The sequence below is a fragment of the Mercurialis annua genome, linkage group LG5, assembly GCF_937616625.2.
Source record: "Mercurialis annua linkage group LG5, ddMerAnnu1.2, whole genome shotgun sequence".
Classification (NCBI taxonomy): Eukaryota; Viridiplantae; Streptophyta; class Magnoliopsida; order Malpighiales; family Euphorbiaceae; genus Mercurialis; species Mercurialis annua.
Window position 1 is genome coordinate 55,894,204 of NC_065574.1, and position 144,179 is coordinate 56,038,382.

The following is a 144,179-nucleotide window of genomic DNA, read 5'->3' on the forward strand; positions in this document are numbered from 1 at the left end:
GTCACGACCCATTTTCATGAATCGCGACCGGCGCTAGGGTATGGGTAATGTAGTACCGAAACCCGTAGCTAGCCTTTCATTTAATTCATAAATACATAAACCTGCAGAAAACCAATGCTCGGGGGCAACCGAGACTTCAGCCTAAACTAGCAGTTATGATAATCAACAGTTAATATAACATACTTATTCAATTCCGGGTCTAAAATAGGCATAACATAAATAATCCGAAATAAATACATAACATGCCAGAGCAATATAACCAGTCAGACCAATCCGACATACAACTGTAACAATAATAAAGACGTCTAGTCAACTACTGCGGTCTAAGAATAAAATAGTTTGACAGTTTATAAAAATAAATGGAACCTCCGAGGAAAAGTAAATGCGGAGATCACCAGACTCTCTCAGATCATAACCCTGGGAAAAATTGGGAAAACAACGGGGTCAGATATACTGAGATGAGTTCATACCACTATTTACATTTATTAAGTGGAAAACCTTTAAAACGTTTAAAACATTTAATAACGATATTACAGATAATAGTTGGAACCCTAATCCACAATTCTACATAAATAACATAATCCAATAGGTCTGGTCCCGAGAGCTGAGCTACACCGAGTTACCACTGACCACACTTATACCAGAGTCCCGAGAGCCGAGCTACACCGAGTTACTCTACTTGGTCCCGAGAGCTATGCTCATACCGAGTTACCACATTACCATAATTACCTTTTCCAGATCTTTACCGGTGCGCACGCAGTCCTAATGATGCCCATTAGGTAGCACGTTCCAACTAAGAGCCATAATATAAAAACAGTTCGAAATATACGTACAGTATATATATTTAATATTAAAATAACAATTTACTTAATAAAGCGGTAAATAGTAAATATAAACTCACAGCTTGCTTATCCACGTGATCTTGGCAAACAGCTAACCCTGTTTCGACTCCGGAGCGCGAGTAGTCGAAGAGTCTAAAAATAAATCATACGTTAAAATCGCTCCAACCCCTAACTCTAAGAATACTAGACACCACGTAGGACTAGCACAATTAATCAGACAATTAAATAACACACAGAGAAACACAATTCTCAACTAAATTATAATGCCGTAATTAATTCAAGACTATTGAGTTCGCCTTAAGTCCAATCCGAAAATATTATTAAAATAATATTTAATTGATAAATAAAATCAATTACTCAAATAGTGGGTTAGCCGAGTTTTTCAAAACTACCAAGCTAAATCCACATGTCGGTGACCCAAGTCCAAACCGATCCAACTAATATTCCAGAGTTTATAAACCACAATTTATAATTAATATTAAATAAAATATTAATTAATATCAAAATAGAACTCAATAGCTTGAAACTCAAGTAATTAAATATTACCGGCAATTATCTCAATTAATTAAATAACAAACAAAGCTAAAATATAAATTTAATTCCAAGGCATTCTAAGCCAAAATATCAATATAACAATTAAATAATAATTATTAATAATTATTAATTTAATTTTTAAACATTCAAATATTATTTTTAGGTTTTAATAATAATATTACTAATTTGAAAATCTTTCAAATTAAAATAAAATCTCCAATTAGAAATCAAAGTCAATAATTTAATTAAATCTAAAAATCATTTAAATTATAAAAAGATTAATATTAAATCTAAATTTAAAATATTAATGCCCAAAGTAATTTTAATTTATAAATAATAATATTACTCAAGTTGCTAATTAATAAATCGAAATCAATTTCGTAGATTAAAATAAAAATGAAAATGAAATAGTTAATAACAAAGTTAAAGCATCATTAGAATTAAGTCAAAATAATTTAGTGGCTAAAATAGCCAATAAACCAAGAGAACACTCAATAAGCCAATCATTAATTGACACCTCATCACCATCAACCTTTCATACAAACCCAAACAATTGAATAAGCCACTGACGCCAAATTATTAAACAAAAGAATAAAACATAGCCAAGAACACAATTCATGGCCAATAATAATTTCAATAATCAAACATCCAAGCCACATGCCAATTTTAAATACAAATTAAATCTGCCAACATAAAACATAACCAAGATATCAATTCATTAATTAAACTCCAAAACAACGACAAACAAAACCCAGACAATATCTCAAGCTAGCTAACAGTGACAATCTATCATCCTCTAATCAATAATTAACAACACAGGAAAAACTCAACAAATCTTAACCCATCTTAAATATAGCTTACTGAAATCATCACCTAATCAAACCAAGAATGAAAATTACTACCATCAAGAACAAAACAATATGCAGAGACAACCATATGAAAATAGAACCAAACATATTCAAAAAGCGATGAAACGGCGGCGTCTATAGCGGAATGATTTACGTACCGAATGAGAAAACGAAGTTGAGAATCGTAGAGGCGTGAGTCTAGTATCACAGGGACAAGACGGATCCAAATATAACGCTATAACGAGAGAGTACGATTAAGAATACGCAAGTATCAATTTTAGTCAAAAACTGAAATATGAACAATGATTCTTACCTAATTTCACGAGCATAAAGAGGATGATTTGAACAGCGATGTTTTAGAGGTTTTGAGATAAAATTGACGGCTAGGGTTAGGTTTAAGTGATGAATAAATTAGGTTAAGAAAACGTGATATAAATGGAAGGAATATAAAAGCAACGGGCAAGATAATAACAATAGACTTAACAAAATTAAACAGGCCATACCTGTACATAAGTGAAACAATGATCATGGGCAATTTGCATGGGCTTAATATTATAGGTTAATATTATGCATAGGCTTTGCATAATTCATGGGCTTGCATGGGTTTAAATAATAATACAAATCAAATACGAATCGAACTATGGCCGTAACAACGAACGACTAAAATATATATATATATATATATAATAAATTACCTAAACTTGACGGAATGTAAAAATTTAAAATTTAAATCTGAAATAATTTAATAGTAATGAAAAAAAAATACGGGGTATTACAGCTACCAACATTATCATCATCATGAGCATCATCATCAACAATATCATCAACAATACCATTTTTCACATTTAACCATTTATCATGTGATTCAACACCAATACCATCCCAAGATATAAAAGATTGGGGATTTATCTCTAGTGTTGGTTCCTCCTCAAAAGACATGAGGCATAAGTTGGCATCATGGTGGCTATCACAATCGGATTGAGAATCACCATCCCAAAAAGTCTTGGACCCCCCTTTTGAACTCTTCCTTGAAGAGGAGGATCTCCCATGCTTGTCATTTCCCTTCATCTTGAGCTCCTTCACTCTCTTTGTGAGCCTCAAGAGTTCTTCCTCATTGCTTTCCTTCTTGTTCTCTTCTTGAAGAGCACTTATTGAAGCTTTGAAAGAAATATTCTTCTTCTTTGCCATTTCCATTTGAATGCTCTTGATGTAAGAAATTTCATGGAGAAGAAGCTTCCCAATCAACTCATCCGTCCTCAAGGTGGACAAATCATGAGTTTCAATGATGGCGGTGGTCGTAGGTTGCCATAGAAGAATAGGAAGGGATCTTAGGATTTTACCATTGATTTCATTGAGGTTGAAGGATTTCCCAAGTTGCTCAAGACTATGAACAATCCTAAGAAGCCTTGAGGTCATAGAAGAAACATCTTCATTAGGCAAGCCTTTGAAGCCTTCATACTCTCCAAGAAGCAACTCAAGCTTCTTACCCTTCACTTGATGTGTACCTTCATAGTAGCTCTCTAGAGTCTCTCACATTTGCTTGGCACAATTAGAGTGTTGAATTCTACCTTGTTCTTCTCTAGAAATTGAGGTGAGGAGAGTAGTGATGGCTTTTCTATTCATGCCATTTTCCTTCTCTTGCTCTTTAGACCACTCTACTCTCTTCAAAAGGACTCCATCCTTGTCACATGGAGGTGTCCATCCCCTTAGGAATACACTCCATGGATCAACCCCTTGCATATCAAGATAATTTTCCATCATATATTTCCAAATTTTGTAATTTGAACCATCAAGAAAAGGTTTGAGAGTGATGAAAAAAATTTCGGTTGCCATTTTTGATCGAAAACTCTAGCAATTAAGCCAAAAACAAGAGCACCTCGCTCTAATACGAAAGACCCTATGGGGTAAGACAAACCGGATTTTGAGTTGTGAATCGGAAGATTAAAATTCTTTAAAGCGGAAATAAGAATTTAAAAAAGGTTAAGAGTTTAGAGGATTTGACATAAGAGATTTAGAGTGGTTCGGATCACAAATCGATCCTACTCCACTACTCAAACAAAGTTTGAGATTTAGAATCCACTAAATAAGATTCAAAAAGATTTTTCTAAGCTAACTCCAAACTTAGTGCTTTATAGCTAAACACCAACTATGAGATTTTCCAAAGCTAATCTCTAACTTACAAAGGTTGAGTTTTCTCAAAGTTATACTCTAACTTACACTTGATTTTCTAAGGCTAATCAAGAAACTGCAGTGATTAGGAGTTTACAAGCTTATTCCAAAACTACAACAAAACAAATGTAATTTACGTTGAGTGTTTGTTGTTTCAAGGTGTGGAAATCATTAACCTTGAAACATTTTAAATGGGTTTATATATATAGCCAAAGCAATCCCCAAACAAAGCACTAACAAACAAAACAAAAATTTCTCTCAGAACACATATCGCCCCCGAGATGGATGTATCACGGGCGAATATTTGAATACGTCAAAAACCTTCAACGGCCAGTGCGACGTGTTAATGCTTTATTGGGTCTTCAAAAATATATCTGTTGGATCTTCACGGTCTGATTTATCGCGCCCGAGATGCATTTGTCGCGCCCGTGATTCGTTCCAACGGTCGACTAGGGTTTTATCAGCTCGAATATCGCCCCTGTGATATTTTGTGTCACCCCCGTGATATATATCGCCCCCGAGATGAAAAGTCCATCACGGGTGAGATATGCTACTGGACAACTTTCAACTCAAAAATGCGATATTTGCTAGAGAGCTCCGAATTGACTTCGATTGTTCCTATGAGTTCCTATACACTAATAAACAAGATTAGATCACTCTTAGTTGATTGTCAAAGTCAAAATAAAGGAGTTGTAAAAGATAAGGGTCCAACAGAAGTTTTAAACGGTGTTGCACACAATAAGAATGTGCAATTAGTTTGGTAATCAGACTTTGTTAAGTAAGCGTTTTGATAGCCCGAAGTTGGATAGAAAAGGGACTTTTTGTCACGACCCAATTTTATGGATCGCGACCGGCGCTAGGGTATGGGTATGGTCGTACCAAAACCCGTAGCAAGTCTCATGGAAAACCTTATATTCAATATAAACCTGCAAGAAAACCAATGCTCGGAGGCAACCGAGACTTCAGCCTAAGTCTAACAACTTATATAGCAGTTCTAATATAATTACTTAATAGCAATTCGTAACTATGAAACATGCCTCATTTATAAATAATCCAGTGTAACATACCAAAGTATAATAATATAAAAGTCGTACCACTACGACAAACCAAAGTACAATAATAGAGACAACTAGTTCTACTGCGGTCTAAGAGGTAAAACAGCTGACTAGTCTAATAACATAAAAAGACCTCCGAGGAATCAAAAGATCAGAGATGACCAACGCTTTCAAAATCGTATGCCTTGAAAATTTTGAAAACAACGGGGTCAGATATACTGAGATGAGTTCATAGTGCTATTTACATTTATTAAGTTTAAAACCCTTAAAACAAATCCTTTTATAATAATATATATACTTGATCATGGAAACAGTATTGAAATGAAATCCCAAAGTATTTAATCCAAAGAAGATGGGAACATATCCTCATCGATTCCCAAAGTAGGCCAGACATTAGTCAGCCAATCCCGAAGTACTTACCGGTGCACACAATCTCGATACAAGCCTATCGAGTAGCTCGTTTCAATCCAGATCCATAATCCTTAAAACAGTTCACAAACATTTGATATACTAAAATAATGTGCGGTACTTAATAAAGCAGTATATAACACTACAAACTCACTGCTTGCTTATCCACGTGAATCTTTGCAAACAGCTAACCCTGCGTAGACTCCGAAGCACGAGCAGTCGACGGGTCTAAAACATTATACAAGTTGAAATCCGAACAACCCCTAACTCTAAGAATACTAGACTCCACATAGGACTAGCATTTCATAACGCAACCAAAGAATCAAACAAGGTAACCCAAATACAACCAAGTATCCATACAACCAAATAACAAATAAGGCAAGTTAAGCTAGGTGAGTTTTTATCTTTTAAAACGAAACCAAAGTACTTAAATACATATATAGTCTTTTTAAAACAATTACAGTTCCCAAAGTAGTGTGTCAGCCTTACTGCAGTATATAGCTCAACACAACATGTCGGGAGACCACGTCTAACCCGACCCAACCATAAACCAAGTTTAAAAACCAAAGTCTTAAATCAAACCTCAATTGCACCAAAGTTATTTTAAATAAGAACTCATACCCTAACTTAATAATGCAACGATACAATTTAGAAAACAACAAATCCAAATAAGCTTGCCAACACTTGGCAAGTAACACCAGGGTACACTTGAATATATTAAATGGAATCAACAAGATATCTTTCAAGTAACAACTTGAAACTAAATAATTTAATCAACTCATAACAAACCATATAAACCTTACATGTCTTATATCTCATTTAACCAATGTTAACCACAACCTAAAATAAGACTAACATCCTTTAAATATGTTTGAACCATTTTATAAACAAAGTTTCCAGCCATTAACAATTTGATCAAAACCAAAATTAGGCCAAATCACTCAAATAATCAAATATGGCAATTTTGCCGAAAATTGCCTAAACTAGCCAAACGACTCAAAACCAACAATCGATGAACCAAAGTATGTTACTACTGATTTAAAACCTTTAAAACATCACTTAGAATATATTTGTCACGACCCAAATTATTGAGCCGGGACCGGCGCTAGGGAATGGGAGTGGTAGCTCCGAAACCCGTAGCAAGCCTAAAACCACTCTAACTTTTTCGCGGAAACGCAAACACAACTATCCTATAAACATGTAATAAGAAAGACATGTTTACAATCACAACGTACATCATATATAAACACATCATCGATACAATCATAGTGGGCATTTTACTTTCGTAACTGGTACGTACTAGCCCATCCATCGATCAATACAAAAATTGACAACTAAAAGACGTCACATCAAACAAACATTAAACACGTACACAACCTATAAGACCTAACTATACTAGGCTAAGACTCGTCACACGTATACTACTGCAGCACCAAGGGAACTTGTACCCAGCACACCAAAAATGGTCTGTCTGATCCGACTCTATAAACCTGAAAAACATCAATGTGAGGGGTCAGTATTTGGGGAAATACTGAGTGAGATAACACATTACTAAGGTATTATAGAAAATAACATCCCATTTAAAACAAAACACATATATACAAACATATTATACTTCAAGCATTTGATCCGATCGAAACCCTAATCTCTTAGCATGCATACTGAACACCATCACAACATTTAACGATCGATCGATATGAGTCCGGGATAATTCAACCAGTCAACTCGCATATACAAGCCCCGGGATAGTTCAACCAAGTAGGCCTTGTATCGCATGCACAAACAAGTATGATAAACAATCAATGCAATCTCTATCTATGACTTACCCGGACGCTGGTGATCACACAGCCTATTGACACCCAATAGGTAGCTTGTTTCCCCCGGATCATATACTAGTTTTCACAATCTATATATATTCGATAATACGATGCACAAATTCATTTCTATCGATAAAATACTATAGCATGCGATGTAGTTTAATATTATATTTATAATATAAAAACTATCTATTGCGTAATAATACTCAAAGTAAAGTTTAACTCACAACGATCGCTATTCCTTATATCCACACGTAAGCTCCACACGTCTTTCACTCTTTTAACTATTCCAGCTCGTCGATCTCGTACCTCGTCGATGTATCCACTTCCTATTCAAATCATACGTACGTTTAATTCATAAACGTAAACTTAATACTAAAACTCTAAGTTATAAACTTAGGTTAAAACGATCGTATTCCCAATACGACTCTTAATATTTACTTAACATACTTACTCCAAAAATCTAACTTTAATCATCACGTTCTAAATCCATGTTTCTCGTTTTCTGGGTCCGTATTCCCTTTTAATATCTGACGTACTTAAGGTCGGAAATCTAAGTCAAAACGGGTCGAAATATTCAAACAGGTGCGATAGCCGGCTGTGCGAGCGCACAAAAGGGTCTCGTGCGTTCGCACGGTCTGGTGTGCGTCCGCACACCAGCAGGTGTGCGTTCGCACACTGGTGTGCGTCCGCACACCATGTGTGCGTCCGCACACTACGGTGTGCGTTCGCACACCCGCGGCAGCTCCCGGAAAATCCATTTTCCGGGAGCTTCGCCGCTCGCCGGCACTCCCGACATGCTCCCACTTCATTATAACACATATTCCAATCCAATTCATATCAAAAACGACTATAGAAACGCGATTACGATTCGTTTAATTCGTTAAAACGAAATAACCCTAAATTACCAATTCTCACAATAAAAACGTCAAGCTTACCTCGATTTGAAGCTTAATGATGATAGTGAATATAATTCTTAATCCAACGGCGCGAGAATCACTCGATTCGGACGAGAAACGGCGAAACGGCGACGAATCGAATCGATCGCCATTTCCTTTCTCTTTTCTTCTGTAAGTTTCATGAATCATCTGATTCATTCGTTCTCTATATATATAGGTTGGCTAATTGTCCATTTTGATCCTTCAATTCTTTAACTTAAACCATTTCTCTATTAAACTTTCTAATTTAACCAAACGGTTAAATTATCCTTTTAACTCGATTATCTACGTATTATTTATATCCCAATAAATAATACTACTCCAAAAGTAATTATTTCCGTCGATAATCTTCCAATTTCTATTCTCGAGGCTAAATTGGCTAATTTGCACTTTGGTCCTTGAACTCTTAAAAATTGACAATTTAGCCCAAAATGAATCCGCGTCCAAATTTTAAAAGGTCTCCGATTGACCTGAAACTTTTACCACCAATACTATAAAACATTTCGCGGACCTTGGCGAAATAATTCCATTTTCGGACTTAACTGGTTAAATTACCACTTCAGTCCCTGAACTCTAGTTTGTGACTTTTCTTGATATTTTTCCTTATTTTCTTATTCCAATCCATAAACAATTACGTCCTACTCCATATTATCCTTTTTTTTTAATATCCAATATCTTTATTTCTGTAACTCCGGTCCTTCTCTACCGGACACGTTGCACTAAACGGCACCTGAACTTACGGGGTATTACAATATTATATCAGTAGGTTTATCATTTGAAAACCATTTTGCAATCATAGCGTTTAACTTTCATAAAATTGACAATTTCGCAAATCGTATAGATTTTACATAACAACTTAATTTCAAATCTCAAATTCAAATACCAACTATGTATATATAGGTGAGAAACATAAAAATATCATGCCAAATCATATTTAACATAATATACAAATCGCTAAACGAATCCATAACGCAAAAAGCTTGAAAACGCATAATCATCGCTTAAACCATGCCAAACCAATTCCAATCATTACACATCAGAAAATAATCATACTAAACTCCAATCTAAACACATATATCAGATCACAAAACTCAGACCATCAAAACATAAGGTTTCAATCCTCAAAACACCATAATATGCAATTCTACGCATAACACATCAACAACAATAACCCAATACAAAAGAGATGAAGACAATACCTTAGAGTGATGAGAATATGATAATAAAGATAATAAACCCTAGGTTAAGGGTCTGGACCGAAATAATGAAGCCACAATTCACACCAACGAATTATACTAAGAAGGAATTGCGTAGATTCCGCGAAACGGATAATCAATCACCAAATAATTGTTAAAAAAACACCATGAATCATAAAGGAATGATAGAAATTGAGCTTATTTGAGTAAAGGGTCGTTCTAGGTCTGATAGGGTGAAAAGGGGTTGAAGAAATCGAGATAAAAGCCTATTTATACAAAAACAGCGAACCCTACAGTGTCGCGTCGCGCCCAAGATACGGACACGTCGCGCCCGCGACAGAAAGAAAAAGATCCGAACCGACCAGTTTTTAGCAAATTCTCTCAGGAACGACATATCCAAAATGGAGCCCGATCCAACGGTGCATTAGGGAGATATGGACATTTTACTAAAGCATGTCACATCTAAAAAACACATAAGCACTCATTCGATAAAGCTCAAAACATAATCAAAACAACACACCAAAGGTTATGCAAACCAAACCATGTTTTCAAGGAACCAAACCACCAAAGACCAAACCAGAACACATCGAAAAATCATCGGAACAAGCCGAAAATATACGGGATATTACACTTTTGAAAAGTTGAGTTTCACTAGGAATTTTGTTAGCTTGATGATTTATCGGTTATTCAGACAACTTTTTGGAGTTGAGATTTATAATAATCATAGGAAAAGTGATTTAATAAATTAATTATTGTTTTATCACGATAATTAATTTATATTAGCTAATGAAATAGCATTTGGAAAATGTTATTTAACGTACGAAAAATGTTATCATATTCTTCATTTCATTTGAAGAGTGGAAATTAAAACCCTTCTCGCTTGGCCGTTTCAAGGGCTGTTATGCAGTCCCCAAAACATCATAGAGGGGGGGGGGGGGGGGGTCTTTGGGTGCGTTTTTTAAATCCCTACGCGTTTTGGATGAAGCTCGAACCTCAACGGAAGTTTTAGACGGGGTTGCAGACAATAAGAGTGTGCAATTAGTTTTGTAATCTAACATTTTTAAGTAAGCGTTTTGATAGCGCGAAGTTGGCTAGAAAATGGACTTTTGAAAAGTTGAGTTTCACTATGAATTTTGTTAGCTCGATACTATATTGGTTATTTGGACAAAGTTTTGAGTATAGATTTATAATAATCATAGGAAAAATGATTTAGTAATTAATTATCGTTTTATCCATAATTTATTAATTTTAGCTAATTTATATAGCTAATTAAATAACATTTGAAAAATGTTATTTAACGTACGGAAAATGTTATCATATTCTTCATTTCATTTGAAGAGAGAAAATTATAACCCTGCTCGCTTGGCCATTTCAGGGGCTGTTCTGCTATCCCAAAAATAGCTCAGAGAAGGGTGTTTGAGTGCGTTTTTTGACCCCCTACGCATTCCAGATGAAGTTCGAATCAGAATGGAAGTTTTAGACGGTGTTACAGACAATAAACATGTTCAATTAGTTTTGTAATCAAACTTTATTAAGTATGCGTTTTGATAGCCCGGAATTGGCTAGAAAAATGACTTTTGAAAAGTTGAGTTTCATTAGAAATTTTATTTGCTCGATAATTTATCGGTTATTCGGACAACGTTTTGATATATATGCTTCCTTTCACAGGACCGTTGGCATAAAGCCCCATCTCCTATATATTATTTCATTTCTTTTGTATTGTTAATTCATGCTTTATTTTGTTATGGTGCTCTTCATCTTCACGTCAACATAAACTAGAAGTTGATTGTCATTTAATTTCTTGAGACAGTTAAGCCTAGAAGATTTAGTGCCACAATTAGGAAACTAAAGACGACTTTTCAAAATCCTATTAAAAGTAACCACTAAGATGCCAAGCTATGAAAGCAATCAGCAAGAAACCGAGAGCAGTCAGCAAAAAGCTGTTAATATGCATTTTGCCAATAAGAATTGGAACATCAACTTTGTTCTTTCTCAATAAGTTTCATTCCCTTCTCATATTTAAATCCATCAAATAGGATTTCTTATTTATGTAGTATAATTCTTTTTAATTTGATTTCTTATTTTGTTAATTAAATATTTTTATTCTGCTATTTAACATTTAAATTTTATAACATTTTAACAATGATATGAAATTTGAAATGTTTACTACTTTATCAATCTTTATAAGTTATGAAATATACAAATATTCAATTTTTTTAATGAGTACAAATATTCAAAATTTATTCATTCAATTTACATTTTTTTATGGTCTTCAAACTTGAAGAGTTTTTATTGGTGTTTTTAAGTTAGAGAACTTGAATATTTTTTCTGTATTTAATATTTATAAATTATTCATTAAAATTAAAATTTATATAGTTTCTTCTGTTTTGTTATTATAAAAATTGAAGAGTGTTAGTAAGATATGAAATATGAAGTGTTTTATATTATTACTTCGATATATGACAATTAATATATATAAGGGCATAGCGCAAGATTATTTAAAAATTGAAGAGTTTTGGTTCTTAAACTTTATGAAGGTACGTCCACTTATAAATACTAGTTTCGCATTACGTGTTATGCACGTGGCTCGTAATGTAACTCGTCAATGAACATATTAGTAAATTTATTATAACTAGTGTTGCTTTACGTGTTTCACACGTGGCTCGTAGTGTAACTCGTTAAATAATGATAATTATATTTATTAAATTAGGATAATCATATTTATGTTTAATTATAAATTGTATTTAAGTAAAAAAAATTAAATAAATTTAAAATGATTAAAACATTATTATTGCTAATATGAAATAATTATATATTTGAAGTAGTTTATTTTACTCATATTCTAACTCTAGTAACTATTTTGATAATTTTTTAATATTTTATAAAGTATAAATTTTGAATTGATTTAATTTAATATCGATATCAAATCCTATTGCAATTACCTAATCTAATCCTATTGCAACGGAGTTTAATTTGCTTCATTCCTTCTTTCCATTTACCTAATCCTATAAGTTTAGAAACTTAGTAAATTGTATTGTATTTGTTGTACGAAGGATTGATATTTACTTGTTTAAATTAAACTCTAATTATATTATATATGTAATTAGACAATTATCATAATTTTTTTAATTAACTAATCAATTAATAAAGTAGTATATTTTAATTAGTATTCTAGATAATTATCTCAATATAGTAGTTTATTTTAGTTAGTACTCTAATTTCTCCTAACCTAGTACTTTATTTTAGTTAGTACTCTAATTTCAATGATTATTTTAATAGTTTTTAATTACTAATTAAATTTTATAAGTGAAAAGGATATTAACGTAAATGTGCCTGTCCCCCCCCCCCCCCATCCGTGCTTTTATATATAGTATAGATTATATCAATTTTTTATTTATAATTAATATTAAATTAGTTAAGTTTTTTTGTAAAAGTAAATATAATATATTTGGTTATTAAATTTTTTTCCATACTGAATTTATTCTTCTTTTGATTTTATAACAACCACAATTAAATAATTAACTTAATTTTATTAATAATTTTTTTAAAAATAATAAAATAGAAACTTAAATAATATTATATTGACCAAATGCAGAATTTTAATTTATAGTTCAATCAAACTAAAAGATAGATATTTCTACTAATTTGTAGACTATTTAGTTATTTTTTACATACTAAAAACTAAATGGGAGATAATGTAGCTACCTATTTTAATTAGAACTTTAATTACAATAGTGATTAATTAAATAACTAATTAGTTAATGACTATAAATTTTTTATTGAGTAGTAAACTGAAAAGGATTATTCTGTAAATTTGCCTGTCCCTCCTCCCATCTGTGTTTTTATATATAGTATAGATATGAACATATATTGATCTTGAATGACTTTTTAATTTGTGTTCCGTATTTACAAAAGGCATCAGAAGAACTGAATTGTGTCCATTTATCATCTATTATAAAGCTGAATTTATATTATTTGATTCTATGTTATTAGCATTATGGTAAATATTTATCTTATATATACATAATTTATACATAAAGATAATTATTTTACTTGCATTAAAATGGTGAATTACAATTTCTAAGCCAAATTGCATTTCGTTATGTTTTAGCATATAAATACATAAAAAAAATTGTTATTTTAAAAAGAAATATTATATAATTATAATTAAGACTAAATTATACTCTAGGCAAAGTTTCAGTAATAAATGGAAGCGAAATCACATCCTCAGTTATTTTTTTTATAAAGAATTAAACTTATAAAAAAATGAATACTTTCTAAAGATTAATTCAATTTAAACATTTAATTTCAACCGCGCAAGGCACGGCATCGACCTAGTTTTTTTATAGGAGAGAAGAATATAATGACCTAGAATTTTAAGGTCTTACGTATAGTGCCATGGGGATATATCATAAAGATTAAGGTCAAATATTTCAGATTAGGATTGGATAATAATGAATCAGACCAAAGAGGTGTATTGAAATTATCATAAAATAATAATTTAAGTGAGAAATTATTATACGATAAATTAGATTTGAGCAGAATTAGAAAGAAAGGGAATAAAGTGAAATAAATAAATTGGATAGCCGAGTTAATAATTTTCACGCCAAGGTCCGTGAAATATTATTAATAAAGGATCGTCAAAGTTTCGCAAGTATACGAAATCGTTTTGAAAGTAAGTTTGACGATTAAGTAAGAATAATGGTTAAAGTGCAATTTAGCCATTTGACTAAAGTGGAATTTTAGCCAATAAAAATCCGAAGAAAAGATTATTATAATTTAAGATGATTAAGAATTAATCTGAAAAGGAGTTCCGATATCATTTGAAAAGTTAGCACGACGGAAAATGGAAAATTTGAGTTTAAATGCAACTTAACCTTTTTGAGCTAATGTGATCTTTTAGCCGTTTTGAGCCAAAATGGCCTTTTAGCCAAAACTTCCATTATTAAGGAATGACTCATTATTCCCCTTATCATGAGCCAAAAGACTCACCTTCTTCACTTTGGAGAGAAAATGGCCGAACTATACCCCTAAAAAACCAACTTCACATTTCTTTACGAAACTCCAAAATCATGGAAGCAAATCAACCTTAGGGTAAAGGTAATCAAGGTAAGGCACTTTTGGGGCTATAATGCAATCCTCAAAACAGCTCAGGGAGGGGAGTTTGGGTACGTTTTTTGATCCCCTACGCATACCGTATTGTAATAACCCGTAAAAGTTTTAAATTTAATATGCGACTTTCGGAAATATTTTGAGTCGTTACGTTTCGGAAATATTTTGAATCATTTACGTATTTTAAATTCGTTGTTTGAGTTGGGTTAAGGATATTTTTTTTTGGGGTTTGGGTTTGGCCAAAGGTTTCTTTTTCTTTCGGTTGGGCCTTTGGTTGGCCCAACCGAAATAATTCTTTCTCAGCTCCTACGTGCAGAGGCACGTTTCCCTCCCTCCCCTAACCAACTTCTACTCCGGATTTCTCGAGATTCACTCATTATTTTTAAACGTTTTGAAAACCGAAAATCTTCACCACACTACATACTACCCTAGCCGCCATCCTTTCACCAAAATCTCTGAGATTAGACAGTGAGAATCATCCCTAAACTCTTGCTGCCATCGGTAAACTTTTGGTTTCAAAATTTCAGTTTTTTGTTCAAATACGGCATCTCCGTTCATAGTTGATATTTCCTTCGTTACAGAACTAACCATCTACAAGTCCGAGCTTAGTTTTCACACAACGGTACGTTATCCTTCTCGTAATTGCTGTAACCGTTGCCGCGTTTACGTAAATTCTGTTTGAGTTTTAAATCGATCTCTTGGGATTTCAATTCGTTTGGCAGCCGTTTGGAGGTCGAAATCAATTCCGTTTGTTTCTCGTGAAAATAGACTCACGCATCTACGTTTCTACACCTTTCGTCCGTCAAACGGTACGTAAACGAACCCGTAGTAATCGCCGCGTCTCACCGTATTTATTTGTTCAATTATGAGTTTGTTGATTTATGGTTACTGCCGAAAGATTTTCTTTTGTATTGTTGTTTTGATTATATCATATACGGATTGTAGACTTTTGTGTTTGAGTGTTTGAATCATTGGACTCTTAACTGTAGTTCATTACTCGATTTTGTGATTCTTTAGTTTTGCTTTCTCGGTTTTAAATTTTGAAAATGGCTTCGTGAATTCGGTTTCTCTTGTGTTGGCTTGATTCTTTTAGCTTGCTTAAGGTTTGTTCTAGTTAAGTTTTTTTTAATGATTCAATGTGGAATAGTAGTTAAAAATGGATGAATTTGTTAAACTTTGAATTCATAAAAATGGAGATGTGGGTTTCTGTTGTAGTTGGCGGGTGAGTTCATGCATAAGGGTAGGAGACGATGAGGTGTCAATATATGTGTGGCTCATCTTAAGTTATTTTGGCTAAAAGGATCATTTGGCTATTGAATTTTCATGAGTAAATTGAATAAGTTACTTAGGTTAATTATTAACTAGTTATACTTGATTTTGTTAATTATATTTTTATTTTAATTTACAAAATTGATTTCGACTTATTAATTAGCGTTTTAAATAATAATATTATTTATAATTTGAAATTTCTCTGGGCATTAATATTTTAAGTTTAAATTAGATATTAATTTTATTATGGTTATAAGTAAAATTTTATATTGACTATATTAAATAAGTATTGGGGATTTTATTTTATTTAAAAGTTTGTCAAATTAATTATATTATTTTTAAGGCCTAAAAATAATATTTGAATATTTAAAAATTAAATTAATAATTATTATTAATTATTATTTAATTGTTAAATTGATATTTATGGCTTAGAATGCCATTGGAATAAAATTTATATTTTTGCTTTGTTTGTTATTTAATTAATTGAGATAATTGCCGGTAATATTTAATTACTCGAGTTTCAAGCTATTGAGTTCTATTTTGATATTAATTAATATTTTATTTAATATTAATTATAAACTGTGGTTTATAAACTCTGGCATATTAGTTGGGTCGGTCTGGACTTGGGTCACCGACATGTGGGTTTAGCTTGGTAGTTTTTGAAAAACTCGGCCAACCCACTATTTGAGGAATTGATTTTATTTATCAATTAAATATTATTTTAATAATATTTTCGGATTGGATTTAAGTGAGAACTCAATAGTCTTGAATTAATTACGGCATTACAATTTATTGAGAATTGTGTTTCTCTGTGATTTATCTGGTTATTTAATTGTGCTAGTCCTACGTGGTGTCTAGTGATCTTAGAGTTAGGGGTCGTACGGATTTTAACCTATTTATTAATTTAGACCCGTCGACTGCTCGTGCTTCGGAGTCTACGCAGGGTTAGCTGTTTGCCAAGATCACGAGGATAAGCAAGCTGTGAGTTTGTAGTGCTATTTACCGCTTTATTAAGTACCGCATCGTATTTTAATATTATAAATGTTTGTGAACTGTTTTTACGGATTATGGATCTGGATTGAAACGAGCTACTCGATAGGCTTGTATCGAGACTGTGTGCACCGGTAAGTACTCTGGGAAACGGCAGACTAAAGTCTTGCTTACACTGGTATATTTATATGACGAGGATTTATTCCCGTCCACTCTGGGTTTATCAGTATGCTATGTCATACTTACGCTGGGATCATTTCAATACTGTTTTCCATAATCATATTATATTAGTATAAAAATGTTTTTATTTAAGGGTTTTAAACTTAATAAATGTAAATAGTATTGCGAACTCATCTCAGTATATCTGACCCCGTTGTTTTCCCAAATTTTCCAGGTTTATGATTTGAAAGCTGGTCCACTCCGATTCTTTTGATTCCTCGGAGGTTTTTATGTTATTTAAACTAGTTATTGTTCTTGAACTCTTAGACCGCAGTAGAACTAGTTTATATATTACATTCAATATTACACTTTGGGATTGTCGAATTTGATCGACTATTTATCATTGGCATGTTTACTCTGAAATACCTTATTATTATATTTAAAGCATACTGTGGAATATTTCAGATATTTAAGTTATTTATATCAGAACTGTATTATAAATTGCTAGACTTAGGTTGGAGTCTCGGTTGCCCCCGAGCAGTTTTCTGCAGGTTTAAATGTGTTTTTGATTTCCGCGAGGCTTGCTACGGGTTTTGGTACAACCATACCCATACCCTAGCGCCAGTCACGATTCCTGAAATTGGATCGTGACAAAGTTTGTATCAGAGCTTTAGTTTCGAACTAAGGCCAACTTTTGCATGTTACGTGTTTATCGCTTTAAGGCATGTTAAGTGTTACTGTTGTGTCATAGGATCTACTGCGGAATTAGGATTCAAGTTTTGTCTTTTGAAACGTCATCTTTTGTTTTCAAAACTTTCTACCTTCACCTTTAGGGATGTTTGAGTCGGTCTTATGTGTTACTAATGTTTTATTTGCGAAATTTTTTCTTTACTCTGGAATGTTAGTGTTATTACTCTGGATAAATTGTTGATTTTTGAGCTATTTAAATTTACTCTGGGTGTTGCCATGTGGGCATTGTTTGAGATTTGTTGTTTCATTCTTAGGAATGAACACTCGTGGGCGTTCTGCAGCTCAGGCTGAGGCTGAAGCGGATGACGCTATGTCGATTGAGGTTAACCAGCATGAACCAGAGGTTCAAGTTGGCAGGGGACGTGCAGGTGGAGTTCCGGCTGGTAGAGGCCGAGCTGGCAGAGGTCGGGGTGGTAGAGGTCAGGCTGCTGGAGGCAGAGGTAGGGGACGTGGTGGTGTAGGCTTTCAGGCACCAGGCGTACCACAAGCTCCTATCGATCCATTTGACTTCACGACATTTCTGGCTGGGATCATTGCACTCTAGAATAATCAAGTGCAACTGCAGGCGGGACAGATCGCCATGCAGAACCAGTATGCTATGCTGGGACAGATTGTGCAGCAACAGGTACCACATGCTGGTGGTGTGGCGGTTGGTGGTGTTGGAATCGCTGACAGAGACTTGGTGTTGGCTTATTTGAGGCTGAAGCCGACTGAGTTTGCGGGCGACGGCGACGCCCTAGATTTTTTAGAGGAGGTTGAGCGGAATGCTCAGAGACTGCAGGCTTCTGAGAGACAGACTGTTATGTTAGTGGAGATGTCCTTGAAGGGTGATGCAAATGACTGGTTTCGCAGGGAGATTCGTGCAGTCATGGCTACTATTACATGGGCGGACTTTGTGAAAGAATTCAAGGAATTTTATCTACCTTTCTCAGTGACAGAAGGTTTCAGAGACAGACTGCTGGTTATGAGGAGAGGAGACAGATCAGTACATGAGTATACTACTGAGTTTGTGAGACTGAGTCGCTTTGCCCCAGATCTGCAGACTGAACAGCAGAGGGTGAACGACAGGTACGTGAAGGGTCTGGGTGCTGACTTTATTAGCCTTCTGACTGAGACGACCAAGGAATTTTCTGCTGTAGTGGACAGTGCCCGTCGGATGGAGGCAAATTTACTGCACTTTGGGAAAATGACTGAGACAAAGAAGGCGAACGGTATTGTTCAGAGTAGTGGGCAGCAGAGTGGTAGCAGCAGCTATTAGCACAAGCCTTCCCAGTACAAGAGTCAGAAAGGGGGTGTTCGAAAAGGGTATCAGCCGTATTCTCACAGTTCTGGTTACAGTGGGAGTAGCCGTGGATCTGGTCGCGGATACAGTGGTACTTCTAGCGTCCCGTTTTGTCAGAACTGTAGGCGCAGAAATTCGGGACAGTGCACAGTGGCACCAGGTAGTTGCTATGCTTGTGGCCAGCAAGGTCACTTTGCTAGGGAGTGTCCGTCATCTGGACAACATATGCCATCGGCTAGTGTTGCTCAGCCGTTCTTTCAGCAGTATAGGCCCGTTTTCACTCCTTCAGCAGGGTATTCTCAACCTGCCGCTTTGTTTGGTGGCCAGCGGGGCCGTGGTTCAGGAGGGCGAGGTTTTGGTGGCCGTGGGAATGGTGGTAGAGGCTCCAGTAGTTACAGTTCTGCTCAGGCACCGTAGCAGGGACAGGGTCAGGCTAGAGTGTTTGCTTTGACTCCTCAGGATGCTCGTGCATCAAACGCCGTGGTGCAAGGTACTATTCCCATTTCATTTGTAGATGCCTTGGTTTTATTTGATGCGGGTGCAACACACTCTTTTGTTTCATCGAGTTTTGCTGCTAAGTTGGGTGTGACACCATCTAGGTTGTTAGAGCCTTTATCTGTATCTACGCCTTTGTCTGACTGTGTTATGGTGGATATGGTTTATCCTTCTTGTTCTGTGGTTATACATGGTAGGGATCTTAGTGCTGATTTGATTATGCTTGACGTATTATCTTTTGATGTCATCTTGGGGATGGATTGGCTTTCACGCCATTATGCTTCTATCGACTGTCGAGGGAAGTCGGTATTGTTTGGGATTCCTGGTGATATGACTTTTTCCTTCCAAGGAGAAAAGACAGAAGCACCTAAGAATCTAATTTCGGCGATCAAGGCCAAGCGTATGATGGGCAAGGGTTGCCAGGCTTTCTTAGCAGTGGTTTGTGATTTAGAGGGCGACAGTGGTGACGTGCATAGTGTTCCGATAGTGAATGAGTTCACTGATGTGTTTCCAGAGGAGTTGCCTGGATTACCACCTGATCGTGACATCGAGTTCTGTATTGATGTTGCTCCGGGAATAGCTCCTATTTCGATACCTCCGTATCGGATGGCTCATGCAGAGCTGAAAGAGCTGAAGGAACAGTTACAAGAATTTCTTGATAGTGGTTTTATCAGACCGAGTACTTCTCCGTGGGGTGCTCCTGTGTTGTTTATCAAGAAGAAGGATGGGTCATTTTGGGCTGTGTATTGACTACAGACAGCTGAATAAGGTTACTATCAAGAACCGGTATCCTCTTCCTCGTATTGATGATTTGTTCGACCAGTTGGAGGGTGCTAAGTGCTTTTCGAAGATTGATTTGAGATCCGGGTATCATCAACTTCGGATTCGAGACGTCGATGTGCCTAAGACTGCTTTCAGAACGCGGTATGGGCATTTCGAGTTTCTGGTCATGTCTTTCGGGTTAACTAACGCACCAGCAGCGTTTATGGATATGATGAACCGGGTATTCAAGCCGTTTCTGGATCAGTTCGTTATTGTGTTTATTGATGACATACTGATTTATTCTCGGAGTGAGGAGGAGCATGCTTTCCACTTGAGAATGATACTGCAGACTTTGCGTGAACATCAGTTGTATGCTAAGTTCTCGAAATGCGAATTCTGGCTGGATCAAGTTACCTTCTTGGGACATGTGGTGTGAAAGGATGGGATCAAGGTTGATCCAACGAAGATTGAGGCGGCTATGGATTGGCAGAGGCCGAGGTCAGTTACCGAGATCAGAAGTTTTCTGGGGTTAGCTGGCTACTACCGTCGGTTCGTTCAGGATTTCTCCAGAATATCTGCACCGATGACTAAACTGACACAGAAGGGTGTTAAGTTTGAGTGGACTGACAAGTGCGAGGCGAGCTTTGAGAAGCTCAAAGAGATTCTGACTACAGCTCCTGTGTTAGCTTTGCCATCTGGCATTGAGGGGTTCACTGTGTATTGTGATGCTTCTCGTATCGGTTTGGGGTGCGTTCTGATGCAACATGGTAAGGTGATTGCCTATGCTTCTCGCCAGCTGAAGAAGCATGAGGTGAATTATCCTACTCATGATCTGGAGTTAGCAGCTGTAGTTTTTGCTCTCAAGATTTGGAGGCACTATTTGTACGGTGCGACTTGCGAGATCTTCACTGATCATAAGAGTCTGAAGTACATTTTTGATCAGCGTGAGCTGAATCTGAAGCAGCGGAGATGGTTGGAGTTACTAAAAGACTATGATTGTACTATTCAGTACCATCCGGGTAAGGCTAATATGGTAGCCGATGCGTTGAGTCGCAAGTCTTCGGGCAGTTTGGCCCATATTTCTGAGGTTGGGCGGAGACCCATGGTTCGTGAGTGGCATAGTCTGTTAGCTTCGGGATACGGATTTCAGGTTTCGCATAGAGGTTGTTTGTTGGCACAGTTGCAGGTGCAACCGGTTTTGATTGATAGGATCAAAGCTTCACAAGCTGAAGATCCACAATTGAAACGAATTATGGACGAGATCCATCTAGATGGAAATTCTGAGTTTGTTCTGGCGGATGGAGTTCTCAGGTACGGTTCTCGGCTGTGTGTTCCGGATTCAGATGGTTTGAGAGACCAGATTCTGGAGGAAGCGCACAAGTCAGCTTACAGTGTTCATCCGGGTTCTACCAAGATGTACCATGATCTCAAGGGTACGTACTGGTGGAGCGGAATGAAAAAGGATGTTGCAGAGTTTGTGTCTAAGTGTTTGACTTGCCAGCAGGTAAAGTTAGAGCATTAGAGACCGTTTGGATATCTGCAACCGCTACCTATTCTAGAGTGGAAATGGGAGCGAATCGCTATGGACTTTGTGGTTGGTTCGCCACGTACCCGACAGGGGTATGATTCGATTTGGGTGATAGTTGACCGTTTGACCAAGTCAGCTCACTTCTTACCGATCAAGGTTACTTATCAAGCTTCGAAATTGGCACAGTTGTACATCGATCGGATTGTGAGTCTCCATAATGTACCAGTGTCGATAGTTTCAGACAGAGGTTCAGTTTTCACCTCTCGGTTTTGGAAGGCAATGAAGGAATCTTTGGGTACGAGATTGGATTTCAGTACTGCTTTTCATCCTCAGACTGACGGTCAGTCTGAGAGGACTATTCAGACTTTGGAGGACATGCTCAGGATGTGTGTTCTGGATTTTCAGGGTAGCTGGGATACTCATTTGCCTTTGATTGAGTTTTCCTACAACAACAGTTACCACGCTAGTATCGAGATGGCACCTTATGAGGCTTTGTACGGGCGCAAGTGTCGATCTCCTATCTGCTGGGAGGAGGTTGGCGAGCGCAAGCTCTCGAGAGCAGAGATTATTCAGATTACCTCAGAAAAGGTACCATTAATCAAGTGGAGATTGGAGACAGCTTTTAGTCGGCATAAGAGTTATGCTGATCCGAAGAGAAAAGACATGGAGTTTCGGGTTGGAGATGTCGTGTTTCTTCGGGTTTCGCCTATGAAGGGCGTTGTGCGTTTCGGTGTTAAGGGGAAGTTAGCACCGAGGTATGTTGGTCCTTATGAGATCATTTAGCGTATTGGAGCAGTGGCATACAAGTTAGCGTTGCCACCAGATATGTCGTTGGTCCACCCAGTGTTTCATATTTCCATGTTGAGGAAGTATATTTCTGATCCTTCTCACGTGATAGTACCGCAGAGTGTTGAGATTGACCATGAGTTATCTTACGAAGAGCAGCCTGTTGAGATTATTGATACGCAGGTTCGTAAGTTACGGAGCAAGGAGATTCCAATGGTCAAGGTTCTTTGGCGGAACCACTCTATTGAGGAGTGCACTTGGGAGACAGAGTTGGATATGCGGAGTCGCTATCCTTTTCTTTTTCCTTGAGGTACGACAATTCATTTACTATGTGATTTTAAGAGTCTTTCTTTTGTGTTTTGTGAATTTTTTTTTGGTACTTGTGTTTATTGTGTTGAATTCGAGGACGAATTTTTAATAAGTTTGGGAGAATGTAATAACCCGTAAATTTTTTAAATTTAATTTGCGACTTTCGGAAATATTTTGAGTCGTTACGTTTCAGAAATATTTTGAATCGTTTACGTATTTTAAATTCGTTGTTTGAGTTGGGTTAGGGATATTTTTTTTTGGGGTTTGGGTTTGGCCAAAGGTTTCTTTTTCTTTCGGTTGGGCCGTTGGTTGGCCCAACCGAAATAATTCTTTCTCAGCTCCTACGTGCAGAGGCACGTTTCCCTCCCTCCCCTAACCAACTTCTACTCCGGATTTCTCGAGATTCACTCATTATTTTTAAACGTTTTGAAAACCGAAAATCTTCACCACACTACATACTACCCTAGCCGCCATCCTTTCACCAAAATCTCTGAGATTAGACAGTGAGAATCATCCCCAAACTCTTGCTGCCATCGGTAAACTTTTGGTATCAAAATTTCAGTTTTTTGTTCAAATACGGCATCTCCGTTCATAGTTGATATTTCCTTCGTTACAGAACTAATTGAATTCCGTTTGATTCCTGAGATTGTAGACTCAACCATCTACAAGTCCGAGCTTAGTTTTCACACAACGGTACGTTATCCTTCTCGTAATTGCTGTAACCGTTGCCGCGTTTACGTAAATTCTGTTTTTGAGTTTTAAATCGATCTCTTGGGATTTCAATTCGTTTGGCAGCCGTTTGGAGGTTGAAATCAATTCCGTTTGTTTCTCGTGAAAGTAGACTCATGCATCTACGTTTCTACACCTTTCGTTCGTCAAACGGTACGTAAACGAACCCGTAGTAATCGCCTCCGTCTCACCGTATTTATTTGTTCAATTCTGAGTTTGTTGATTTATGGTTACTGCCGAAAGATTTTCTTTTGTATTGTTGTTTTGATTATATCATATACGGATTGTAGACTTTTGTGTTTGAGTGTTTGAATCATTGGACTCTTAACTGTAGTTCATTACTCGATTTTGTGATTCTTTAGTTTTGCTTTCTCGGTTTCAAATTTTAAAAATGGCTTCGTGAATTCGGTTTCTCTTGTGTTGGCTTGATTCTTTTAGCTTGCTTAAGGTTTGTTCTAGTTAAGTTTTTTTTAATGATTCAATGTGGAAGTAGTTAAAAATGGATGAATTTGTTAAACTTTGAATTCATAAAAATGGAGATGTGGGTTTCTGTTGTAGTTGGCGGGTGAGTTCATGCATAAGGGTAGGAGACGATGAGGTGTCAATATATGTGTGGCTCATCTTAAGTTATTTTGGCTAAAAGGATCATTTGGCTATTGAATTTTCATGAGTAAATTGAATAAGTTACTTAGGTTAATTGTTAACTAGTTATACTTGATTTTGTTAATTATATTTTTATTTTAATTTACAAAATTGATTTCGACTTATTAATTGGCGTTTTAAATAATAATATTATTTATAATTTGAAATTTCTCTGGGCATTAATATTTTAAGTTTAAATTAGATATTAATTTTATTATGGTTATAAGTAAAATTTTATATTGACTATATTAAATAAGTATTGGGGATTTTATTTTATTTAAAAGTTTGTCAAATTAATTATATTATTTTTAAGGCCTAAAAATAATATTTGAATATTTAAAAATTAAATTAGTAATTATTATTAATTATTATTTAATTGTTAAATTGATATTTATGGCTTAGAATGCCTTTGGAATTAAATTTATATTTTTGCTTTGTTTGTTATTTAATTAATTGAGATAATTGCCGGTAATATTTAATTACTTGAGTTTCAAGCTATTGAGTTCTATTTTGATATTAATTAATATTTTATTTAATATTAATTATAAACTGTGGTTTATAAACTCTGGCATATTAGTTGGGTCGGTCTGGACTTGGGTCACCGACATGTGGGTTTAGCTTGGTAGTTTTTGAAAAACTCGGCCAACCCACTATTTGAGGAATTGATTTTATTTATCAATTAAATATTATTTTAATAATATTTTCGGATTGGATTTAAGTGAGAACTCAATAGTCTTGAATTAATTACGGCATTACAATTTATTGAGAATTGTGTTTCTCTGTGATTTATCTGGTTATTTAATTGTGCTAGTCCTACGTGGTGTCTAGTGATCTTAGAGTTAGGGGTCGTACGGATTTTAACCTATTTATTAATTTAGACCCGTCGACTGCTCGTGCTTCGGAGTCTACGCAGGGTTAGCTGTTTGCCAAGATCACGAGGATAAGCAAGCTGTGAGTTTGTAGTGCTATTTACCGCTTTATTAAGTACCGCATCGTATTTTAATATTATAAATGTTTGTGAACTGTTTTTACGGATTATGGATCTGGATTGAAACGAGCTACTCGATAGGCTTGTATCGAGACTGTGTGCACCGGTAAGTACTCTGGGAAACGGCAGACTAAAGTCTTGCTTACGCTGGTATATTTATATGACGAGGATTTGTTCCCGTCCACTCTGGGTTTATCGGTATGCTATGTCATACTTACGCTGGGATCATTTCAATACTGTTTTCCATAATCATATTATATTAGTATAAAAATGTTTTGATTTAAGGGTTTTAAACTTAATAAATGTAAATAGTATTGCGAACTAATCTCAGTATATCTGACCCCGTTGTTTTCCCAAATTTTCCAGGTTAATGATTTGAAAGCTGGTCCACTCCGATTCTTTTGATCCCTCGGAGGTTTTTATGTTATTTGAACTAGTTATTGTTCTTGAACTCTTAGACCGCAGTAGAACTAGTTTATATATTACATTCAATATTACACTTTGGGATTGTCGAATTTGATCGACTATTTATCATTGGCATGTTTACTCTGAAATACCTTATTATTATATTTAAAGCATGCTGTGGAATATTTCAGATATTTAAGTTATTTATATCAGAACTTTATTATAAATTGCTAGACTTAGGTTGGAGTCTCGGTAGCCCCCGAGCAGTTTTCTGCAGGTTTAAATGTGTTTTTGATTTCCGCGAGGCTTGCTATGGGTTTTGGTACAACCATACCCATACCCTAGCGCCAGTCACGATTCCTGAAATTGGGTCGTGACACATATGAAGTTTGAACCTAAACAAAAGTTTTAGACGGTGTTGCAGACAATATGAATGTTCAACTAGTGTGAGTAAGCGTTTTGATAGCCCGAAGTTGGCTACAAAAGGGATTTTTGAAAAGTTGCGTTTAACTAGGAATTTTGTTACGTCGATAATTTATCGGTTATTCGGACAACTTTTTGAGTTGAAATTAATTATATTCTGTCACGACCCAAATTATTTGAGCCGAGACCGGCGCTAGGGAATGGGAGTGGTAGCTCCGAAACCCGTAGCAAGCCTACACCAACTATAAATTTTTCGTAAATAAATTATATTATTATACATAAAACATTTTCAGAGAACTTCTTAGATAATACAACATATTAGTCAATACATGTGAAGAAATCACGATGCTTCCCCTACAAAAACCCTAACCCAAACCCTAGCCAAAATCCTTCTTCATCTCTTCCAAACCATGCTAGCAAGATACCTGTCACTAGGGGTGAGCATCGGTCGGTTCGGTTCGGTTCGGTGGGAAAATTTTCGGTTTTTTCGGTTTTCGGTTTGGAAATTTCCCAAACCGAACCGAACCGAACTTTTAGTTTGGAAGTAAAAAAACCGAACCGAATTAAACCGAAATATTTCGGTTCGGTTCGGTTCGGTTCGGTTAAAACCGAATTTAATTATTTTTTTAATTTTTTTATTAAAATTTATTCAAATATTAAATAATTAGAGTCTAATATACTTTCATATATGTTTAAATAACAATTATTAATTCATATATCAACAATAATAAAGATATAAATACAAAAAACATATGAATATAAGTATATATGTATATTATTTTTAAAAAAGTTATATATTTTATATTAAACTTCGGTTCATTCGGTTTTTTCGGTTTTTCGGTTTTCAAAACACCCAAACCGAACCGAACACCGAACTCCGAACTTTACCTAAAGTAGGAACCGAACCAAACCGTTTTCACCGAAAAACCGAACCAAACAACAAAGTTCGGTTCGGTTCGGTTCGGTTTTTCGGTCTGGTTCGGTTCTTGCTCAGCCCTACCTGTCACGACCCAATTTCATGAATCGTGACCGGTGCTAGGGTATGGGTATGGTTGTACCAAAACCCGTAGCAAGCCTCGCGGAAATCAAATAAACATTTAAACCTGCAGAAAACTGCTCGGGGGCAACCGAGACTCCAACCTAAATCTAGCAATTTATAATACAGTTCTAATATAAATAACTTAAGTATCTGAAATATTCCACAGCATGCCTTAAATATAATAATAAATTATTCCAGTGTAAACATGCTAATAATAAATAATCGGTCTATCGCCAATCTCAATGCAATAACAAATGTAATATATAAACTAGTTCTGCTGCGGTCTAAGAGTTTGAAAACAGAAACTAGTTTAATAACATAAAGACCTCTGAGGAATCAAAAGAATCGGAGTGGACCAGCTTTCAAATCATAAACCCGGAAAATTGGGGAAAACAACGGGGTCATATGTACTGAGATGAGTTCGCAATACTATTTACATTTATTAAGTTTAAAACCCTTAAATCAAAATATTTTTATACTAATATAATATGATTATGGAAAACAGTATTGAAATGATCCCAGCATAAGTATGACATAGCATACCGATAAACCCAGAGTGGATAGGAACAAATCCTCGTCATATATTTATACCAGCGTAAGCAAGACTTTAGTCTGCCGTTTCCCAGAGTACTTACCGGTGCACACAGTCTCGATACAAGCCTATCGAGTAGCTCGTTTCAATCCAGATCCATAATCCGTAAAAACAGTTCACAAACATTGATAATATTAAAATACGATGCGGTACTTAATAAAGCGGTAAATAGCATTACAAACTCACTGCTTGCTTATCCACGTGAAACTTCGACAAACAGCTAACCCTGGTTCGACTCCGGAGCGCGAGTAGTCGAAGAGTCTAAAAATAAATCATACGTTAAAATCGCACCAACCCCTAACTCTAAGAATACTAGACACCACGTAGGACTAGCACAAATAATAATCCATATAGAATCACAGAGAAACACAATCTCACTTAAATTATAATGCCGTAAATAAATCAAGCCTGTTGAGTTCATATTTAAAAATCATCTGAAATTATTAATTAAATTATATTTAATTAATAAATAAAATCCTTTCCTCAAATAGTGGGTAGCCGAGTTTCTTAAAACTACCAAGCTAATCCCACATGTCGGGCACCCAAGTCTAACTCGACCCAACCATAAAACCAGAGTTATAAACCACAGTTTATAATTCTATAATAGTACTTTTAATAAAATAATAGTTAAATATTAAAACGGAACTCAATATCTTAAAACACAAGTAACCAATAGTTACTGACATTTACTGAACTAAAATAAGTTAAGAAAATAATTTTAAAGCTAAATTGTAATTTAGCTAGTTTGGCAAGCTAAGCCAAAAATTCTAAAAGGATGGTAATTACCCAAGTAATTATCCCATTAAAAGATTATAATAAATATCATTTCCAAAATATATAATTGAAAAATCACTTTAATTGTAATCAGAACGAACAATATTTTAATTTTAAATAATAATAATTTAGAAATCGGAACGATAATCGAAAGTCCGATTTTAAAATTGGTAATATAAAAATCAATGCCCTTTAAATAATAAAAATCAACTAATAGGAAATAAAGAATTAAGTATGGCTCAATCAAATTGAATTAGCCACTGCCGCCATATCACAAAGCCATAAACCATCTTCATTAAACAAAAATCAATAACATTACACATAAACAATTATGAAAAGTAAAGTTACAGAATCCAAACAATTTAAGGAAACTTAAAACTCATACTGAACATGAAACTGCCGCCATATAAATCAATCCAAGGTCAACAGAACTCAGCAAATCTTTTGATCTTTAAACAGCAAATTAAACTCATAATAACATTTCTTAAACAAGCAAACAATCAATTTAAAATTATGTAAATAATCAATAAGAACTACGGCATGAGCAGCCGTAATTCTCATTGAAACCACGAAGCAAAACTGAGTGGAACTAAGAACGAACAAAAGGAATTAACCAACAAAAATTTCAGTTTATGAATTAATAGCACAACCTAATACATCGATCTAATATCTCAGAAATATTCAAGAACACATCGGAAACAAAATTAGAAAAACGGCAGCAACAATAACGAAAGGAACGACAGCAAATATATTCAAAAACGGTGAAACGACGGCGCGTATAATGGGGGAATAACGTACCGAAATACGATCTCCAAGATTGGGATTGTAGAGGGCTGAGCTAACTACGGCGGAGAACGAACGAATCTCGATTTGGTGCGATTACAAGTCAAGAATGGATTTGGCGTAAAAAAAAATTTAATGAATATGATATGACGGCTAGGGTTTATTGTAGACGAAGGAAAAGAATTAAGGTTTTACACGCAACCTAATATAAAGGGAGCAAAAGAAGGAAAACGCAGCATAACTGCTGTTTGCTCAAAATTATGGCCAAGAATTTGAATGTATGCGTGGGCCAAAAGTTTGAATGTATCATGGGCCTAGAAAACCAAAGAGGAATTTGCACAAAACACTCCTTTTTTTAAGAGAGATTTATGGATTTACCTAAAAAAAGAAAATAATTTGAATTTCTACCTCAACACGGAAAAGTCAATAAAAATACTCCATGATTTGGCCACTTTGATATTTTTACTCTCCATGTCTAACTTATTAGAATTTTACTCTGCCTTTATTATAGGCTTCTCTGACACACTCTCTCTCTTTTTCTCTCTTTTTTCTTTCTCTTTCTTTCTCTCTCTCTTTTCATACCTGACGTCTCTTTCTTTTTTTTTTTTCAAACTTTTATTTTGTTTACTTGTTTCAAACTTTTTTCAAACTTTTTTAAATTAGATATTTTTTATTTATTTATACTTTAAATTAACAAATTTGCTATTATAAATTACCAATAAATAAAACATTTTCTTTTCATTTATTTCAGTACTATCAAATATTTTATAATTTATAAATATATACTACTATTTAAATATTTTATTATATTAATAGCATATTCAAAAATTATTTGAATTAAATAAAAAATCACAGTATCACATTATCATATGATTATCACTGTATCACTTTATCATATGATTATCACAGTTTCATCTTAGCATGTAATTATCAGTGTATCCTATCGTATTGTCATCTTATTATCATATTATTATCAGTATCGTATGTAACAGATTATTATATGATAATGTGATGATACTGCTGGATAATATTAGACAAAATCATATTATCATGTGATTATCACAATATTATATTATCATATGATTATCACAGTTTCACCTTATCATATAATTATCAATATATCATATTGCATTGTCATTTTATTATCATGTCATTATTAGTATCGTATGTAGCAGATTATTATCATCTCGTTATCATAATTTTTCTGTAATTTGTTTTTATATAGGTATCATATTATCATACCATTATCATTTTATTATCAATAAGAACCTTATCATACTACTCTATCTTCACATTATCATCTCGTTATCATATTTTTTATGCATTGTTTTCCATATAAGTATCATATTATCATACTATTATCATAACTTTATTATTTAATTATCATCTGGTTATCACTGGTATCATGAATCTTTTAGTAATTATATTTTCACGTACATTATCATCCAATTATCGTATTTCATTATAATCTAGTTATCATACTGCAGTGTTATATGATAATATTATGATAATAACATGATAATCAGATGTTGTTTTTTTCATGCAGTGTTATGATAACAAAATGATAATATAGTGATAATAACATGATAATCATGTTATTATCACTATATTATCATATTATCATACTATTATCACAACTTTATTATTTAATTATCATCTGGTTATCACTGGTATCATGAATCTTTTTGTAATTATATTTTCACGTACATTATCATCCAATTATCATACTACTCTATCTTCACATTATCATCTCGTTATCATAATTTTTATGCATTTTTTTCTATATAGGTATCATATTATCATACTATTACCATTACTTTATTATTTAATTATCATCTGGCTATCACTGGTATCATGAATCTTTTTATAATTATATTTTCACGTCCATTATCATCCAATTATCATAATCTTATCATATTTCATTATCATCTATTTATCATACTGCAGTGTTATTTGATAATAAAATGATAACCAGAGGGTTTTTTTCCTGCAGTGTTATGATAACGAAATGATAATATATTGATAATAACATGATAATCAGAGGTTGTTTTTAATAAAAAAAATCAATTTTTTCTGCAATGTTATGATACTTACATGATAATGCAGTGATGATACTCATATGATAATCAGAATCTGTTTTTTTTTTGCAGAAAATCATTTTTTGTGTATAAAATTGTTTTTAATGCAAATGTTTAGATCTAAAAATGAGAAAATTTAAGAGTAATTCTTTTAGATCTGAAAATTAAAATAAATCGTATTAATCACCACGAGTTGAGAAAAAATTTCCAAAATTAAATATAAAAAACGGCGGAGCAATGAAAGAACGGCGGCGGAGCAATGAAAGAACGGCGGCGGAGCGACGAAGGAACAGCGGCGGAGCGATGAAGGACGGCGGTAGAGTAAAGAAAAAAATAAAGAAAGAAAGAAGAAGTAAAAAAGAAGAAAAAAGAACCAGAGAATAAGAAGAAGAAGAAGAAGAAGAAGAAGAAGAAGAAGAAGAAGATGATGAGAGAGGAGAGAGAAAAATAAAAAAAAGCCAACTGTAACATGATAGGAGTAGGAAAAATATACTTGGAGTAAAAAAATAATAAATAGTAGGTATAATTATAATATAAATATGTTTTAGAGTAAAAAAATAAAAACATTAAAATTGTGAGGTATTTTTTATATCTTTTCCTTGTTGAGGTAGAAAATCAAATTATTTTTAAAAATAGAGTATTTATCCTAATTTTCTCTTTTTTTAACTTATTTGTTCTAAATATCTCAATTTCAAAAATTTACTTTTTTACTCTATTTTTCTATTGTTTTTAGTTGTACCTCAATTAGCAAAATAACTTATTTGTATTTTTACTCTCCTTTTAAACACATGCATATCTCATTTTTCTTTTTTGTCTCTCTCCTTTTTCTCTTTCCTCTTTCTCTTTTCTTTTTTTTTTTTCGTTTTTTTCTTTTCTCTCTCCTTGTCTCTCTCATTTTACTGCTCCTCTGATTCCTATTGCTAGGGTCTCTAAAGTTGCACCCGCAAACAAGTCAGCCCCAAGACAGATTACGAATCATTCTCGCAGAGACTCTCGTTCATATGTCGACTTGGTTTCAGATCAAAATCCGATTGTTATTTCCAGCTCGGATCAGACAAAATCATTCAGATTATCAGTAATAGCTGCTGTTCGTAATTTTCCTTCTCTTCTTCATGCATGCAGGTTTGTCAATCAACGTGGTTTCAATTTTACTTCCTCTTCATTCCTAGGAGATTGGGCAACTTCATCACGGTTCATCCGTCAGTAAATTCAATGGATAGAATGGATGCGGGATTCTCCAGTTTTGATGGATGATTACCAGGATGATTCTTCTTCTACTGAATCCTATGACAACAAGGAACAATCTTCTACACCTGCTGCTACTGATTTATCAGTTCTAATAATTCAAGTTTCACCTGATCATGATTCAGTTCCTCATGTAGTTCATGCTTCGCCTGACCTTGAATCAAAAAAGCCTACAGAAACGGATGCCAGCACAAGCAATTGCTTTCCTACTCCAAACATGATGAATATTACTCAACGCAGAAAATTCAAAGCAGTTTCTCCCCTCGGTTTAATGAGTACCAACAGCGCTAATGGAGATGACATTAGCCAATTATCAGATGACAGAATTCGGAACAGAAACAAAGTTATTATGGCAGAAGACTTGCAGAACCAATCAGAGAAAGGCTCAGAGGCCAAAAAAATATGGAATGTGGGAGTACAATTGGGTTTATTCTCGAAGGATAATGAACATGAGATTATGGAGTTGTTAACACAAGGATTGAACAAGAGACAGGATAATCACTTGTGAAGTGATCTTTCTTTCTAGGCAATTATAATTTTTATGTCGTACACTTTTAACTTTGTTTCTTGGAATTGTCGCGGCGGTGTTACTCAGTTTAGAAAGCAACGTTCAATACGATCCTTTGTTTCAACTCTAAACCTTTCTGTTATTGGTTTAATTGAGACAAAAAGGGGATCTTTTGATGATTTTTTAATTCAAAAATTGTGGCCAAACTTGGATTTTGATTATTGTTTTTCTAGCTCCTCGGGAGCTTCAGGCGGTTTATTATGTATTTGGAATTCTAGTTTAATCACTCCAACTAGAATTATCAAATCGGAGAGATGGATTAGTGCTGATTTCATGTGGTTCACTACTCCTATTCGGTTCATACTCGTTTATGCAAACAACTGTCATATTGCTAGAGGCAATCATTGGAATGCCCTTCTTCCAGAGATAAGTTGTGATTCTATTTGCATTCTTTCTGGAGACTTTAATGAAGTCCTAGAACCATCAGAGAGAGTTGGATGTTCATCATTCTCGCAATCAATGATTGCTTTTTCAGATTTCATAAATTCAAGTGGTCTTTTGGAAATTCCATTGCAAGGTCGTTTCTTCACTTCGCAAAACAGTTTTCCAAAGTCAACACTTGATAGATGCTTTGTTTCTAATTCGGCTTTCTTAACATGGCCTCATATTCATTTAAAGGCTTTAGCAAGATCGTTTTCTGACCACGTTCCGATTGCTTTTTCATCTTCAAGTACTATCGATTGGGGTCCTCGTCCGTTTAGATCTATTAATGCATGGTGGAAGTGTAATACCCCAAAATATTAAATTATCTAATTGGACCACGTGTCCAGTCTGGATTTGCCAGAGTGGCAAAATCGGAGAGTTTTTCGATAAATAAGTTTTAGTAGGTCGGTTTTGGAAAGGATTATATGCGCGGGATTTAATATCATAAGTCAAGTCTAAAGTTAGAATTGGAATTAAAAGGAAAAATGTCAAGAAAAGTCCAAAATATAGTACAGGGACCAAAGTGGTAATTTAGCCACTTTGTGTCGGAAAATAGAAATATTGGATTTTGACGGGAAAGTGTTAATATTGAGCTTTGTATTATTTATCAGGGATAAATAATACATATAAGTTGTAATAGAAGAGTTTATTGATTTAGTTATGGACTAAATCGTAGGAAAGAAAAGTTTAAAGGATATATGATAAGAAACAAAAGGAACAAGGATTAAAGTAGCATTTTGACCAAAATATATATGATTCTTCATTTGAATGAAGAAGGATCGAGAGAAAGAAAGAAGGATACAGAAACCTATCGCCGATTGATCGTTTCGCCGTCGTTTCGCCGTTCGACTTCCGATTCAAGCGATTTTCGCGGCAATTTCTTCAGAATCGAATTCTCTATCGATCCTAAGTTTCGTTTCAAGGTAAATATCTTGATATTTTGGTGGTTTTGGTTTAAATTAGGAATTTAATGATTTTGGATCGTTTTTAACGTTTTTGGAAAAACAAACTTACGGGTTTTGAAGGAAATGAGTATTATACGCGTATGGCGAGTGATAGCACGACGGGAAGCCCGAAAACGACGTTTCCGGGGCCTGCGTGCGGATCGCACGTGTTGTGCGATCGCACACCCGTGGTGTGCGAACGCACACCTGTGATGGTGTGTGGACGCACACCAGCGGGGTGCGGACGCACACCAGTTATGGTGTGTGGACGCACACCAGCGGTGTGCGGACGCACACCAGTGATGGTGTGCAGACGCACACCGGTGTGCAGACGCACACCGGTGTGCAGACGCACACCGGTGTGCAGACGCACACCCAAGGTGTGCGGACGCAGACCACCCTGTGCGGGCGTGCAGCGGGTCCACGAGGGACTAAAATGGACTTTTTGCCCGAGGGGCTAAAATGGACTTTTAGCCATAAAGAAATGGGATTTTGATATTTTTAATATTAAATCGTAAAAACGATTAAGGACCCCGATTAATTAAAAAAGAGATATAACAAATATCTCGACTAAGTGTCAGAACACGATCAAAGCTAAGAATCCTAAACGTTTTTTTTAAAACTTATTTTAGTAAGTTTTTGATTATTAACTTTATATTTTGTTTTAATTATAAACAACATTAATTAATTGGACTTCGAATATCAAATTGGCTAAAGTGCAGTTTAGTCCCTAAGTGGCTAATGTGCAGTTTAGTCCCTAAGTGGCTAAAGTACAGTTTAGTCCCTAATTAGCTAAAGTACAGTTTAGTCCCTAAAGTTTTATACACTTAAAATGATTAAGTTTTTTATTGTAACTCGGGTTACTTGAAGTTAAAGATATTGGGTTCCGTTTTAAAAATTAATTTATTATTTTATCAAAATTGATTTTATAATTATAAACTATGGTTTATAATTGGGTATGATTATGCTTATTTTATCAAAGTATTTTTGAGAATTATAAACTCTGGCTTATATTTTGATAAAATATTTTGGGTCGGGTTAGACTTGGGTCACCCGACATGTGAGGTAGCTTGGTAGTTATTGGTAACTCGGCTAACTGAATATTTGAGGAAATTGATTTAAGTTATTATTTATTTATTATTTAAGTAATACTTTTCGGAACGGATTTTAAAGCGGAAACCCAATAGACTTGGCTTACTTAATCATTTGAGTATTGTGTTACTCGATGTGATTCAGTTTGACTCGGGTCATTACATGATTAATTGTTCATTCTATTCTTGCTACGTTTATGCTTGACTCGGTATTGTGCTAGTCCTATGTGGTGTCTAGTATTCTTAGAGTTAGGGGTTGGATGGATTTTAACTTATATATTGTTTTAGACCCGTCGACTACTCGTGCTTCGGAGTCTACGCAGGGTTAGCTGTTTGCCAAGATTCACGTGGATAAGCAAAGTGAGTTTGTAGTGCTATTTACCGCTTTATTAAGTACCGCATTATATTTTAGTATTATAAATGTTTTAAAATTGTTTTAAGCGATTATGGATCTGGATTGAAACGAGCTACTCGATTAATTATAATCATAGGAAAAGTCATTTAATAAATTAATTATCGTTTTATCACATAATTAATTTATTTTAGCCAATTTGGGTGCGTTTTTTGACCCCCTACGCGTACCGGATGAAGTTCGAACCTAAACGGGAGTTTTAGACGGTGTTGCAAACAATACGAATGTTCAATTAGTTTTGTAATCAGACTGTTTTAAGTAAGCATTTTAATGGGGAGCTCGACAGATTCAGATATTGCTGCAAAACTAACCGCAACTCAGAAGACTCTTATTGAATGGGGAGGTAACAGGGGCCCGAATTATAAGAAGAGAGCAGCTGGGCTTCGGAATCGTATGGGACGCCTGAATGTTAACAGTGATGATAGGCGGAGAGCGGAATACAGCAGGTTAGCCATGGAGTATCACGCGTTGCTTGGGGAAGAAGAAGTTTACTGGAAACAGCGAGCTAAGAGCTTCTGGCTAGCACATGGAGATGCCAATACACGGTATTTCCACAATTTTGCAACTGCTAGGAAGAAAGGAAATCAAGTGAATAAGCTTAGAGACGAATGTGGGATTTGGAGAACTTCTAAAGAGGAGGTTGCAGGCATAAAGCAGAGGTATTTTAGTTCTCTTTTTACTGAAAATCAATTTGGCCCTATTGAGTTTGTGGAGATTGCTTCTCGTGTATCTGAAGATGAAAATGGTTGTTTAATGAGCCCTGTCTCTGATTGGGAAGTAAAGAATGCGGTGTTTAGCATGCATAATGATAAGTCTCCGGGTCCAGACGGCTTTAATCCGGCGTTTTTTAAAAATTATTGGGGTGTGGTGGGGAAGGATGTGATTAAGCTTTGTAGAGACTTTTTTGCTACAGGTTGTTTTAAAAGTGGCTTGAATGATACTGCTTTAGTTTTGATTCCTAAAGTTAGTAATCCGGAGTATATGACTGAACTTCGGCCTATTTCTTTGTGCAATGTGTCCTATAAAATCATTTCAAAAGTGTTAGCCAATCGAATGAAGAAATTAATGCCTAATATTATCTCAGAGAACCAAAGCGCTTTTGTTGAAAACAGGCTTATTACTGATAATTTTTTAATTGCGTATGAGATTGGCCATTATTTGAGACGGAAAAGAAGAGGGAAGTTGGGTATGGCGGCGCTTAAAATTGACATGAGTAAAGCTTATGATAGAGTTCGTTGGGATTTTGTCGAGTTTATGCTTAAGAAGTTGGGGTTTTGCGACGCTTGGGTAAAATTGGTGATGTATTGTATCTCTTCGGTCACTTATTCCAGTATTGGTGACTGTGAGCTGCTCGACCCTATTATTCCTAGCAGAGGCTTGAGACAAGGCGATCCCCTCTCGCCGTATCTGTTTATTATTTGCGCGGAAGGCCTTAGCTTACTTCTTAAAAATGAAGAGAATGGAGGTAAATTGCACGGGGTAGAAGTTTGTAGGGGAGCTCCTACGATTAGCCATCTTTTCTTTGCGGATGATTGTTTTCTCTTTTTCCGAGCTTCGAAAGAGGAAATGACTACCGTAAAAGGGGTGCTTGATAATTATGAGAGTCTCTCGGGCCAAAAGGTAAATCTCCAAAAATCCAATATTATCTTTAGCACAAATGTTTTGTTGGCAGATAGAGTGGGTATTCGGTCGGTGTTGAATGTGGATGAGGCGAGTGATAGTGGGAAATATTTAGGCCTCCCATCTTTGGTTGGTAAAAATAAGACCGCTATTTTTGATTTTGTTCGGGAAAGAGTTTGGAGTAAGGTGAAAGGGTGGAATTCAAAGTTTTTATCTAGAGGGGGAAAGGAGATTCTTATTAAAACGGTTGCACAATCTATGCCAAATTATGTGATGAATGTGTTTTTAATCCCTCGCCGTCTTTGTGAGGAGCTTGAAAGGATGCTTAATTCGTTTTGGTGGGGTAGAGATAGAGAGAAGAGGAAGGGCATTAATTGGGCAAGTTGGGATAGACTTTGTATCCCGAAAAAATTTGGCGGTATGGGGTTTAAAAAGATTCGAGAGTTTAATCTAGCTATGTTGGCTCGCCAAGCTTGGCGGTTTATCACCGAGGAGAATAATTTGATGGTGAAAGTCTTCAAAGCTAGATATTTTCCGAATTCTACATTCTTAGAGGCCAAGTTAGGTGCGAATCCGAGTTACGTGTGGAGAAGTATTTTTGAGACGCAAGCAGTGATGATTATGGGTACTAGAGTGAGGCTGGGTAATGGAAGGAGAACCAAAATTTGGGGTAGTCCTTGGGTGTTGGGCGAAGGCAGTGGGGTGTTATCTACTCCTATGCCGGATAACCTAGTTGATGCAAAGGTTTGCGATTTGTTTGAGGTTGGCGGCAATAGATGGGATGTAGGTCTTGTGAGGGATATTTTTAACAATGGTGATGCGGATAGAATTCTAAATATTCCTACGAGTACTCGTGATGTTAACGATGGTTGGTTTTGGCACTTGGACTCAAAAGGTAAATTTTCTGTCCGGAGTTGTTATCGAGCAGTGTTTGGGCATGTTATGGAGAATCCGAGTGGCCTTTGGAATCTGATTTGGCACTTATCTATTCCTCTTCACATCCGAAATTTTCTTTGGAGGGTGTGTAAGGATTTTTTGCCGACCTCGGAAGCGCTAGAAAGAAGAAAAGTCTTCGTTTTCAATCAATGTGCTGTGTGTTCAGCGGGGCTTGACAATGCTGCTCACATTTTGTATTTCTGTCCAGTTGCTCGTAGTGTTTGGCAGGTTATCAAGGTGCCTTTGTTTGTGGAGGATAGGTCGGTTGCTGATTGGTGTTTGAGGTGGTTAACTGAACTTAAGATGGAAGACAAGGCTTTGGTCGCTGTTGCTTGTTGGAATCTCTGGCTGAACAGGAATAATTCGGTCTGGAATAGTAACTCTGGCACGGCAGAGTCTATCTTGGCAGCAGTGAGTTCTCAGTCCTCTTCTTGGAGTATGGCTCATGGAGCGGCGGTTCAGCATAGAACAGCAGCTCTTCGGCCGGAAGATGGGAAGATCAGATGGAGTCCTCCGCCTCAAGGTTTCCTTAAAGCAAACGTGGATGCTGCAGTGTTCTCCGGGAATGATGGTATAGGTATTGGCATTGTTGTGAGGGACTGGCGCGGTTGTGTTGTTCGTGCTAGACAAGTTCATTTGAGGGAAAACAATGGCCCAAGATCAGCAGAAACTATTGGCATTAGAGAGGCATTAAGTTGGTTAAAAGAGTATCCAAACTTAATGATAGAGTCTGATGCGATGGATGTCGTGTTAGAGCTGAGGAACCCGAGTGCAGTGGAAGCAGACTTCTTAATTGGCGATTGTTTAGATTTAACAAAGCAGTTCAATAACGTTATTTTTGTTTTCGTGAGGCGATCTGCGAATCAGGCAGCGCACGTGTTAGCGCAATATGCCCGTTCCATTTCAGGTCATCAGGAGTGGTTGTGTCACTTCCCTGATTTTCTCACAAATGTAATTGCTTTGGATTTTTAATGAAGTCTAAGTTGATTCTCAAAAAAAAAAAAAGTAAGCATTTTAATAGTCCGAATTAGGCTAGAAAAGGGATTTTTGAAAAGTTAAGTTTAACTAGAAATTTGTTAGCTCGATAAATTATCGGTTATTCGGACAACATTTATAGTTGCGATTAATTATAATCATAGGAAAAGTCATTTAATAAATTAATTATCGTATTATCACATAATTAATTTATTTTAGCCAATTTGGATAGGTAATTAAATAAAATTCAGAAAATGTTATATGACGTACGAAAAATGTTATCATATCTTCATTTCATTTGAAGAGAGAATTAAAAGCCTACTCGATTGGCCCTTTTTGTGGCTGTTTTGCAGTCCCTAAAACAGTTCATATAGGGAATTTTGGGTGCGTTTTTTGACCCCCTAATCGTACCGGATGAAGTTCGAACCTAAACGGAAGTTTTAGACGGTGTTGCAAACAATACAAATGTTCAATTAGTTTTGTAATCAGACTGTTTTAAGTAAGCATTTTAATAGTCCGAATTAGGCTAGAAAATGGATTTTTGAAAAGTTGAGTTTAACTTGAAATTTGTTAGCTCAAATAAATTATCGATTATTCGGACAACGCTTATTGTTGAGATTAATTATAATCATAGGAAAAGTGATTTAATAACTTAATTATCATTTTATCCCGATAATTAATTTATTTTAGCCAATTTAGATAGGTTATTAAATAACATACGAAAATTGTTATTTGACGTACGAAAAATGTTATCATATCTTCATTTTATTTGAAGAGGGAATTTAAACCCTGCTCGATTAGCCCTTTTTAGGGCTGCTCTGCAGTCCCCAAAACAGTTCAAATAGGGGATTTTGGGTGCGTTTTTGACCCCCTACGCGTAACGGATGAAGTTCGAACCTTAATGGAAATTTTAGACGGTGTTGCAGACAATATGAATGTTCAATTAGTTTGGTAATTAGACTGTTTTATGTAAGCGTTTTGATAGCCTGAAGTTGTCTAGAAAAGGAATTTTTGAAAAGTTGAGTTTAACTAGGAATTCGTTAGCTTGATAAATTATCGGTTATTCAAACCAATTTTCTAGTTGAGATTAATTATAATGATAGGAAAAGTTATTTAATAAAGAAATAATCGTTTTATCCTGATAATTAATTTATTTTAGCCAGTTTGGGTAGCTAATTAAATAACATACGGAAAATGTAATTTAACCTACGAAAAATGTTATCATATCTTCATTTCATTTGAAGAGAAAAAATTAAAACCCTGTTCGCTTGGCTATTTTTGGAGCGTTCTGCAGTCCCCAGGACAGCTCAGGGAGGGTATTTTGGGTGCGTGTTTTGACCCCTACGCGTCCCAGATGAAGTTCGAACCTGAACGAAAATTTTAGACGATATTGCACACAATACGAATGTTCAATTAGTTTGATAATCAGACTGATTTATGTAAGCGTTTTGATAGCCCGAAGTTGGCTACAAAAGAGATTTTTGAAAAGTTGAGTTTAATTAGGAATTTGTTAGTTCGATAAATTATCGGTTATTCGGACAACGTTTCTAGTTGAGATTAATTATAAAGATAGGAAAAGTGATTTAATAAATTAATTATCGTTTTATCCCGATAATTAATTTATTTTAGCCAATTTGGATAGCTAATTAAATAACATACGGAAAATGTAATTTAACCTACGAAAAATGTTACCATATCTTCATTTCATTTGAAGAGAGAAAATTAAAACCCTGTTCGCTTGGCCATTTTTGGGTCGTTCAGCAGTCCCCAAAACAGCTTAGGGTGGGGATTTTGGGTGCCTTTTTTGACCCCCTACGCGTACCTGATGAAGTTAGAACCTCGACGAAAATTTTAGACGGTGTTGTAGACAATACGAATGTTCAATTAGTTTGATAATCGGACTGTGTTAAGTAAGCATTTTGATAGCCCGAAGTTGGCTAGAAAAGGGATTTTTGAAAAGTTGAGTTTAACTAGGAATTCGTTAGCTCGATAAATTATCAGTTATTCAGACAAAGTTTCTAGTTGAGATTAATTATAATGATAGGAAAAGTGATTTAATAAATTAATTATCGTTTTATCTCGATAATTAATTTATTTTAGCTAATTTGAATAGCTAATTAAATAACATACGAAAAATGTAATTTAACCTACGAAAAATGTTATCATATCTTCATTTCATTTGAAGAGAGAAAATTAAAACCTTGTTCGCTTGGCTATTTTTGGGTCGTTCTGCAGTCCCCAAAACAGCTCACGGAGGGGATTTTAAGTGCGTTTTTTGACCTCTTACGAGAACCGGATGAAGTTCGAACCAAGACACAAATTTTAGACGGTGTTGCATAAATACGAATGTTCTATTAGTTTGATAATCAGACTGTTTAAGTAAGCGTTTTGATAGCCCGAAGTTGGCTAGAAAAGGAATTTTTGAAAAGTTAAGTTTAACTAGGAATTTGTTAGCTCGATAAATTATTGGTTATTCGGACAACGTTTCTAGTTGAGATTAATTATAATAATAGGAAAAATGATTTAATAAATTAACTATCGTTTTATACCGAAAATTAATTAATTTTAGCCAATTTGGATAGCTAATTAAATAACATACGGAAAATGTAATTTAACCTACGTAAAATGTTATCATATCTTCATTTCATTTGAAGAGAGAAAATTAAAACCGCGTTCGCTTGGCCATTTTTGGGTCGTTCAGCAGTCCTCAAAACAGCTCAGGGAGGGGATTTTGGGTGCGTTTTTGACCCCCTACGGGTACCAGATGAAGTTCGAATCTGAAAAAAAAATTTAGACGGTAATGCAGACAATACGAATGTTCAATTAGTTTGGTAATCAGGCTGTTTTAACTAAGCGTTTTGATAGCCCGAAGTTGGCTAGAAAAGGGATTTTTGAAAAGTTGAGTTTAACTAATAATTCGTTAGCTCGATAAATTATCGGTTATTCCGACAAAGTTTCTAGTTGAGATTAATAATAATGATAGGAAAAGTGATTTAATAAATTAATTATCGTTTTATCCCGATAATTAATTTATTTTAGTCAATTTGAATAGCTAATTAAATAACATACGGAAAATGTAATTTAACCTACACAAATGTTATCATATCTTCATTTCATTTGAAGAGAGAAAATTAAAACCTTGTTCGCTTGGCCATTTTTGGAGCGTTGTGCAGTCCCCAACACAACTCAGTGAGGGGATTTCAGGTGCGTTTTTTGACCCCATACGCGTACCGGATAGAGTTCGAACCTGAACGGAAATATTTGACGATATTGCAGACAATACGAATGTTCAATTAGTTTGGTAATCAGACTGTTTTATGTAAGCGTTTTGATAGCCCGAAGTTGGTTAGAAAATGGATTTTTGAAAAGTTGAGTTTAACTAGGAATTAGTTAGCTCGATAAATTATCGGTTATTCCGACAAAGTTTCTAGTTGAGATTAATTGTAATGATAGAAAAAGTGATTTAATAAATTAATTATCGTTTTATCCCGATAATTAATTTATTTTAGCCAATTTGAATAGCTAATTAAATAACATACAGAAAATGTAATTTAACCTACGAAAAATGTTATCAGATTTTCATTTCATTTGAAGAGAGAAAACTAAAACCCTGTTCGCTTGGCCATTTTTGGAGCATTCTGCAGTCCCCAACACAACTCAGGGAGGAGATTTTGGGTGCGTTTTTTGACCCCCTACGCGTACCGGATGATGTTCGAACCTGAACGTAAATTTTTGACGGTATTATAGACAATACGAATGTTCAATTAGTTTAGTAATCGGACTGTTTTATGTAAGCGCTTTGATAGCCCGAAGTTGGATAGAAAAGAGATTTTTGAAAAGTTGAGTTTAACTAGGAATTTGTTAGCTCGATAAATTATCGGTTATTCGGACAACGTTTCTAGTTGAGATTAACTATAAAGATAGGAAAAATGATTTAATAAATTAATTAACGTTTTCTCCCGATAAATAATTTATTTTAGCAAATTTGGAAAGCTAATTAAATAACATACGGAAAATGTAATTTAACCTACGAAAAAAGTTATCATATATTCATTTCATTTGAAGCGAGAAAATTAAAACCCTATTCGCTTGGCCATTTTTGGGGCGTTCTGCAGTCCCTAAAACAACATAGGGAGGGGATTTTGGGTGCGTTTTTTTACCCCCTACGCGTACCGGACGAAGTTCGAACCTAAACGAAGTTTTAGACGGTGTTGCAGAGAATACGAATGTTCAATTAGTTTTGTAATCAGACTGTATTAAATAAACATTTTAATAGTCCGAATTAGGCTAGAAAAGGTATTTTTGAAAAGTTGAGTTTAACTAGAAATTTGTTAGCTCGATAAATTATCGGTTATTCGGACAAGGTTTATAGTTGAGATTAATTATAGTCATAGGAACAGTTATTCAATAAATTAATTATTGTTTTATCACGATAATTAATTTATTTTAGCCAATTTGGATAGATAATTAAATAACATTCAGAAAATGTTATATGACGTACCGAAAATGTTATCATATCTTCATTTCATTTGAAGAGATAATTAAAACCCTGCTCGATTGGCCCTTTTTGTGGCTGTTTTGCAGTCCCCAAAACAGTTTATATAGGGGATTTTGGGTGCGTTTTTTGACACCCTAAGCGTACCAGATGAAGTTTGAATCTAAACGGAAGTTTTAGACGGTGTTGGAGACAAGAGGATTGTTAAATTAGTTTTGTAATCAGAATTTTTTATGTAAGTATTTTAATAGTCCGAATTAGGCTAGAAAAGGGAGTTTTGAAAAGTTGAGATTAACTAGAAATTTGTTAGCTCGATAAATTATCGGTTATTCGGACAACGTTTATAGTTGAGATTAATTATAATCATAGGAAAAGTGACTTAATAACTTAATTATCGTTTTATCCCGATAATTAATTTATTTTAGCCAATTTGGATAGCTAATTAAATAACATACGGAAAATGTAATTTAACCTATACAAAAAATGTTATAATATCTTCATTTCATTTGAAGCGAGAAAATTAAAACCCTGTTCGCTTGGCCATTTTTGGGGCGTTCTGCAGTCCCAAAACAGTCCAGGGAGAGGATTTTGGGTGCATTGTTTGACCCCCTACGCGTACCGGATGATGTTCGAACATAGACAGGAATTATAGACGGGTGTTGCAGACAATACGAATGTTCAATTAGTTTGGTAATCAGACTGTTTTATTGAAGCGTTTTGATAGCCCGAAGTTGGCAAGAAAAGGGATTTTTGAAAAGTTAAGTTTAACTAGGAATTTGTTAGCTCGATAAATTATCGGTTATTCGGACAAAGTTTCTAGTTGAGATTAATTATAATCATAGGAAAAGTGTTTTAATAAATTAATTATCGTTTTATCCTGATAATTAATTTATTTTAGCCAATTTGGATAGCATATTAAATAACATACGAAAAATGTAATTTAACCTACGAAAAATATTATCATATCTTCATTTCATTTGAAGAGAGAAAATTAAAACCTTGTTCTCTTGGCCATTTATAGGGCTGCTCTGCAGTCCCCAAAACAGTTCATATAAGAGATTTTGGGTGCGTTTTTGATCCCCTACACGTACCGGATGAAGTTCGAACCTAAATGGAAATTGTAGACGATGTTGCAGACAATATGAATGTTATATTAGTTTGGTAATCAGACTGTTTTATGTAAGCATTTTGATAGCCCGAAGTTGGCTAGAACAAGGGATTTTTGAAAAGTTGAGTTTAACTAGGAATTTGTTAGCTAGATGAATTATCGGTTATTCATACAACGTTTATAGTTGAGATTAATTATAATCATAGGAAAGTTATTTAATAAATTAATTAGAGTTTCATCCTGATAATTAATATATTTTAGCCAATTTGGATAGCTAAGTAAATAACATACAAAAAATGTAATTAACCTACGAATAATGTTATCATATCTTCATTTTATTTGCAGAGAGAAAATTAAAACCCTGTTCGCTTGGCCATTTTTGGGGCGTTTCGCAGTCCCCAAAATAGCTCAGGGAGGGGATTTTGGGTGCATTTTTGACCCCTTACGTGTACCGGATGAAGTTCGAACCTAAACGGAAATTTTAGACGGTGTTGCAGAAAATACAAATGTGCAATTAGTTTGGTAATCAGACTGTTTTATGTAAATATTTTGATAGCCTTAAGTTGGCTAGAAAAGGGAATTTTGAAAAGTTGAGTTTAACTAGGAATTTGTTAGCTCGATAAATTATCGGTTATTCGGACAACGTTTTTAGTTGAAATTAAAATCATATGAAAAGTGGTTTAATAAATTAATTAACCTTTTATACCGATAATAATTTATTTTAGCCAATTTGAAAAGGTAATTAAATAACTTACGGAAAATGTAATTTAACCTACACAAATGTTATCATATCTTCATTTCATTTGAAGAGAGAAAATTAAAACCCTGTTCGCTTGGCCCTTTTTGGGGCATTCTGCAGTCCCCAAAACAACTGAGGGAGGGGATTTTTTGTGCTTTTTTTTACCCCATACGCGTACCAGATGAAGTTCGAACCTGAACGGAAATTTTAGACGGTGTTGCAGACAATACAAATGTTCAATTAGTCTGGTAATCAGACTGTTTTATGTAAATGTTTTGATAGCTTGAAGTTTGCTAGAAAAGGGAATTTTGAAAAGTTGAGATTAGCTAGGAATTTGTTAGCTCGATAAATTTTCGGTTATTCGGACAATGTTTTTAGTTGAGATTATAATCATAGGAAAAGTGGTTTAATAAATTAATTAACCTTTTATCCTGATAATTAATTTATTTTAGCCAATTTGAAAAGGTAATTAAATAACTTACGGAAAATGTAATTTAACCTACACAAATGTTATCATATCTTCATTTCATTTGAAGAGAGAAAATTAAAACCCTGTTCGCTTGGCCCTTTTTGGGGCATTCTGCAGTCCCCAAAACAGCTGAGGGAGGGGATTTTGGCTGTGTTTTTTTACCCCATACGCGTACCAGATGAAGTTCGAACCTGAACAGAAATTTTAGACGATGTTGCAGACAATACAAATGTTCAATTAGTTTGGTAATCGGACTGTTTTATGTAAGCGTTTTGATAGCCCGAAGTTGGCTAGAAAAGGGATTTTTGAAAAGTTGAGTTTAACTAGAAATTTGTTAGCTCGATAAATTATCGGTTATTCGGACAACGTTTCTAGTTGAGATTAATTATAATGATAGGAAAAGTGATTTAATATATTAATTATCGTTTTATCCCAATAGTTAATTTATTTTAGCCAATTTGGATAGCTAATTAAATAACATACGGAAAATGTAATTTAACCTACGAAAAATGTTATCATATCTTCATTTCATTTGAAGAGAGAAAATTAAAACCCTGTTCGCTTAACTATTTTTGGGTCGTTCAGTAGTCCCCAAAACAGCCCAGGGAGGGGATTTTGGGTGCGTTTTATGACCCTATAAGCGTACCAGATGAAGTTGGAACCTGAAAAAAGATTTAGACAGTGTTACAGATAATATGAATATTCAATTAGTTTGTTAATCAGACCGTTTTATGTAAGCATTTTGATAGCCCGAAGTAGGCTAGAAAAGGGATTTTTGAAAAGTTCAGTTTGACTAGGAATTTTGTAAGCTCGATAAATTATCAGTTATTCGGACAAAGTTTCTAGTTGGGATTATTGAAAATCATATAAAAGTTATTTGATACATTAATTATCGTTTTATCCTGTTTTTGGGGCTTTTCTGCATTCCAGAAAACAGCTAAGGAAGGGGAGTTTAGGTATGTTTTTTGACCCCCAACGCGTACCGGATGACGTTGGAACCTCAACGGAAGTTTTAGAGGGTGTTGAAGACAATAAGAATGTTCATTTAGTTTGGTAATCAGACTTTTTTTAGTAAGCGTTTTGATAGCCCGAAGTAGGCTAGAAAAGGAATTTTTAAAAGTTTGAGTTTAACTAGGAATTCTGTTAGCTCGATAAGTTATCGGTTATTCAGACAACGTTTCTAGTTGGGCTTAATTAAAATAATATAAGAGTTGTTTAATAAATGAATTATCGTTTTATCCCATTTTTGCGGCTTTTCTGCATTCCCGAAAACAGCTCAAGGAGGGGAGTTTGGGTGCGTTTTTTGACCCTATAATCGTACCAGATGAAGTTGGAACCTGAATATAAGATTTAGACAGTGTTACAGACAATATGAATATTCAATTAGTTTGTTAATCATACCGTTTTATGTAAGCATTTTGATAGCCCGAAGTGGGCTAGAACAGGAATTTTTGAAAAGTCGAGTTTAACTAGGAATTTTGTTAGCTCGATAAGTTATCTGTTATTGGAACAACATTTCTAGTTGGGATTATTTAAGATCATAGAAAAGGTATTTGATAAATTAATTATCCTTTTATCCCCTTTTTGGGGTTTTTGTGCATTCCCCAAAACAGCTTAGGGAGGGGAGTTTGGGTGCGTTTTTTGACCCTATAAGCGTACCATATGAAGTTGGAACATAAACAAAAGATTTAGACAGTGTTACAGAAATATATGTATATTCAATTAGTTTGTTAATCAGACCGTTGTATGTAAGCATTTTGATAGCCCGAAGTAGGCTAGAAAAGAGATTTTTGAAAAGTTGAGTTTGACTAGGAATTTTGTTAGTTCGATAAATTATCGGTTATTCGGACAAAGTTTCTAGTTGGGATTATTGAAAATCATATAAAAGTTATTTGATAAATTAATTATCGTTTTATCCTGTTTTTGGGGCTTTTCTGCATTCCCTAAAACAGCTCAGGGAGGGGAGTTTGGGTATGTTTTTTACCCCCTACGCGTACCGGATGAAGTTGGAACCGAAACAGAAGTTTTAGAGGATGTTGAAGACAATAAGAATGTTCAATTAGTTTGGTAATCAGACTGTTTTATGTAAGCGTTTTGATAGCCCGAATTAGGCTAGAAAAGGAATTTTTAAAAAGTTAAGTTTAACTAGGAATTCTGTTAGCTCGATAAGTTATCGGTGATTCAGACAACATTTCTAGTTGGGATTAATTATAATAATATAAGAGTGATTTAATAAATGAATTATCATTTTATCCCATTTTTGGGGCTTGCATTCCCCAAAACACCTCAGGGAGGGGAGTTTGGGTGCGTTTTTTGACCCTATAAGCGTAACGGATGCAGTTGGAACCTGAACAAAAGATTTAGACAGTGTTACGGACAATATGAATATTCAATTAGTTTGTTAATCAGACCGTTTTATGTAAGTATTTTGATAGCCCGAAGTAGGCTAGAAAAAGGAATTTTTGAAAGGTTGAGTATAACTAGAAATTTTGTTAGCTCGATAAGTTATCTGTTATTGGAACAACATTTCTAGTTGTGATTATTTAAAATCATAGAAAAGTTATTTCATAAATAAATTATCGTTTTAGGGGTTTTTGTGCATTCCCCAAAACAGCTCAGGGAAGGGAGTTTGGGTGCGTTTTTTTTACCCTATAAGCGTACCAGATGAAGTTGGAACCTGAACAAAAGATTTAGACAGTGTTACAGACAATATGAATATTCAATTAGTTTGTTAATTAGACCGTTTTATGTAAGCATTTTGATAGCACGAAGTAGGCTAGAAAAAGGATTTTTGAAAAGTTGAGTTTGATTAGGAATTTTGTAAGTTCGATAAATTATCAGTTATTCGGACAAAGTTTCTAGTTGGGATTATTGAATATCATATAAAAGTTATTTGATAAATTGATTATTGTTTTATCCTGTTTTTGGGGCTTTTCTGCATTCCCGAAAACAACTCAGGGAGGGGAGTTTGGGTATGTTTTTTGACCCCCAACGCGTACCGGATAACGTTGGAACCTCAACGGAAGTTTTAGAGGGTGTTGAAGACAATAAGAATGTTCATTTAGTTTGGTAATCAGACTGTTTTTAGTAAGCGTTTTGATAGCCAGAAGTAGGCTAGAAAATGAATTTTTAAAAAGTTGAGTTTAACTAGGAATTCTGTTAGCTCGATAAGTTATCGGTTATTCAGACAACGTTTCTAGTTGGGCTTAATTAAAATAATAGAAGAGTTATTTGATAAATGAATTATCGTTTTATCCCATTTTACGGCTTTTCTGCATTCCCCAAAACAGCTCAGGGAGGGGAGTTTGGGTGCGTTTTTTGACCCTATAAGCGTAATGGATGAAGTTGGAACCTGAACAAAAGATTTAGACAGTGTTACAGACAATATGAATATTCAATTAGTTTGTTAATCAGACCGTTTTATGTAAGCATTTTGATAGCCCGAAGTAGGCTAAAAAAGGGATTTTTGAAAAGTTGAGTTTAACTAGGAATTTCGTTAGCTCGATAAGTTATATGTTATTGGGACAACATTTCTAGTTGGGATTATTTAAAATCATAGAAAAGTTATTTGATAAATAAATTATCGTTTTATCCCGTTTTTGGGGTTTTTGTGCATTCCCCAAAACAACTTAGGGATGGAAGTTTGGGTGCGTTTTTTGACCCTATAAGCGTACCGGATGAAGTTGGAACCTGAACAAAAGATTTAGACAGTGTTACAGAAAATATAAATATTCAATTAGTTTGTTAATCAGACTGTTTTATGTAAGCATTTTGATAGCACGAAGTAGGCTAGAAAAGGGATTTTTGAAAAGTTGAGTTTGACTAGGAATTTTGTAAGCTCGATAAATTATCAGTTATTCGGAAAAACTTTCTAGTTGGGATTATTGAAAATCATATAAAAGTTATTTGATAAATTAATTATTTTTTTATCCCGTTTTAGGGGTTTTTGTGCATTCCCCAAAACAACTCAGGGAGGGGATTTTGGGCGCGTTTTTTGACCCTATAAGTGTACCAGATGAAGTTGGAACCTGAAAAAAAGATGTAGACAGTGTTACAGACAATATGAATATTCAATTAGTTTTTTAATCAGACCGTTTTATGTAAGCATTTTGATAGCCCGAAGTAGGCTAGAAAAGGGATTTTTAAAAAGTTGAGTTTGACTAGGAATTTTGTTAGCTCGATAAATTATCAGTTATTCGGAAAACGTTTCTAGTTGGGATTATTGAAAATTATATAAAAGTTATTTGATAAATTAATTATCGTTTTATCCTGTTTTTGGGGCTTTTCTGCATTCCCGAAAACAACTCAGGGATGGGAGTTTGGGTATGTTTTTTGACCCCCAACACGTACCAGATGACGTTGGAACCTGAACGGAAGTTTTAGCGGGTGTTGAAGACAATAAGAATGTTCAATTAGTTTGGTAATCAGACTGTTTTAAGTAAACGTTTTGATAGCCCGAAGTAGGCTAGAAAAGGAATTTTAAAAAAGTTAAGTTTAACTAGGAATTTTCTTAGCTCGATAAGTTATCGCATATTCAGACAACGTTTCTAGCTGGGATTAATTAAAAATATAGAAGAGTCATTTGACAAATGAATTATCGTTTTGTCCCATTTTTGGGGCTTTTCTGCATTCCCCAAAACAGCTCAGGGAGGGGAGTTTGGGTGCGTTTTTTGACCCTATAAGCGTAATGGATGAAGTTGGAACCTGAACAAAAGATTTAGACAGTGTTACAGACAATATAAATATTCAATTAGTTTGTTAATCAGACCGTTTTATGTAAGCATTTTGATAGCCCGAAGTAGGCTAAAAAAGGGATTTTTGAAAAGTTGAGTTTAACTAGGAATTTCGTTAGCTCGATAAGTTATCTGTTATTGGGACAACATTTCTAGTTGGAATTATTTAAAATCATAGAAAAGTTATTTGATAAATAAATTATCGTTTTATCCCGTTTTTGGGGTTTTTGTGCATTCCCCAAAACAACTTAGGGATGGAAATTTGGGTGCGTTTTTTGACCCTATAAGCGTACCGGATGAAGTTGGAACCTGAACAAAAGATTTAGACAGTGTTACAGAAAATATAAATATTCAATTAGTTTGTTAATCAGACTGTTTTATGTAAGCATTTTGATAGCACGAAGTAGGCTAGAAAAGGGATTTTTGAAAAGTTGAGTTTGACTAGGAATTTTGTAAGCTCGATAAATTATCAGTTATTCGGAAAAAGTTTCTAGTTGGGATTATTGAAAATCATATAAAAGTTATTTGATAAATTAATTATCTTTTTATTCCGTTTTAGGGGTTTTTGTGCATTCCCCAAAACAACTCAGGGAGGGGATTTTGGGCGCGTTTTTTGACCCTATAAGTGTACCAGATGAAGTTGGAACCTGAATAAAAGATGTAGACAGTGTTACAGAAAATATGAATATTCAATTAGTTTTTTAATCAGACCGTTTTATGTAAGCATTTTGATAGCCCGAAGTAGGCTAGAAAAGGGATTTTTTAAAAGTTGAGTTTGACTAGGAATTTTGTAAGCTCGATAAATTATCAGTTATTCGGAAAAAGTTTCTAGTTGGGATTATTGAAAATCATATAAAAGTTATTTGATAAATTAATTATCGTTTTATCCTGTTTTTGGGGCTTTTCTGCATTCCCGAAAACAGCTAAGGGAGGGGAGTTTAGGTATGTTTTTTGACCCCCAACGCGTACCAGATGACGTTGGAACCTGAACGGAAGTTTTAGAGGGTGTCGAAGACAATAAGAATGTTCATTTAGTTTTTTAATCAGACCGTTTTATGTAAGCATTTTGATAGCCCGAAGTAGGCTAGAAAAGGGAATTTTGAAAAGTTGAGTTTAACTAGGAATTTCGTTAGCTCGATAAGTTATCGGTTATTCAGACAACGTTTCTAGTTGGGATTATTTAAAATTATAGAAAAGTCATTTGATAAATAAATTATCGTTTTATCCTATTTTTGGGGCTTTTCTGCATTCCCCAAAACAGCTCAGGGAGGGGAGTTTGGGTGCGTTTTTTGACCCTATAAGCGTAACTGATGAAGTTGGAACATGAACAAAAGATTTAGACAGTGTTACAGACAATATGAATATACAATTAGTTTGTTAATCAGACCGTTTTATGTAAGCATTTTAATAGCCCGAATTAGGCTAGAAAAGGGATTTTTGAAAAGTTGAGTTTAACTAGGAATTTTGTTAGCTCGATAAGTTATCTGTTATTGAGACAACATTTCTAGTTGGGATTATTTAAAATCATAGAAAAGTTATTTGATAAATAAATTATCGTTTTATCCCGTTTTAGGGGTTTTTCTGCATTCCCCAAAACAGCTCAGGGAGGGGAGTTTGGGTGCGTTTTTTGACCCTATAAGCGTACCAGATGAAGTTGGAACCTGAACAAAAGATTTAGACACTGTTACAGACAATATGTATATTCAATTAGTTTGTTAATCAGACCGTTGTATGTAAGCATTTTGATAGCCCAAAGTAGGCTAGAAAAGGGATTTTTGAAAAGTTGAGCTTGACTAGGAATTTTGTAAGCTCGATAAATTATCAGTTATTCGGACAAAGTTTCTAGTTGGGATTATTGAAAGTCATATAAAAGTTATTTGATAAATTAATTATCGTTTTATCCTGTTTTTGGGGCTTTTCTGCATTCCCAAAAACAGCTAAGGGAGGGGAGTTTGGGTATGTTTTTTGACCCCCTACGCGTTCCAGATGACGTTGGAACCTGAACGGAAGTTTTAAAGGGTGTTGAAGACAATAAGAATGTTCAATTAGTTTGGTAATCAGACTGTTTTAAGTAAATGTTTTGATAGCCCGAAGTAGGCTAGAAAAGGAATTTTTAAAAAGTTGAGTTTAGGATATTAAACTCCCTAGGTCACTAGGGTTACCCCAAATTACAAAATGATCACTAAACTTCATTTTGTTACAAAATGGTCACTAAACTATACCTTTTGTTACAAAGGGGTGTCACTCATATAAAACGCACCGTTTTCAAGCTAATATTGTTACAAAAAGAACACTAAACTTTTCATGAATTACAAAAAAGTCATTGAATTATACTTTTTATTACAAAAAGGTCAGTGAACTATGTCCCTTTTTGTAATTTTTGGCTTGCCACGTAACAAAAAATATTGCGTTTTATATGAGTGACACCCCTTTGTAACAAAAGGTATAGTTCAGTGACTGTTTTGTAACAAAATGAAGTTTAGTGATTATTTTGTAATTCAAGGTAACCTTAGTGACCCAGAGAGTTTATTATCCGTTGAGTTTAACTAGGAATTTTCTTAGCTCGATAAGTTATCGGTTATTCAGACAACGTTTCTAGTTGGGATTAATTAAAATAATAGAAGAGTTATTTGATAAATGAATTATCGTTTTATCCCATTTTTGGGGCTTTTCTGCATTCCCCAAAACAGCTCAGGGAGGGGGAGTTTGGGTGCGTTTTTTGACCCTATAAGCGTAATGGATGAAGTTGGAACCTGAACAAAAGATTTAGACAGTGTTACAGACAATATGAATATACAATTAGTTTGTTAATCAGACCGTTTTATGTAAGCATTTTAATAGCCCGAAGTAGGCAAGAAAAGGGGTTTTTGAAAAGTTGAGTTTAACTAGGGATTTTGTTAGCTCGATAAGTTATCTGTTATTGAGACAACATTTCCAGTTGGGATTATTTAAAATCATAGAAAAGTTATTTGATAAATAAATTATCGTTTTATCCAGTTTTTGGGGTTTTTGTGCATTCCCCAAAACAGCTCATGGAGGGGAGTTTGGGTGCGTTTTTTGACCCTATAAGCGTACCAGATGAAGTTGGAACCTGAACAAAAGATTTAGACACTGTTACAGACAATATGTATATTCAATTAGTTTGTTAATCAGACCGTTTTATGTAAGCATTTTGATAGCCCGAAGTAGGCTAGAAAAGGGATTTTTGAAAAGTTGAGCTTGACTAGAAATTGTGTAAGTTCGATAAATTATCGGTTATTCGGACAAAGTTTCTAGTTGGGATTATTGAAAATCATATAAAAGTTATTTGATAAATTAATTATCGTTTTATCCTGTTTTTGGGGCTTTTCTGCATTCCCGAAAACAGCTAAGGGAGGGGAGTTTAGGTATGTTTTTTGACCCCCAACGCGTACCGGATGACGTTGGAACCTGAACGGAGGTTTTAGAGGGTGTTGAAAACAATAAGAATGTTCATTTAGTTTGGTAATCAGACTGTTTTAAGTAAGCGTTTTGATAGCCCGAAGTAGGTTAGAAAAGGGATTTTTGAAAAGTTGAGTTTGACTTGGAATTTTGTAAGCTCGATAAATTATCAGTTATTCGGACAAAGTTTCTAGTTGGGATTATTGAAAATCATATAAAAGTTATTTGATTAATTAATTATCGTTTTATCCTGTTTTTTGGGCTTTTCTGCATTCCCGAAAACAGCTAAGGGAGGGGAGTTTAAGTATGTTTTTTGACCCCCAACGCGTACCGGATGACGTTGGAACCTCAACGGAAGTTTTAGAGGGTGTTGAAGACAATAAGAATGTTCATTTAGTTTGGTAATCAGACTTTTTTTAGTAAGCGTTTTGATAGCCCGAAGTAGGCTAGAAAAGGAATTTTTAAAAAGTAGAGTTTGACTAGGAATTTTGTAAGCTCGATAAATTATAAGTTATTGGGACAACATTTCTAGTTGGGATTATTTTAAATCATATAAAAGTTATTTGATAAATTAATTATCTTTTTATCCCGTTTTAGGGGTTTTTGTGCATTCCCCAAAACAGCTCAGGGAGGGGATTTTGGGCGCGTTTTTTGACCCTATAAGCATACCAGATGAAGTTGGAACCTGAACAAAAGATTTAGACAGTGTTACAGAAAATAAGAATATTCAATTAGTTTGTCAATCAGACCGTTTTATGTAAGCATTTTGATAGCCCGAAGTAGGCTAGAAAAGGGATTTTTGAAAAGTTGAGTTTGACTAGGAATTTTGTAAGCTCGATAAATTATCAGTTATTCGGAAAAAATTTATAGTTGGGATTATTGAAAATCATATAAAAGCTATCTATTAAATTAATTATTGTTTTATCCTGTTTTTGGGGCTTTTCTGCATTCCCGAAAACAGCTAAGGGAGGGGAGTTTAGGTATGTTTTTTGACCCCCAACGCGTACCGGATGACGTTGGAACCTGAACGGAAGTTTTAGAGGGTGTTGAAGACAATAAGATTGTTCAATTAGTTTGGTAATCAGACTGTTTTAAGTAAACGTTTTGATAGCCCGAAGTAGGCTAGAAAAGGAATTTTAAAAAAGTTGAGTTTAACTAGGAATTTTCTTAGCTCGATAAGTTATCAGATATTCAGACAACATTTCTAGCTGGGATTAATTAAAATAATAGAAGAGTCATTTGATAAATGAATTATCGTTTTATCCCATTTTTGGGGCTTTTCTGCATTCCCCAAAACAGCTCAGGGAGGGGAGTTTGGGTGCGTTTTTTGACCCTATAAGCGTAACGGATGAAGTTGGAACCTGAACAAAAGATTTAGACAGTGTTACAGACAATATGAATATTCAATTAGTTTGTTAATCAGACCGTTTTATGTAAGCATTTTGATAGCCCGAAATAGGCTAGAAAAGGGATTTTTGAAAAGTTGAGTTTAACTTGTAATTTCGTTAGCTGGATAAGTTATGTGTTATTGGGACAACATTTCTAGTTGGGATTATTTAAAATCATAGAAAAGTTATTTGATAAATAAATTATCGTTTTATCCCGTTTTAGGGGTTTTTCTGCATTCCCCAAAACAGCTCAGGGAGGGGAGTTTGGGTGCGTTTTTTGACCCTATAAGCGTACCAGATAAAGTTGGAACCTAAACAAAAGATTTAGACAGTGTTACAGAAAATATGAATATTCTATTAGTTTGTTGATCAGACCGTTTTATGTAAGCATTTTGATAGCCCGAAGTAGGCTAGAAAAGAGATTTTTGAAAAGTTGAGCTTGACTAGGAATTTTGTAAGCTCGATAAATTATCAGTTATTCGGACAAAGTTTCTAGTTGGAATTATTGAAAATCATGTAAAAGCTATCTAATAAATTAATTATTGTTTTATCCTGTTTTTGGGGCTTTTCTGCATTCCCGAAAACAGCTAAGGGAGGGGAGTTTAGGTATGTTTTTTGACCCCCAACGCGTACCAGATGACGTTGGAACCTGAACGGAAGTTTTAGAGGGTGTCGAAGAGAATAAGAATGTTCATTTAGTTTGTTAATCAGACCGTTTTATGTAAGCATTTTGATAGCCCGAAGTAGGCTAGAAAAGGGATTTTTGAAAAGTTGAGTTTAACTAGGAATTTCGTTAGCTCGATAAGTTATCGGTTATTCAGACAACGTTTCTAGTTGGGATTATTTAAAATCATAGAAAAGTCATTTGATAAATAAATTATCGTTTTATCCCATTTTTGGTGCTTTTCTGCATTCCCCAAAATAGCTCAGGGAGGGGAGTTTGGGTGCGTTTTTTGACCCTATAAGCGTAACTGATGAAGTTGGAACCTGAACAAAAGATTTAGACAGTGTTACAGACAATATGAATATACAATTAGTTTGTTAATCAGACCGTTTTATGTAAGCATTTTAATAGCCCGAAGTAGGCTAGAAAAGGGATTTTTGAAAAGTTGAGTTTAACTAGGAATTTTGTTAGGTCGATAAGCTATCTGTTATTGAGACAACATTTCTGGTTGGGATTATTTAAAATCATAGAAAAGTTATTTGATAAATAAATTATCGTTTTATCCCGTTTTAGGGGTTTTTCTGCATTCCCCAAAACAGCTTTGGGAGGGGAGTTTGGGTGCGTTTTTTGACCCTATAAGCGTACCAGATGAAGTTGGAACCTGAACAAAAGATTTAGACACTGTTACAAACAATATGTATATTAAATTAGTTTGTTAATCAGACCGTTGTATGTAAGCATTTTGATAGCCCGAAGTAGGCCAGAAAAGGGATTTTTGAAAAGTTGAGCTTGACTAGGAATTTTGTAAGTTCGATAAATTATCAGTTATTCGGACTAAGTTTCTAGTTGGGATTATTCAAAATCATTTAAAAGTTATTTGATAAATTAATTATCGTTTTATCCTGTTTTTGGGGCTTTTCTGCATTCCCGAAAACAGCTAAGGGAGGGGAGTTTGGGTATGTTTTTTGACCCCCTACGCGTACCAGATGACGTTGGAACCTGAACGGAAGTTTTAAAGGGTGTTGAAGAAAATAAGAATGTTCAATTAGTTTGGTAATCAGACTGTTTTAAGTAAACGTTTTGATAGCCCGAAGTAGGCTAGAAAAGGAATTTTTAAAAAGTTGAGTTTAACTAGGAATTTCGTTAGCTCGATAAGTTATCGGTTATTCAGACAACGTTTCTAGTTGGGATTAATTAAAATAATAGAAGAGTTATTTGATAAATAAATTATCGTTTTATCCCATTTTTGGGGCTTTTCTGCATTCCCCAAAACAGCTCAGGGAGGGGGAGTTTGGGTGCGTTTTTTGACCCTATAAGAGTAACGGATGAAGTTGGAACCTGAACAAAAGATTTAGACAGTGTTATAGACAATATGAATATACAATTAGTTTGTTAATCAGACCGTTTTATGTAAGCATTTTAATAGCCCGAAGTAGGCTAGAAAAGGGATTTTTGAAAAGTTGAGCTTGACTAGGAATTGTGTAAGTTCGATAAATTATCGGTTATTCGGACAAAGTTTCTAGTTGGGATTATTGAAAATCATATAAAAGTTATTTGATAAATTAATTATCGTTTTATCCTGTTTTTGGGGCTTTTCTGCATTCCCGAAAACAGCTAAGGGAGGGGAGTTTAGGTATGTTTTTTGACCCCCAACGCGTACCAGATGACGTTGGAACCTGAACGGAAGTTTTAGATGGTGTTGAAAACAATAAGAATGTTCATTTAGTTTGGTAATCAGACTGTTTTAAGTAAGCGTTTTGATAGCCCGAAGTAGGCTAGAAAAGGAATTTTTAAAAAGTTCAGTTTAACTAGGAATTCTGTTAGCTCGATAAGTTATCGGTTATTCAGACAACGTTTGTAGTTGGGATTAATTAAAATAATAGAAGAGTCATTTGATAAATGAATTATCGTTTTATCCCATTTTTGGGGCTTTTCTGCATTCCCCAAAACAGCTCAGGGAGGGGGAGTTTGGGTGCGTTTTTTGACCCAATAAGCGTAACGGATGAAGTTGGAACCTCAACAAAAGATTTAGACAGTGTTACAGACAATATGAATATTCAATTAGTTTGTTAATCAAACCGTTTTATGTAAGCATTTTGATAGCCCGAAGTAGGCTAGAAAAGGGATTTTTGAAAAGTTGAGTTTAACTTGGAATTTTGTTAGCTTGATAAGTTATCTGTCATTGGGACAACATTTCTAGTTGGGATTATTTAAAATCATAGAAAAGTTATTTGATAAATAAATTATTGTTTTATCCCGTTTTTGGGGTTTTTGTGCATTCCCCAAAAGAGCTCAGGGAGGGGAGTTTGGGTGCGTTTTTTGACCCTATAAGCGTACCAGATGAAGTTGGAACCTGAACAAAAGATTTAGACGGTGTTACGGACAATATGAATATTCTATTAGTTTGTTAATCACACCGTTTTATGTAAGCATTTTGATAGCCCGAAGTAGGCTAGAAAAGGGATTTTTGAAAAGTTGAGCTTGACTAGGAATTTTTTAAGCTCGATAAATTATCAGTTATTCGGACAAAGTTTCTAGTTGGGATTATTGAAAATCATATAAAAGTTATTTGATAAATTAATTATCGTTTTATCCTGTTTTTGGGGCTTTTCTGCATTCCCGAAAACAACTATGGGAGGGGAGTATATGTATGTTTTTTGACCCCCAACGCGTACCGGATGACGTTGGAACCTGAACGGAAGTTTTAGAGGGTGTTGAAGACAATAAGAATGTTCAATTAGTTTGGTAATCAGACTGTTTTAAGTAAACGTTTCGATAGCCCGAAGTAGGCTAGAAAAGGAATTTTTAAAAAGTTGAGTTTAACTAGAAATTTTCTTAGCTCGATAAGTTATCGGTTATTCAGACAAAGTTTCTAGTTGGGATTAATTAAAATAATAGAAGAGTCATTTGATAAATGAATTATCGTTTTATCGCATTTTTGGGGCTTTTCTGCATTCCCCAAAACAGCTCAGGGAGGGTAGTTTGGGTGCGTTTTTTGACCCTATAAACGTAACGGATGAAGTTGGAACCTGAACAAAAGATCTAGACAGTGTTACAGAGAATATAAATATTCAATTAGTTTGTTAATCAGACCGTTTTATGTAAGCATTTTGATAGCCCGAAGTAGGCTAGAAAAGGGATTTTTGAAAAGTTCAGTTTGACTAGGAATTTTGTCAGCTCGATAAATTATCGGTTATTCGGACAATGTTCTAGTTGGGATTATTGAAAATCATATAAAAGTTATTTGATAAATTAATTATGGTTTTATCCTGTTATTGGGGCTTTTCTGCATTCCCCAAAACAGCTCAGGGAGGGGAGTTTGGGTGCGTTTTTTGACTCTATAAGCGTACCAGATGAAGTTGGAACCTGAACAAAAGATTTAAACAGTGTTACAGAAAATATGAATATTCTATTAGTTTGTTAATCAGACCGTTTTATGTAAGCATTTTGATAGCCCGAAGTAGGCTAGAAAAGAGATTTTTAAAAAGTTGAGCTTGACTAGGAATTTTGTAAGCTCGATAAATTATCAGTTATTCTGACAAAGTTTCTAGTTGGGATTATTGAAAATCATGTAAAAGTTATTTGATAAATTAATTATCGTTTTATCCTGTTTTTGGGGCTTTTCTGCATTCCCGAAAACAGCTAAGGGAGGGGAGTTTAGGTATGTTTTTTGACCCCCAACGCGTACCGGATGACGTTGGAGACAATAAGAATGTTCATTTAGTTTGTTAATCAAACCGTTTTATGTAAGCATTTTGATAGCCCGATGTAGGCTAGAAAAGAGATTTTTGAAAAGTTGAGTTTAGCTAGAAATTTCGTTAGCTCGATAAGTTATCGGTTATTCAGACAAAGTTTCTAGTTGGGATTATTTAAAATCATAGAAAAGTTATTTGATAAATAAATTATCGTTTTATCCCGTATTAGGGGTTTTTGTGCATTCCCCAAAACAGCTCAGGGAGGGGAGTTTGGGTGCGTTCTTTGACCCTATATCCGTAACGGATGAAGTTGGAACCTGAACAAAAGATTTAGACAGTGTTACAGAAAATATGAATATACAATTAGTTTGTTAATCAGGCCGTTTTATGTAATCATTTTGATAGCCCGAAGTAGGCTAGAAAAGAGATTTTTGAAAAGTTGAGTTTAACTAGGAATTTCGCTAGCTCGATATGTTATATGTTGGATATTAAACTCCGTAGATCATTATATTTTACTCAAATTACAGAAAGATCACTAAAAAAACTTTTGTTACAAAATTGTCATTGAACTATACCTTTTATTACAAAAATGTTTATGTTGTTACAAAAACAACACTAAACTTTTCGTGAATTACAAAAATATCACTAGATAATACCTCTTATTACAAAAAGGTCACTCAACTATGTTCCTTTTTGAAATTTTGGCATGCCACGTCAGCAAAAATGTTGCGTTTTTGCTTAAAACGCAACGTTTTAGATGGCTGAACCCCTTTGTAATAAAAGGTATAGTTTAATGACCATTTTGTAACAAAAGTTTTTTTAGTGACCATTCTGTAATTTGAGGAAAGCTTAGTGATCTATAGAGTTTAATATCCGTTATATGTTATTGGGACAAAATTTCTAGTTGGGATTATTTAAAATCATAGAAAAGTTATTTGATAAATAAATTATCGTTTTATCCCGTTTTTGGGGTTTTTGTGCATTCCCCAAAACAACTTAGGGATGGAAGTTTGGGTGCGTTTTTTGAACCTATAAGCGTACCAGATGAAGTTGGAACTTGAACAAAAGATTTAGACAGTGTTACAGACAATATGAATATTCAATTAGTTTGTTAATCAGACCGTTTTATGTAAGCATTTTGATAGCCCGAAGTAGGCTAGAAAAGAGATTTTTAAAAAGTTGAGCTTGACTAGGAATTTTGTAAGCTCGATAAATTATTAGTTATTCTGACAAAGGTTCTAGTTGGGATTATTGAAAATCATGTAAAAGTTATTTGATAAATTAATTATCGTTTTATCCTGTTTTTGGGGCTTTTCTGCATTCCCGAAAACAGCTAAGGGAGGGGAGTTTAGGTATGTTTTTTGACCCCCAACGCGTACCAGATGACGTTGGAGACAATAAGAATGTTCATTTAGTTTGTTAATCAAACCGTTTTGTGTAAGCATTTTGATAGCCCGATGTAGGCTAGAAAAGGGATTTTTGAAAAGTTGAGTTTAGCTAGAAATTTCGTTAGCTCGATAAGTTATCGGTTATTCAGACAAAGTTTCTAGTTGGGATTATTTAAAATCATAGAAAAGTTATTTGATAAATAAATTATCGTTTTATCCCGTATTAGGGGTTTTTGTGCATTCCCCAAAACAGCTCAGGGAGGGGAGTTTGGGTGCGTTCTTTGACCCTATATCCGTAACGGATGAAGTTGGAACCTGAACAAAAGATTTAGACAGTGTTACAGAAAATATGAATATACAATTAGTTTGTTAATCAGGCCGTTTTATGTAATCATTTTGATAGCCCGAAGTAGGCTAGAAAAGAGATTTTTGAAAAGTTGAGTTTAACTAGGAATTTCGCTAGCTCGATATGTTATATGTTATTGGGACAAAATTTCTAGTTGGGATTATTTAAAATCATAGAAAAGTTATTTGATAAATAAATTATCGTTTTATCCCGTTTTTGGGGTTTTTGTGCATTCCCCAAAACAACTTAGGGATGGAAGTTTGGGTGCGTTTTTTGAACCTATAAACGTACCAGATGAAGTTGGAACTTGAACAAAAGATTTAGACAGTGTTACAGACAATATGAATATTCAATTAGTTTGTTAATCAGACCGTTTTATGTAAGCATTTTGATAGCCCGAAGTAGGCTAGAAAAGGGAATTTTGACAAGTTGAGTTTGACTAGGAATTTTGTAAGCTCGATAAATTATCAGTTATTCGGACAAAGTTTCTAGTTGGGATTATTGAAAATCATGTAAAAGTTATTTGATAAATTAATTATCGTTTTATCCTGTTTTTGGGGCTTTTCTGCATTCCCGAAAACAGCTAAGGGAGGGGAGTTTAGGTATGTTTTTTGACCCCCAACGCATACCGGATGACGTTGGAGACAATAAGAATGTTCATTTAGTTTGTTAATCAAACCGTTTTATGTAAGCATTTTGATAGCCCGATGTAGGCTAGAAAAGGGATTTTTGAAAAGTTGAGTTTAGCTAGAAATTTCGTTAGCTCGATAAGTTATCGGTTATTCAGACAAAGTTTCTAGTTGGGATTATTTAAAATCATAGAAAAGTTATTTGATAAATAAATTATCGTTTTATCCCGTATTAGGGGTTTTTGTGCATTCCCCAAAACAGCTCAGGGAGGGGAGTTTGGGTGCGTTCTTTGACCCTATATCCGTAACGGATGAAGTTGGAACCTGAACAAAAGATTTAGACAGTGTTACAGAAAATATGAATATACAATTAGTTTGTTAATCAGGCCGTTTTATGTAATCATTTTGATAGCCCGAAGTAGGCTAGAAAAGAGATTTTTGAAAAGTTGAGTTTAACTAGGAATTTCGCTAGCTCGATATGTTATATGTTATTGGGACAAAATTTCTAGTTGGGATTATTTAAAATCATAGAAAAGTTATTTGATAAATAAATTATCGTTTTATCCCGTTTTTGGGGTTTTTGTGCATTCCCCAAAACAACTTAGGGATGGAAGTTTGGGTGCGTTTTTTGAACCTATAAGCGTACCAGATGAAGTTGGAACTTGAACAAAAGATTTAGACAGTGTTACAGACAATATGAATATTCAATTAGTTTGTTAATCAGACCGTTTTATGTAAGCATTTTGATAGCCCGAAGTAGGCTAGAAAAGGGAATTTTGACAAGTTGAGTTTGACTAGGAATTTTGTAAGCTCGATAAATTATCAGTTATTCGGACAAAGTTTCTAGTTGGGATTATTGAAAATCATGTAAAAGTTATTTGATAAATTAATTATCGTTTTATCCTGTTTTTGGGGCTTTTCTGCATTCCCGAAAACAGCTAAGGGAGGGGAGTTTAGGTATGTTTTTTGACCCCCAACGCATACCGGATGACGTTGGAGACAATAAGAATGTTCATTTAGTTTGTTAATCAAACCGTTTTATGTAAGCATTTTGATAGCCCGATGTAGGCTAGAAAAGGGATTTTTGAAAAGTTGAGTTTAGCTAGAAATTTCGTTAGCTCGATAAGTTATCGGTTATTCAGACAAAGTTTCTAGTTGGGATTATTTAAAATCATAGAAAAGTTATTTGATAAATAAATTATCGTTTTATCCCGTATTAGGGGTTTTTGTGCATTCCCCAAAACAACTCAGGGAGGGGAGTTTGGGTGCGTTCTTTGACCCTATATCCGTAACGGATGAAGTTGGAACCTGAACAAAAGATTTAGACAGTGTTACAGAAAATATGAATATACAATTAGTTTGTTAATCAGGCCGTTTTATGTAATCATTTTGATAGCCCGAAGTAGGCTAGAAAAGAGATTTTTGAAAAGTTGAGTTTAACTAGGAATTTCGCTAGCTCGATATGTTATATGTTATTGGGACAAAATTTCTAGTTGGGATTATTTAAAATCATAGAAAAGTTATTTGATAAATAAATTATCGTTTTATCCCGTTTTTGGGGTTTTTGTGCATTCCCCAAAACAACTTAGGGATGGAAGTTTGGGTGCGTTTTTTGAACCTATAAGCGTACCAGATGAAGTTGGAACTTGAACAAAAGATTTAGACAGTGTTACAGACAATATGAATATTCAATTAGTTTGTTAATCAGACCGTTTTATGTAAGCATTTTGATAGCCCGAAGTAGGCTAGAAAAGGGAATTTTGACAAGTTGAGTTTGACTAGGAATTTTGTAAGCTCGATAAATTATCAGTTATTCGGACAAAGTTTCTAGTTGGGATTATTGAAAATCATATAAAAGTTATTTGATTAATTAATTATCGTTTTATCCTGTTTTTGCGGTTTTTCTGCATTCCCGAAAACAGCTAAGGGAGGGGAGTTTAGGTATGTTTTTTGACCCCCAACGCGTACCGGATGACGTTGGAACCTCAACGGAAGTTTTGGAGGGTTTTGAAGACAATAAGAATGTTCATTTAGTTTGGTAATCAGACTTTTTTTAGTAAGCGTTTTGATAGCCCGAAGTAGGCTAGAAAAGGAATTTTTAAAAAGTAGAGTTTGACTAGGAATTTTGTAAGCTCGATAAATTATAAGTTATTGGGACAACATTTCTAGTTGGGATTATTTAAAATCATAGAAAAGTTATTTGATAAATAAATTATCGTTTTATCCCGTTTTTGGGGTTTTTGTGCATTCCCCAAAAAAGCTCAGGGAGGGGAGTTTGGGTGCGTTTTTTGACCCTATAAGCGTACCAGATGAAGTTGGAACCTGAACAAAAGATTTAGATAGTGTTACAGACAATATGAATATTCTATTAGTTTGTTAATCAGACCGTTTTATGTAAGCATTTTGATAGCCCGAAGTAGGCTAGAAAAGGGATTTTTGAAAAGTTGAGCTTGACTAGGAATTTTGTAAGCTCGATAAATTATCAGTTATTCGGACAAAGTTTCTAGTTGGGATTATTGAAAATCATATAAAAGTTATTTGATAAATTAATTACCGTTTTATCCTGTTTTTGGGGCTTTTCTGCATTCCCGAAAACAACTATGGGAGGGGAGTTTATGTATGTTTTTTGACCCCCAACGCGTACCGGATGACGTTGGAACCTGAACGGAAGTTTTAGAGGGTGTTGAAGACAATAAGAATGTTCAATTAGTTTGGTAATCAGCCTGTTTTAAGTAAACGTTTCGATAGCCCGAAGTAGGCTAGAAAATGAATTTTTAAAAAGTTGAGTTTAACTAGGAATTTTCTTAGCTCGATAAGTTATCGGTTATTCAGACAATGTTTCTAGTTGGGATTAATTAAAATAATAGAAGAGTCATTTGATAAATGAATTATCGTTTTATCGCATTTTTGGGACTTTTCTGCATTCCCCAAAACAGCTCAGGGAGGGTAGTTTGGGAGCGTTTTTTGACCCGATAAGCGTAACGGATGAAGTTGGAACCTGAACAAAAGATCTAGACAGTGTTACAGAGAATATGAATATTCAATTAGTTTGTTAATCAGACCGTTTTATGTAAGCATTTTGATAGCCCGAAGTAGGCTAGAAAAGGGATTTTTGAAAAGTTCAGTTTGACTAGGAATTTTGTCAGCTCGATAAATTATCGGTTATTCGGACAATGTTCTAGTTGGGATTATTGAAAATCATATAAAAGTTATTTGATAAATTAATTATCGTTTTATCCTGTTATTGGGGCTTTTCTGCATTCCCCAAAACAGCTCATGGAGGGGAGTTTGGGTGCGTTTTTTGACCCTATAAGCGTACCAGATGAAGTTGGAACCCGAACAAAAGATTTCAACAGTGTTACAGACAATATGAATATTCTATTAGTTTGTTAATCAGACCGTTTTATGTAAGCATTTTGATAGCCCGAAGTAGGCTAGAAAAGGGATTTTTGAAAAGTTGAGCTTGACTAGGAATTTTGTAAGCTGGATAAATTATCAGTTATTCTGACAAAGTTTCTAGTTGGGATTATTGAAAATTATGTAAAAGTTATTTGATAAATTAATTATCGTTTTATCCTGTTTTTGGGGCTTTTCTGCATTCCCGAAAACAGCTAAGGGAGGGGAGTTCAGGTATTTTTTTTGACCCCCAACGCGTACCGGATGACGTTGGAGAAATTAAGAATGTTCATTTAGTTTGTTAATCAAACTGTTTTATGTAAGCATTTTGATAGCCCGAAGTAGGCTAGAAAAGGGATTTTTGAAAAGTTGAGTTTAGCTAGGAATTTCGTTAGCTCGATAAGTTATCGGTTATTCAGACAACGTTTCTAGTTGGGATTATTTAAAATCATAGAAAAGTTATTTGATAAATAAATTATCGTTTTATCCCGTATTAGGGGTTTTTGTGCATTCCCCAAAACATCTCAGGGAGGGGAGTTTGGGTGCGTTCTTTGACCCTATAACCGTAACGGATGAAGTTGTAACCTGAACAAAAGATTTAGACAGTGTTACAGAAAATATGAATATACAATTAGTTTGTTAATCAGGCCGTTTTATGTAATCATTTTGATAGCCCGAAGTAGGCTAGAAAAGAGATTTTTGAAAAACTGAGTTTAACTAGGAATTTCGTTAGCTCGATATGTTATCTGTTATTGGGAAACAATTTCTAGTTGGGATTATTTAAAATCATAGAAAAGTTATTTGATAAATAAATTATCGTTTTATCCCGTTTTTGGGGTTTTTGTGCATTCCCCAAAAGAGCTCAGTGAGGGGAGTTTGGGTGCGTTTTTTGACCCTATAAGCGTACCAGATGAAGTTGGAACCTGAACAATAGATTTAGACAGTGTTACAGACAATATGAATATTCTATTAGTTTGTTAATCACACCGTTTTATGTAAGCATTTTGATAGCCCGAAGTAGGCTAGAAAAGGGATTTTTGAAAAGTTGAGCTTGACTAGGAATTTTGTAAGCTCGATAAATTATCAGTTATTCGGACAAAGTTTCTAGTTGGGATTATTGAAAATCATATAAAAGTTATTTGATAAATTAATTATCGTTTTATCCTGTTTTTGGGGCTTTTCTTAATTCCCGAAAACAACTATGGGAGGGGAGTTTATGTATGTTTTTTGACCCCCAACGCGTACCAGATGACGTTGGAACCTGAACGGAAGTTTTAGAGGGTGTTGAAGACAATAAGAATGTTCAATTAGTTTGGTAATCAGACTGTTTTAAGTAAACGTTTCGATAGCCCGAAGTAGGCTAGAAAAGGAATTTTTAAAAAGTTGAGTTTAACTAGAAATTTTCTTAGCTCGATAAGTTATCGGTTATTCAGACAACGTTTCTAGTTGGGATTAATTAAAATAATAGAAGAGTCATTTGATAAATGAATTATCGTTTTATCGCATTTTTGGGGCTTTTCTGCATTCCCCAAAACAGCTCAGGGAGGGTAGTTTGGGTGCGTTTTTTGACCCTATAAGCGTAACGGATGAAGTTGGAACCTGAACAAAAGATCTAGACAGTGTTACAGAGAATATGAATATTCAATTAGTTTGTTAATCAGCCCGTTTTATGTAAGCATTTTGATAGCCCGAAGTAGGCTAGAAAAGGGATTTTTGAAAACTTCAGTTTGACTAGGAATTTTGTCAGCTCGATAAATTATCGGTTATTCGGACAATGTTCTAGTTGGGATTATTGAAAATCATATAAAAGTTATTTGATAAATTAATTATCGTTTTATCCTGTTATTGGGGCTTTTCTGCATTCCCCAAAACAGCTCAGGGAGGGGAGTTTGGGTGCGTTTTTTTACCCTATAAGCGTACCAGATGAAGTTGGAACCTGAACTAAAGATTTAAACAGTGTTACAGACAATATGAATATTCTATTAGTTTGTTAATCAGACCGTTTTATGTAAGCATTTTGATAGCCCGAAGTAGGCTAGAAAAGGGATTTTTGAAAAGTTGAGCTTGACTAGGAATTTTGTAAGCTGGATAAATTATCAGTTATTCTGACAAAGTTTCTAGTTGGGATTATTGAAAATCATGTAAAAGTTATTTGATAAATTAATTATGGTTTTATCCTGTTTTTGGGGCTTTTTTGCATTCCCGAAAACAGCTAAGGGAGGGGAGTTCAGGTATTTTTTTTGACCCCCAACCCGTACCGGATGACGTTGGAGACAATAAGAATGTTCATTTAGTTTGTTAATCAGACTGTTTTATGTAAGCATTTTGATAGCCCGAAGTAGGCTAGAAAAGGGATTTTTGAAAAGTTGAGTTTAGCTAGGAATTTCGTTAGCTCGATAAGTTATCGGTTATTCAGACAACGTTTCTAGTTGGGATTATTTAAAATCATAGAAAAGTTATTTGATAAATAAATTATCGTTTTATCCCGTATTAGGGGTTTTTGTGCATTCCCCAAAACATCTCAGGGAGGGGAGTTTGGGTGCGTTCTTTGACCCTATAACCGTAACGGATGAAGTTGTAACCTGAACAAAAGATTTAGACAGTGTTACAGAAAATATGAATATACAATTAGTTTGTTAATCAGGCCGTTTTATGTAATCATTTTGATAGCCCGAAGTAGGCTAGAAAAGAGATTTTTGAAAAACTGAGTTTAACTAGGAATTTCGTTAGCTCGATATGTTATCTGTTATTGGGACACAATTTCTAGTTGGGATTATTTAAAATCATAGAAAAGTTATTTGATAAATAAATTATCGTTTTATCCCGTTTTTGGGGTTTTTGTGCATTCCCCAAAAGAGCTCAGGGAGGGGAGTTTGGGTTGGTGCGTTTTTTGACCCTATAAGCGTACCAGATGAAGTTGGAACCTGAACAAAAGATTTAGACAGTGTTACAGACAATATGAATATTCTATTAGTTTGTTAATCACACCGTTTTATGTAAGCCTTTTGATAGCCCGAAGTAGGCTAGAAAAGGGATTTTTGAAAAGTTGAGCTTTACTAGGAATTTTGTAAGCTCGATAAATTATCAGTTATTCGGACAAAGTTTCTAGTTGGGATTATTGAAAATCATATAAAAGTTATTTGATAAATTAATTATCGTTTTATCCTGTTTTTGGGGCTTTTCTGCATTCCCGAAAACAACTATGGGAGGGGACTTTATGTATGTTTTTTGACCCCCAACGGGTACCGGATGACGTTGGAACCTGAACGGAAGTTTTAGAGGGTGTTGAAGACAATAAGAATGTTCAATTAGTTTGGTAATCAGACTGTTTTAAGTAAACGTTTCGATAGCCCGAAGTAGGCTAGAAAAGGAATTTTTAAAAAGTTGAGTTTAACTAGGAATTTTCTTAGCTCGATAAGTTATCGGTTATTCAGACAACGTTTCTAGTTGGGATTAATTAAAATAATAGAAGAGTCATTTGATAAATGAATTATCGTTTTATCGCATTTTTGGGGCTTTTCTGCATTCCCCAAAACAGCTCAGGGAGGGTAGTATGGGTGCGTTTTTTGACCCTATAAGCGTAACGGATGAAGTTGGAACCTGAACAAAAGATCTAGACAGTGTTACAGAGAATATGAATATTCAATTAGTTTGTTAATCAGACCGTTTTATGTAAGCATTTTGATAGCCCGAAGTAGGCTAGAAAAGGGATTTTTGAAAAGTTCAGTTTGACTAGGAATTTTGTCAGCTCGATAAATTATCGGTTATTCGGACAATGTTCTAGTTGGGATTATTGAAAATCATATAAAAGTTATTTGATAAATTAATTATCGTTTTATCCTGTTATTGGGGCTTTTCTGCATTCCCCAAAACAGCTCAGGGAGGGGAGTTTGGGTGCGTTTTTTGACCCTATAAGCGAACCAGATGAAGTTGGAACCTGAACAAAAGATTTAAACAGTGTTACAGACAATATGAATATTCTATTAGTTTGTTAATCAGACCGTTTTATGTAAGCATTTTGATAGCCCGAAGTAGGCTAGAAAAGGGATTTTTGAAAAGTTGAGCTTGACTAGGAATTTTGTAAGCTGGATAAATTATCAGTTATTCTGACAAAGTTTCTAGTTGGGATTATTGAAAATCATGTAAAAGTTATTTGATAAATTAATTATCGTTTTATCCTGTTTTTGGGGCTTTTCTGCATTCCCGAAAACAGCTAAGGGAGGGGAGTTCAGGTATTTTTTTTGACCCCCAACGCGTACCGGATGACGTTGGAGACAATAAGAATGTTCATTTAGTTTGTTAATCAGACTGTTTTATGTAAGCATTTTGATAGCCCGAAGTAGGCTAGAAAAAGGATTTTTGAAAAGTTGAGTTTAGCTAGGAATTTCGTTAGCTCGATAAGTTATCGGTTATTCAGACAACGTTTCTAGTTGGGATTATTTAAAATCATAGAAAAGTTATTTGATAAATAAATTATCGTTTTATCCCGTATTAGAGGTTTTTGTGCATTCCCCAAAACAGCTCAGGGAGGGGAGTTTGGGTGCGTTCTTTGACCCTATAACCGTAACGGATGAAGTTGGAACCTGAACAAAAGATTTAGACAGTGTTACATAAAATATGAATATACAATTAGTTTGTTAATCAGGCCGTTTTATGTAATCATTTTGATAGCCCGAAGTAGGCTAGAAAAGAGATTTTTGAAAAACTGAGTTTAACTAGGAATTTCGTTAGCTCGATATGTTATCTGTTATTGGGACACAATTTCTAGTTGGGATTATTTAAAATCATAGAAAAGTTATTTGATAAATAAATTATCGTTTTATCCCGTTTTTGGGGTTTTTGTGCATTCCCCAAAAGAGCTCAGGGAGGGGAGTTTGGGTTGGCGCGTTTTTTGACCCTATAAGCGTACCAGATGAAGTTGGAACCTGAACAAAAGATTTAGACAGTGTTACAGACAATATGAATATTCTATTAGTTTGTTAATCACACCGTTTTATGTAAGCATTTTGATAGCCCGAAGTAGGCTAGAAAAGGGATTTTTGAAAAGTTGAGCTTGACTAGGAATTTTGTAAGCTCGATAAATTATCAGTTATTCGGACAAAGTTTCTAGTTGGGATTATTGAAAATCATATAAAAGTTATTTGATAAATTAATTATCGTTTTATCCTGTTTTTGGGGCTTTTCTGCATTCCCGAAAACAACTAAGGGAGGGGAGTTTATGTATGTTTTTTGACCCCCAACGTGTACCGGATGACGTTGGAACCTGAACGGAAGTTCTAGAGGGTGTTGAAGACAATAAGAATGTTCAATTAGTTTGGTAATCAGACTGTTTTAAGTAAACGTTTCGATAGCCCGAAGTAGGCTAGAAAAGGAATTTTTAAAAAGTTGAGTTTAACTAGGAATTTTCTTAGCTCGATAAGTTATCGGTTATTCAGACAACGTTTCTAGTTGGGATTAATTAAAATAATAGAAGAGTCATTTGATAAATGAATTATCGTTTTATCGCATTTTTGGGGCTTTTCTGCATTCCCCAAAACATCTTAGGGAGGGTAGTTTGGGTGCGTTTTTTGACCCTATAAGCGTAACGGATGAAGTTGGAAACTGAACAAAAGATCTAGACAGTGTTACAGACAATATGAATATACAATTAGTTTGTTAATCAGACCGTTTTATGTAAGCATTTTAATAGCCCGAAGTAGGCTAGAAAAGGGATTTTTGAAAAGTTGAGTTTAACTAGGAATTTTGTTAGCTCGATAAGTTATCTTTTAGTGAGACAACATTTCTAGTTGGGATTATTTAAAATCATAGAAAAGTTATTTGATAAATAAATTATCGTTTTATCCCCTTTTTGAGGTTTTTGTGCATTCCCCAAAACAGCTCATGGAGGGGAGTTTAGGTGCGTTTTTTGACCGTATAAGCGTACCAGATGAAGTTGGAACTTGAACAAAAGATTTAGACACTGTTACAGACAATATGTATATTCAATTAGTTTGTTTATCAGACCGTTTTATGTAAGCATTTTGATAGCCCGAAGTAGGCTAGAAAAGGGATTTTTGAAAAGTTGAGCTTGACTAGGAATTGTGTCAGTTCGATAAATTATCGGTTATTCGGACAAAGTTTCTAGTTGGGATTATTGAAAATCATATAAAAGTTATTTGATAAATTAATTATCGTTTTATCCTGTTTTTGGGGCTTTTCTGCATTCCCGAAAACAGCTAAGAGAGGGGAGTTTAGGTATGTTTTTTGACCCCCAACGCCTACCGGATGACGTTGGAACCTGAACGGAAGTTTTAGAGGGTGTTGAAAACAATAAGAATGTTCATTTAGTTTGGTAATCAGACTGTTTTAAGTAAGCGTTTTGATAGCTCGAAGTAGGCTAGAAAAGGAATTTTTAAAAAGTTGAGTTTAACTAGGAATTCTGTTAGCTCGATAAGTTATCGGTTATTCAGACAACGTTTGTAGTTAGGATTAATTAAAATAATAGAAGAGTCATTTGATAAATGAATTATCGTTTTATCCCATTTTTGGGGCTTTTTTGCATTCCCCAAAACAGCTCAGGGAGGGGGAGTTTGGGTGCGTTTTTTGACCCAATAAGCGTAACGGATGAAGTTGGAACCTGAACAAAAGATTTAGACAGTGTTACAGACAATATGAATATTCAATTAGTTTGTTAATCAGACCGTTTTATATAAGCATTTTGATAGCCCGAAGTAGGCTATAAAAGGGATTTTTGAAAACTTCAGTTTGACTAGGAATTTTGACAGCTCGATAAATTATCGGTTATTCGGACAATGTTCTAGTTGGGATTATTGAAAATCATATAAAAGTTATTTGATAAATTAATTATCCTTTTATCCTGTTATTGGGGCTTTTCTGCATTCCCCAAAACAGCTCAGGGAGGGGAGTTTGGGTGCGTTTTTTGACCCTATAAGCGGACCAGATGAAGTTGGAACCTGAACAAAAGATTTAAACAGTGTTACAGACAATATGAATATTCTATTAGTTTGTTAATCAGACCGTTTTATGTAAGCATTTTGATAGCCCGAAGTAGGCTAGAAAAGGGATTTTTGAAAAGTTGAGCTTGACTAGGAATTTTGTAAGCTCGATAAATTAGCAGTTATTCGGACAAAGTTTCTAGTTGGGATTATTGAAAATCATATAAAAGTTATTTGATAAATTAATTATCGTTTTATCCTGTTTTTGGGGCTTTTCTGCATTCCCGAAAACAACTAAGGGAGGGGAGTTTATGTATGTTTTTTGACCCCCAACGTGTACCAGATGACGTTGGAACCTGAACGGAAGTTCTAGAGGGTGTTGAAGACAATAAGAATGTTCAATTAGTTTGGTAATCAGACTGTTTTAAGTAAACGTTTCGATAGCCCGAAGTAGGCTAGAAAAGGAATTTTTAAAAAGTTGAGTTTAACTAGGAATTTTCTTAGCTCGATAAGTTATCGGTTATTCAGACAACGTTTCTAGTTGGGATTAATTAAAATAATAGAAGAGTCATTTGATAAATGAATTATCGTTTTATCGCATTTTTGGGGCTTTTCTGCATTCCCCAAAACAGCTTAGGGAGGGTAGTTTGGGTGCGTTTTTTGACCCTATTAGCGTAACGGATGAAGTTGGAAACTGAACAAAAGATCTAGACAGTGTTACAGACAATATGAATATACAATTAGTTTGTTAATCAGACCGTTTTATGTAAGCATTTTAATAGCCCGAAGTAGGCTAGAAAAGGGATTTTTGAAAAGTTGAGTTTAACTAGGAATTTTGTTAGCTCGATAAGTTATCTGTTAGTGAGACAACATTTCTAGTTGGGATTATTTAAAATCATAGAAAAGTTATTTGATAAATAAATTATCGTTTTATCCCCTTTTTGAGGTTTTTGTGCATTCCCCAAAACAGCTCATGGAGGGGAGTTTAGGTGCGTTTTTTGACCGTATAAGCGTACCAGATAAAGTTGGAACTTGAACAAAAGATTTAGACACTGTTACAGACAATATGTATATTCAATTAGTTTGTTTATCAGACCGTTTTATGTAAGCATTTTGATAGCCCGAAGTAGGCTAGAAAAGGGATTTTTGAAAAGTTGAGCTTGACTAGGAATTGTGTCAGTTCGATAAATTATCGGTTATTCGGACAAAGTTTCTAGTTGGGATTATTGAAAATCATATAAAAGTTATTTGATAAATTAATTATCGTTTTATCCTGTTTTTGGGGCTTTTCTGCATTCCCGAAAACAGCTAAGGGAGGGGAGTTTAGGTATGTTTTTTGACCCCCAACGCCTACCGGATGACGTTGGAACCTGAACGGAAGTTTTAGAGGGTGTTGAAAACAATAAGAATGTTCATTTAGTTTGGTAATCAGACTTTTTAAGTAAGCGTTTTGATAGCTCGAAGTAGGCTAGAAAAGGAATTTTTAAAAAGTTGAGTTTAACTAGGAATTCTGTTAGCTCGATAAGTAATCGGTTATTCAGACAACGTTTGTAGTTGGGATTAATTAAAATAATAGAAGAGTCATTTGATAAATGAATTATCGTTTTATCCCATTTTTGGGGCTTTTTTGCATTCCCCAAAACAGCTTAGGGAGGGGGAGTTTGGGTGCGTTTTTTGACCCAATAAGCGTAACGGATGAAGTTGGAACCTGAACAAAAGATTTAGACAGTGTTACAGACAATATGAATATTCAATTAGTTTGTTAATCAGACCGTTTTATATAAGCATTTTGATAGCCCGAAGTAGGCTAGAAAAGGGATTTTTGAAAAGTTGAGTATAACTTGGAATTTTGTTAGCTTGATAAGTTATCTGTCATTGGGACAACATTTCTAGTTGGTATTATTTAAAATCATAGAAAAGTTATTTGATAAATTAATTATCGTTTTATCCCGTTTTTGGGGTTTTTGTGCATTCCCCAAAACAGCTCAGGGAGGGGAGTTTGGGTGCGTTTTTTGACCCAATAAGCGTACCAGATGAAGTTGGAACCTGAACAAAAGATTTAGACAGTGTTACAGACAATATGAATATTCTATTAGTTTGTTAATCAGACCGTTTTATGTAAGCATTTTGATAGCCCGAAGTAGGCTAGAAAAGGGATTTTTGAAAAGTTGAGCTTGACTAGGAATTTTGTAAGCTCGATAAATTATCAGTTATTCGGACAAAGTTTCTAGTTGGGATTATTGAAAATCATATAAATGTTATTTGATAAATTAATTATCGTTTTATCCTGTTTTTGGGGCTTTTCTGCATTCCCGAAAACAACTATGGGAGGGGAGTTTATGTATGTTTTTTGACCCCCAACGCGTACCGGATGACGTTTGAACCTGAACGGAAGTTTTAGAGGGTGTTGAAGACAATAAGAATGTTCAATTAGTTTGGTAATCAGACTGTTTTAAGTAAATGTTTTGATAGCCCGAAGTAGGCTAGAAAAGGAATTTTTAAAAAGTTGAGTTTAACTAGGAATTTTCTTAGCTTGATAAGTTATCGGTTATTCAGACAACGTTTCTAGTTGGGATTAACTAAAATAATAGAAGAGTCATTTGATAAATGAATTATCGTTTTATCCCATTTTTGGGGCTTTTCTGCATTTCTCAAAACAGCTCAGTGAGGGTAGTTTGGGTGCGTTTTTTGACCCTATAAGCGTAACGGATGAAGTTGGAACTTGAACAAAAGATCTAGACAGTGTTGAAGACAATAAGAATGTTCAATTAGTTTGGTAATCAGACCGTTTTATGTAATCATTTTGATAGCCCGAAGTAGGCTAGAAAAGAGATTTTTGAAAAGTTGAGTTTAACTAGGAATTTCGCTAGCTCGATATGTTATATGTTATTGGGACAAAATTTCTAGTTGGGATTATTTAAAATCATAGAAAAGTTATTTGATAAATAAATTATCGTTTTATCCCGTTTTTGGGGTTTTTGTGCATTCCCCAAAACAACTTAGGGATGGAAGTTTGGGTGCGTTTTTTGAACCTATAAGCGTACCAGATGAAGTTGGAACTTGAACAAAAGATTTAGACAGTGTTACAGACAATATGAATATTCAATTAGTTTGTTAATCAGACCGTTTTATGTAAGCATTTTGATAGCCCGAAGTAGGCTAGAAAAGGGAATTTTGACAAGTTGAGTTTGACTAGGAATTTTGTAAGCTCGATGAATTATCAGTTATTCGGACAAAGTTTCTAGTTGGGATTATTTAAAATCATATAAAAGTTATTTGATTAATTAATTATCGTTTTATCCTGTTTTTGGGGTTTTTCTGCATTCCCGAAAACAGCTAAGGGAGGGGAGTTTAGGTATGTTTTTTGACCCCCAACGCGTACCGGATGACGTTGGAACCTCAACAGAAGTTTTGGAGGGTTTTGAAGACAATAAGAATGTTCATTTAGTTTGGTAATCAGACTTTTTTTAGTAAGCGTTTTGATAGCCCGAAGTAGGCTAGAAAAGGAATTTTTAAAAAGTAGAGTTTGACTAGGAATTTTGTAAGCTCGATAAATTATAAGTTATTGGGACAACATTTCTAGTTGGGATTATTTAAAATCATAGAAAAGTTATTTGATAAATAAATTATCGTTTTATCCCGTTTTTGGGGTTTTTGTGCATTCCCCAAAAGAGCTCAGGGAGGGGAGTTTGGGTGCGTTTTTTGACCCTATAAGCGTACCAGATGAAGTTGGAACCTGAACAAAAGATTTAGATAGTGTTACAGAAAATATGAATATTCTATTAGTTTGTTAATCAGACCGTTTTATGTAAGCATTTTGATAGCCCGAAGTAGGCTAGAAAAGGGATTTTTGAAAAGTTGAGTTTAACTAGGAATTTTGTTAGCTCGATAAGTTATCTGTTAGTGAGACAACATTTCTAGTTGGGATTATTTAAAATCATAGAAAAGTTATTTGATAAATAAATTATCGTTTTATCCCCTTTTTGAGGTTTTTGTGCATTCCCCAAAACAGCTCATGGAGGGGAGTTTAGGTGCGTTTTTTGACCGTATAAGCGTACCAGATGAAGTTGGAACTTGAACAAAAGATTTAGACACTGTTACAGACAATATGTATATTCAATTAGTTTGTTTATCAGACCGTTTTATGTAAGCATTTTGATAGCCCGAAGTAGGCTAGAAAAGGGATTTTTGAAAAGTTGAGCTTGACTAGGAATTGTGTCAGTTCGATAAATTATCGGTTATTCGGACAAAGTTTCTAGTTGGGATTATTGAAAATCATATAAAAGTTATTTGATAAATTAATTATCGTTTTATCCTGTTTTTGGGGCTTTTCTGCATTCCCGAAAACAGCTAAGGGAGGGGAGTTTAGGTATGTTTTTTGACCCCCAACGCCTACCGGATGACGTTGGAACCTGAACGGAAGTTTTAGAGGGTGTTGAAAACAATAAGAATGTTCATTTAGTTTGGTAATCAGACTGTTTTAAGTAAGCGTTTTGATAGCTCGAAGTAGGCTAGAAAAGGAATTTTTAAAAAGTTGAGTTTAACTAGGAATTCTGTTAGCTCGATAAGTTATCGGTTATTCAGACAACGTTTGTAGTTGGGATTAATTAAAATAATAGAAGAGTCATTTGATAAATGAATTATCGTTTTATCCCATTTTTGGGGCTTTTTTGCATTCCCCAAAACAGCTCAGGGAGGGGGAGTTTGGGTGCGTTTTTTGACCCAATAAGCGTAACGGATGAAGTTGGAACCTGAACAAAAGATTTAGACAGTGTTACAGACAATATGAATATTCAATTAGTTTGTTAATCAGACCGTTTTATATAAGCATTTTGATAGCCCGAAGTAGGCTAGAAAAGGGATTTTTGAAAAGTTGAGTTTAACTAGGAATTTTGTTAGCTCGATAAGTTATCTGTTAGTGAGACAACATTTCTAGTCGGGATTATTTAAAATCATAGAAAAGTTATTTGATAAATAAATTATCGTTTTATCCCCTTTTTGAGGTTTTTTTGCATTCCCCAAACCAGCTCATGGAGGGGAGTTTAGGTGCGTTTTTTGACCGTATAAGCGTACCAGATGAAGTTGGAACTTGAACAAAAGATTTAGACACTGTTACAGACAATATGTATATTCAATTAGTTTGTTAATCAGACCGTTTTATGTAAGCATTTTGATAGCCCGAAGTAGGCTAGAAAAGGGAATTTTGACAAGTTGAGTTTGACTAGGAATTTTGTAAGCTCGATAAATTATCAGTTATTCGGACAAAGTTTCTAGTTGGGATTATTGAAAATCATATAAAAGTTATTTGATTAATTAATTATCGTTTTATCCTGTTTTTGGGGTTTTTCTGCATTCCCGAAAACAACTAAGGGAGGGGAGTTTAGGTATGTTTTTTGACCCCCAACGCGTACCGGATGACGTTGGAACCTCAACGGAAGTTTTGGAGGGTTTTGAAGACAATAAGAATTTTCATTTAGTTTGGTAATCAGACTTTTTTTAGTAAGCGTTTTGATAGCCCGAAGTAGGCTAGAAAAGGAATTTTTAAAAAGTAGAGTTTGACTAGGAATTTTGTAAGCTCGATAAATTATAAGTTATTGGGACAACATTTCTAGTTGGGATTATTTAAAATCATAGAAAAGTTATTTGATAAATAAATTATCGTTTTATCCCGTTTTTGGGGTTTTTGTGCATTCCCCAAAACAGCTCAGGGAGGGGAGTTTGGGTGCGTTTTTTGACCCTATAAGCGTACCAGATGAAGTTGGAACCTGAACAAAAGATTTAGATAGTGTTACATACAATATGAATATTCTATTAGTTTGTTAATCAGACCGTTTTATGTAAGCATTTTGATAGCCCGAAATAGGCTAGAAAAGGGATTTTTGAAAAGTTGAGCTTGACTAGGAATTTTGTAAGCTCGATAAATTATCGGTTATTCGGACAAAGTTTGTAGTTGGGATTATTGAAAATCATATAAAAGTTATTTGATAAATTAATTATCGTTTTATCCTGTTTTTGGGGCTTTTCTGCATTCCCGAAAACAACTATGGGAGGGGAGTTTATGTATGTTTTTTGACCCCCAACGCGTACCGGATGACGTTGGAACCTAAACGGAAGTTTTAGAGGGTGTTGAAGACAATAAGAATGTTCAATTAGTTTGGTAATCAGACTGTTTTAAGTAAACGTTTCGATAGCCCGAAGTAGGCTAGAAAAGGAATTTATAAAAAGTTGAGTTTAACTAGGAATTTTCTTAGCTCGATAAGTTATCGGTTATTCAGACAATGTTTCTAGTTGGGATTAATTAAAATAATAGAAGAGTCATTTGATAAATGAATTATCGTTTTATCGCATTTTTGGAGCTTTTCTGCATTCCCCAAAACAGCTAAGGGAGGGTAGTTTGGGAGCGTTTTTTGACCCGATAAGCGTAACGGATGAAGTTGGAACCTGAACAAAAGATCTAGACAGTGTTACAGAGAATATGAATATTCAATTAGTTTGTTAATCAGACCGTTTTATGTAAGCATTTTGATAGCCCGAAGTAGGCTAGAAAAGGGATTTTTGAAAAGTTCAGTTTGACTAGGAATTTTGTCAGCTCGATAAATTATCGGTTATTCGGACAATGTTCTAGTTGGGATTATTGAAAATCATATAAAAGTTATTTGATAAATTAATTATCGTTTTATCCTGTTATTGAGGCTTTTCTGCATTCCCCAAAACAGCTCAGGGAGGGGAGTTTGGGTGCGTTTTTTGACCTTATAAGCGTACCAGATGAAGTTGGAACCTCAACAAAAGATTTCAACAGTGTTACAGACAATATGAATATTCTATTAGTTTGTTAATCAGACCGTTTTATGTAAGCATTTTGATAGCCCGAAGTAGGCTAGAAAAGGGATTTTTGAAAAGTTGAGCTTGACTAGGAATTTTGTAAGCTGGATAAATTATCAGTTATTCTGACAAAGTTTCTAGTTGGGATTATTGAAAATCATGTAAAAGTTATTTGATAAATTAATTATCGTTTTATCCTGTTTTTGGGGCTTTTCTGCATTCCCGAAAACAGCTAAGGGAGGGGAGTTCAGGTATTTTTTTTGACCCCCAACGCGTACCGGATGACGTTGGAGACAATAAGAATGTTCATTTAGTTTGTTAATCAGACTGTTTTATGTAAGCATTTTGATAGCCCGAAGTAGGCTAGAAAAGGGATTTTTGAAAAGTTGAGTTTAGCTAGGAATTTCGTTAGCTCGATAAGTTATCGGTTATTCAGACAGCGTTTCTAGTTGGGATTATTTAAAATCATAGAAAAGTTATTTGATAAATAAATTATCGTTTTATCCCGTATTAGAGGTTTTTGTGCATTCCCCAAAACAGCTCAGGGAGGGGAGTTTGGGTGCGTTCTTTGACCCTATAACCGTAACGGATGAAGTTGGAACCTGAACAAAAGATTTAGACAGTGTTACATAAAATATGAATATACAATTAGTTTGTTAATCAGGCCGTTTTATGTAATCATTTTGATAGCCCGAAGTAGGCTAGAAAAGAGATTTTTGAAAAACTGAGTTTAACTAGGAATTTCGTTAGCTCGATATGTTATCTGTTATTGGGACACAATTTCTAGTTGGGATTATTTAAAATCATAGAAAAGTTATTTGATAAATAAATTATCGTTTTATCCCGTTTTTGGGGTTTTTGTGCATTCCCCAAAAGAGCTCAGGGAGTGGAGTTTGGGTTGGTACGTTTTTTGACCCTATAAGCGTACCAGATGAAGTTGGAACCTGAACAAAAGATTTAGACAGTGTTACAGACAATATGAATATTCTATTAGTTTGTTAATCACACCGTTTTATGTAAGCATTTTGATAGCCCGAAGTAGGCTAGAAAAGGGATTTTTGAAAAGTTGAGCTTGACTAGGAATTTTGTAAGCTCGATAAATTATCAGTTATTCGGACAAAGTTTCTAGTTGGGATTATTGAAAATCATATAAAAGTTATTTGATAAATTAATTATCGTTTTATCCTATTTTTGGGGCTTTTCTGCATTCCCGAAAACAACTATGGGAGGGGAGTTTATGTATGTTTTTTGACCCCCAACGCGTACCAGATGACGTTGGAACCTAAACGGAAGTTTTAGAGGGTGTTGAAGACAATAAGAATGTTCAATTAGTTTGGTAATCAGACTGTTTTAAGTAAACGTTTCGATAGCCCGAAGTAGGCTAGAAAAGGAATTTATAAAAAGTTGAGTTTAACTAGAAATTTTCTTAGCTCGATAAGTTATCGGTTATTCAGACAACGTTTCTAGTTGGGATTAATTAAAATAATAGAAGAGTCATTTGATAAATGAATTATCGTTTTATCGCATTTTTGGGGCTTTTCTGCATTCCCCAAAACAGCTTAGGGAGGGTAGTTTGGGTGCGTTTTTTGACCCTATAAGCGTAACGGATGAAGTTGGAACCTGAACAAAAGATCTAGACAGTGTTACAGAGAATATGAATATTCAATTAGTTTGTTAATCAGACCGTTTTATGTAAGCATTTTGATAGCCCGAAGTAGGCTAGAAAAGGGATTTTTTAAAAGTTCAGTTTGACTAGGAATTTTGTCAGCTCGATAAATTATCGGTTATTCGGACAATGTTCTAGTTGGGATTATTGAAAATCATATAAATGTTATTTGATAAATTAATTATCGTTTTATCCTGTTTTTGGGGCTTTTCTGCATTCCCGAAAACAACTATGGGAGGGGAGTTTATGTATGTTTTTTGACCCCCAACGCGTACCGGATGACGTTGGAACCTGAACGGAAGTTTTAGAGGGTGTTGAAGACAATAAGAATGTTCAATTAGTTTGGTAATCAGACTGTATTAAGTAAACGTTTTGATAGCCCAAAGTAGGCTAGAAAAGGAATTTTTAAAAAGTTGAGTTTAACTAGGAATTTTCTTAGCTTGATAAGTTATCGGTTATTCAGACAACGTTTCTAGTTGGGATTAACTAAAATAATAGAAGAGTCATTTGATAAATGAATTATCGTTTTATCCCATTTTTGGGGCTTTTAAAGGAAATGAAGTACTACCACAAGTAGCAGCTGATTCAATAGCAGTTCTCCTTTCCTTAACAAGTAAGCAAGTAAACTACCTTTGAAACTACCCAAAATATGTTGAGAAAAAACAGCTCAGGGAGGGTAGTTTGGGTGCGTTTTTTGACCCTATAAGCGTAACGGATGAAGTTGGAACCTGAACAAAAGATCTAGACAGTGTTACAGAGAATATGAATATTCAATTAGTTTGTTAATCAGACCGTTTTATGTAAGCATTTTGATAGCCCGAAGTAGGCTAGAAAAGGGATTTTTGAAAAGTTCAGTTTGACTAGGAATTTTGTCAGCTCGATAAATTATCGGTTATTCGGACAATGTTCTAGTTGGGACTATTGAAAATCATATAAAAGTTATTTGATAAATTAATTATCGTTTTATCCTGTTATTGGGGCTTTTCTGCATTCCCCAAAACAGCTCAGGGAGGGGATTTTGGGTGCGTTTTTTGACCCTATAAGCGTACCAGATGAAGTTGCAACCTGAACAAAAGATTTAAACAGTGTTACAGACAATATGAATATTCAATTAGTTTGTTAATCAGACCGTTTTATGTAAGCATTTTGATAGCCCGAAGTAGGCTAGAAAAGAGATTTTTAAAAAGTTGAGCTTGAATAGGAATTTTGTAAGCTCGATAAATTATCAGTTATTCTGACAAAGTTTCTAGTTGGAATTATTGAAAATCATGTAAAAGTTATTTGATAAATTAATTATCGTTTTATCCTTATTTTGGGGCTTTCTGCATTCCCGAAAACAGCTAAGGGAGGGGAGTTTAGGTATGTTTTTTGACCCCCAACGCGTACTGGATGACGTTGGAGACAATAAGAATGTTCATTTAGTTTGTTAATCAGACCGTTTTATGTAAGCATTTTGATAGCTCAAAGTAGGCTAGAAAAGGGATTTTTGAAAAGTTGAGTTTAGCTAGGAATTTCGTTAGCTCGATAAGTTATCGGTTATTCAGACAACGTTTCTAGTTGGGATTATTTAAAATCATAGAAAAGTTATTTGATAAATAAATTATCGTTTTATCCCGTATTAGGGGTTTTTGTGCATTCCCCAAAACAGCTCAGGGAGGGGAGTTTGGGTGCGTTCTTTGACCCTATAACCGTAACGGATGAAGTTGGAACCTGAACAAAAGATTTAGACAGTGTTACAGAAAATATGAATATACAATTAGTTTGTTAATCATGCGGTTTTATGTAATCATTTTGATAGCCTGGAAGTAGGCTAGAAAAGAGATTTTTAAAAAGTTCTCGATATGTTATCTGTTATGGGACAAAATTTCTAGTTGGGATTATTTAAAATCATAGAAAAGTTATTTGATAAATAAATTATCGTTTTATCCCGTTTTGGGGTTTTTGTGCATTCCCCAAAACAGCTTAGGGATGGAAGTTTGGGTGCGTTTTTTGACCCTATAAGCGTACCAGATGAAGTTGGAACCTGAACAAAAGATTTAGACAGTGTTACAGACAATATGAATATTCAATTAGTTTGTTAATCAGACTGTTTTATGTAAGCATTTTGATAGCCCGAAGTAGGCTAGAAAAGGGATTTTTGAAAAGTTGAGTTTGACTAGGAGTTTTGTAAGCTCGATAAATTATCAGTTATTCGGACAAAGTTTCTAGTTGGGATTATTGAAAATCATATAAAAGTTAGAGAACCATTTTCGTCCTTTACAATAAAATTGACCCTTATTTCATAGATACCACTTTTAAACAAAAATTTTCATAAATACCATGTGCGCTGATGTCAGCGTGCGACGCTGACATCAGCGCATTTGAGCATTTGCACATGCAACTGCTCATATAAGATGCGCGTGAGCAGTTGCCTTGTGCAACTGCTCAATTAAAGGCCAACCATGTTAGCATGTGCACTTTTGTGCACCTGCTAACATGGTTTTTAATTTTTTTTTAAGTAATAAATAATTTATTTAATTTTAAAATATTAATTTCTGTTTTTATTTTAATACAATAAATATGTTAAATTGAAAATAATTTATTTAATTTTAATTTTAAGAAAAATAAATATATTAAATTTTAAAAATACACAAATAATATAATTTTTTAGAATATAATTTTATAAATTATTTACCGGATATATTATTGATACATATCGAACACGGGTCCGATGCATGAATAATATATTTTTTATGTATAAATTATGTATCGGAGATTTATCAAATATGTATTAAAAATAATTTTATTAATTATTTATCGGATATAGTATTCATACATACCGAACACGGGTCTAATGCATGGATAATATTATTTCTCATGTATAAATTAAGTATCAAATATGTATCAAATATATATATATATATATATAAATATAATATACATGTAATAAAAATTTGATACGTCGCAAAATGTATCAAATATGTATAAAAAATAAATGTAATAAAATTGTATCTATTTAAATATTTATCGTGTATAATTTAGTAAAAATGTATCTATCATGTATCTATTTAAATATATTTAAAAATATATTTATCGTGTATCTATAAATTATGTATCAGGGATAATAATACTAATTCTAAGCTTTTTTAAATTTGAAAATGAACTAATCGAATTAGTTAGTTAATTCAATTAATGTATCAAATATGTATATATCATTGTGTATCAAAGATGTATTAAAAATATATTCGAATTACAATTAAATATAGTCGATTAGAATTCAATAAAATATGTATCAGATATGTATTCATATTTTAAAATATAATAACAAACCGATCAAATTAGTCGGTTGATTTAATTAAATCAGTAAAAATATAAAAAAAATGTATGAACAATCTAAATTATATATCACAGATGTATCAAATATGTATCGGAGATGTATCAAATATGTATCCAAATTTGTATCGAAAATTTCACTATAGTTTTTTAAAAAATAAGAATAAAAAAAGTAACATCACCATTCTCATATTCACTAGCAAATACATTTAAAAATATATCTATCGTGTATAAATTATGTATCAAAGATGTATCACATATGTATCTGAGATGTATCACATACATATAAATTAGATATATATTTATAAGTTTTTCTAAATATAAAAACGAATCAATCGAATTAGTCAGTTAATTCAATTAATGTATCAAATATGTATCATTTATGTATAAATTATGTATCAGATGAATCAAAAATATATTCGAATTACAATTAAATATAGTCGATTAGAATTCAATAAGTACTAGAAAATAACATTAGCAGCAATAACATATTCAAAATGCACTATCTAACACTCAAAAATTAAAAATTAAAACTCAATTTATTATTAATAAAATTAGGGATGTATCAAAAATGTATCGCAGATATACTAGAGATGTATCAGAAATGTATCCGCTTTATTAAAAAACATTTAACGCCGGTCTCGATTTAAAATTTTGATACGTTATATTTATAAAATATATAAATAAATTAATGATTTATTTTTTTCTAAAATATTTAATTTAAATATTTAACATTTACATAAATATATATAAAATATATAATATATGATTTAAAAAAAAATATGGGGACCTTTGAAAAAAAAGGTCCCCATTTTATGAGTTATATGAGAAGCAGGTGCACCATGCACCCAAAACAAAATGTGACAACAGGTGCATGGTGCACCTGTGTTCACGTGCAGCAGGCCTGGCGCGTCAGGAGCGCGTCAGGCCTGTTTAAAAGTGGACTCTTTTTTTAATAAAAAAAACATTAAAATAGTGTTTACTATGGACACGAGTAGACTAATTGAAAAAGGTGGTGTTGGATGAAATAAAACATACTTATTTGGTAATAAAGTAAACAAACTTAATAAAATTGTATTGTGTGAAAAGTGGAGCCTTTTTTCTTGCTTTCTTATTATTTTCTCTAAAAGTTATTTGATTAATTAATTATCGTTTTATCCTGTTTTTGGGGCTTTTCTGCATTCCCGAAAACAGCTAAGGGAGGGGAGTTTAGGTATGTATTTTGACCCCCAACGCGTACCGGATGACGTTGGAACCTCAACGAAAGTTTTAGAGGGTGTTGAAGACAATAAGAATGTTCATTTAGTTTGGTAATCAGACTTTTTTAGTAAGTGTTTTGATAGCCCGAAGTAGGCTAGAAAAGGAATTTTTAAAAAGTAGAGTTTGACTAGGAATTTTGTAAGCTCGATAAATTATAAGTTATTCAGACAAAGTTTCTAGTTGGGATTATTGAAAATCATATAAAAGTTATTTGATAAATTAATTATCTTTTTATCCCGTTTTAGGGGTTTTTGTGCATTCCCAAAAACAGCTCAGGGAGGGAAGTTTGGGTGCGTTTTTTGACCCTATAAGCTTACCAGATGAAGTTGGAACCTGAACAAAAGATTTAGACAGTGTTACAGACAATATGAATATTCAATTAGTTTGTTAATCAAACCGTTTTATGTAAGCATTTTGATAGCCCGAAGTAGGCTAGAAAAGGGATTTTTGAAAAGTTGAGTTTGACTAGGAATTTTGTAAGCTCGATAAATTATCAGTTATTCGGACAAAGTTTCTAGTTGGGATTATTGAAAATCATATAAAAGTTATTTGATAAATTAATTATCGTTTTATCCTGTTTTTGGGGCTTTTCTGCATTCCCGAAAACAGCTAAGGGAGGGGAGTTTAAGTATGTTTTTTGACCCCCAACGCGTACCGGATGACGTTGGAACCTCAACGGAAGTTTTAGAGGGTGTTGAAGACAATAAGAATGTTAATTTAGTTTGGTAATCACACTTCTTTTACTAAGCGTTTTGATAGCCCGAAGTAGGCTAGAAAAAGGAATTTTTAAAAAGTTGAGTTTGACTAGGAATTTTGTAAGCTCGATAAATTATCAGTTATTCAGAAAAAGATTCTAGTTGGGATTACTGAAAATCATATAAAAGTTATTTGATAAATTAATTATCTTTTTATCCCGTTTTAGGGGTTTTTGTGCATTCCCCAAAACAGCTCAGGGAGTGCAGTTTGGGTGCGTATTTTGACCCTATAAGCGTACCAGATGAAGTTGGAACCTGAACAAAAGATTTAGACAGTGTTACAGACAATATGAATATTCAATTAGTTTGTTAATCAGACCGTTTTATGTAATCATTTTGATAGCCCGAATTAGGGTAGAAAAGGGATTTTTGAAAAGTTGAGTTTGACTAGGAATTTTGTAAGCTCGATAAATTATCAGTTATTCGGACAAAGTTTCTAGTTGGGATTATTGAAAATCATATAAAAGTTATTTGATAAATAAATTATCGTTTTATCCCGTTTTTAGGGTTTTTGTGCATTCTCCAAAACAACTTAGGGATGGAAGTTTGGGTGCGTTTTCTGACCCTATAAGCGTACCAGATGAAGTTGGAACCTGAAAAAAAGATTTAGACAGTGTTACAGACAATATGAATATTCAATTAGTTTGTTAATCAGACTGTTTTATGTAAGCATTTTGATAGCACGAAGTAGGCTAGAAAAGGGATTTTTGAAAAGTTGAGTTTGACTAGGAATTTTGTAAGCTCGATAAATTATCAGTTATTCGGACAAAGTTTCTAGTTCGGATTATTGAAAAATCATATAAAAGTTATTTGATTAATTAATTATCGTTTTATCCTGTTTTTGGGGCTTTTCTGCATTCCCGAAAACAGCTAAGGGAGGGGAGTTTAGGTATGTTTTTTGACCCCCAACGCGTACCGGATGATGTTGGAACCTCAACGGAAGTTTTAGAGGGTGTTGAAGACAATAAGAATATTCATTTAGTTTGGTAATCAGACTTTTTTTAGTAAGCGTTTTGATAGCCCGAAGTAGGCTAGAAAAGGAATTTTTAAAAAGTAGAGTTTGACTAGGAATTTTGTAAGCTCGATAAATTATAAGTTATTCGGACAAAGTTTCTAGTTGGGATTATTGAAAATCATATAAAAGTTATTTGATAAATTAATTATCTTTTTATCCCGTTTTAGGGGTTTTTGTGCATTCCCAAAAACAGCTCAGGGAGGAAAGTTTGGGTGCGTTTTTTGACCCTATAAGCGTACCAGATGAAGTTGGAACCTGAACAAAAGATTTAGACAGTGTTACAGACAATATGAATATTCAATTAGTTTGTTAAATAGACCGTTTTATGTAAGCATTTTGATAGCCCGAAGTAGGCTAGAAAAGGGATTTTTGAAAAGTTGAGTTTGACTAGGAATTTTGTAAGCTCGATAAATTATCAGTTATTCGGACAAAGTTTCTAGTTGGGATTATTGAAAATCATATAAAAGTTATTTGATAAATTAATTATCGGTTTATCCTGTTTTTGGGGCTTTTCTGCATTCCCGAAAACAGCTAAGGGATGGGAGTTTAAGTATGTTTTTTGACCCCCAACGCGTACCGGATGACGTTGGAACCTCAACGGAAGTTTTAGAGGGTGTTGAAGACAATAAGAATGTTAATTTAGTTTGGTAATCACACTTTTTTTAGTAAGCGTTTTGATAGCCCGAAGTAGGCTAGAAAAGGAATTTTTAAAAAGTTGAGTTTGACTAGGAATTTTGTAAGCTCGATAAATTATCAGTTATTCAGAAAACGATTCTAGTTGGGATTACTGAAAATCATATAAAAGTTATTTGATAAATTAATTATCTTTTTATCCCGTTTTAGGGGTTTTTGTGCATTCCCCAAAACAGCTCAGGGAAGGCAGTTTGGGTGCGTTTTTTGACCCTATAAGCGTACCAGATGAAGTTGGAACCTGAACAAAAGATTTAGACAGTGTTACAGACAATATGAATATTCAATTAGTTTGTTAATTAGACCGTTTATTGTAATCATTTTGATAGCCCGAAGTAGGGTAGAAAAGGGATTTTTGAAAAGTTGAGTTTGACTAGGAATTTTGCAAGCTCGATAAATTATCTGTTATTGGGACAAAATTTCTAGTTGGGATTATTTAAAATCATAGAAAAGTTATTTGATAAATAAATTATCGTTTTATCCCGTTTTTAGGGTTTTTGTGCATTCTCCAAAACAACTTAGGGATGGAAGTTTGGGTGCGTTTTCTGACCCTATAAGCGTACCAGATGAAGTTGGAACCTGAACAAAAGATTTAGAAAGTGTTACAGACAATATGAATATTCAATTAGTTTGTTAATCAGACCGTTTTATGTAAGCATTTTGATAGCACGAAGTAGGCTAGAAAAGAGATTTTTAAAAAGTTGAGTTTGACTAGGAATTTTGTAAGCTCGATAAATTATCAGTTATTCGGACAAAGTTTCTAGTTCGGATTATTGAAAATCATATAAAAGTTATTTGATAAATTAATTATCGTTTATCCTGTTTTTGAGGCTTTTCTGCATTCCCGAAAACAGCTCAGGGAGGGGAGTTTGGGTGCGTTTTTTGACCCTACAAGCGTACCGGATGAAGTTGGAACCTGAACAAAAGATTTAGACAGTGTTACAGACAATATGAATATTCTATTAGTTTGTTAATCAGACTGTTTTATGTAAGCGTTTTGATAGCCCGAAGTAGGCTAGAAAAGAGATTTTTGAAAAGTTGAGCTTGACTAGGAATTTTGTAAGCTCGATAAATTAACAGTTATTCGAACAAAGTTTCTAGTTGCGATTATTGAAAATCATATAAAAGTTATTTGATAAATTAATTATCGTTTTATCCTATTTTTGGGGCTTTTTTGCATTCCCGAAAACAGCTAAGGGAAGGGAGTTTAGGTATGTTTTTTGACCCCCAACGCGTACCGGATGACGTTGGAACCTCAACAGAAGTTTTAGAGGGTGTTGAAGACAATAAGAATGTTCATTTAGTTTGGTAATCAGATTTTTTTTAGTAAGCGTTTTGATAGCCTGTAGTAGGCTAGAAAAGGAATTTTTAAAAGTTTGAGTTTAACTAGGAATTCTGTTAGCTCGATAAGTTATCGGTTATTCAGACAACGTTTCTAGTTGGGCTTAATTAAAATAATAGGAGAGTTATTTAATAAATGAATTATCGTTTTATCCCATTTTTGCGGCTTTTCTACATTCCCCAAAACAGCTCACGGAAGGGAGTTTGGGTGCGTTTTTCGACCTTATAGTCGTACCGGATGAAGTTGGAACCTGAACAAATGATTTAGACAGTGTTACAGACAATATGAATATTCAATTAGTTTGTTAATCAAACCGTTTTATGTAAGCATTTTGATAGCCCGAAGTAGGGTAGAAAAGGGATTTTTGAAAAGTTGAGTTTAACTATGAATTTCGTTAGCTCGATATGTTATCTGTTATTGGGACAAAATTTCTAGTTGGGATTATTTAAAATCATAGAAAAATTATTTGATAAATAAATTATCGTTTAATCCCGTTTTTTGGTTTTTGTGCATTCCCCAAAACAGCTCAGGGAGGGGAGTTTGGGTGCGTTTTTTTGACCCTATAAGCGTACCAGATGAAGTTGGAACCTGAACAAAAGATTTAGACAGTGTTACAGACAATATGAATATACAATTAGTTTGTTAATCAGGCCGTTTTATGTAATCATTTTGATAGCCCGAAGTAGGCTAGAAAAGAGATTTTTGAAAAGTTGAGTTTAACTAGGAATTTCGCTAGCTCGATATGTTATATGTTATTGGGACAATATTTCTAGTTGGGATTATTTAAATTCATAGAAAAGTTATTTGATAAATAAATTATCGTTTTATCCCGTTTTTGGGGTTTTTGTGCATTCCCCAAAACAACTTAGGGATGGAAGTTTGGGTGCGTTTTTTGAACCTATAAGCGTACCAGATGAAGTTGGAACTTGAACAAAAGATTTAGACAGTGTTACAAACAATATGAATATTCAATTAGTTTGTTAATCAGACCGTTTTATGTAAGCATTTTGATAGCCCGAAGTAGGCTAGAAAAGGGAATTTTGACAAGTTGAGTTTGACTAGGAATTTTGTAAGCTCGATAAATTATCAGTTATTCGGACAAAGTTTCTAGTTGGGATTATTGAAAATCATATAAAAGTTATTTGATTAATTAATTATCGTTTTATCCTGTTTTTGGGGCTTTTCTGCATTCCCGAAAACAGCTAAGGGATGGGAGTTTAAGTATGTTTTTTGACCCCCAACGCGTACCGGATGACGTTGGAACCTCAACGGAAGTTTTAGAGGGTGTTGAAGACAATAAGAATGTTAATTTAGTTTGGTAATCACACTTTTTTTAGTAAGCGTTTTGATAGCCCGAAGTAGGCTAGAAAAGGAATTTTTAAAAAGTAGAGTTTGACTAGGAATTTTGTAAGCTCGATAAATTATAAGTTATTGGGACAACATTTCTAGTTGAGATTTTTTAAGATCATAGAAAAGTTATTTGATAAATAAATTATCGTTTTATCCCGTTTTTGGGGTTTTTGTGCATTCCCCAAAAGAGCTCAGGGAGGGGAGTTTGGGTGCGTTTTTTGACCCTATAAGCGTACCAGATGAAGTTGGAACCTGAACAAAAGATTTAGATAGTGTTACAGACAATATGAATATTCTATTAGTTTGTTAATCAGACCGTTTTTTGTAAGCATTTTGATAGCCCGAAGTAGGCTAGAAAAGGGATTTTTGAAAAGTTGAGCTTGACTAGGAATTTTGTAAGCTCGATAAATTATCAGTTATTCGGACAAAGTTTCTAGTTGGGATTATTGAAAATCATATAAAAGTTATTTGATAAATTAATTATCGTTTTATCCAGTTTTTGGGGCTTTTCTGCATTCCCGAAAACAACTATGGGAGGGGAGTTTATGTATGTTTTTTGACCCCCAACGTGTACCAGATGACGTTGGAAGCTGAACGGAAGTTTTAGAGGGTGTTGAAGACAATAAGAATGTTCAATTAGTTTGGTAATCAGACTGTTTTAAGTAAACGTTTCGATAGCCCGAAGTAGGCTAGAAAAGGAATTTTTAAAAAGTTGAGTTTAACTAGGAATTTTCTTAGCTCGATAAGTTATCGGTTATTCAGACAACGTTTCTAGTTGGGATTAATTAAAATAATAGAAGAGTCATTTGATAAATGAATTATCGTTTTATCGCATTTTTGGGGCTTTTCTGCATTCCCCAAAACAGCTCAGGGAGGGTAGTTTGGGTGCGTTTTTTGACCCTATAAGCGTAACGGATGAAGTTGGAACCTGAACAAAAGATCTAGACAGTGTTACAGAGAATATGAATATTCAATTAGTTTGTTAATCAGACCGTTTTATGTAAGCATTTTGATAGCCCGAAGTAGGCTAGAAAAGGGATTTTTGAAAACTTCAGTTTGACTAGGAATTTTGTCAGCTCGATAAATTATCGGTTATTCGGACAATGTTCTAGTTGGGATTATTGAAAATCATATAAAAGTTATTTGATAAATTAATTATCGTTTTATCCTGTTATTGGGGCTTTTCTGCATTCCCCAAAACAGCTCAGGGAGGGGAGTTTGGGTGCGTTTTTTAACCCTATAAGCGTAACAGATGAAGTTGGAACCTGAACAAATGATTTAAACAGTGTTACAGACAATATGAATATTCTATTAGTTTGTTAATCAGACCGTTTTATGTAAGCATTTTGATAGCCCGAAGTAGGCTAGAAAAGGGATTTTTGAAAAGTTGATCTTGACTAGGAATTTTGTAAGCTGGATAAATTATCAGTTATTCTGACAAAGTTTCTAGTTGGGATTATTGAAAATCATGTAAAAGTTATTTGATAAATTAATTATCGTTTTATCCTGTTTTTGGGGCTTTTCTCCATTCCCGAAAACAGCTAAGGGAGGGGAGTTCAGGTATTTTTTTTGACCCCCAACGCGTACCGGATGACGTTGGAGACAATAAGAATGTTCATTTAGTTTGTTAATCAGACTGTTTTATGTAAGCATTTTGATAGCCCGAAGTATGCTAGAAAAGGGATTTTTGAAAAGTTGAGTTTAGCTAGGAATTTCGTTAGCTCGATAAGTTATCGGTTATTCAGACAACGTTTCTAGTTGGGATTATTTAAAATCATAGAAAAGTTATTTGATAAATAAATTATCGTTTTATCCCGTATTAGGGGTTTTTGTGCATTCCCCAAAACAGCTCAGGGAGGGGAGTTTGGGTGCGTTCTTTGACCCTATAACCGTAACGGATGAAGTTGTAACCTGAACAAAAGATTTAGACACTGTTACAGAAAATATGAATATACAATTAGTTTGTTAATCAGGCCGTTTTATGTAATCATTTTGATAGCCCGAAGTAGGCTAGAAAAGAGATTTTTGAAAAACTGAGTTTAACTAGGAATTTCGTTAGCTCGATATGTTATCTGTTATTGGGACACAATTTCTAGTTGGGATTATTTAAAATGATAGAAAAGTTATTTGATAAATAAATTATCGTTTTATCCCGTTTTTGGGGTTTTTGTGCATTCCCCAAAAGAGCTCAAGGAGGGGAGTTTGGGTGCGTTTTTTGACCCTATAAGCGTACCAGATGAAGTTGGAACCTGAACAAAAGATTTAGACAGTGTTACAGACAATATGAATATTCTATTAGTTTGTTAATCACACCGTTTTATGTAAGCATTTTGATAGCCCGAAATAGGCTAGAAAAGGGATTTTTGAAAAGTTGAGATTGACTAGGAATTTTGTAAGCTCGATAAATTATCAGTTATTCGGACAAAGTTTCTAGTTGGGATTATTGAAAATCATATAAAAGTTATTTGATAAATTAATTATCGTTTTATCCTGTTTTTGGGGCTTTTCTGCATTCCCGAAAACAACTATGGGAGGGGAGTTTATGTATGTTTTTTGACCCCCAACGCGTACCGGATGACGTTGGAACCTGAACGGAAGTTTTAGAGGGTGTTGAAGACAATAAGAATGTTCAATTAGTTTGGTAATCAGACTGTTTTAAGTAAACGTTTCGATAGCCCAAAGTAGGCTAGAAAAGGAACTTTTAAAAAGTTGAATTTAACTAGAAATTTTCTTAGCTCGATAAGTTATCGGTTATTCAGAATACGTTTCTAGTTGGGATTAATTAAAATAATAGAAGAGTCATTTGATAAATGAATTATCGTTTTATCGCATTTTTGGGGCTTTTCTGCATTCCCCAAAACAGCTCAGGGAGGGTAGTTTGGGTGCGTTTTTTGACCCTATAAGCGTAACGGATGAAGTTGGAACCTGAACAAAAGATCTAGACAGTGTTACAGAAAATATGAATATTCAATTAGTTTGTTAATCAGACCGTTTTATGTAAGCATTTTGATAGCCCGAAGTAGGCTAGAAAGGGGATTTTTGAAAAGTTCAGTTTGACTAGGAATTTTGTAAGCTGGATAAATTATCGGTTATTCAGACAATGTTCTAGTTGGGATTATTGAAAATCATATAAAAGTTATTTGATAAATTAATTATCGTTTTATCCTGTTATTGGGGCTTTTCTGCATTCTCCAAAACAGCTCAAGGAGGGGAGTTTGGGTGCGTTTTTTGACCCTATAAGCGTACCAGATGAAGTTGGAACCTGAACAAAAGATTTAAACAGTGTTACAGACAATATGAATATTCTATTAGTTTGTTAATCAGACCGTTTTATGTATGCATTTTGATAACCCGAAGTAGGCTAGAAAAGGGATTTTTGAAAAGTTCAGCTTGACTAGGAATTTTGTAAGCTCGATAAATTATCAGTTATTCGGACAAAGTTTCTAGTTGGGATTATTGAAAATCATATAAAAGTTATTTGATAAATTAATTATCGTTTTATCCTGTTTTTGGGGCTTTTCTGCTTTCCCGAAAACAACTAAGGGAGGGGAGTTTATGTATGTTTTTTGACCCCCAACGTGTACCAGATGACGTTGGAACCTGAACGGAAGCTTTAGAGGGTGTTGAAGACAATAAGAATGTTCAATTAGTTTGGTAATCAGACTGTTTTAAGTAAACGTTTCGATAGCCCGAAGTAGGCTAGAAAATGAATTTTTAAAAAGTTGAGTTTAACTAGGAATTTTCTTAACTCGATAAGTTATCGGTTATTCAGACAACGTTTCTAGTTGGGATTAATTAAAATAATAGAAGAGTCATTTGATAAATGAATTATCGTTTTATCGCATTTTTGGGGCTTTTCTGCATTCCCCAAAACAGCTTAGGGAGGGTAGTTTGGGTGCGTTTTTTGACCCTATAAGCGTAACGGATGAAGTTGGAAACTGAACAAAAGATCTAGACAGTGTTACAGACAATATGAATATACAATTAGTTTGTTAATCAGACCGTTTTATGTAAGCATTTTAATAGCCCGAAGTAGGCTAGAAAAGGGATTTTTGAAAAGTTGAGTTTAACTAGGAATTTTGTTAGCTCGATAAGTTATCTGTTAGTGAGACAACATTTCTAGTTGGGATTATTTAAAATCATAGAAAAGTTATTTGATAAATAAATTATCGTTTTATGCCCTTTTTTGGGGTTTTTGTGCATTCCCCAAAACAGCTCATGGAGGGGAGTTTAGGTGCGTTTTTTAACCGTATAAGCGTACCAGATGAAGTTGGAACTTGAACAAAAGATTTAGACACTGTTACAGACAATATGTATATTCAATTAGTTTGTTTATCAGACCGTTTTATGTAAGCATTTTGATAGCCCGAAGTAGGCTAGAAAAGGGATTTTTGAAAAGTTGAGCTTGACTAGGAATTGTGTCAGTTCGATAAATTATCGGTTATTCGGACAAAGTTTCTAGTTGGGATTATTGAAAATCATATAAAAGTTATTTGATAAATTAATTATCGTTTTATCCTGTTTTTGGGGCTTTTCTCCATTCCCGAAAACAGCTAAGGGAGGGGAGTTTAGGTATGTTTTTTGACCCCCAACGCGTACCGGATGACGTTGGAACCTGAACGGAAGTTTTAGAGGGTGTTTAAAACAATAAGAATGTTCATTTAGTTTGGTAATAAGACTGTTTTAAGTAAGCGTTTTGATAGCCCGAAGTAGGCTAGAAAAGGAATTTTTAAAAAGTTGAGTTTAACTAGGAATTCTGTTAGCTCGATAAGTTATCGGTTATTCAGACAACGTTCGTAGTTGGGATTAATTTAAATAATAGAAGAGTCATTTGATAAATGAATTATCGTTTTATCCCATTTTTGGGGCTTTTTTGCATTCCCCAAAACAGCTCAGGGAGGGGGAGTTTGGGTGCGTTTTTTGACCCAATAAGCGTAACGGATGAAGTTGGAACCGGAACAAAAGATTTAGACAGTGTTACAGACAATATGAATATTCAATTAGTTTGTTAATCAGACCGTTTTATGTAAGCATTTTGATAGCCCGAAGTAGGCTAGAAAAGGGATTTTTGAAAAGTTGAGTTTAACTTGGAATTTTGTTAGCTTGATAAGTTATTTGTCATTGGGACAACATTTATAGTTGGTATTATTTAAAATCATAGAAAAGTTATTTGATAAATTAATTATCGTTTTATCCCGTTTTTGGGGTTTTTGTGCATTCCCCAAAACAGCTCAGGGAGGGGAGTTTGGGTGTGTTTTTTGACCCTATAATCGTACCAGATGAAGTTGGAACCTGAACAAAAGATTTAGACAGTGTTACAGAGAATATGAATATTCAATTAGTTTGTTAATCAGACCGTTTTATGTAAGCATTTTGATAGCCCGAAGTAGGCTAGAAAAGGGATTTTTGAAAAGTTCAGTTTGACTAGGAATTTTGTCAGCTCGATAAATTATCGGTTATTCGGACAATGTTCCAGTTGGGATTATTGAAAATTATATAAATGTTATTTGATAAATTAATTATCGTTTTATCCTGTTTTTGGGGCTTTTCTGCATTCCCGAAAACAACTATGGGAGGGGAGTTTATGTATGTTTTTTGACCCCCAACGCGTACCGGATGACGTTGGAACCTGAACGGAAGTTTTAGAGGGTGTTGAAGACAATAAGAATGTTCAATTAGTTTGGTAATCAGACTGTTTTAAGTAAACATTTTGATAGCCCGAAGTAGGCTAGAAAAGGAATTTTTAAAAAGTTGAGTTTAACTAGGAATTTTCTTAGCTTGATAAATTAATTATCTTTTTATCCCGTTTTAGGGGTTTTTGTGTATTTTGACCCTATAAGCGTACCAGATGAAGTTGTAACCTGAACAAAAGATTTAGACAGTGTTACAGACAATATGAATATTCAATTAGTTTGTTAATCAGACCGTTTTATGTAATCATTTTGATAGCCCGAATTAGGGTAGAAAAGGGATTTTTGAAAAGTTGAGTTTGACTAGGAATTTTGCAAGCTCGATAAATTATCTGTTATTGGGACAAATTTTCTAGTTGGGATTATTTAAAATCATAGAAAAGTTATTTGATAAATAAATTATCATTTTATCCCGTTTTTAGGGTTTTTGTGCATTCTCCAAAACATCTTAGGGATGGAAGTTTGGGTGCGTTTTCTGACCCTCTAAGCGTACCAGATGAAGTTGGAACCTGAAAAAAAGATTTAGACAGTGTTACAGACAATATGAATATTCAATTAGTTTGTTAATCAGACCGTTTTATGTAAGCATTTTGATAGCACGAAGTAGGCTAGAAAAGGGATTTTTGAAAAGTTGAGTTTGACTAGGAATTTTGTAAGCTCGATAAATTATCAGTTATTCGGACAAAGTTTCTAGTTCGGATTATTGAAAATCATATAAAAGTTATTTGATTAATTAATTATCGTTTTATCCTGTTTTTGGGGCTTTTCTGCATTCCCGAAAACAGCTAAGGGAGGGGAGTTTAGGTATGTTTTTTGACCCCCAACGCGTACCGGATGACGTTGGAACCTCAACGGAAGTTTTAGAGGGTTTTGAAGACAATAAGAATGTTCATTTAGTTTGGTAATCAGACTTTTTTTAGTAAGCGTTTTGATAGCCCGAAGTAGGCTAGAAAAGGAATTTTTAAAAAGTAGAGTTTGACTAGGAATTTTGTAAGCTCGATAAATTATAAGTTATTGGGACAACATTTCTAGTTGGGATTTTTTAAGATCATAGAAAAGTTATTTGATAAATAAATTATCGTTTTATCCCGTTTTTGGGGTTTTTGTGCATTCCCCAAAAGAGCTCAGGGAGGGGAGTTTGGGTGCGTTTTTTGACCCTATAAGCGTACCAGATGAAGTTGGAACCTGAACAAAAGATTTAGATAGTGTTACAGACAATATGAATATTCTATTAGTTTGTTAATCAGACCGTTTTTTGTAAGCATTTTGATAGCCCGAAGTAGGCTAGAAAAGGGATTTTTGAAAAGTTGAGCTTGACTAGGAATTTTGTAAGCTCGATAAATTATCAGTTATTCGGACAAAGTTTCTAGTTGGGATTATTGAAAATCATATAAAAGTTATTTGATAAATTAATTATCGTTTTATCCAGTTTTTGGGGCTTTTCTGCATTCCCGAAAACAACTATGGGAGGGGAGTTTATGTATGTTTTTTGACCCCCAACGTGTACCAGATGACGTTGGAAGCTGAACGGAAGTTTTAGAGGGTGTTGAAGACAATAAGAATGTTCAATTAGTTTGGTAATCAGACTGTTTTAAGTAAACGTTTCGATAGCCCGAAGTAGGCTAGAAAAGGAATTTTTAAAAAGTTGAGTTTAACTAGGAATTTTCTTAGCTCGATAAGTTATCGGTTATTCAGACAACGTTTCTAGTTGGGATTAATTAAAATAATAGAAGAGTCATTTGATAAATGAATTATCGTTTTATCGCATTTTTGGGGCTTTTCTGCATTCCCCAAAACAGCTCAGGGAGGGTAGTTTGGGTGCGTTTTTTGACCCTATAAGCGTAACGGATGAAGTTGGAACCTGAACAAAAGATCTAGACAGTGTTACAGAGAATATGAATATTCAATTAGTTTGTTAATCAGACCGTTTTATGTAAGCATTTTGATAGCCCGAAGTAGGCTAGAAAAGGGATTTTTGAAAACTTCAGTTTGACTAGGAATTTTGTCAGCTCGATAAATTATCGGTTATTCGGACAATGTTCTAGTTGGGATTATTGAAAATCATATAAAATTTATTTGATAAATTAATTATCGTTTTATCCTGTTATTGGGGCTTTTCTGCATTCCCCAAAACAGCTCAGGGAGGGGAGTTTGGGTGCGTTTTTTAACCCTATAAGCGTACCAGATGAAGTTGGAACCTGAACAAATGATTTAAACAGTGTTACAGACAATATGAATATTCTATTAGTTTGTTAATCAGACCGTTTTATGTAAGCATTTTGATAGCCCGAAGTAGGCTAGAAAAGGGATTTTTGAAAAGTTGATCTTGACTAGGAATTTTGTAAGCTGGATAAATTATCAGTTATTCTGACAAAGTTTCTAGTTGGGATTATTGAAAATCATGTAAAAGTTATTTGATAAATTAATTATCGTTTTATCCTGTTTTTGGGGCTTTTCTCCATTCCCGAAAACAGCTAAGGGAGGGGAGTTCAGGTATTTTTTTTGACCCCCAACGCGTACCGGATGACGTTGGAGACAATAAGAATGTTCATTTAGTTTGTTAATCAGACTGTTTTATGTAAGCATTTTGATAGCCCGAAGTATGCTAGAAAAGGGATTTTTGAAAAGTTGAGTTTAGCTAGGAATTTCGTTAGCTCGATAAGTTATCGGTTATTCAGACAACGTTTCTAGTTGGGATTATTTAAAATCATAGAAAAGTTATTTGATAAATAAATTATCGTTTTATCCCGTATTAGGGGTTTTTGTGCATTCCCCAAAACAGCTTAGGGAGGGGAGTTTGGGTGCGTTTTTTTGACCCTATAAGCGTACCAGATGAAGTTGGAACCTGGACAAAAGATTTAGACAGTGTTACAGACAATATGAATATTCTATTAGTTTGTTAATCAGACCGTTTTATGTAAGCGTTTTGATAGCCCGAAGTAGGCTAGAAAAGAGATTTTTGAAAAGTTGAGCTTGACTAGGAATTTTGTAAGCTCGATAAATTAACAGTTATTCGAACAAAGTTTCTAGTTGGGATTATTGAAAATCATATAAAAGTTATTTGATAAATTAATTATCGTTTTATCCTATTTTTGGGGCTTTTCTACATTCCCGAAAACAGCTAAGGGAGGGGAGTTTAGGTATGTTTTTGACCCCCAACGCGTAACGGATGACGTTGGAACCTCAACATAAGTTTTAGAGGGTGTTGAAGACAATAAGAATGTTCATTTAGTTTGGTAATCAGACTTTTTTTAGTAAGCGTTTTGATAGCCTGTAGTAGGCTAGAAAAGGAATTTTTAAAAGTTTGAGTTTAACTAGGAATTCTGTTAGCTCGATAAGTTATCGGTTATTCAGACAACGTTTCTAGTTGGGCTTAATTAAAATAATAGAAGAGTTATTTAATAAATGAATTATCGTTTTATCCCATTTTTGCGGCTTTTCTACATTCCCCAAAACAGCTCACGGAAGGGAGTTTGGGTGCGTTTTTTGACCTTATAGTCGTACCGGATGAAGTTGGAACCTGAACAAATGATTTAGACAGTGTTACAGACAATATGAATATTCAATTAGTTTGTTAATCAAACCGTTTTATGTAAGCATTTTGATAGCCCGAAGTAGGGTAGAAAAGGGATTTTTGAAAAGTTGAGTTTAACTATGAATTTCGTTAGCTCGATATGTTATCTGTTATTGGGACAAAATTTCTAGTTGGGATTATTTAAAATCATTGAAAAATTATTTGATAAATAAATTATCGTTTAATCCCGTTTTTGGGGTTTTTGTGCATTCCCCAAAACAGCTTAGGGATGGAAGTTTGGGTGTGTTTTTTGACCCTATAAGCGTAGCAGATGAAGTTGGAACCTGAACAAAAGATTTAGACAGTGTTACAGACAATATGAATATTCAATTAGTTTGATAATCAGACCGTTTTATGTAAGCATTTTTATAGCACGAAGTAGGCTAGAAAAGGGATTTTTGAAAAGTTGAGTTTGACTAGGAATTTTGTAAGCTCGATAAATTATCAGTTATTCGAACAAAGTTTCTAGTTCGGATTATTGAAAATCATATAAAAGTTATTTGATAAATAAATTATCGTTTTATCCCGTATTAGGGGTTTTTGTGCATTCCCCAAAACAGCTTAGGGAGGGGAGTTTGGGTGCGTTTTTTTGACCCTATAAGCGTACCAGATGAAGTTGGAACCTGGACAAAAGATTTAGACAGTGTTACAGACAATATGAATATTCTATTAGTTTGTTAATCAGACCGTTTCATGTAAGCGTTTTGATAGCCCGAAGTAGGCTAGAAAAGAGATTTTTGAAAAGTTGAGCTTGATTATGAATTTTGTAAGCTCGATAAATTATCAGTTATTCGGACAAAGTTTCTAGTTGGGATTATTGAAAATCATATAAAAGTTATTTGATAAATTAATTATCGTTTTATCCTGTTTTTGGGGCTTTTCTGCATTCCCAAAAACAGCTAAGGGAGGGGAGTTTAGGTATGTTTTTTGACCCGCAACGCGTACCGGATGACGTTGGAACCTGAACAAAAGTTTTAGAGGGTGTTCAAGACAATAAGAATGTTCAATTAGTTTGGTAATCGGACTGTTTTAAGTAAGCGTTTTGATAGCCCGAAGTAGGCTAGAAAAGGAATTTTTAAAAAGTTGAGTTTATCTAGGAATTCTCTTAGCTCGATAAGGTATCAGTTATTCAGACAACGTTTCTAGTTGGGATTAATTAAAATAATAGAAGAGTCATTTGATAAATGAATTATCGTTTTATACCATTTTTGGGGCTTCTACATTCCCCAAAACAGCTCAGGGAGGGGAGTTTGGGTGCGTCTTTTGACCCTATTAGCGTAATGGATGAAGTTGGAACCTGAACAAAAGATTTAGACAGTGTTACAGACAATATGAATATTTAATTAGTTTGTTAATCAGACCGTTTTATGTAAGCATTTTGATAGCCCGAAGTAGGCTAGAAAAGGGATTTTTGAAAAGTTGAGTTTAACTAGGAATTTTGTTAGCTTGATAAGTTATATGTTATTGGGACAACATTTCTAGTTGGGATTATTTAAAATCATAGAAAAGTTATTTGATAAAAAATTATCGTTTTATCCCGTATTAGGGGTTTTTGTGCATTCCCCAAAACAGCTTAGGGAGGGGAGTTTGAGTGCGTTTTTTTGACCCTATAAGCGTACCAGATGAAGTTGGAACCTGGACAAAAGATTTAGACAGTGTTACAGACAATATGAATATTCTATTAGTTAGTTAATCAGACCGTTTTATGTAAGCGTTTTGATAGCCCGAAGTAGGCTAGAAAAGAGATTTTTGAAAAGTTGAGCTTGACTAGGAATTTTGTAAGCTCGATAAATTAACAGTTATTCGAACAAAGTTTCTAGTTGGGATTATTGAAAATCATATAAAAGTTATTTGATAAATTAATTATCGTTTTATCCTATTTTTGGGGCTTTTCTGCATTCCCGAAAACAGCTAAGGGAGGGGAGTTTAGGTATGTTTTTGACCCCCAACGCGTAACGGATGACGTTGGAACCTCAACAGAAGTTTTAGAGGGTGTTGAAGACAATAAGAATGTTCATTTAGTTTGGTAATCAGACTTTTTTTAGTAAGCGTTTTGATAGCCTGTAGTAGGCTAGAAAAGGAATTTTTAAAAGTTTGAGTTTAACTAGGAATTCTGTTAGCTCGATAAGTTATCGGTTATTCAGACAACGTTTCTAGTTGGGCTTAATTAAAATAATAGAAGAGTTATTTAATAAATGAATTATCGTTTTATCCCATTTTTGCGGCTTTTCTACATTCCCCAAAACAGCTCACGGAAGGGAGTTTGGGTGCGTCTTTTGACCCTCTAAGCGTAACGGATGAAGTTGGAACCTGAACAAAAGATTTAGATAGTGTTACAGACAATATGAATATTCAATTAGTTTGTTAATCAAACCGTTTTATGTAAGAATTTTGATAGCCCGAAGTAGGGTAGTAAAGGGATTTTTGAAAAGTTGAGTTTAACTATGAATTTCGTTAGCTCGATATGTTATCTGTTATTGGGACAAAATTTCTAGTTGGGATTATTTAAAATCATAGAAAAATTATTTGATAAATAAATTATCGTTTAATACCGTTTTTGGGTTTTTGTGCATTCCCCAAAACAGCTTAGGGATGGAAGTTTGGGTGCGTTTTTTGACCCCATAAGCGTACCAGATGAAGTTGGAACCTGAACAAAAGATTTAGACAGTGTTACAGACAATATGAATATTCAATTAGTTTGATAATCAGACCGTTTTATGTAAGCATTTTGATAGCACGAAGTAGGCTAGAAAAGGGATTTTTGAAAAGTTGAGTTTGACTAGGAATTTTGTAAGCTCGATAAATTATCAGTTATTCGAACAAAGTTTCTAGTTCGGATTATTGAAAATCATATAAAAGTTATTTGATAAATTAATTATTGTTTATCCTGTTTTTTGGGCTTTTCTGCATTCCCGAAAACAGCTCAGGGAGGGAAGTTTGGGTGCGTTTTTTGACCCTACAAGCGTACCAGATCAAGTTGGAACCTGAACAAAAGATTTAGACAATGTTACAGACAAAATGAATATTTAATTAGTTTATTAATCAGACTGTTTTATGTAAGCATTTTGATATCCCGAAGTAGGCTAGAAAAGGGATTTCTGAAAAGTTGAGTTTGACTAGGAATTTTGTAAGCTCGATAAATTATCAGTTATTCGGACAAAGTTTCTAGTTGGGATTATTGAAAATCATATAAAAGTTTTTTGATAAATTAATTATCGTTTTATCCTGTTTTTGGGGCTTTTCTGCATTCCCAAAAACAGCTAAGAAGTTTAGGTATGTTTTTTGACCCCCAACGCGTACGGGATGACGTAGGAACCTGAACGAAAGTTTTAGAGGGTGTTGAAGACAATAAGAATGTTTAATTAGTTTGGTAATCGGACTGTTTTAAGTAAGCGTTTTGATAGCCCGAAGTAGGCTAGAAAAGGAATTTTTAAAAAGTTGAGTTTAACTAGGAATTCTCTTAGCTCGATAAGGTATCAGTTATTCAGACAACGTTTCTAGTTGGGATTAATTAAAATAATAGAAGAGTCATTTGATAAATGAATTATCGTTTTATACCATTTTTGGGGCTTCTGCATTCCCTAAAACAGCTCGGGGAGGGGAGTTTGGGTGCGTCTTTTGACCCTCTAAGCGTAACGGATGAAGTTGGAACCTGAACAAAAGATTTAGATAGTGTTACAGACAATATGAATATTCAATTAGTTTGTTAATCAGACCGTTTTATGTAAGCATTTTGATAGCCCGAAGTAGGCTAGAAAAGGGATTTTTGAAAAGTTGAGTTTAACTAGGAATTTTGTTAGCTTGATAAGTTATCTGTTATTGGGACAACATTTCTAGTTGGGATTATTTAAAATCATAAAAAAGTAATTTGATAAATAAATTATCGTTTTATCCCGTATTAGGGGTTTTTGTGCATTCCCCAAAACAGCTTAGGGAAGGAAGTTTGGGTGCGTTTTTTGACCCTATAAGCGTACCAGATTAAGTTGGAACCTGAACAAAAGATTTAGACAGTGTTACAGACAGTATGAATATTCAATTAGTTTGTTAATCAGACCGTTTTATGTAAGCATTTTGATAGCCCGAAGTAGGCTAGAAAAGGGATTTTTGAAAAGTTGAGTTTGACTAGGAATTTTGTAAGCTCGATAAATTATCAGTTATTCAGACAAAATTTCTAGTTGGGATTATTGAAAATCATATAAAAGTTATTTGATAAATTAATTATCGTTTTATCCCGTTTTAGGGGTTTTTCTGCATTCCCGAAAACAGCTAAGGGAGGGGAGTTTAAGTATGCTTTTTGACCCCCAACGCGTACCGGATGACGTTGGAACCTCAACGGAAGTATTGGAGGGTGTTGAAGACAATAAGAATGTTAATTTAGTTTGGTAATCAGATTTTTTTAGTAAGCGTTTTGATAGCCCGAAATAGGCTAGAAAAGGAATTTTTAAAAAGTTGAGTTTGACTAGGAATTTTGTAAGCTCGATAAATTATCAGTTATTCAGACAAAGATTCTAGTTGGGATTACTGAAAATCATATAAAAGTTATTTGATAAATTAATTATCTTTTTATCCCGTATTAGGGGTTTTTGTGCATTCCCCAAAACAGCTCAGGGAGGGGAGTTTGGGTGCGTTTTTTGACCCTATAAGCGTACCAGATGAAGTTGGAACCTGAACAAAAGATTGAGACAGTGTTACAGACAATATGAATATTCAATTAGTTTGTTAATCAGACCGTTTTATGTAAGCATTTTGATAGCCCGAAGTAGGCTAGAAAAAGGATTTTTGAAAAGTTGAGTTTGACTAGGAATTTTGTAAGCTCGATAAATTATCAGTTATTCGGACAAAGTTTCTAGTTGGGATTATTGAAAATCATATAAAAGTTATTTGATAAATTAATTATCGTTTTATCCTGTTTTTGGGGCTTTTCAGCATTCCCGAAAACATCTAAGGGAGGGGAGTTTAGGTATGTTTTTGACCCCCAACGCGTACCGGATGACGTTGAAACCTCAACGGAAGTTTTACAGGGTGTTGAAGACAATAAGAATGTTAATTTTGGTTTGGTAATCAGACTTTTTTTAGTAAGCGTTTTGATAGCCCGAAGTAGGCTAGAAAGGGAATTTTTAAAAAGTTGAGTTTGACTAGGAATTTTGTAAGCTCGATAAATTATCAGTTATTCAGACAAAGATTCTAGTTGGGATTACTGAAAATCATATAAAAGTTATTTGATAAATTAATTATCTTTTTATCCCGTTTTAGGGGTTTTTGTGCATTCCCCAAAACAGCTAAGGGAGGGGAGTTTAAGTATGTTTTTTGACCCCCAACGCGTACCGGATGACGTTGGAACCTCAACGGAAGTTTTAGAGGGTGTTGAAGACAATAAGAATGTTAATTTAGTTTGGTAATCAGACTTTTTTTAGTAAGCGTTTTGATAGCCCGAAGTAGGCTAGAAAAGGAATTTTTAAAAAGTTGAGTTTGACTAGGAATTTTGTAAGCTCGATAAATTATCAGTTATTCAGACAAAGATTCTAGTTGGGATTACTGAAAATCATATAAAAGTTATTTGATAAATTAATTATCTTTTTATCCCGTTTTAGGGGTTTTTGTGCATTCCCCAAAACAGCTCAGGGAGGGGAGTTTGGGTGCGTTTTTTGACCCTATAAGCGTACCAGATGAAGTTGGAACCTGAACAAAAGATTTAGACAGTGTTACAGAAAATATGAATATTCAATCAGTTTGTTAACCAGACCGTTTTATATAAGCATTTTGATAGCCCGAAGTAGGCTAGAAAAGGGATTTTTGAAAAGTTGAGTTTGACTAGGAATTTTGTAAGCTCGATAAATTATCAGTTATTCGGACAAAGTTTCTAGTTGGGATTATTGAAAATCATATAAAAGTTATTTGATAAATTAATTATCGTTTTATCCTGTTTTTGGGGCTTTTCTGCATTCCCGAAAACAGCTAAGGGAGGGGAGTTTAGGTATGTTTTTTGACCCCCAACGCGCACCGGATGACGTTGGAACCTCAACGGAAGTTTTAGAGGGTGTTGAAGACAATAAGAATGTTAATTTAGTTTGGTAATCAGACTTTTTTTAGTAAGCGTTTTGATAGCCCGAAGTAGGCTAGAAAAGGAATTTTTAAAAAGTTGAGTTTGACTAGGAATTTTGTGAGCTCGATAAATTATCAGTTATTCAGACAAAGATTCTAGTTGGGATTACTGAAAATCATATAAAAGTTATTTGATAAATTAATTATCTTTTTATCCCGTTTTAGGGGTTTTTGTGCATTCCCCGAAACAGCTCAGGGAGGGGAGTTTGGGTGCGTTTTTTGACCCTATAAGCGTACCAGATGAAGTTGGAACCTGAACAAAAGATTGAGACAGTGTTACAGACAATATGAATATTCAATTAGTTTGTTAATCAGACCGTTTTATGTAAGCATTTTGATAGCCCGAAGTAGGCTAGAAAAAGGATTTTTGAAAAGTTGAGTTTGACTAGGAATTTTGTAAGCTCGATAAATTATCAGTTATTCGGACAAAGTATCTAGTTGGGATTATTGAAAATCATATAAAAATTATTTGATAAATTAATTATCGTTTTATCCTGTTTTTGGGGCTTTTCAGCATTCCCGAAAACATCTAAGGGAAGGGAGTTTAGGTATGTTTTTGACCCCCAACGCGTACCGGATGACGTTGAAACCTTAACGGATGTTTTACAGGGTGTTGAAGATTATAAGAATGTTAATTTAGTTTGGTAATCAGACTTTTTTTAGTAAGCGTTTTGATAGCCCGAAGTAGGCTAGAAAGGGAATTTTTAAAAAGTTGAGTTTGACTAGGAATTTTGTAAGCTCGATAAATTATCAGTTATTCAGACAAAGATTCTAGTTGGGATTACTGAAAATCATATAACAGTTATTTGATAAATTAATTATCTTTTTATCCCGTTTTAGGGGTTTTTGTGCATTCCCCAAAACAGCTAAGGGAGGGGAGTTTAAGTATGTTTTTTGACCCCCAACGCGCACCGGATGACGTTGCAACCTCAACGGAAGTTTTAGAGGGTGTTGAAGACAATAAGAATGTTAATTTAGTTTGGTAATCAGACTTTTTTTAGTAAGCGTTTTGATAGCCCGAAGTAGGCTAGAAAAGGAATTTTTAAAAAATTGAGTTTGACTAGGAATTTTGTAAGCTCGATAAATTATCAGTTATTCAGACAAAGATTCTAGTTGGGATTACTGAAAATCATATAAAAGTTATTTGATAAATTAATTATCTTTTTATCCCGTTTTAGGGGTTTTTGTGCATTCCCCAAAACAGCTCGGGGAGGGGAGTTTGGGTGCGTTTTTTGACCCTATTAGCGTACCAGATGAAGTTGGAACCTGAACAAAAGATTTAGACAGTGTTACAGACAATATGAATATTCAATTAGTTTGTTAATCAGACCGTTTTATGTAAGCATTTTGATAGCCCGAAGTAAGCTAGAAAAAGGATTTTTGAAAAGTTGAGTTTGACTAGGAATTTTGTAAGCTCGATAAATTATCAGTTATTCGGACAAAGTTTATAGTTGGGATTATTGAAAATCATATAAAAGTTATTTGATAAATTAATTATCGTTTTATCCTGTTTTTGGGGCTTTTCAGCATTCCCGAAAACATCTAAGGGAGGGGAGTTTAGGTATGTTTTTGACCCCCAACGCGTACCGGATGACGTTGAAACCTCAACGGAAGTTTTACAGGGTGTTGAAGACAATAAGAATGTTAATTTTGGTTTGGTAATCAGACTTTTTTTAGTAAGCGTTTTGATAGCCCGAAGTAGGCTAGAAAGGGAATTTTTAAAAAGTTGAGTTTGACTAGGAATTTTGTAAGCTCGATAAATTATCAGTTATTCAGACAAAGATTCTAGTTGGGATTACTGAAAATCATATAAAAGTTATTTGATAAATTAATTATCTTTTTATCCCGTTTTAGGGGTTTTTGTGCATTCCCCAAAACAGCTAAGGGAGGGGAGTTTAAGTATGTTTTTTGACCCCCAACGCGTACCGGATGACGTTGGAACCTCAACGGAAGTTTTAGAGGGTGTTGAAGACAATAAGAATGTTAATTTAGTTTGGTAATCAGACTTTTTTTAGTAAGCGTTTTGATAGCCCGAAGTAGGCTAGAAAAGGAATTTTTAAAAAGTTGAGTTTGACTAGGAATTTTGTAAGCTCGATAAATTATCAGTTATTCAGACAAAGATTCTAGTTGGGATTACTGAAAATCATATAAAAGTTATTTGATAAATTAATTATCTTTTTATCCCGTTTTAGGGGTTTTTGTGCATTCCCCAAAACAGCTCAGGGAGGGGAGTTTGGGTGCGTTTTTTGACCCTATAAGCGTACCAGATGAAGTTGGAACCTGAACAAAAGATTTAGACAGTGTTACAGAAAATATGAATATTCAATCAGTTTGTTAACCAGACCGTTTTATATAAGCATTTTGATAGCCCGAAGTAGGCTAGAAAAGGGATTTTTGAAAAGTTGAGTTTGACTAGGAATTTTGTAAGCTCGATAAATTATCAGTTATTCGGACAAAGTTTCTAGTTGGGATTATTGAAAATCATATAAAAGTTATTTGATAAATTAATTATCGTTTTATCCTGTTTTTGGGGCTTTTCTGCATTCCCGAAAACAGCTAAGGGAGGGGAGTTTAGGTATGTTTTTTGACCCCCAACGCGTACCGGATGACGTTGGAACCTCAACGGAAGTTTTAGAGGGTGTTGAAGACAATAAGAATGTTAATTTAGTTTGGTAATCAGACTTTTTTTAGTAAGCGTTTTGATAGCCCGAAGTAGGCTAGAAAAGGAATTTTTAAAAAGTTGAGTTTGACTAGGAATTTTGTGAGCTCGATAAATTATCAGTTATTCAGACAAAGATTCTAGTTGGGATTACTGAAAATCATATAAAAGTTATTTGATAAATTAATTATCTTTTTATCCCGTTTTAGGGGTTTTTGTGCATTCCCCAAAACAGCTCAGGGAGGGGAGTTTGGGTGCGTTTTTTGACCCTATAAGCGTACCAGATGAAGTTGGAACCTGAACAAAAGATTTAGACAGTGTTACAGACAATATGAATATTCAATTAGTTTGTTAATCAGACCGTTTTATGTAAGCATTTTGATAGCCCGAAGTAGGCTAGAAAAAGGATTTTTGAAAAGTTGAGTTTGACTAGGAATTTTGTAAGCTCGATAAATTATCAGTTATTCGGACAAAGTTTATAGTTGGGATTATTGAAAATCATATAAAAGTTATTTGATAAATTAATTATCGTTTTATCCTGTTTTTGGGGCTTTTCAGCATTCCCGAAAACATCTAAGGGAGGGGAGTTTAGGTATGTTTTTGACCCCCAACGCGTACCGGATGACGTTGAAACCTCAACGGAAGTTTTACAGGGTGTTGAAGACAATAAGAATGTTAATTTTGGTTTGGTAATCAGACTTTTTTTAGTAAGCGTTTTGATAGCCCGAAGTAGGCTAGAAAGGGAATTTTTAAAAAGTTGAGTTTGACTAGGAATTTTGTAAGCTCGATAAATTATCAGTTATTCAGACAAAGATTCTAGTTGGGATTTCTGAAAATCATATAAAAGTTATTTGATAAATTAATTATCTTTTTATCCCGTTTTAGGGGTTTTTGTGCATTCCCCAAAACAGCTAAGGGAGGGGAGTTTAAGTATGTTTTTTGACCCCCAACGCGTACCGGATGACGTTGGAACCTCAACGGAAGTTTTAGAGGGTGTTGAAGACAATAAGAATGTTAATTTAGTTTGGTAATCAGACTTTTTTTAGTAAGCGTTTTGATAGCCCGAAGTAGGCTAGAAAATGAATTTTTAAAAAGTTGAGTTTGACTAGGAATTTTGTAAGCTCGATAAATTATCAGTTATTCAGACAAAGATTCTAGTTGGGATTACTGAAAATCATATAAAAGTTATTTGATAAATTAATTATCTTTTTATCCCGTTTTAGGGGTTTTTGTGCATTCCCCAAAACAGCTCAGGGAGGGGAGTTTGGGTGCGTTTTTTGACCCTATAAGCGTACCAGATGAAGTTGGAACCTGAACAAAAGATTTAGACAGTGTTACAGAAAATATGAATATTCAATCAGTTTGTTAATCAGACCGTTTTATGTAAGCATTTTGATAACCCGAAGTAGGCTAGAAAAGGGATTTTTGAAAAGTTGAGTTTGACTAGGAATTTTGCAAGCTCGATAAATTATCAGTTATTCGGACAATGTTTTTAGTTGGGATTATTGAAAATCATATAAAAGTTATTTGATAAATTAATTATCTTTTTATCCTGTTTTAGGGGTTTTTGTGCATTCCCCAAAACAGCTCAGGGAGGGCAGTTTGGGTGCGTTTTTTGACCCTATAAGCGTACCAGATGAAGTTGGAACCTGAACAAAAGATTTAGACAATGTTACAGACAATATGAATATTCAAGTAGTTTGTTAATCAGACCGTTTTATGTAATCATTTTGATAGCACGAAGTAGGCTAGAAAAGGGATTTTTGAAAAGTTGAGTTTGACTAGGAATTTTGCAAGCTCGATAAATTATCAGTTATTCGGACAATGTTTTTAGTTGGGATTATTGAAAATCATATAAAAGTTATTTGATAAATTAATTATCGTTTTATCCTGTTTTTGGGGCTTTTGTGCATTCCCGAAAACAGCTCAGGGAAGTGAGTTTGGGTGCGTTTTTTGACCCTATAAGCGTACCAGATGAAGTTGGAACCTAAACAAAAGATTTAGACAGTGTTACAGACAATATGAATATTCAATTATTTTGTTAATCAGACCGTTTTATGTAAGCATGTTGATAGCCCGAAGTAGGCTAGAAAAGGGATTTTTAAAAAGTTCAGTTTAACTAGGAATTTTGCAAGCTCGATAAATTAGCAGTTATTCGGAGAAAGTTTCTAGTTGGGATTATTTAAAATCATATAAAAGTTATTTGATAAATTAATTATTGTTTTATCCTGTTTTTGGGGCTTTTCTGCATTCCCGAAAACAGCTAAGGGAGGGGAGTTTAGGTATGTTTTTTGACCCCCAACGCGTACCGGATGACGTTGAAACCTCAACGGAAGTTATAGAGGGTGTTGAAGACAATAAGAATGTTCATTTAGTTTGGTAATCAGAGTGTTTTTAGTAAGCGTTTTGATAGCCCGAAGTAGGCTATAAAAGGAATTTTAAAAAAGTTGAGTTTAACTAGAAATTCTGTTAGCTCGATAAGTTATCGATTATTTAGACAACGTTTCTAGTTGGGATTAATTAAAATAATAGAAGAGTTATTTGATAAATGAATTATCGTTTTATCCCATTTTTGGGGCTTTTCTGCATTCCCCAAAACAGCTCAGGGAGGGGAGTTTGGGTGCGTTGTTTGAACCTATAAGCGTAATGGATGAAGTTGGAACCTGAAAAAAAGATTTAGACAGTGTTACAGAAAATATGTATATTCAATTAGTTTGTTAATCAGATCGTTTTATGTAAGCATTTTGATAGCCCGAAGTAGGCTAGAAAAGGGATTTTTGAAAAGTTGAGTTTGACTAGGAATTTTGTAAGCTCGATAAGTTATCTATTATTGGGACAACATTTCTATGTTGGGATTATTTAAAATCATAGATAAGTTATTTGATAAATAAATTATCGTTTTATCCCGTTTTTGGGGTTTTTGTGCATTCCCCAAAACAGCTCAGGGATTGAAATTTGGGTGCGTTTTTTGACCCTATAAGCGTACCATATGAAGTTGGAACCTGAACAAAAGATTTAGACAGTGTTACAGACAATATGAATATTCAATTAGTTTGTTAATCAGACCGTTTTATGTAAGCATTTTGATAGCCCGAAGTAGGCTAGAAAAGGGATTTTTGAAAAGTTGAGTTTGACTAGGAATTTTGTAAGCTCGATAAATTATCAGTTATTCGGACAAAGTTTCTAGTTGGGATTATTGAAAATCATATAAAAGTTATTTGATAAATTAATTATCGTTTTATCCTGTTTTTGGGGCTTTTCAGCATTCCCGAAAACATCTAAGGGAGGGGAGTTTAGGTATGTTTTTTGACCCCCAACGCGTACCGGATGACGTTGGAACCTCAACGGAAGTTTTAGAGGGTGTTGAAGAAAATAAGAATGTTAATTTAGTTTGGTAATCAGACTTTTTTTAGTAAGCGTTTTGATAGCCCGAAGTAGGCTAGAAAAGGAATTTTTAAAAAGTTGAGTTTGAATACGAATTTTGTAAGCTCGATAAATTATCAGTTATTCAGACAAAGATTCTAGTTGGGATTACTGAAAATCATATAAAAGTTATTTGATAAATTAATTATCTTTTTATCCCGTTTTAGGGATTTTTGTGCATTCCCCAAAACAGCTCAGGGAGGGGAGTTTGGGTGCGTTTTTTGACCCTGCAAGCGTACCAGATGAAGTTGGAACCTGAACAAAAGATTTAGACAGTGTTACAGACAATCTGAATATTCAATCAGTTTGTTAATCAGACCGTTTTATGTAAGCATTTTGATAGCCCGAAGTAGGCTAGAAAAGGGATTTTTGAAAAGTTGAGTTTGACTAGGAATTTTGTAAGCTCGATAAATTATCAGTTATTCGGACAAAGTTTCTAGTTGGGATTATTGAAAATCATATAATAGTTATTTGATAAATTAATTATCGTTTTATCCTGTTTTTGGGGCTTTTCTGCATTCCCGAAAACAGCTAAGGGAGGGGAGTTTAAGTATGTTTTTTAACCCCGAACGCGTACCGGATGACGTTGGAACCTCAACGGAAGTTTTAGAGGGTGTTGAAGACAATAAGAATGTTAATTTAGTTTGGTAATCAGAGTTTTTTTATTAAGCGTTTTGATAGCCCGAAGTAGGCTAGAAAAGGAATTTTTAATAAGTTGAGTTAGACTAGGAATTTTGTAAGCTCGATAAATTATCAGTTATTCAGACAAAGATTCTAGTTGGGATTACTGAAAATCATATAAAAGTTATTTGATAAATTAATTATCTTTTTATCCCGTTTTAGGGGTTTTTGTGCATTCCCCAAAACAGCTCAGAGAGGGCAGTTTGGGTGCGTTTTTTGACCCTATAAGCGTACCAGATGAAGTTGGAACCTGAACAAAAGATTTAGACAATGTTACAGACAATATGAATATTCAAGTAGTTTGTTAATCAGACCGTTTTATGTAATCATTTTGATAGCACGAAGTAGGCTAAAAAGGGATTTTTGAAAAGTTGAGTTTGACTAGGAATTTTGCAAGCTCGATAAATTATCAGTTATTCGGACAATGTTTTTAGTTGGGATTATTGAAAATCATATAAAAGTTATTTGATAAATTAATTATCGTTTTATCCTGTTTTTGGGGCTTTTGTGCATTCCCGGTAATAGCTCAGGGAGGGGAGTTTGGATGCGTTTTTTGACCCTATAAGCGTACTAGATGAAGTTGGAACCTAAACAAAAGATTTAGACAGTGTTACAGACAATATGAATATTCAATTATTTTGTTAATCAGACCGTTTTATGTAAGCATGTTGATAGCCCGAAGTAGGCTAGAAAAGGAATTTTTAAAAAGTTGAGTTTGACTAGGAATTTTGCAAGCTCGATAAATTAGCAGTTATTCGGAGAAAGTTTCTAGTTGGGATTATTGAAAATCATATAAAAGTTATTTGATAAATTAATTATCGTTTTATCCTGTTTTTGGGGCTTTTCTGCATTCCCGAAAACAGCTAAGGGAGGGGAGTTTAGGTATGTTTTTTGACCCCCAACGCGTACCGGATGACGTTGGAACCTCAACGGACGTTATAGAGGGTGTTGAAGACAATAAGAATGTTCATTTAGTTTGGTAATCAGATTGTTTTTAGTAAGCGTTTTGATAGCCCGAAGTAGGCTAGAAAAGGAATTTTAAAAAAGTTGAGTTTAACTAGGAATTCTGTTAGCTCGATAAGTTATCGATTATTTAGACAACGTTTCTAGTTGGGCTTAATTAAAATAATAGAAGAGTTATTTGATAAATGAATAATCGTTTTATCCCATTTTTGGGGCTTTTCTGCATTCCCCAAAACAGCTCAGGGAGGGGAGTTTGGGTGCGTTGTTTGACCCTATAAGCGTAATGGATGAAGTTGGAACCTGAAAAAAAGATTTAGACAGTGTTACAGACAATATGAATATTCAATTAGTTTGTTAATCAGATCGTTTTATGTATGCATTTTGATAGCCCGAAGTAGGCTAGAAAAGGGATTTTTGAAAAGTTGAGTTTGACTAGGAATTTTGTAAGCTCGATAAGTTATCTATTATTGGGACAACATTTCTATGTTGGGATTATTTAAAATCATAGATAAGTTATTTGATAAATAAATTATCGTTTTATCCCGTTTTTGGGGTTTTTGTGCATTCCCCAAAACAGCTTAGGGATGGAAGTTTGGGTGCGTTTTTTGACCCTATAAGCGTACCAGATGAAGTTGGAACCTGAACAAAAGATTTAGACAGTGTTATAGACAATATGAATATTCAATTAGTTTGTTAATCAGACCGTTTTATGTAAGCATTTTGATAGCCCGAAGTAGGCTAGAAAAGGGATTTTTGAAAAGTTGAGTTTGACTAGGAATTTTGTAAGCTCGATAAATTATCAGTTATTCGGACAAAGTTTCTAGTTGGGATTATTGAAAATCATATAAAAGTTATTTGATAAATTAATTATCGTTTTATCCTGTTTTTGGGGCTTTTCAGCATTCCCGAAAACATCTAAGGGAGGGGAGTTTAGGTATGTTTTTTGACCCCCAACGCGTACCGGATGACGTTGGAACCTCAACGGAAGTTTTAGAGGGTGTTGAAGACAATAAGAATGTTAATTTAGTTTGGTAATCAGACTTTTTTTAGTAAGCGTTTTGATAGCCCGAAGTAGGCTAGAAAATGAATTTTTAAAAAGTTGAGTTTGACTAGGAATTTTGTAAGCTCGATAAATTATCAGTTATTCAGACAAAGATTCTAGTTGGGATTACTGAAAATCATATAAAAGTTATTTGATAAATTAATTATCTTTTTATCCCGTTTTAGGGATTTTTGTGCATTCCCCAAAACAGCTCAGGGAGGGGAGTTTGGGTGCGTTTTTTGACCCTGCAAGCGTACCAGATGAAGTAGGAACCTGAACAAAAGATTTAGACAGTGTTACAGACAATCTGAATATTCAATCAGTTTGTTTATCAGACCGTTTTATGTAAGCATTTTGATAGCCCGAAGTAGGCTAGAAAAGGGATTTTTGAAAAGTTGAGTTTGACTAGGAATTTTGTAAGCTCGATAAATTATCAGTTATTCGGACAAAGTTTCTAGTTGGGATTATTGAAAATCATATAAAAGTTATTTGATAAATTAATTATCGTTTTATTCTATTTTTTGGGCTTTTCTGCATTCCCGAAAACAGCTAAGGGAGGGGAGTTTAAGTATGTTTTTTGACCCCCAACGCGTACCGGATGACGTTGGAACCTCAACGGAATTTTTAGAGGGTGTTGAAGACAATAAGAATGTTAATTTAGTTTGGTAATCAGACTTTTTTTAGTAAGCGTTTTGATAGCCCGAAGTAGGCTAGAAAAGGAATTTTTAAAAAGTTAAGTTTGACTAAGAATTTTGTAAGCTCGATAAATTATCAGTTATTCAGACAAAGATTCTATTTGTGATTACTGAAAATCATATAAAAGTTATTTGATAAATTAATTATCTTTTTATCCCGTTTTAGGGGTTTTTGTGCATTCCCCAAAACAGCTCAGGGAGGGGAGTTTGGGTGCGTTTTTTGACCCTGCAAGCGTACCAGATGAAGTTGGAACCTGAACAAAAGATTTAGACAGTGTTACAGACAATCTGAATATTCAATCAGTTTGTTAATCAGACCGTTTTATGTAAGCATTTTGATAGCCCGAAGTAGGCTAGAAAAGGGATTTTTGAAAAGTTGAGTTTGACTAGGAATTTTGTAAGCTCGATAAATTATCAGTTATTCGGACAAAGTTTCTAGTTGGGATTATTGAAAATCATATAAAAGTTATTTGATAAATTAATTATCGTTTTATCCTGTTTTTGGGGCTTTTCAGCATTCCCGAAAACATCTAAGGGAGGGGAGTTTAGGTATGTTTTTTGACCCCCAACGCGTACCGGATGACGTTGGAACCTGATCAACGGAAGTTTTAGAGGGTGTTGAAGAAAATAAGAATGTTAATTTAGTTTGGTAATCAGACTTTTTTTAGTAAGCGTTTTGATGGCCCGAAGTAGGCTAGAAAAGGAATTTTTTAAAAGTTGAGTTTGACTACGAATTTTGTAAGCTCGATAAATTATCAGTTATTCAGACAAAGATTCTAGTTGGGATTACTGAAAATCATATAAAAGTTATTTGATAAATTAATTATCTTTTTATCCCGTTTTAGGGATTTTTGTGCGTTCCCCAAAACAGCTCAGGGAGGGGAGTTTGGGTGCGTTTTTTGACCCTGCAAGCGTACCGGATGAAGTTGGAACCTGAACAAAAGATTTAGACAGTGTTACAGAAAATCTGAATATTCAATCAGTTTGTTAATCAGACCGTTTTATGTAAGCATTTTGATAGCCCGAAGTAGGCTAGAAAAGGGATTTTTGAAAAGTTGAGTTTGACTAGGAATTTTGTAAGCTCGATAAATTATCAGTTATTCGGACAAAGTTTCTAGTTGGGATTATTGAAAATCATATAAAAGTTATTTGATAAATTAATTATCGTTTTATTCTGTTTTTGGGGCTTTTCTGCATTCCCGAAAACAGCTAAGGGAGGGGAGTTTAAGTGAGTTTTTTGATCCCCAACGCGTACCGGATGACGTTGGAACCTCAACGGAAGTTTTAGAGGGTGTTGAAGACAATAAGAATGTTAATTTAGTTTGGTAATCAGACTTTTTTTAGTAAGCGTTTTGATAGCCCGAAGTAGGCTAGAAAATAATTTTTAAAAAGTTGAGTTTGACTACGAATTTTGTAAGCTCGATAAATTATCAGTTATTCAGACAAAGATTCTAGTTGGGATTACTGAAAATCATATAAAAGTTATTTGATAAATTAATTATCTTTTTATCCCGTTTTAGGGATTTTTGTGCATTCCCCAAAACAGCTCAGGGAGGGGAGTTTGGGTGCGTTTTTTGACCCTGCAAGCGTACCAGATGAAGTAGGAACCTGAACAAAAGATTTAGACAGTGTTACAGACAATCTGAATATTCAATCAGTTTGTTTATCAGACCGTTTTATGTAAGCATTTTGATAGCCCGAAGTAGGCTAGAAAAGGGATTTTTGAAAAGTTGAGTTTGACTAGGAATTTTGTAAGCTCGATAAATTATCAGTTATTCGGACAAAGTTTCTAGTTGGGATTATTGAAAATCATATAAAAGTTATTTGATAAATTAATTATCGTTTTATTCTATTTTTTGGGCTTTTCTGCATTCCCGAAAACAGCTAAGGGAGGGGAGTTTAAGTATGTTTTTTGACCCCCAACACGTACCGGATGACGTTGGAACCTCAACGGAATTTTTAGAGGGTGTTGAAGACAATAAGAATGTTAATTTAGTTTGGTAATCAGACTTTTTTTAGTAAGCGTTTTGATAGCCCGAAGTAGGCTAGAAAAGGAATTTTTAAAAAGTTAAGTTTGACTAGGAATTTTGTAAGCTCGATAAATTATCAGTTATTCAGACAAAGATTCTAGTTGTGATTACTGAAAATCATATAAAAGTTATTTGATAAATTAATTATCTTTTTATCCCGTTTTAGGGGTTTTTGTGCATTCCCCAAAACAGCTCAGGGAGGGGAGTTTGGGTGCGTTTTTTGACCCTATAAGCGTACCAGATGAAGTTGGAACCTGAACAAAAGATTTAGACAGTGTTACAGACAATATGAATATTCAATTAGTTTGTTAATCAGACCGTTTTATTTAAGCATTTTGATAGCCCGAAGTAGGCTAGAAAAGGGATTTTTGAAAAGTTGAGTTTGACTAGGAATTTTGTAAGCTCGATAAATTATCAGTTATTCGGACAAAGTTTCTAGTTGGGATTATTGAAAATCATATAAAAGTTATTTGATAAATTAATTATCGTTTTATCCTGTTTTTGGGGCTTTTCAGCATTCCCGAAAACATCTAAGGGAGGGGAGTTTAGGTATGTTTTTTGACCCCCAACGCGTACCGGATGACGTTGGAACCTGATCAACGGAAGTTTTAGAGGGTGTTGAAGAAAACAAGAATGTTAATTTAGTTTGGTAATCAGACTTTTTTTAGTAAGCGTTTTGATAGCCCGAAGTAGGCTAGAAAAGGAATTTTTTAAAAGTTGAGTTTGACTACGAATTTTGTAAGCTCGATAAATTATCAGTTATTCAGACAAAGATTCTAGTTGGGATTACTGAAAATCATATAAAAGTTATTTGATAAATTAATTATCTTTTTATCCCGTTTTAGGGATTTTTGTGCGTTCCCCAAAACAGCTCAGGGAGGGGAGTTTGGGTGCGTTTTTTGACCCTGCAAGCGTACCGGATGAAGTTGGAACCTGAACAAAAGATTTAGACAGTGTTACAGACAATCTGAATATTCAATCAGTTTGTTAATCAGACCGTTTTATGTAAGCATTTTGATAGCCCGAAGTAGGCTAGAAAAGGGATTTTTGAAAAGTTGAGTTTGACTAGGAATTTTGTAAGCTCGATAAATTATCAGTTATTCGGACAAAGTTTCTAGTTGGGATTATTGAAAATCATATAAAAGTTATTTGATAAATTAATTATCGTTTTATCCTGTTTTTGGGGCTTTTCAGCATTCCCGAAAACATCTAAGGGAGGGGAGTTTAGGTATGTTTTTTGACCCCCAACGCGTACCGGATGACGTTGGAACCTGATCAACGGAAGTTTTAGAGGGTGTTGAAGAAAACAAGAATGTTAATTTAGTTTGGTAATCAGACTTTTTTTAGTAAGCGTTTTGATAGCCCGAAGTAGGCTAGAAAAGGAATTTTTTAAAAGTTGAGTTTGACTACGAATTTTGTAAGCTCGATAAATTATCAGTTATTCAGACAAAGATTCTAGTTGGGATTACTGAAAATCATATAAAAGTTATTTGACAAATTAATTATCTTTTTATCCCGTTTTAGGGATTTTTGTGCATTCCCCAAAACAGCTCAGGGAGGGGAGTTTGGGTGCGTTTTTTGACCCTGCAAGCGTACCGGATGAAGTTGGAACCTGAACAAAAGATTTAGACAGTGTTACAGACAATCTGAATATTCAATCAGTTTGTTAATCAGACCGTTTTATGTAAGCATTTTGATAGCCCGAAGTAGGCTAGAAAAGGGATTTTTGAAAAGTTGAGTTTGACTAGGAATTTTGTAAGCTCGATAAATTATCAGTTATTCGGACAAAGTTTCTAGTTGGGATTATTGAAAATCATATAAAAGTTATTTGATAAATTAATTATCGTTTTATTCTGTTTTTGGGGCTTTTCTGCATTCCCGAAAACAGCTAAGGGAGGGGAGTTTAAGTGAGTTTTTTGATCCCCAACGCGTACCGGATGACGTTGGAACCTCAACGGAAGTTTTAGAGGGTGTTGAAGACAATAAGAATGTTAATTTAGTTTGGTAATCAGACTTTTTTTAGTAAGCGTTTTGATAGCCCGAAGTAGGCTAGAAAATTCCTAGTCAAAAAGTTAAGTTTGACTAGGAATTTTGTAAGCTCGATAAATTATCAGTTATTCAGACAAAGATTCTAGTTGGGATTACTGAAAATCATATAAAAGTTATTTGATAACGTTTGGCTCAGGGACAAAGATTCTAGTTGGGATTACTGAACTTTTAAATTGCTAAACAGGTGAAACGCTTTAGCAAAGTCACTTTTCTAAAAGTGACTAAAATTCCAACGTTAACAATTCTTTATCCTTAAAACATAATATAAGTGGAAATCAAAACGTTTCCCCTTTTCAAACATTGAAAAGGGGAAACGTTTCCAAACATTAGGAAACAAATTCAAACGTTTACTTTTCCGAACGTTTATGCCATTTTTGAACCAAAGCAATGGTCATAATTAGTCGAATCGTTCCAGGCCTAACAACCGGAGAGAACGTCTCTGTATAATCTATCCCATCGACTTGATGATAGCCCTTTGCCACCAAGCGGGCTTTAAGGCGGTCTAAGGAACCGTCAGGTTTGAGTTTTGTCTTAAATACCCATTTCGATCCTATAACGTGCATTTCTTGAACCAAAGCAATGGTCATAATTAGTAAACATTTCACCTTTTTACCAATAGATAAAACAGGGGCAGGACCAAAGTGTGGTCAGTGGTATAAGTGGAAATCAAAACGTTTTACGAAACAATACTTGAGAAAACAAACATGGTTGATTGTAAGCCTATGAGTACGCCTATGGAGTCTAAAGTTCAACAATATATGTCCATCGACAGTTCAACAAGCAAATCAAAGTTTTTCACTCTGACGGAGGAGGTGAATTTTTAAACTCCAAATTATCATCTCATTTTCTTGCAACAGGTGTCAAACATCAAATTTCTTGCCCCTATACTCCGGAACAAACAGGTATGGCTGAGCCAAACCTTTGTAAATGTTTGGATTCTTTTTAGCAATTTAATCCAAATGTTTACAAACGTTACGAAACAAATCCAAGAGTTTCACCTTTTTAGCAATTTAAGCCAAACGTTTACAAACGTCGTTAATATGCCTAACGTTTATAGAGGAAGCATCTTGGAGTGATAAGGAAGTTTGATTTATAGAAATCGAAACATTTGAACTAGTCAACCTTGGATTTCCTGCATTACTCAAACACTCTCCATACACATTATAAAAGTGTTTCACCTTTTTAGCAATTTAAGCCAAATGTTTACAAACGTTACGAAACAAATCAAAGTAAATAGATAAAACAGGGGCAGGACCCCACAAGTCACAATGTATTTTATCAAAAATAGCTGTCGTATAAAAAGGTGAAATGTTTATAGTCACTTTATCCGAGTTACACTTTAGCCCTTCAAACTTTTCAAAAGTTACAATTTAGCTCAAACGCATCCGCGTCCAAATTTTAAAAGGTCTCCGATTGACCCGAAACTTTTACCACATATACTATAAAACATTTCGCAGATCTTGGCAAAGTAATTTCCATTTTAAGTCGTAGTGGCTAAATTACCACTTTAGTCCCTGTACCTTATTTCGAGCTTTTCTTGACATTTTTCCTTCTAATTCCAATTCTAACTTTAAATTGCTAAACAGGTGAAACGCTTTAGAAAAGTCACTTTCAGGTGAAACGCATAATATTAAATTGTATTTAATTCAATACAATTTAGCTTGCTAACACTTTTATATAAGGTTTTCCACTTATATTATGCGTCATCATTTTATATGTCGCATAATATAAGCAAAACATTTAAGCCAATCTGTCCCTGAGCACGTTTAATATGTTATATGGTAATTTATCGAATTTTGTAAGCTCGATAAATTATCAAGGCGTTACGCAAAGACACTTTGCGTAATATAACCTAACCGTGCTTATGTAATTGGTTGTATGCTGTACAATCTGTCCCAGCATACAACCAATTTATCGGATGACGTTGAAACCTCAACGGAAGTTATAGAGGGTGTTGAAGACAATAAGAATGTTCATTTAGTTTGGTAATCAGACTGTTTTTAGTAAGCGTTTTGATAGCCCGAAGTAGGCTAGAAAAGGAATTTTAAAAAAGTTGAGTTTAACTAGGAATTCTGTTAGCTCGATAAGTTATCGATTATTTAGACAACGTTTCTAGTTGGGCTTAATTAAAATAATAGAAGAGTTATTTGATAAATGAATTATCGTTTTATCCCATTTTTGGGGCTTTTCTGCATTCCCCAAAACAGCTCAGGGAGGGGAGTTTGGGTGCGTTGTTTGACCCTATAAGCGTAATGGATGAAGTTGGAACCTGAAAAAAAGATTTAGACAGTGTTACAGACAATATGTATATTCAATTAGTTTGTTAATCAGATCGTTTTATAAAAGCATTTTGATAGCCCGAAGTAGGCTAGAAAAGGGATTTTTGAAAAGTTGAGTTTGACTAGGAATTTTGTAAGCTCGATAAGTTATCTATTATTGGGACAACATTTCTATGTTGGGATTATTTAAAATCATAGATAAGTTATTTGATAAATAAATTATCGTTTTATCCCGTTTTTGGGGTTTTTGTGCATTCCCCAAAACAGCTTAGGGATGGAAGTTTGGGTGCGTTTTTTGACCCTATAAGCGTACCAGATGAAGTTGGAACCTGAACAAAAGATTTAGACAGTGTTACATACAATATGAATATTCAATTAGTTTGTTAATCAGACCGTTTTATGTAAGCATTTTGATAGCCCGAAGTAGGCTAGAAAAGGGATTTTTGAAAAGTTGAGTTTGACTAGGAATTTTGTAAGCTCGATAAATTATCAGTTATTCGGACAAAGTTTCTAGTTGGGATTATTGAAAATCATATAAAAGTTATTTGATAAATTAATTATCGTTTTATCCTGTTTTTGGGGCTTTTCAGCATTCCCGAAAACATCTAAGGGAGGGGAGTTTAGGTATGTTTTTTGACCCCCAACGCGTACCGGATGACGTTGGAACCTCAACGGAAGTTTTAGAGGGTGTTGAAGAAAATAAGAATGTTAATTTAGTTTGGTAATCAGACTTTTTTTAGTAAGCGTTTTGATAGCCCGAAGTAGGCTAGAAAAGGAATTTTTAAAAAGTTGAGTTTGACTACGAATTTTGTAAGCCCGATAAATTATCAGTTATTCAGACAAAGATTCTAGTTGGGATTACTGAAAATAATATAAAAGTTATTTGATAAATTAATTATCTTTTTATCCCGTTTTAGGGATTTTTGTGCATTCCCCAAAACAGCTCAGGGAGGGCAGTTTGGGTGCGTTTTTTGACCCTGCAAGCGTACCAGATGAAGTTGGAACCTGAACAAAAGATTTAGACATTGTTACAGACAATATGAATATTCAATTAGTTTGTTAATCAGACCGTTTTATGTAATCATTTTGATAGCACGAAGTAGGCTAGAAAAGGGATTTTTGAAAAGTTGAGTTTGACTAGGAATTTTGTAAGCTCGATAAATTCTCAGTTATTCGGACAAAGTTTCTAGTTGGGATTATTGAAAATCATATAAAAGTTATTTGATAAATTAATTATCGTTTTATCCTGTTTTTGGGGCTTTTCAGCATTCCCGAAAACATCTAAGGGAGGGGAGTTTAGGTATGTTTTTTGACCCTATAAGCGTACCAGATGAAGTTGGAACCTAAACAAAAGATTTAGACAGTGTTACAGACAATATGAATATTCAATTAGTTTGTTAATCAGACCGTTTTATGTAAGAAAGTTGATAGCCCGAAGTAGGCTAGAAAAAAGATTTTTGAAAAATTGAGTTTGACTAGAAATTTTGCAAGCTCGATAAATTATCAGCTATTCGGAGAAAGTTTCTAGTTGGGATTATTGAAAATCATATAAAAGTTATTTGATAAATTAATTATCGTTTTATCCTGTTTTGGGGCTTTTCTGCTTTCTCGAAAACAGCTAAGGGAGGGGAGTTTAGCTATGTTTTTTGACCCCCAACGCGTACCGGATGACGTTGGAACCTCAACGGAAGTTATAGAGGGTGTTGAAGACAATAAGAATGTTCATTTAGTTTGGTAATCATACTGTTTTTAGTAAGCGTTTTGATAGCCCGAAGTAGGCTAGAAAAGGAATTTTAAAAAAGTTGAGTATAACTAGGAATTCTGTTAGCTCGATAAGTTATCGGTTATTCAGACAACGTTTCTAGTTGGGCTTAATTAAAATAATAGAAGAGTTATTTGATAAATGAATTATCGTTTTATCCCATTTTTGGGGCTTTTCTGCATTCCCCAAAACAGCTCAGGGAGGGGAGTTTGGGTGCGTTGTTTGACCCTATAAGCGTAATGGATGAAGTTGGAACCTGAAAAAAAGATTTAGACAGTGTTACAGACAATATGTATATTCAATTAGTTTGTTAATCAGATCGTTTTATAAAAGCATTTTGATAGCCCGAAGTAGGCTAGAAAAGGGATTTTTGAAAAGTTGAGTTTGACTAGGAATTTTGTAAGCTCGATAAGTTATCTATTATTGGGACAACATTTCTATGTTGGGATTATTTAAAATCATAGATAAGTTATTTGATAAATAAATTATCGTTTTATCCCGTTTTTGGGGTTTTTGTGCATTCCCCAAAACAGCTTAGGGATGGAAGTTTGGGTGCGTTTTTTGACCCTATAAGCGTACCAGATGAAGTTGGAACCTGAACAAAAGATTTAGACAGTGTTACAGACAATATGAATATTCAATTAGTTTGTTAATCAGACCGTTTTATGTAAGCATTTTGATAGCCCGAAGTAGGCTAGAAAAGGGATTTTTGAAAAGTTGAGTTTGACTAGGAATTTTGTAAGCTCGATAAATTATCAGTTATTCGGACAATGTTTCTAGTTGGGATTATTGAAAATCATATAAAAGTTATTTGATAAATTAATTATCGTTTTATCCTGTTTTTGGGGCTTTTCAGCATTCCCGAAAACAGCTAAGGGAGGGGAGTTTAGGTATGTTTTTTGACCCCCAACGCGTACCGGATGACGTTGGAACCTCAACGGAAGTTTTAGAGGCTGTTGAAGACAATAAGAATGTTAATTTAGTTTGGTAATCAGACTTTTTTTAGTAAGCGTTTTGATAGCCCGAAGTAGGCTAGAAAAGGAATTTTTAAAAAGTTGAGTTTGACTAGGAATTTTGTAAGCTCGATAAATTATCAGTTATTCAGACAAAGATTCTAGTTGGGATTACTGAAAATCATATAAAAGTTATTTGATAAATTAATTATCTTTTTATCCCGTTTTAGGGATTTTTGTGCATTCCCCAAAACAGCTCAGGGAGGGGAGTTTGGGTGCGTTTTTTGACCCCGCAAGCGTACCAGATGAAGTTGGAACCTGAACAATAGATTTAGACAGTGTTACAGACAATCTGAATATTCAATCAGTTTGTTAATCAGACCGTTTTATGTAAGCATTTTGATAGCCCGAAGTAGGATAGAAAAGGGATTTTTGAAAAGTTGAGTTTGACTAGGAATTTTGTAAGCTCGATAAATTATTAGTTATTCGGACAAAGTTTCTAGTTGGGATTATTGAAAATCATATAAAAGTTATTTCATAAATTAATTATCGTTTTATTCTGTTTTCGGGGTTTTTCTGCATTCCCGAAAACAACTAAGGGAGGGGAGTTTAAGTATGTTTTTTGACCCCCAACGCGTACCGGATGACGTTGGAACCTCAACGGAAGTTTTAGAGGGTGTTGAAGACAATAAGAATGTTAATTTAGTTTGGTAATCAGACTTTTTTTAGTAAGCGTTTTGATAGCCCGAAGTAGGCTAGAAAAGGAATTTTTAAAAAGTTGAGTTTGACTACGAATTTTGTAAGCTCGATAAATTATCAGTTATTCAGACAAAGATTCTAGTTGGGATTACTGAAAATCATATAAAAGATATTTGATAAATTAATTATCTTTTTATCCCGTTTTAGGGGTTTTTGTGCATTCCCCAAAACAGCTCAGGGAGGGCAGTTTGGGTGCGTTTTTTAACCCTATAAGCGTACCAGATGAAGTTGGAACCTGAACAAAAGATTTAGACAGTGTTACAGACAATATGAATATTCATTTAGTTTGTTAATCAGACCGTTTTATGTAATCATTTTGATAGCACGAAGTAGGCTAGAAAAGGGATTTTTGAAAAGTTGAGTTTGACTAGGAATTTTGCAAGCTCGATAAATTATCAGTTATTCGGACAATGTTTTTAGTTGGGATTATTGAAAATCATATAAAACTTATTTGATAAATTAATTATCGTTTTATCCTGTTTTGGGGGCTTTTGTGCATTCCCGATAACAGCTCAGGGAGGGGAGTTTGGGTGCGTTTTTTGACCCTATAAGCGTACCAGATGAAGTTGGAACCTAAACAAAAGATTTAGACAGTGTTACAGACAATATGAATATTCAATTATTTTGTTAATCAGACCGTTTTATGTAAGCATGTTGATAGCCCGAAGTAGGCTAGAAAAGGGATTTTTAAAAAGTTGAGTTTGACTAGGAATTTTGCAAGCTCGATAAATTAGCAGCTATTCGGAGAAAGTTTCTAGTTGGTATTATTGAAAATCATATAAAAGTTATTTGATAAATTAATTATCGTTTTATCCTGTTTTTGGGGCTTTTCTGCATTCCCGAAAACAGCTAAGGGAGGGGAGTTTAGCTATGTTTTTTGACCCCCAACGCGTACCGGATAACGTTGGAACCTCAACAGAAGTTATAGAGGGTGTTGAAGACAATAAGAATGTTCATTTAGTTTGGTAATCATACTGTTTTTAGTAAGCGTTTTGATAGCCCGAAGTAGGCTAGAAAAGGAATTTTAAAAAAGTTGAGTATAACTAGGAATTCTGTTAGCTCGATAAGTTATCGGTTATTCAGACAACGTATCTAGTTGGGCTTAATTAAAATAATAGAAGAGTTATTTGATAAATGAATTATCGTTTTATCCCATTTTTGGGGCTTTTCTGCATTCCCCAAAACAGCTCAGGGAGGGGAGTTTGGGTGCGTTGTTTGGCCCTATAAGCGTAATGGATGAAGTTGGAACCTGAATAAAAGATTTAGACAGTGTTACAGACAATATGAATATTCAATTAGTTTGTTAATCAGATCGTTTTATGTAAGCATTTTGATAGCCCGAAGTAGGCTAGAAAAAGGATTTTTGAAAAGTTGAGTTTGAGTAGGAATTTTGTAAGCTCGATAAGTTATCTATTATTGGGACAACATTTCTATGTTGGGATTATTTAAAATCATAGATAAGTTATTTGATAAATAAATTTTCGTTTTATCCCGTTTTTAGGGTTTTTGTGCATTCCCCAAAACATCTTAGGGATGGAAGTTTGGGTGCGTTTTTTGACCCTATAAACGTACCAGATGAAGTTGGAACCTGAACAAAAGATTTAGACAGTGTTACAGACAATATGAATATTCAATTAGTTTGTTAATCAGACCGTTTTATGTAAGCATTTTGATAGCCCGAAGTAGGCTAGAAAAGGGATTTTTGAAAAGTTTAGTTTGACTAGGAATTTTCTAAGCTCGATAAATTATCAGTTATTCGGACAAAGTTTCTAGTTGGGATTATTGAAAATCATATAAAAGTTATTTGATAAATTAATTATCATTTTATCCTGTTTTTGGGGCTTTTCAGCATTCCCGAAAAGATCTTAGGGAGGGGAGTTTAGGTATGTTTTTTGACCCCCAACGCGTACCGGATGACGTTGGAACCTCAACGGAAGTTTTAGAGGGTGTTGAAGAACATAAGAATGTTAATTTAGTTTGGTAATCAGACTTTTTTTAGTAAGCGTTTTGATAGCCCGAAGTAGGCTAGAAAAGGAATTTTTAAAAAGTTGAGTTTGACTACGAATTTTGTAAGCTCGATAAATTATCAGTTATTCAGACAAAGATTCTAGTCGGGATTACTGAAAATCATATAAAAGTTATTTGATAAATTAATTATCTTTTTATCCCGTTTTAGGGATTTTTGTGCATTCCCCAAAACAGCTCAGGGAGGGGAGTTTGGGTGCGTTTTTTGACCCTGCAAGCGTACCAGATGAAGTTGGAACCTGAACAAAAGATTTAGACAGTGTTACAGACAATCTGAATATTTAATCAGTTTGTTAATCAGACCGTTTTATGTAAGCATTTTGATAGCCCGAAGTAGGCTACAAAAGGGATTTTTTAAAAGTTGAGTTTGACTAGGAATTTTGCAAGCTCGATAAATTATCAGTTATTCGGACAAAGTTTCTAGTTGGGATTATTGAAAATCATATAAAAGTTATTTGATAAATTAATTATCGTTTTATCCTGTTTTTGGGGCTTTTCAGCATTCCCGAAAACATTTAAGGGAGGGGAGTTTAGGTATGTTTTTTGACCCCCAACGCGTACCGGATGACGTTGGAACCTCAAAGGAAGTTATAGAGGGTGTTGAAGACAATAAGAATGTTCATTTAGTTTGGTAATCATACGGTTTTTAGTAAGCGTTTTGATAGCCCGAAGTAGGCTAGAAAAGGAATTTTATAAAAGTTGAGTATAACTAGGAATTCTGTTAGCTCGATAAGTTATCGGTTATTCAGACAACGTTTCTAGTTGGGCTTAATTAAAATAATAGAAGAGTTATTTGATAAATGAATTATCGTTTTATCCCATTTTTGGGGCTTTTCTGCATTCCCCAAAACAGCTCAGGGAGGGGAGTTTGGGTGCGTTGTTTGACCCTATAAGCGTAATGGATGAAGTTGGAACCTGAATAAAAGATTTAGACAGTGTTACAGACAATATGAATATTCAATTAGTTTGTTAATCAGATCATTTTATGTAAGCATTTTGATAGCCCGAAGTAGGCTAGAAAAGGGATTTTTGAAAAGTTGAGTTAGACTAGGAATTTTGTAAGCTCGATAAGTTATCTATTATTGGGACAACATTTCTATGTTGGGATTATTTAAAATCATAGATAAGTTATTTGATAAATAAATTATCGTTTTATCCCGTTTTTAGGGTTTTTGTGCATTCCCCAAAACAGCTTAGGGATGGAAGTTTGGGTGCGTTTTTTTACCCTATAAGCGTACCAGATGAAGTTGGAACCTGAACAAAAGATTTAGACAGTGTTACAGACAATATGAATATTCAATTAGTTTGTTAATCAGACCGTTTTATGTAAGCATTTTGATAGCCCGAAGTAGGCTAGAAAAGGGATTTTTGAAAAGTTGAGTTTGACTAGGAATTTTGTAAGCTCGATAAATTATCAGTTATTCGGACAAAGTTTCTAGTTGGGATTATTGAAAATCATATAAAAGTTATTTGATAAATTAATTATCGTTTTATCCTGTTTTTGGGGCTTTTCAGCATTCCCGAAAACAGCTAAGGGAGGGGAGTTTAGGTATGTTTTTTGACCCCCAACGCGTACCGGATGACGTTGGAACCTCAACGGAAGTTTTAGAGGGTGTTGAAGACAATAAGAATGTTAATTTAGTTTGGTAATCAGACTTTTTTTAGTAAGCGTTTTGATAGCCCGAAGTAGGCTAGAAAAGGAATTTTTAAAAAGTTGAGTTTGACTAGGAATTTTGTAAGCTCGATAAATTATCAGTTATTCAGACAAAGATTCTAGTTGGGATTACTGAAAATCATATAAAAGTTATTTGATAAATTAATTATCTTTTTATCCCGTTTTAGGGGTTTTTGTGCATTCCCCAAAACAGCTCAGGGAGGGGATTTTGGGTGCGTTTTTTGCCCCTATAATCGTACCAGATGAAGTTGGAACCTGAACAAAAGATTTAGACAGTGTTACAGACAATATGAATATTCAATTAGTTTGTTAATCAGACCGTTTTATGTAAGCATTTTGATAGCCCGAAGTAGGCTAGAAAAGGGATTTTTGAAAAGTTGAGTTTGACTAGGAATTTTGTAAGCTCGATAAATTATCAGTTATTCGGACAAAGTTTCTAGTTGGGATTATTGAAAATCATATAAAAGTTATTTGATAGATTAATTATCGTTTTATCCTGTTTTTGGGGCTTTTCAGCATTCCCGAAAACATCTAAGGGAGGGGAGTTTAGGTATGTTTTTTGACCCCCAACGCGTACCGGATGACGTTGGAACCTGAACGGAAGTTTTAGAGGGTGTTGAAGACAATAAGAATGTTTATTTAGATTGGTAATCACACTTTTTTAGTAAGCGTTTTTATATCCCGAAGTAGGCTAGAAAAGGAATTTTTAAAAAGTTGAGTTTGACTAGGAATTTTGTAAGCTCGATAAATTATCAGTTATTCAGACAAAGATTCTAGTTGGGATTACTGAAAATCATATAAAAGTTATTTGATAAATTAATTATCTTTTTATCCCGTTTTAGGTGTTTTTGTGCATTCCCCAAAACAGCTCAGGGAGGGGAGTTTGGGTGCGTTTTTTGACCCTATAAGCGTACCAGATGAAGTTGGAACCTGAACAAAAGATTTAGACAGTGTTACAGACAATATGAATATTCAATTAGTTTGTTAATCAGACCGTTTTATGTAATCATTTTGATAGCACAAAGTAGGCTAGAAAAGGGATTTTTGAAAAGTTGAGTTTGACTAGGAATTTTGCAAGCTCGATAAATTATCAGTTATTCGGACAATGTTTTTAGTTGGGATTATTGAAAATCATATAAAAGTTATTTGATAAATTAATTATCGTTTTATCCTGTTTTTGGGGCTTTTGTGCATTCCCGATAACAGCTCAGGGAGGGGAGTTTGGGTGCGTTTTTTGACCCTATAAGCGTACCAGATGAAGTTGGAACCTAAACAAAAGATTTAGACAGTGTTACAGACAATATGAATATTCAATTAGTTTGTTAATCAGACCGTTTTATGTAAGCAAGTTGATAGCCCGAAGTAGGCTAGAAAAAAGATTTTTGAAAAGTTGAGTTTGACTAGAAATTTTGCAAGCTCGATAAATTATCAGCTATTCGGAGAAAGTTTCTAGTTGGGATTATTGAAAATCATATAAAAGTTATTTGATAAATTAATTATCGTTTTATCCTGTTTTGGGGCTTTTCTGCATTCCCGAAAACAGCTAAGGGAGGGGAGTTTAGCTATGTTTTTTGACCCCCAACGCGTACCGGATGACGTTGGAACCTCAACGGAAGTTATAGAGGGTGTCGAAGACAATAAGAATGTTCATTTAGTTTGGCAATCATACTGTTTTTAGTAAGCATTTTGATAGCCCGAAGTAGGCTAGAAAAGGAATTTTAAAAAAGTTGAGTATAACTAGGTATTCTGTTAGCTCGATAAGTTATCGGTTATTCAGACAACGTTTCTAGTTGGGCTTAATTAAAATAATAGAAGAGTTATTTGATAAATGAATTATCGTTTTATCCCATTTTTGGGGCTTTTCTGCATTCCCCAAAACAGCTCAGGGAGGGGAGTTTGGGTGCGTTGTTTGACCCTATAAGCGTAATGGATGAAGTTGGAACCTGAATAAAAGATTTAGACAGTGTTACAGACAATATGAATATTCATTTAGTTTGTTAATCAGATCGTTTTATGTAAGCATTTTGATAGACCGAAGTAGGCTAGAAAAGGGATTTTTGAAAAGTTGAGATTAACTAGGAATTTCGTTAGCTCGATATGTTATCTATTATTGGAACAACATTTCTATGTTGGGATTATTTAAAATCATAGATAAGTTATTTGATAAATAAATTATCGTTTTATCCCGTTTTTAGGGTTTTTGTGCATTCCCCAAAACAGCTTAGGGATGGAAGTTTGGGTGCGTTTTTTGACCCTATAAGCGTACCAGATGAAGTTGGAACCTGAACAAAAGATTTAGACAGTGTTACAGACAATATGAATATTCAATCAGTTTGTTAATCAGACCGTTTTATGTAAGCATTTTGATAGCCCGAAGTAGGCTAGAAAAGGGATTTTTGAAAAGTTGAGTTTGACTAGGAATTTTGTAAGCTCGATAAATTATCAGTTATTCGGACAAAATTTCTAGTTGGGATTATTGAAAATCATATAAAAGTTATTTGATAAATTAATTATCGTTTTATCCTGTTTTTGGGGCTTTTCAGCATTCCCGAAAACAGCTAAGGGAGGGGAGTTTAGGTATGTTTTTTGACCCCAAACGCGTACCGGATGACGTTGGAACCTCAACGGAAGTTTTAGAGGGTGTTGAAGACAATAAGAATGTTAATTTAGTTTGGTAATCAGACTTTTTTTAGTAAGCGTTTTGATAGCCCGAAGTAGGCTAGAAAAGGAATTTTTAAAAAGTTGAGTTTGACTAGGAATTTTGTAAGCTCGATAAATTATCAGTTATTCAGACAAATATTCTAGTTGGGATTACTGAAAATCATATAAAAGTTATTTGATAAATTAATTATCTTTTTATCCCGTTTTAGCGGTTTTTGTGCATTCCCCAAAACAGCTCAGGGAGGGGAGTTTGGGTGCGTTTTTTGACCCTATAAGCGTACCAGATGAAGTTGGAACCTGAACAAAAGATTTAGACAGTGTTACAGACAATATGAATATTCAATTAGTTTGTTAATCAGACCGTTTTATGTAATCATTTTGATAGCACGCAGTAGGCTAGAAAAGGGATTTTTGAAAAGTTGAGTTTGACTAGGAATTTTGCAAGCTCGATAAATTATCAGTTATTCGGACAATGTTTTTAGTTGGGATTATTGAAAATCATATAAAAGTTATTTGATAAATTAATTATCGTTTTATCCTGTTTTTGGGGCTTTTGTGCATTCCCGATAACAGCTCAGGGAGGGGAGTTTGGGTGCGTTTTTTGACCCTATAAGCGTACCAGATGAAGTTGGAACCTAAACAAAAAATTTAGACAGTGTTACAGACAATATGAATATTCAATTAGTTTGTTAATCAGACCGTTTTATGTAAGCAAGTTGATAGCCCGAAGTAGGCTAGAAAAGAGATTTTTGAAAAGTTGAGTTTGACTAGGAATTTTGCAAGCTCGATAAATTATCAGCTATTCGGAGAAAGTTTCTAGTTGGGATTATTGAAAATCATATAAAAGTTATTTGATAAATTAATTATCGTTTTATCCTGTTTTGGGGCTTTTCTGCATTCCCGAAAACAGCTAAGGGAGGGGAGTTTAGCTATGTTTTTTGACCCCCAACGCGTACCGGATGACGTTGGAACCTCAACGGAAGTTATAGAGGGTGTTGAAGACAATAAGAATGTTCATTTAGTTTGGTAATCATACTGTTTTTAGTAAGCGTTTTGATAGCCCGAAGTAGGCTAGAAAAGGAATTTTAAAAAGTTGAGTTTAACTAGGAATTCTGTTAGCTCGATAAGTTATCGGTTATTCAGAAAACGTTTCTAGTTGGGCTTAATTAATATAATAGAAGAGTTATTTGATAAATGAATTATCGTTTTATCCCATTTTTGGGGCTTTTCTGCATTCCCCAAAACAGCTCAAGGAGGGGAGTTTGGGTGCGTTGTTTGACCCTATAAGCGTAATGGATGAAGTTGGAACCTGAATAAAAGATTTAGACAGTGTTACAGACAATATGAATATTCAATTAGTTTGTTAATCAAATCGTTTTATGTAAGCATTTTGATAGCCCGAAGTAGGCTAGAAAAGGGATTTTTGAAAAGTTGAGTTTAACTAGGAATTTCGTTAGCTCGATAAGTTATCTATTATTGGGACAACATTTCTATGTTGGGATTATTTAAAATCATAGATAAGTTATTTGATAAATGAATTATCGTTTTATCCCATTTTTGGGGCTTTTCTGCATTCCCCAAAACAGCTCAAGGAGGGGAGTTTGGGTGCGTTGTTTGACCCTATAAGCGTAATGGATGAAGTTGGAACCTGAATAAAAGATTTAGACAGTGTTACAGAAAATATGAATATTCAATTAGTTTGTTAATCAGATCGTTTTATGTAAGCATTTTGATAGCCCGAAGTAGGCTAGAAAAGGGATTTTTGAAAAGTTGAGTTTAACTAGGAATTTCGTTAGCTCGATATGTTAAATAGGAATTTTTAGTTGGGATTATTAAAAATCATATAAAAGTTATTTGATAAATTAATTATCGTTTTATCCTGTGTTTGGGGTTTTTGTGCATTCCCGATAACAGCTCAGGGAGGGGAGCTTGGGTGCGTTTTTTGACCCTATAAGCGTACCAGATTAAGTTGGAACCTAAACAAAAAATTTAGACAGTGTTACAGACAATATGAATATTCAATTAGTTTGTTAATCAGACCGTTTTATGTAAGCAAGTTGATAGCCCGAAGTAGGCTAGAAAAGAGATTTTTGAAAAGTTGAGTTTGACTAGGAATTTTGCAAGCTCGATAAATTATCAGCTATTCGGAGAAAGTTTCTAGTTGGGATTATTGAAAATCATATAAAAGTTATTTGATAAATTAATTATCGTTTTATCCTGTTTTGGGGCTTTTCTGCATTCCCGAAAACAGCTAAGGGATGGGAGTTTAGCTGTGTTTTTTGACCCCCAACGCGTACCGGATGACGTTGGAACCTCAACGGAAGTTATAGAGGGTGTTGAAGACAATAAGAAAGTTCATTTAGTTTGGTAATCATACTGTTTTTAGTAAGCGTTTTGATAGCCCGAAGTAAGCTAGAAAAGGAATTTTAAAAAAGTTGAGTTTAACTAGGAATTCTGTTAGCTCGATAAGTTATCGGTTATTCAGACAACATTTCTAGTTGGGCTTAATTAATATAATAGAAGAGTTATTTGATAAATGAATTATCATTTTATCCCATTTTTGGGGCTTTTCTGCATTCCCCAAAAAAGCTCAAGGAGGGGAGTTTGGGTGCGTTGTTTGACCCTATAAGCGTAATGGATGAAGTTGGAACCTGAATAAAAGATTTAGACAGTGTCACAGACAATATGAATATTCAATTAGTTTGTTAATCAGATCGTTTTATGTAAGCATTTTGATAGCCCGAAGTAGGCTAGAAAAGGGATTTTTGAAAAGTTGAGTTTAACTAGGAATTTCGTTAGCTCGATATGTTATCTATTATTGGAACAACATTTCTATGTTGGGATTATTTAAAATCATAGATAAGTTATTTGATAAATAAATTATCGTTTTATCCCGTTTTTAGGGTTTTTGTGCATTCCCCAAAACAGCTTAGGGATGGAAGTTTGGGTGCGTTTTTTTACCCTATAAGCGTACCAGATGAAGTTGGAACCTGAACAAAAGATTTAGACAGTGTTACAGACAATATGAATATTCAATCAGTTTGTTAATCAGACCGTTTTATGTAAGCATTTTGATAGCCCGAAGTAGGCTAGAAAAGGGATTTTTGAAAAGTTGAGTTTGACTAGGAATTTTGTAAGCTCGATAAATTATCAGTTATTCAGACAAAGATTCTAGTTGGGATTACTGAAAATCATATAAAAGTTATTTGATAAATTAATTATCTTTTTATCCCGTTTTAGGTGTTTTTGTGCATTCCCCAAAACAGCTCAGGGAGGGGAGTTTGGGTGCGTGTTTTGACCCTATAAGCGTACCAGATGAAGTTGGAACCTGAACAAAAAATTTAGACAGTGTTACAGACAATATGAATATTCAATTAGTTTGTTAATCAGACCGTTTTATGTAATCATTTTGATAGCACGCAGTAGGCTAGAAAAGGGATTTTTGAAAAGTTGAGTTTGACTAGGAATTTTGCAAGCTCGATAAATTATCAGTTATTCGGACAATGTTTTTAGTTGGGATTATTGAAAATCATATAAAAGTTATTTGATAAATTAATTATCGTTTTATCCTGTTTTTGGGGCTTTTGTGCATTCCCGATAACAGCTCAGGGAGGGGAGTTTGGGTGCGTTTTTTGACCCTATAAGCGTACCAGATGAAGTTGGAACCTAAACAAAAAATTTAGACAGTGTTACAGAAAATATGAATATTCAATTAGTTTGTTAATCAGATCGTTTTATGTAAGCATTTTGATAGCCCGAAGTAGGCTAGAAAAGGGATTTTTGAAAAGTTGAGTTTAACTAGGAATTTCGTTAGCTCGATATGTTAACTAGGAATTTTTAGTTGGGATTATTGAAAATCATATAAAAGTTATTTGATAAATTAATTATCGTTTTATCCTGTGTTTGGGGTTTTTGTGCATTCCCGATAACAGCTCAGGGAGGGGAGTTTGGGTGCGTTTTTTGACCCTATAAGCGTACCAGATGAAGTTGGAACCTAAACAAAAAATTTAGACAGTGTTACAGACAATATGAATATTCAATTAGTTTGTTAATCAGACCGTTTTATGTAAGCAAGTTGATAGCCCGAAGTAGGCTAGAAAAGAGATTTTTGAAAAGTTGAGTTTGACTAGGAATTTTGCAAGCTCGATAAATTATCAGCTATTCGGAGAAAGTTTCTAGTTGGGATTATTGAAAATCATATAAAAGTTATTTGATAAATTAATTATCGTTTTATCCTGTTTTGGGGCTTTTCTGCATTCCCGAAAACAGCTAAGGGATGGGAGTTTAGCTGTGTTTTTTGACCCCCAACGCGTACCGGATGACGTTGGAACCTCAACGGAAGTTATAGAGGGTGTTGAAGACAATAAGAAAGTTCATTTAGTTTGGTAATCATACTGTTTTTAGTAAGCGTTTTAATAGCCCGAAGTAAGCTAGAAAAATAATTTTAAAAAAGTTGAGTTTAACTAGGAATTCTGTTAGCTCGATAAGTTATCGGTTATTCAGACAACGTTTCTAGTTGGGCTTAATTAATATAATAGAAGAGTTATTTGATAAATGAATTATCGTTTTATCCCATTTTTGGGGCTTTTCTGCATTCCCCAAAACAGCTCAAGGAGGGGAGTTTGGGTGCGTTGTTTGACCCTATAAGCGTAATGGATGAAGTTGGAACCTGAATAAAAGATTTAGACAGTGTCACAGACAATATGAATATTCAATTAGTTTGTTAATCAGATTGTTTTATGTAAGCATTTTGATAGCCCGAAGTAGGCTAGAAAAGGGATTTTTGAAAAGTTGAGTTTAACTAGGAATTTCGTTAGCTCGATATGTTATCTATTATTGGAACAACATTTCTATGTTGGGATTATTTAAAATCATAGATAAGTTATTTGATAAATAAATTATCGTTTTATCCCGTTTTTAGGGTTTTTGTGCATTCCCCAAAACAGCTTAGGGATGGAAGTTTGGGTGCGTTTTTTTACCCTATAAGCGTACCAGATGAAGTTGGAACCTGAACAAAAGATTTAGACAGTGTTACAGACAATATGAATATTCAATCAGTTTGTTAATCAGACCGTTTTATGTAAGCATTTTGATAGCCCGAAGTAGGCTAGAAAAGGGATTTTTGAAAAGTTGAGTTTGACTAGGAATTTTGTAAGCTCGATAAATTATCAGTTATTCAGACAAAGATTCTAGTTGGGATTACTGAAAATCATATAAAAGTTATTTGATAAATTAATTATCATTTTATCCCGTTTTAGGTGTTTTTGTGCATTCCCCAAAACAGCTCAGGGAGGGGAGTTTGGGTGCGTTTTTTGACCCTATAAGCGTACCAGATGAAGTTGGAACCTGAACAAAAGATTTAGACAGTGTTACAGACAATATGAATATTCAATTAGTTTGTTAATCAGACCGTTTTATGTAATCATTTTGATAGCACGCAGTAGGCTAGAAAAGGGATTTTTGAAAAGTTGAGTTTGACTAGGAATTTTGCAAGCTCGATAAATTATCAGTTATTCGGACAACGTTTTTAGTTGGGATTATTGAAAATCATATAAAAGTTATTTGATAAATTAATTATCGTTTTATCCTGTTTTTGGGGCTTTTGTGCATTCCCGATAACAGCTCAGGGAGGGGAGTTTGGGTGCGTTTTTTGACCCTATAAGCGTACCAGATGAAGTTGGAACCTAAACAAAAAATTTAGACAGTGTTACAGACAATATGAATATTCAATTAGTTTGTTAATCAGACCGTTTTATGTAAGCAAGTTGATAGCCCGAAGTAGGCTAGAAAAGAGATTTTTGAAAAGTTGAGTTTGACTAGGAATTTTGCAAGCTCGATAAATTATCAGCTATTCGGAGAAAGTTTCTAGTTGGGATTATTGAAAATCATATAAAAGTTATTTGATAAATTAATTATCGTTTTATCCTGTTTTGGGGCTTTTCTGCATTCCCGAAAACAGCTAAGGGAGGGGAGTTTAGCTATGTTTTTTGACCCCCAACGCGTACCGGATGACGTTGGAACCTCAACGGAAGTTATAGAGGGTGTTGAAGACAATAAGAATGTTCATTTAGTTTGGTAATCATACTGTTTTTAGTAAGCGTTTTGATAGCCCGAAGTAGGCTAGAAAAGGAATTTTAAAAAAGTTGAGTTTAACTAGGAATTCTGTTAGCTCGATAAGTTATCGGTTATTCAGAAAACGTTTCTAGTTGGGCTTAATTAATATAATAGAAGAGTTATTTGATAAATGAATTATCGTTTTATCCCATTTTTGGGGCTTTTCTGCATTCCCCAAAACAGCTCAAGGAGGGGAGTTTGGGTGCGTTGTTTGACCCTATAAGCGTAATGGATGAAGTTGGAACCTGAATAAAAGATTTAGACAGTGTTACAGACAATATGAATATTCAATTAGTTTGTTAATCAAATCGTTTTATGTAAGCATTTTGATAGCCCGAAGTAGGCTAGAAAAGGGATTTTTGAAAAGTTGAGTTTAACTAGGAATTTCGTTAGCTCGATAAGTTATCTATTATTGGGACAACATTTCTATGTTGGGATTATTTAAAATCATAGATAAGTTATTTGATAAATGAATTATCGTTTTATCCCATTTTTGGGGCTTTTCTGCATTCCCCAAAACAGCTCAAGGAGGGGAGTTTGGGTGCGTTGTTTGACCCTATAAGCGTAATGGATGAAGTTGGAACCTGAATAAAAGATTTAGACAGTGTTACAGAAAATATGAATATTCAATTAGTTTGTTAATCAGATCGTTTTATGTAAGCATTTTGATAGCCCGAAGTAGGCTAGAAAAGGGATTTTTGAAAAGTTGAGTTTAACTAGGAATTTCGTTAGCTCGATATGTTAAATAGGAATTTTTAGTTGGGATTATTGAAAATCATATAAAAGTTATTTGATAAATTAATTATCGTTTTATCCTGTGTTTGGGGTTTTTGTGCATTCCCGATAACAGCTCAGGGAGGGGAGCTTGGGTGCGTTTTTTGACCCTATAAGCGTACCAGATTAAGTTGGAACCTAAACAAAAAATTTAGACAGTGTTACAGACAATATGAATATTCAATTAGTTTGTTAATCAGACCGTTTTATGTAAGCAAGTTGATAGCCCGAAGTAGGCTAGAAAAGAGATTTTTGAAAAGTTGAGTTTGACTAGGAATTTTGCAAGCTCGATAAATTATCAGCTATTCGGAGAAAGTTTCTAGTTGGGATTATTGAAAATCATATAAAAGTTATTTGATAAATTAATTATCGTTTTATCCTGTTTTGGGGCTTTTCTGCATTCCCGAAAACAGCTAAGGGATGGGAGTTTAGCTGTGTTTTTTGACCCCCAACGCGTACCGGATGACGTTGGAACCTCAACGGAAGTTATAGAGGGTGTTGAAGACAATAAGAAAGTTCATTTAGTTTGGTAATCATACTGTTTTTAGTAAGCGTTTTGATAGCCCGAAGTAAGCTAGAAAAGGAATTTTAAAAAAGTTGAGTTTAACTAGGAATTCTGTTAGCTCGATAAGTTATCGGTTATTCAGACAACATTTCTAGTTGGGCTTAATTAATATAATAGAAGAGTTATTTGATAAATGAATTATCATTTTATCCCATTTTTGGGGCTTTTCTGCATTCCCCAAAAAAGCTCAAGGAGGGGAGTTTGGGTGCGTTGTTTGACCCTATAAGCGTAATGGATGAAGTTGGAACCTGAATAAAAGATTTAGACAGTGTCACAGACAATATGAATATTCAATTAGTTTGTTAATCAGATCGTTTTATGTAAGCATTTTGATAGCCCGAAGTAGGCTAGAAAAGGGATTTTTGAAAAGTTGAGTTTAACTAGGAATTTCGTTAGCTCGATATGTTATCTATTATTGGAACAACATTTCTATGTTGGGATTATTTAAAATCATAGATAAGTTATTTGATAAATAAATTATCGTTTTATCCCGTTTTTAGGGTTTTTGTGCATTCCCCAAAACAGCTTAGGGATGGAAGTTTGGGTGCGTTTTTTTACCCTATAAGCGTACCAGATGAAGTTGGAACCTGAACAAAAGATTTAGACAGTGTTACAGACAATATGAATATTCAATCAGTTTGTTAATCAGACCGTTTTATGTAAGCATTTTGATAGCCCGAAGTAGGCTAGAAAAGGGATTTTTGAAAAGTTGAGTTTGACTAGGAATTTTGTAAGCTCGATAAATTATCAGTTATTCAGACAAAGATTCTAGTTGGGATTACTGAAAATCATATAAAAGTTATTTGATAAATTAATTATCTTTTTATCCCGTTTTAGGTGTTTTTGTGCATTCCCCAAAACAGCTCAGGGAGGGGAGTTTGGGTGCGTGTTTTGACCCTATAAGCGTACCAGATGAAGTTGGAACCTGAACAAAAAATTTAGACAGTGTTACAGACAATATGAATATTCAATTAGTTTGTTAATCAGACCGTTTTATGTAATCATTTTGATAGCACGCAGTAGGCTAGAAAAGGGATTTTTGAAAAGTTGAGTTTGACTAGGAATTTTGCAAGCTCGATAAATTATCAGTTATTCGGACAATGTTTTTAGTTGGGATTATTGAAAATCATATAAAAGTTATTTGATAAATTAATTATCGTTTTATCCTGTTTTTGGGGCTTTTGTGCATTCCCGATAACAGCTCAGGGAGGGGAGTTTGGGTGCGTTTTTTGACCCTATAAGCGTACCAGATGAAGTTGGAACCTAAACAAAAAATTTAGACAGTGTTACAGAAAATATGAATATTCAATTAGTTTGTTAATCAGATCGTTTTATGTAAGCATTTTGATAGCCCGAAGTAGGCTAGAAAAGGGATTTTTGAAAAGTTGAGTTTAACTAGGAATTTCGTTAGCTCGATATGTTAACTAGGAATTTTTAGTTGGGATTATTGAAAATCATATAAAAGTTATTTGATAAATTAATTATCGTTTTATCCTGTGTTTGGGGTTTTTGTGCATTCCCGATAACAGCTCAGGGAGGGGAGTTTGGGTGCGTTTTTTGACCCTATAAGCGTACCAGATGAAGTTGGAACCTAAACAAAAAATTTAGACAGTGTTACAGACAATATGAATATTCAATTAGTTTGTTAATCAGACCGTTTTATGTAAGCAAGTTGATAGCCCGAAGTAGGCTAGAAAAGAGATTTTTGAAAAGTTGAGTTTGACTAGGAATTTTGCAAGCTCGATAAATTATCAGCTATTCGGAGAAAGTTTCTAGTTGGGATTATTGAAAATCATATAAAAGTTATTTGATAAATTAATTATCGTTTTATCCTGTTTTGGGGCTTTTCTGCATTCCCGAAAACAGCTAAGGGATGGGAGTTTAGCTGTGTTTTTTGACCCCCAACGCGTACCGGATGACGTTGGAACCTCAACGGAAGTTATAGAGGGTGTTGAAGACAATAAGAAAGTTCATTTAGTTTGGTAATCATACTGTTTTTAGTAAGCGTTTTAATAGCCCGAAGTAAGCTAGAAAAATAATTTTAAAAAAGTTGAGTTTAACTAGGAATTCTGTTAGCTCGATAAGTTATCGGTTATTCAGACAACGTTTCTAGTTGGGCTTAATTAATATAATAGAAGAGTTATTTGATAAATGAATTATCGTTTTATCCCATTTTTGGGGCTTTTCTGCATTCCCCAAAACAGCTCAAGGAGGGGAGTTTGGGTGCGTTGTTTGACCCTATAAGCGTAATGGATGAAGTTGGAACCTGAATAAAAGATTTAGACAGTGTCACAGACAATATGAATATTCAATTAGTTTGTTAATCAGATTGTTTTATGTAAGCATTTTGATAGCCCGAAGTAGGCTAGAAAAGGGATTTTTGAAAAGTTGAGTTTAACTAGGAATTTCGTTAGCTCGATATGTTATCTATTATTGGAACAACATTTCTATGTTGGGATTATTTAAAATCATAGATAAGTTATTTGATAAATAAATTATCGTTTTATCCCGTTTTTAGGGTTTTTGTGCATTCCCCAAAACAGCTTAGGGATGGAAGTTTGGGTGCGTTTTTTTACCCTATAAGCGTACCAGATGAAGTTGGAACCTGAACAAAAGATTTAGACAGTGTTACAGACAATATGAATATTCAATCAGTTTGTTAATCAGACCGTTTTATGTAAGCATTTTGATAGCCCGAAGTAGGCTAGAAAAGGGATTTTTGAAAAGTTGAGTTTGACTAGGAATTTTGTAAGCTCGATAAATTATCAGTTATTCAGACAAAGATTCTAGTTGGGATTACTGAAAATCATATAAAAGTTATTTGATAAATTAATTATCTTTTTATCCCGTTTTAGGTGTTTTTGTGCATTCCCCAAAACAGCTCAGGGAGGGGAGTTTGGGTGCGTTTTTTGACCCTATAAGCGTACCAGATGAAGTTGGAACCTGAACAAAAGATTTAGACAGTGTTACAGACAATATGAATATTCAATTAGTTTGTTAATCAGACCGTTTTATGTAATCATTTTGATAGCACGCAGTAGGCTAGAAAAGGGATTTTTGAAAAGTTGAGTTTGACTAGGAATTTTGCAAGCTCGATAAATTATCAGTTATTCGGACAACGTTTTTAGTTGGGATTATTGAAAATCATATAAAAGTTATTTGATAAATTAATTATCGTTTTATCCTGTTTTTGGGGCTTTTGTGCATTCCCGATAACAGCTCAGGGAGGGGAGTTTGGGTGCGTTTTTTGACCCTATAAGCGTACCAGATGAAGTTGGAACCTAAACAAAAAATTTAGACAGTGTTACAGAAAATATGAATATTCAATTAGTTTGTTAATCAGACCGTTTTATGTAAGCAAGTTGATAGCCCGAAGTAGGCTAGAAAAGAGATTTTTGAAAAGTTGAGCTTGACTAGGAATTTTGCAAGCTCGATAAATTATCAGCTATTCGGAGAAAGTTTCTAGTTGGGATTATTGAAAATCATATAAAAGTTATTTGATAAATTAATTATCGTTTTATCCTGTTTTGGGGCTTTTTTGCATTCCCGAAAACAGCTAAGGGAGGGGAGTTTAGCTATGTTTTTTGACCCCCAACGCGTACCGGATGACGTTGGAACCTCAACGGAAGTTATAGAGGGTGTTGAAGACAATAAGAATGTTCATTTAGTTTGGTAATCATACTGTTTTTAGTAAGCGTTTTGATAGCCCGAAGTAGGCTAGAAAAGGAATTTTAAAAAAGTTGAGTTTAACTAGGAATTCTGTTAGCTCGATAAGTTATCGGTTATTCAGACAACGTTTCTAGTTGGGCTTAATTAATATAATAGAAGAGTTATTTGATAAATGAATTATCGTTTTATCCCATTTTTGGGGCTTTTCTGCATTCCCCAAAACAGCTCAAGGAGGGGAGTTTGGGTGCGTTGTTTGACCCTATAAGCGTAATGGATGAAGTTGGAACCTGAATAAAAGATTTAGACAGTGTCACAGACAATATGAATATTCAATTAGTTTGTTAATCAGATTGTTTTATGTAAGCATTTTGATAGCCCGAAGTAGGCTAGAAAAGGGATTTTTGAAAAGTTGAGTTTAACTAGGAATTTCGTTAGCTCGATATGTTATCTATTATTGGAACAACATTTCTATGTTGGGATTATTTAAAATCATAGATAAGTT

The 144,179-nt window shown here is 34.2% G+C and overlaps 2 protein-coding genes and 1 long non-coding RNA gene across 3 annotated transcripts in view; 2 read left to right on the forward strand and 1 right to left on the reverse strand.

The window, feature by feature from the left end:
- Positions 1 to 2,810, reverse strand: part of LOC126680438 (uncharacterized) — a 3,413-nt gene extending 603 nt beyond the window's left edge. The window contains exons 1-4 of the long non-coding RNA XR_007641159.2: positions 2,538 to 2,810; positions 2,383 to 2,459; positions 902 to 974; positions 1 to 417 (exon numbers count right to left, since the gene is read on the reverse strand). The exon at positions 1 to 417 is cut by the window's left edge and continues 603 nt beyond it. This is a non-coding gene — a long non-coding RNA (uncharacterized LOC126680438). The remainder of the gene's footprint in view (positions 418 to 901; positions 975 to 2,382; positions 2,460 to 2,537) is intronic.
- Positions 2,811 to 33,488: 30,678 nt separating this feature from the next.
- Positions 33,489 to 34,259, forward strand: LOC126682091 (uncharacterized). The gene has a single exon (XM_050377641.1). It carries the CDS (start codon positions 33,489 to 33,491, stop codon positions 34,257 to 34,259), a length of 771 nt encoding a protein of 256 aa, XP_050233598.1.
- Positions 34,260 to 36,655: 2,396 nt separating this feature from the next.
- On the forward strand, positions 36,656 to 120,284 carry LOC126682092 (uncharacterized). Its single transcript, XM_050377643.1, has 12 exons — positions 36,656 to 39,892; positions 66,602 to 66,682; positions 68,599 to 68,679; positions 70,600 to 70,618; positions 82,363 to 82,430; positions 83,150 to 83,230; positions 104,058 to 104,070; positions 107,414 to 107,529; positions 117,572 to 117,625; positions 118,908 to 118,941; positions 119,587 to 119,620; positions 120,281 to 120,284. The coding sequence occupies exons 1-12, from the start codon at positions 36,656 to 36,658 to the stop codon at positions 120,282 to 120,284; spliced, it is 3,822 nt and encodes a 1,273-aa protein (XP_050233600.1).
- The last annotated feature ends 23,895 nt before the right edge of the window (positions 120,285 to 144,179 follow it).

Bases quoted from the DNA above. Each gene is read 5' to 3' on its own strand.
- LOC126682091 (XM_050377641.1), top strand. From the start codon at position 33,489: ATGTCGTACACTTTTAACTTTGTTTCTTGGAATTGTCGCGGCGGTGTT.
- LOC126682092 (XM_050377643.1), top strand. From the start codon at position 36,656: ATGGGGAGCTCGACAGATTCAGATATTGCTGCAAAACTAACCGCAACT. The intron at 39,893-66,601 runs GTAATTGCTTTG...TCCCGAAAACAG, and splicing joins TCCCTGATTTTCTCACAAAT to CTAAGGGAGGGGAGTTCAGG. The intron at 82,431-83,149 runs GTAAACTACCTT...TCCCGAAAACAG, and splicing joins TTTCCTTAACAAGTAAGCAA to CTAAGGGAGGGGAGTTTAGG.